Source organism: Cornus florida, unplaced genomic scaffold (assembly GCF_030987335.1).
Source record: "Cornus florida cultivar Cherokee Brave unplaced genomic scaffold, ASM3098733v1 CherokeeBrave_3.0.0_Hap2_Chr08, whole genome shotgun sequence".
NCBI classification, from domain to species: Eukaryota; Viridiplantae; Streptophyta; class Magnoliopsida; order Cornales; family Cornaceae; genus Cornus; species Cornus florida.
Window position 1 is genome coordinate 56880781 of NW_026775578.1, and position 141377 is coordinate 57022157.

At 36.0% G+C, this 141377-nt stretch overlaps 8 protein-coding genes and 3 pseudogenes across 10 annotated transcripts; 3 read left to right on the forward strand and 8 right to left on the reverse strand.

Annotated features, from left to right (window-relative positions):
• Nucleotides 1–12182: 12182 nt before the first annotated feature.
• On the forward strand, nt 12183–14429 carry LOC132268658 (UPF0496 protein At3g49070). Its single transcript, XM_059769473.1, has 3 exons — nt 12183–12284; nt 12424–12503; nt 13258–14429. Exons 2-3 carry the CDS (start codon nt 12455–12457, stop codon nt 14346–14348), a joined length of 1140 nt encoding a protein of 379 aa, XP_059625456.1. The 5' UTR covers nt 12183–12284; nt 12424–12454; the 3' UTR covers nt 14349–14429.
• Nucleotides 14430–38765: 24336 nt separating this feature from the next.
• Nucleotides 38766–39855, reverse strand: LOC132270311 (uncharacterized). Its single transcript, XM_059771494.1, has 3 exons — nt 39451–39855; nt 39257–39355; nt 38766–39161 (listed from the first exon to the last, which is right to left on the reverse strand). The coding sequence occupies exons 1-3, from the start codon at nt 39853–39855 to the stop codon at nt 38766–38768; spliced, it is 900 nt and encodes a 299-aa protein (XP_059627477.1).
• Nucleotides 39856–57596: 17741 nt separating this feature from the next.
• Nucleotides 57597–58376, reverse strand: LOC132270312 (uncharacterized). Its single transcript, XM_059771495.1, has one exon. It carries the CDS (start codon nt 58374–58376, stop codon nt 57597–57599), a length of 780 nt encoding a protein of 259 aa, XP_059627478.1.
• A 5676-nt stretch (nt 58377–64052) lies between these two features.
• Nucleotides 64053–64859, forward strand: LOC132270313 (zinc finger BED domain-containing protein RICESLEEPER 2-like). Its single transcript, XM_059771496.1, has one exon. The coding sequence runs from the start codon at nt 64053–64055 to the stop codon at nt 64857–64859; it is 807 nt and encodes a 268-aa protein (XP_059627479.1).
• A 24876-nt stretch (nt 64860–89735) lies between these two features.
• On the reverse strand, nt 89736–90503 carry LOC132268659 (17.5 kDa class I heat shock protein-like; annotated as a pseudogene).
• A 1803-nt stretch (nt 90504–92306) lies between these two features.
• LOC132268660 (UDP-glucose iridoid glucosyltransferase-like) lies at nt 92307–98239 on the reverse strand (annotated as a pseudogene).
• Nucleotides 98240–99677: 1438 nt separating this feature from the next.
• LOC132270315 (UDP-glucose iridoid glucosyltransferase-like) lies at nt 99678–101384 on the reverse strand. The gene is made up of 2 exons (XM_059771498.1): nt 100907–101384; nt 99678–100558 (listed from the first exon to the last, which is right to left on the reverse strand). Exons 1-2 carry the CDS (start codon nt 101382–101384, stop codon nt 99678–99680), a joined length of 1359 nt encoding a protein of 452 aa, XP_059627481.1.
• Nucleotides 101385–102289: 905 nt separating this feature from the next.
• On the reverse strand, nt 102290–104443 carry LOC132268661 (UDP-glucose iridoid glucosyltransferase-like; annotated as a pseudogene).
• A 4524-nt stretch (nt 104444–108967) lies between these two features.
• LOC132271778 (uncharacterized) lies at nt 108968–110121 on the forward strand. The gene has a single exon (XM_059773253.1). The coding sequence runs from the start codon at nt 109196–109198 to the stop codon at nt 109928–109930; it is 735 nt and encodes a 244-aa protein (XP_059629236.1). The 5' UTR covers nt 108968–109195; the 3' UTR covers nt 109931–110121.
• Nucleotides 110122–110708: 587 nt separating this feature from the next.
• On the reverse strand, nt 110709–122598 carry LOC132271777 (mitogen-activated protein kinase kinase kinase YODA-like). Of its 2 annotated transcripts, none has more exons than XM_059773252.1 (12): nt 122367–122598; nt 119452–120225; nt 118495–119232; nt 118025–118112; nt 117429–117491; nt 116939–117099; nt 116728–116803; nt 116297–116356; nt 116098–116205; nt 115655–115894; nt 112164–112255; nt 110709–111975 (listed from the first exon to the last, which is right to left on the reverse strand). In XM_059773252.1, the coding sequence occupies exons 2-12, from the start codon at nt 120003–120005 to the stop codon at nt 111537–111539; spliced, it is 2619 nt and encodes an 872-aa protein (XP_059629235.1). In that variant the 5' UTR covers nt 120006–120225; nt 122367–122598; the 3' UTR covers nt 110709–111536. The 2 variants fall into 2 exon arrangements, with proteins under 2 accessions (XP_059629235.1, XP_059629234.1); XM_059773251.1 differs by having other exon boundaries at nt 116722–116803.
• Nucleotides 122599–133059: 10461 nt separating this feature from the next.
• Nucleotides 133060–137451, reverse strand: LOC132271780 (silicon efflux transporter LSI2-like). 2 transcript variants are annotated; one of them, XM_059773254.1, is made up of 4 exons: nt 137108–137451; nt 135168–136404; nt 134834–135023; nt 133060–133564 (listed from the first exon to the last, which is right to left on the reverse strand). In XM_059773254.1, the coding sequence occupies exons 2-4, from the start codon at nt 136356–136358 to the stop codon at nt 133302–133304; spliced, it is 1644 nt and encodes a 547-aa protein (XP_059629237.1). In that variant the 5' UTR covers nt 136359–136404; nt 137108–137451; the 3' UTR covers nt 133060–133301. The 2 variants fall into 2 exon arrangements, with proteins under 2 accessions (XP_059629237.1, XP_059629238.1); XM_059773255.1 differs by lacking the exon at nt 137108–137451 and adding an exon at nt 136964–137082.
• Nucleotides 137452–141377: the final 3926 nt, after the last annotated feature.

Consider the following 141377-nt stretch of genomic DNA (forward strand, 5'->3'; position numbering starts at 1 on the left):
TTTACCCTACAAACACAACCATTTCACGTGTCTTCTCTTTGAAGTACAAATGTACTAGAATTACACTCAGTACAGTGACTTCTGCATAAAAGTTTAGGTGTTTTGATGAATTTGAATTTTAAGTGTTGAAATTTTTAAAGTTGATTTTTAAGTATTCAATTTGCAAACATAAAAGCCCGCTTCATAGATGTTATTAGAAGTTTAAGCTTTGAATTTATTAAAATCGTTTAATTAGTATTAATAATTGAAGACTCTAACTATTCATTCTATAATTTGCCCTATAATAAATGACATTTGGGCCTATGACCAATTAAGCTAGGTATTAAATATTAAGGTTTTTTTCTTTTAATTTTGTTGGTTCATGCTGTTGTGGTTCTTTTGTGAAAAAGCTTTGATTTTGGGTGACGAAAAAAAACTGACCAGATCATGAGCATCTCTTGGATCCGGATCTCCAATTTTTATTAGGCTAACCCAATCAACTTGTTCCTTCTATACTTGGGCTTGTGTTTTGGATTGGTGGATTGACTATTGCTGACATTTCAATCCACCAACCCAACTGAGCTCCAACCCTGCTCATGCGCCTTATGGTTAGAAGATGGAAACGTTTTGGCCACTTAACAATTTGGACCACTCCATATGGCATATTCATTATGAGACTGAAAAAACGAAAACTGTAATGAGTGTTAGGATGACAAAAATGTAAACTAGAATAGAGAATAGTTAAAAGTGGATGACAAAAAAAAGTTAAGCTATGTTCCGCAGCATGAAATTGAAGCTTTAAAATTAGAATTGATGGAATAGGAGAGAAAAACTCAGAAAATTAAACTAATTTTATTTCTTGTAATTCCACTAATTTCATATAACTGAACACAACTTAACGCCGTGTTTGGCAGTATAGAATTGGAGCCTTGGAATTATAATTGGAGAAAATTTTAATTCAATTTTCTGAGTTGCTTTTCTTCAATTCCACCAATTCCAATTCCAAAACTCCAAGTCCATCGCCAAACATAGCGTAAGAGTATTTGCTTGACTTTGTTTTTGAGAACACATTTGTGTTAACGATGAACTAAAGAACAAAAAAAATAGTTTGAATTCTTTGAATAGTAGTGTGGATGGTTGAGAGAGACACTCACTAGATAGGGTGGCCAAACGGACCTCCTATGTTAATCCCAAAAGTGATTGGAGAGAGCAGACCATGGGATGGGCCAAGCCCAGCCCAAAGGATGCTTGTACGCAAACGAATGTGAATTGAAATGGGCTTAATTCATGGGAAACAAGAAGAGTCAAACTCGGTCAACGCGTGGGTTAGGGCCTATTGAATGAGTGGATTGACCCAGAACAACGTAGATCATCTTGAGCCTAATAAAAATCAGGCTTATTTTATCGCCCAGATCCTCAGGTGTAAAATTTACTATTGGAGTGATTTTCAGCATTATAATATGTTGAAAAACATATATAACATGTTGAAAATAATTGTATCGCAGAATATATATAATTTGTTAAAAAAATAGATAGACTAAGTTGAAAAGTATATATAAAGTTCTAGATTATTTACAACCAGTACTACCACCTTCCTAACCATTTGTTACATGTTTTACCATTATTTTAGTAGTGTACTGAAATCTAATATATATATATATATATATATTCATTATAGTTCCCATATGCAAATTTTTTTGTAATTTTTTTTTGGAAATAAATAAATTATGAATTACTTTTAATGTGTTCGAGTTTGAATATCATTGCCATTTTCTAGACACATACTTGTGTCTCAAGATTTGTCACACACAAAAGGTATCGAAATAGTCATTAATGAAAGATGAATGGTTAGGGTGTCCGTACCATTTGACGATTTTCATAAAAAAATAAAAATGAAATAAAAATTATGTTGAATCAGATGGACATAGTCACATTATATTTCATCCTTGATAAATTGTCATTTTAATTTGTTCTCCATGCATATAACATGATCATTTCATTCCACACATATTTTATGAACTTAGTGATTTAAAATGCTATGAACTAAATCTCAATATCAAAATGAAATCAAGTACATCTACAAAGATTTGGACTTGAGATATTGGAGTATATTAAAACAACCTTTTGAATCTCTTCGAATAATTATAGGTTCTACATCCATTCTACATATATTTTGGAGGGAATTTTGTTCCACTATGTATGACTATGTTAGTATATATTAAATGCTAAAATTAAATTATAAACTCCGAATATGCTCTAGTTATGGTCATTAATAGATTCTATAATGTATCTTCAGGAGTAATTTTGCTTTTGAGTTCTTATAGGTGGTCTATTTATGATGGTTATTACTGTTAGAGGGTTACGGACTAAAAACAATGTGAATAAAAATTTCAATCTTACCCGTACTTTTTATTTAATTAAAATACAAAATTGCACACATCAGTTCAATTGAATGTTGCAATTGTCTCTTATTTAATCATACAAATACTTTCTTTCACAAAAAAATTATTCTTGTTCTTGATGTGAATTATCATGCCACATGGACACAAACTCGGTCCATTTATTTTTTATATTCCGAACCTATTACAAATCTCTTCAGACGTTACTACTTGTGAAATTACCATTAATTGAATTGTTCCAAAGTTAATCTCCTCTAATTTTCAAAAACAATCAACTTGCCCCTCAATTAAAAAAAATTATACATATCATCCCCTGAATTTTTTAAAAATCTATCATATCACCATTTTCTTGTTAGTTTGCCATGTAAAACTAACGGGAGCAAAACACGTGCATCGCTTGCCAGTTTAACCGGACTAAAATACTTTTGTAATGACGAAATGACCAAACTACCCTTCCCTACACCATAAATGTTGCACATACATCCGTCTTTACAATTCGAAGCTTCAGCAGCAGTAGCACCGAGAAAGTTATTTGACTATTTTGAAGATAATACTGCATGCATTGCACAGAAGAAAGATGGTTATATCAAAAGTGACAGAACCAAACACATCTCACCAAAATTCTTTTATGAATATGAACGTCGGAAGAATAGTGATATTGATATTCAGTAGATACGTTTAAATGAAAATTTAGCAGACACGTTCACTAAAGCAATACCAACTGCGACGTTCAAAAGGTTGGTAAACAATATTGGAATGCATCAACTCAAGGATCCTTAGTGTTGAACTAATGCAGTAATAAAGGGGAGCACTACATTGCAAAGGTATTGGCATACTGTACTCTTTTTCCTTTGTTCATGTTTTGTCCTACTAGATTTTCCTGACAAGGTTTTAATGAGGCAGTTTTAATCTATACAATACCATTTTCTGACACACTAAAATATTATACTCTTTTTCCTACGCTAGAGATTTTTTTCCACTGGGTTTTTCCTAGTAATGTTTTAACGAGGCATATTCTCAGTGTAGTATAATGGTCCCCAAAGGGGAGTGCTATATATCTATCATATGGGGACCATATGAATTGGGATGTGAATGCGTGTGCATTATATAAGTAGTTAATGTGTCTAAGTTATGTAAGTGGTAAATGCACTTGTTAATAGTGTATTAAGGATGTTGCCTAATGCAAAGTTTGGCTATAAATACGGATTGTTCATTGCTATATAGATGTACTTGGATTAAAGAGAAAAGAATAAGATCTCTCTCCCCTCTCTACATTCGTCCCTCTATATTGTAGATATAATTTTATGTTCTATATTTTCTTTTATATTCACAATACATATAAAAATAGTTTGAATTCTTAGAATAGTAGCGTCGATGGTTGAGAGAGGCACTTACTAGATAGGTGGCCAAACATGTTGGGATTGTGTGCCCTAAGAGCCAATTATTTGCTTTTTAATATTCGACCTTTAGTTAATAAATATGATTTATTAAATTAGATATTTATGCATTGGGTTTTTTTTCTTATATTTGCATGAGATGCATTTTAGAACTCAAGTTGTATTATAGGTGACTTAAGTATGTGAATGAGATTTACACACAGGAGATTTGAGCTTAATGGTTTCTTGCACCTTGGCATCGTTTGTAGTTGATGGATAAAAGTTGGGTACTTTTATTTGTAAGATTGTAACACACTTGACCTTTATGAGATACGATGGTTTGTCTCGACCATTGGGGTAGTTGACTCCAAATTAGTCTGTTAATGTGCTTGGAGTACACTGAACTGGATCACCAAAAGATTACACCATACAAAGTACTATCATTATTTTGGTGTGTTTCTTATCTACTAAGTCCATATACTCTAAATCCTGAGGGATTTAGTAAACTTAAGTTTCAGTACTAGTCACTTTAACTTACCAATGTGTGAGATCTTTTAAGGTCAATATCACGGTACCTTGGGTGGCTAATGTTGGAGCTGTGAGAACACAAATGCTTAACATGAAATCCACACTCTTTATAATAGTTAGAATATCCCCTTAATGCAATTTAATAAGTTTAATCACTTGAACCTGGCCAGGGAATTTTAGTAAAATGTTTACTAAATTAATTTTCTATTATTTATTTAAAAAATATTTATTTTGACAAATCCTTTTATAAAAGAATTTAATCCAGTGATCATAAGGATTAAATTGGTTACTCAAGGAATATAAGAAGTAAGTATGCCTTAAGTGGGACAATATTTATTTTTCTTGGGGCTACTTATGGATATCCGGTAGTGGAGGGGCTTATATGTAATTATTTAATAGGGCAGGGCCTTGTCGTAATTTCTGAATCCTAGAATGCAATTACAATACTATTGTGGTACTTATTGTAATTAATTGGATATGATATAGTTATGAGATAATTCTATCTATATCTAATTGGAGCTAAGATAAGGAAACCCTTTTGAATCCTCATCTCTAGCCCCATATTTTTATATCGACATTTTCTCTCTAAGTCTGTTGTGTGTGATACAGAAAAAGAGATCTGTATGGAAAAATATAGAATACAGAGAGTGAGAAAGAATGTTAGGGTTCCCCAAACCTACCATTGGGGTTATTGAGGTGAAGACTTATTGGTATTCAAGGATAAAGAAGAATGTTTTTATTGAAGTTCATAACAAAGAAGAGTGTTCTCGTATTCGACAATTATTCAATCGTCCAAAGGTATGAGATCTCTTTCAATATTTATCAATTTGATGAAATATCTTGTGGTCCCGATTCAAAAAAATTTATAATCGCTTTTGTTTTACCTTCAAAACAGACCTCCTATGTTAATCCCAAAAGTGATTGGAAAGAGCAGACCATGGGATGGGCCAAGCCTAACCCAAAGGATGCTTGTACATAAACGAATGTAAATTGAAATGGGCCAACGGAGTCAAACTCGGTCAACGCATGGGTTAGGGCCCATTGAATGAGTGGATTGACCTATAATAACATAGATCATTGCATTGGGATAAAGAAAATTCAAATTTCAAGAAAAATGATTCTCAAAGTATCCTTTAGGTTTCATTTTATAACTTGCAGTGACCTGACAGGACAACCCGAGCCATTCTACTGACTTGGACCTCTGAGAAGAATATGCTAATGTATTTCGTACCGAATCGTATAGCGAATTATGAACATGTCCTTGTTTTAAGCAATGGAGATTCAGGTAATAAGTACACGACTACTACTCGGCTCCCATCCTACCGTTTCTTCCTGGAGCATTTCTTAGATCCAGATCAGCCCATTGTAACTCGGATCCTGGTTTTTGTCACTCCCTTAGACTATAGTCCGGATTGTGAACACAACACACAAACAATCACAGTCTCAAAATCAAGAATATCCCTGTAACCTATCTCAACCACACATCCACCTATCTATTTCCCTTTACAAAACAAGATTGAAAATAAATATATAAGATGCAAATATTACAACTTTAAAGTTTTAAAGGCAGAAATAACATTTATTACATGCCAGAAATATTCTAAAGAAATATAATACAAAACATAGACTATTTTACAGAATATAACACAACAACACCAGCCCCGACTCTGTCTACAGCTGAGGAGGAACACCCTTCACACCATCTATGCTATGACCTGAAAAGATGTGAATAAAATAGTAATGAGCAACCACAGCTCAACAAGAATTGCTTAAAGCGCACTCCTTAATACCTCCGTGAATCCAAACAAAGAATGGATAAAAAATAAAGGGGTCATACAGGCTCGGGAAAACAACCTATCATATGAGATAATAATTGAAGTGTCATGCAATGCCAATGCCAATGCTAATGTTACTGACACCTCTCACTTCCCAAAATTCCATTTCCATCATAAAAAGTTAATGTAATCCGACCAGGGCTGCTCCCCAGTACCACGAGAAGAGATGGTCATCTATCCCTGATACAAGGCAACTCCTTGTGATCATTTGGGGCTCTAGTGACACAACTACGCGTAGAGCCGCTCCCTACATCTCCTCTAGATTCCCACTCACTGCACAGATAAGGCAACTCCTTGTCCAGTTTTGAAATCATTGATTCAATTCCCTTTTTCAAACTCACGGATATAAGGCACCTCCCTGTTATCCGGTTTTCAAAACCATTTTAATGAGATGCTCTCACTTCCTTTTCCATTCTAACCTTAACCCCATGACCATGCAAGATGAATGCACAATTGTGTCATGTCTCAAAGTTTCCAAAACAACAAATCAGTTTATACACAGCATGTTAATTCCATCTTTGAAAATTCATAACAAATTCAATTCTAAGTCAAATTGAGTGATTCCAAAGCCTAACGAAAGCTTAAACAATGTACTTTGAGAGTGTCAATTTAGTTTAACAAAATCCCTTCCCAATTAGAACAGTTTTGATCCATAATTTTGAAATAAAAATTTGTCAGAAACTGATTTCTAGCCTGTAGCTTCCATCTTAAAAAATTCATAGTAAATTCAATTTTCGTCCAAGTTGAGTGAATCCAAAGGCCACTGAAATTTCAAAGACTATATTTTCAAGATAAAATTTTATTTCATCAAAATACCTTATCATTTAAAGCAATTTTGATAAGAAAGACTCGGACAGAAACTGCCCCGACCCAGAATTTCCAGCAAGAACATTCTAACTTCAAAAATTCATAATATATTCACTTCTCAACCAATTTAAGTGAAACCAATTCTCAATGAAATCTAATTAACTATATTATCATAATATCAAATCATCTCTGAAAGATAAAGTATGAATTTACATGATTTTGAGCATATAATTAAGTTTCAGTAGCACAAAATTTTAGTTTTGTTTGTATACACTTTGCAACTCAAAATTTGAAAGAAAACAACTCACTAAAGGCAAAGGAATTAAGGGTTAGACAATCCTACTTCAATGAAGCTTGAACACCCTTGCAAGAAAATGTAAAAGCCTCCCACGGATTAATTCAAAGCTACCCAAAATGATGAAGATGGAAGAACACTTCTTTCTTTGTCAACCAAAACCCTCTTGTTTTAACACCACTTTCCAAACCCAGCAACAAAAGAAATGGACTCAAGTTTGATATCAAAAGAACCCTCACAACCCAAGAAACATTTTTCCTTCACAAAGCCCCATCAAAATCCCAACATAAAGCTTCCAAAATTGCATGACAAGAAAATGACTATAAAGGAGAAAACAAAGGCACGAAACTGATTTATGCAGATTGTGTTATTTTGTATAAAACATTTTAATGAAAATACAATAGTCACCATACACACACACAACGAAGCCATGTGTCCATCCACATGTCAAGCATAAATCTAGCCAAAGCATGCCCCTATGAAATGACTAAAAGGCCCTTCACACATTTACCTATTACCAAGTATGTCATTTGCATACTAAAAGTCCACACTACCCCCATGAAATGACCAAATGCCAAATATGCCATTTCAAATAATAAAAGTCAACTTTGCCCTTTATAAAATAATCAAATACCATATATGCCATTCATAAAATAAAAAGTCCATAATGCCCTTTATGAAATAAACAGATGACATTTAATTAAATTAAACACATTTGCAACTTAAATCATAATTTTCAACAACAAAATAAAATGCATGAATGTCAAAATGACCAGAAAAATGATAAAAATGCAAGTGCTCACAATCTCCCTAACATACAAGGATTTCGTCCCCGAAATCAAGTCGTACTTGGGGAAGAAAACAAACTCGGATACGCAGAACGAATATCATGTTCCCGTTCCCACGTAGCCTCCTCAACACCGTAATGTTTTTACGAGAGTACCGTTTTACCCCTTAACACTTTGTCTCGAGTGTCAAGAATTTGAACGGGTCCCTCCTTGTAAGAAACATCCTCATCAATGTCAACATCAACCCAACTCAATACATGTGATGGATCCGGCTCATACTTCCATATTATTGAAACATGAAACACATTATAGACCCTATCCATCTGGGGTGGCAATGTCAATCTGTAAGCAACATTGTCCACTCGGTCCAAAATCTTAAATGGTCCAATGAAATGAGGTGAAAACTTGCCACTCTTTCCAAATCATAGCAATCCTTTTCGTGGAGAAATCTTGAGAAACACTTGGTCTCCCACCTCAAAGGATAATGGCTATCTCCGTCTATCTGCATAACTTTTCTGTCTGTTCTGAGTAGTTAACAACCGCTGCCGAATCAACTTAATCTTTTCAGTGGTTTCCAACACAATGTCTGGCTCTAAGGCGGCTGTCTCACCCACCCCAGTCCAACAAACAGGAGAACAACAAGGCTTACCATACAACGCCTCAAAAGGTGCCATCTCAATGCTCGACTGATAGTCTCTAAAAGATAAATTACGAATTTACATGATTTTGAGCAAAACAGTAGCATGTAATTAAGTTTCAGCAGCACAGAATTTCAGTTTTGTTTGTATACATTTTGCAATTCAAAATTTGAAAGAAAATAACTCACTAAAGGCAAAGGAATTAAGAGTTAGACAATCCTACCTCAATGAAGCTTGAAAACCCTTACAAGAAAATGTAAAAGCCTCCCAAGGATTGAATCAAAGCTACCCAAAATGATGAAGATGGAAGAACACTTCTTTCTTTTTCAACCAAAACCCTCTTCTTTTAACACCACTTTCCAAACCCAGCAACAAAAGAAATGGACTTAAGTTTGATATCAAAAGAACCCTCACAACCCAAGAAACATTTTTCCTTAACAAAGCCCCATCAAAATCCTAACATAAAGCTTCCAAAATTGCATGACAAGAAAATGACTATAAAGGAGAAAATAAAGGCACGAAACTGATTTATGCAGATTGTGTTATTTTGTATAAAATATTTTAATCAAAATACAATAGTCACCATACACACACACAATGAAGCCATGTATCCCTCCACATGTCAAGCATAAATCTAGCCAAAGCATGCCCCTATGAAATAACTAAAAGACCCTTCACACATTTACTATTACCAAGTATGCCATTTGCATACTAAAAGTCCACACTACCCCCATGAAATGACCAAATGCCAAATATGCCATTTCAAATAATAAAAGTCAACTTTACCCTTTATAAAATAATCAAATACCATATATGTCATTTGTAAAACAAAAAGTCCATAATGCCCTTTATGAAATAAACATATGACATTTAATTAAATTAAACACATTTGCAACTTAAATCATAATTTCCAACAATAAAATAAAATGCATGAATGTCAAAATGACCATAAAAATGATAAAAATGCAAGTGCTCAAACCATCCTGAAAACCACATCCTACTATCCGATTATTTTTCCGAAACAACTGAGGCTTTTCTCCTATGCGACCTTTTACTAAAGAATATTGGTCATACACGTGTCAAATACAATCTATTAGAAGCATTTTAGAATTCATTGAACTGTTCGACTCTCATCGATAACCCATTGTACAATATATGAGATAATGAGAGTATAGGAAATATATAGAATCTGCTTAATTTCGTATTTCTTGAAAGAAAAAGTAAGGTTAATCTCTTGAAAATCTTATGCTTAGAATTCAAATAAATTTTAATTAACTGTCTAACATGCTGGTGACAGTGAAGTTGTATTTCCAGTACTGTATTACTAGTATTTGGAATAGTGAAGGTGAGGCTATTTTAAAAGCATCATGTATGGTAGTTTCATGTTCTAACCAAGTTTCAAGACCCATATTTCTACTTTATTGCCAATCTTCATCCCCAGGTAGAGGTGTAGTTTGGGTGGGCCAGTCAAATTCTGATTCTAGATTTAAAAGATTTTTTTTTTTTTCACAAGAAACTAGGGCCTGTTCAGTTGTAAAAATGCAAGTTTTGACAAAATTGTACAATATTGTTCTTTAAGAACAACTTTACATTTTATGAGTTCTTGAAAATTGTTTTCAGAATTACAAACCAAGCAGGCCCTATACACCCATTCATCTCTCAGAAGACTTGGTGTTGTTTGATAACTCAATTCATCACTTAATTCAAAATTAAGCGTTAAGATAATTAAGTGCATTTGATAACGTAATATGAATATCACTGAAAATGGTAAGTACCGCTTAAAATTGGATAAAATATTAAGTAATATTGATATCACTTATCACTGAAGGCTGAAAATTTAAAAAGATCAAATAAATATTTATTTTTTAATTACCACTTAAAAACTTTAGCACTCAATATTCGGCTCTTAAAATTTTCAGACTTTTAACACTTAATATTTAATTCTTAAAATTTTCAGTACTTAATTTTCAGTTTTTATCAAACAACAACGTTTTCACACATTTCACATAAGAGGGGAGAAGAAATAATGTTAGGCCACATTCCTTCGTGATTTTTCAAAGAAGGAAAATATTTTTTTTTTACTTTTGATTCCACCAATTCTATACAAATGAATATAACATAATGCAGTGTTTGACAGTATAGAATTGAAGCCTTGAAATTAAAATTGGTGAAATTAGAAAAAATTTTAGTTTAATTTTTTAAGTTATTTTTTTCTAATTTCACCAATTCCAAAATTTTAACTCCATGCCCGCCGCCAAGCGCACGTAAGAGTATTTGGATTTACTTGACTTTGTTTTTGAGAACACATTTTTGTTAACGACGAACTAAAGAACATATAAAATATTTTGAATTCTTTGAATAGTGGTGTGGTTGGTTGAGAGAGACACTCACTGGATGGGGTGGCCAAACAGACCTCCTATGTTAATCCCGAAAGTGATTGGAGAGAGTAGACCATGGGTTGGGCCAAGGCCAGCCCAAAGGACGATTGTACATAAATGAATGTAAATTGAAATGGGCCACTGACCTAAGTCATGGGAAACAAGAAGAGTAAAACTCGGTCAACGCATGGGTTTGGGCCTATTGAATGAATGGATTGACCCAGAACAACGTAGATAATCTTGAGCCTAATAAAAAACCAGGCTTATTTTTAACCCCCCAGATTCAGACATAAAATTTAATATTGGTTAAAAAACAGATATAACGTGTTGAAAATTATTGTATCGCAAAATATATATAATTTGTTAAAAAATAAATATAATGTGTTGAAAAGTATAAATAACATTTTAGAAAGTCTCCAGTGAAAATTATTTTGTAAGAGCCTACAAACGGCCTTCGGAAGAATTGGGTGTGTTGTCATTTCACAAAATGAAAAGATTCTAAAGCATTGGAAAACTGCCACTTGAAGAGAATTTGAATACTTAGCGACAAATTATTACTTGGTCGAAGATTATATGGCCATGATCAATCACCACCTGTCATGTAATTAAATGTATCAGCTTTATTTAAAAATTTTTTTTGCTTGCACGATCACTTGTGATTGACCGAAATGACGCAATCATGCACTCGGAATTTCTCTCACCACGAACAAAAATCACATCCACATATATACTTATCTCACAGTAATTATATAAATATGTATATATGTATGTATATATTATCCTGACAATTGAAGCAAGACATGTTTTTAATAACTAAGAAGTGCCATCAGAGATGGAATAGCACTGTAGCAATGCAAGTATATGGGAAAATATTGGAAACTGAAATAGTAAGTCATCATGTCATCACAAATCTATCATCCTATGACTTGTCTTTAAAGTTGCAACCACCTCCCACCCCCACAATTTTTGCCTTTCATGGACTGAGAATCTTCCATTTTACTTCTAAGTATCAAAAGCATATATATATATATATATATATATATATATATATATATATGTATGTGTGTGTATTTCCCTTGCATTGCAAGCACTCAATGAAAACCACTAATATAAATTTCCTTTTTCTTGCAAGCCAAAGCAAGAAAAAACGTTGTAGTGTTATAAATGTCCTCTTTTATTTCCTCTAGTTCGTCCCCACACTCATCAGAAAAACTTAGCTATTAAACCCTAAAATACCTCTCCGATACTCGGTAATTGAAAGGTATGTTCATCACCCATCTCATTTTCATTCTTCCATTTTCTTTCTTTTTTTTTCTTTCTTTTTCTCATTCTAATCTCCTTCTCTTTGCTTAGTTATTGTTATATAATTTGAATCCTAATTGGTTGGCTGTTCTTTGCAGTATTGTTGGAATTTGCATTTGGCAAAACGGAATGAAGATCAAAATTAATGTCCGAATCAAAAAATTGTTTTCGTGCAATGGTATTGAATTCAATTGATATTTTATTATTATTATTTTTTGGTATGCTTCTATGATTTTGAATAACACGAAAAAAATGGAAAAACTATAATAAACTGCAGCAAACAACTTGTGGTTCGATGAACAATATTTTTTCTTTTGTTAAGGTTGTTTGCACGTGTGATCATAATATGTATCATATTGGTTTAGTTTGTTTGATAAATAATTGTGAACTTTATGGTCCAATAATTCCAATATTAATCCGTATGTTGTACATGATATGATATCATCTGGACTAGCATTTACATATGATTACTATCTTCATGTATTATTATTGCTTAGTGGTTATTGTAATCTAAAAATTTAAAAGTTTGGGTTAAGACTTGTGAACACTCACCATAAGAGGTGTAAAGTTGAATATTATTAGTCCATATTATTGCTTTGTGGTGGTTTTTTTTTTTTACTTGGCAATAGTTAGAGAGTTAGGAGCTAGTGAGATTTAAGAAAAAATAAATTTAAATCTAAGAGCATAGGGTGGAGGCACTTGAACCTGCCTCTTTACCACTTCGGCAACACCGAGTAAAGATTTCCATGAGCTGGGTTGGGCCTGGCATATAACATGCTTTTTAGATATGTGAGTTGGACCGTTGAGGCTGATATAAAAGTGGACATTAATTTGGTCTTGGGAAAAACTATATAAGTGCATCCCACATTTGCATATGGTGCTAAGCTATCTATGAATTACAATCTCATGAAATTGTTGTTTGTGACTTACAGTAACCCGGCTGGACAATCCGAACCATTCGACCGACTTGGATCTCCGAGAAGAATATGCTAATGCATTTCGTACCGAATCATACAACGAATTCTGGACACGTGTCCTTGCATTAAGCAATGGAGATTCTGCCACATGTAATACCATGGGGAACACCACAGCAGCTCGGCTCCCATCCTACCGGCTCTTCGTGGAGCATCTCTTGGATCCAGATCAACCCACTGTAACTCGGATCCTGGCTTTGACCCAAAACCATCTTGAAAACCACACCCTATTATATGATTATTTCTCCGCAACCGCTGAAGCTTCTCTCCTATGCGGCCTTTTGTTAAAGAATATTGATCATACACGTGTCAAATATCGATCTATCAGAAGCATTTTAGAATCCCTTGAAACCGTTCGAGTCTCGTCCATAACTCATTTGCCCAAAGTTCTAACCCGTCTAACCAAATTCTCCAACTCCTTCAACCCAATTGTCCCAACGGCTTCATCTCCGCGTTGCTTTCAAGCCGTACAAGACACTTGCTCCGAATTGATCAAGCGGCTTGAATCAAGCCGTGACAAAGTTCGAGCCAAACTCCGGATAAAGAAAATGGTGAAACATGGCTTGGCTATTTTTCTTGTGGCTTTAACAGCTTCATTAACAGTAGTTGCCCTAGGTCATGGTTTAGCAATGCTTGTTGCTGCTCCAAGTATTATGGTAGCTAGGCTGGTTTCGACAAGGAAGCTAGCTAGGCTGTCAGCTCAGCTTGATACAGCCGCAAAAGGGACTTACATATTGAATAGAGACTTGGACATGATAGGTCGGCTCGTGGCTCGGCTAAATGATGAGCTGGAGCATATGCGAGCCACGGTTAGATTTTGGCTTAAGCGGGGAGAAGACCGGTTCCAAGCCAGCGGAGAAGTGGCGCGCCAGCTGAAAATGGATGACGCAAGCTTTAGAGAACTGGTTGATGAGTTGGAAGAGCATTTGTACTTGTGTTTTATGACCATCAATAGAGCTAGAAACCTTGTAATGCAAGAGATTTTGGATCCAGGTTGGAATCTCTGGGCTCCTAGTCTAATTTCAAAACCATTACTATCACCTTCCTAACCATATGTTACATGTTCTACCATTATTTTAGAAGTGTACTGAAATCCAATATTTTATTTACTTTTTTAATTCTAATTCCAATATGCAAATTTTTTTTGAAAAAAATAAATTATGAATTACTTTTAATGTGTTCGAATTTAAATATGCATTGCCATTTTCTAGATGTGTGTTTGTATTTCGAGATTTGTTACACCCCAAAAGGAATCGAAAAAGTCATTAGAGAAGGGTGAATGGTTAGTATAGTTTTCTAAATTGTACATACCATCTGACCTTTTTCATATTAAAAAATATATATAAATTTGGTTGAATCAGATGGTCATAGTTGCATTATAGTTCATTCTTGATGAATTGTCATATTAATTTGTTATTCATGCCTACAAGTTTACAACATGGTCATTTTTGTGTTATTTTGTGAAAATTCATCCAAAATGGACCATTTCATTCCACACATATTTTATGAACTAATGATTTAAAATGTTATGAAGTAAATCTTAATATCAAAATGAAATCAAGTCCATTTACAAAGAGTTAGATTTGAGACCTCTGTCTACGTGTATTCGCATGAAAATGTTGTACGACTTTGTGACCCATAAAATTAAATTGAGAACTACACAACAATCCACTCATTTAGTCAAAGATGGTCACTAATGGACTAATTTAGCTTCTATGATGTATCTTCCACTAAGAGAACTATTTTATTTTATTTTTTTCATTCCTTGGTAATGATGTCTGGTGTAACATTTTCTTAGAAATGGTAATTAATGAACATCAGAAGATTTTGAAAGGTATACGATTGGAATGTTCTCAACAGGATTCGTAGCTCCGAGTACCATATTATCTAAACATGGTGTATTTTGTTATTCAAGTATTTTTTAACTATTTTACATGCATGGTGTATGTGTGCATTTCGTTACATGTTAGTGGTAGTAAATGTGGTAGTAAATTGTGTTCATGGGAATTAGTGTGAGGTTGAAGGTCACATAAAATCGACAAGCAAGGGAGTTATATATGTCCACTAAATAATATGTTAGTAGGAGTTATATTCACTAAATATTATATTAATGGGAGTTATGCCTATTAAAATTTATGTTAATGGGAGAAATGAGAGTTTTAGGTATTTATATGTAATTGATAAATATATGTTCTTAAGACCTTTTTATATATTCATATACTCTACCAATGGTTTGGTATAGGAGAATAAGTTGGAATTAAGTGAAATAAAAATATTTCTTCCATTTTATTCTCTTACAAATATTGTATTGAGTGATATGGGTGTATCTAAACCACTATTTTTAAGAGTGGTACTAGAGCAAGAGCCAACAATATTTTCTAAAATTAGAACAATATAAAATCTATTTGCCACGGCTATGATGGTTAGGTGGTTACCAAAAGTAAAACAATGTGAATGAGAATGTAAATATTTGAAAATGTCAATCTTACCTGTACTTTTTATAAAATTAAAATACAAAATTACACAGAGTTCAATTGAATTTTGCATTTGTCTCTTATTCAATCAAACAAATACTTTCTTTCAAAAAAATTTATTCATAAATTATCATAGTTGTTTATTTATGCAGACGTAAGTCGCGAGATCATGCACATATATTTCTTAGTTATAACGAAAAAGTACAGCAGATCCAGCCTATTCTTAAAATAAATAATTCGCATACACTTCCTTTCCAAAAAAATCAATACACGAAGCACTACGCTAAGATTTATTGGATTTATTGCTAAAATATTGGTGTTAAACCCGAAACTCCCAGTATGCTCAAGAACACTAAAGGTTAATTTCTGGTCAATAATTTGCAATGCCAGAATGAATGGCACATAAGCATGAACACAAACTCAGTCCATTTATTTACAAACCTCTTAAGATGTTACAAAATCCAAAGGTTATATGGATTTAAATTTTCATATAGATTGTGATTGGGAGAATTGAAACGGTATCTTAGAATTAAAATTTTAAAATAAATTAAAAAATTAATTCAAACTTTAAAATCACCTTTTTCCAATTTCAATTTTAAAGCACCCCTACTCCCAAATACAACCCATTATTCAATTACGTTTCACCTTTGCCACTTGATAAAATATGAGTTAGCATTAGGATGTTATCAAATGAATCCTTCTGTAATGAACCGTCTTACCCTAAATGGTTTGTTGCCCAATCCTTCTAATCTTTTCACAATCATATATTCATGTTGCATGGATACAATCTATCTATATATAATATATTTAAATATATCTTTACATTTTAGTTGGTCAATAATATTGCATTACGAGTTTGAAGAATTACGAGTTCAAATAATAATTAATCTAAATGAAATTAAATTAAATTCAAACACTACTCTGTAGAATACACGATTTTAGTAAAAAATAAATAAAATTAATTTTTCTATTAAAGAAAATGATTAACATGTATTTTTTTTATTCAAATTTTATTTCAAAATTTGTAAGAGTATATATGAAATTTTGAATCTAAATTTTATATCTAATGTAGTAAAACTATATGTAATTTAGTAAGGGTAAAAAGGTAAGATTTAGTACTTTAGAACTTAAATAATAATAAAAATATTTCAAAAGTAAGACTTCTACGACAAGTGTAGCAATGCTAGTGGCTGCACCAAGTATGATCATTTGGATCCTAGTTGGAATATATTGGCTCCTAATCTAAATTCAAAACAATTACCACCACCTTCCTAACCATTTATTAACAAGTGTTACCATTATTTTAGAAGTGCATTGAAATCCAATATATATATATATATATTTATTCTAGTTCAATATGCCAAATTTTCTTATCTATCCCTTCTTTTGTTTCATTTTATTATTTTTTTTCGAATTTGCTCTGGTGAAAAATTTAGTTATTTAATTTTTTTAATTGACTTAATCACTTATTTGACATCCGATGAAACCCGTCACTATGAGACAAGATGATTTTGCACTTGCTTTGATGAGTTGGAAGAGCATTTTTAGTGTGTTTTATGACCATCAATAGAGCTAGAAAGCTTGTAATCGAAGAGATTTTGGATCCAGTTTGGAATATCTGGGCTCCTAGTCTAATTTCAAATCCATTACTACCACTTTTCTAACCATTTGTTACATGTTTTACCATTATTTTAGAAGTTTACTGAAATTCAATATTTTATTTATTTTTTTCGTTCTAGTTCCAATATGCAAATTTTTTTGTCTTTTTTTTAAAAAAAAAAAAAAATTAATTATGAATTACGTTTAATTTGTTTGAATTTGAATATATATTACCATTTTCTGGACACATGCTTTCGTCTCAAAATTTGTCACACCCTAAAAGGTACTGAAAAAGTCATTAGAGAAAGATGAATGGTTAGTGTAGTTTTCTAAATTTTTCGTACCATTTGACCTTTTTCTTATTAAAAAATATATATAAATTAGGTTGAATCAAATGGTCATAGTCGCATTATATTTCATTCTTGGTAAATTGTCATATTAATTTGTTATTCACGCCTACAAATTTACAACATTGTCATTTTTGTATTATTTTGTGAAAATTCATCCAAAATGGATCTTTTGATTCCCCACATATTTCATGAACTAGTGGTTTAATAGTTGGATTTGAGATGTTGGAGGATATTAAAACAACCTTTGAATCTCTTCTACTATAAACTATGATCAGCTTCTCCATCTATTATATATATATATTCACATGGAAATTTGGCAGGAGTTATTGTGCGCCTAAATCCATCCATATTTAGTCAAACATATTGATTAATAGACTTCCTTCTATCATAATAGATTATTAATTTTCCATTTATGTTCTTTGGTAATGATGTTAATTAGTGTAACATTTGCTTAGAAATAGTAATTAATGTTGTTTAGTCAAACATTAGAAGATTCAGAGAGCTATACGGGTGGAATGTCAATCTGTTCTTTGAATTTTGCACTTGTCTCTTATTTAATCAAACAAATACTTTCTTTAAAAAAAAAAAAAAAAAATTATCATAGTTGTTTATTTAGGGAGGCTCAAGCACACTAAAGGTTAATTAATTTCTGGTCAATAATTTGCAATGCCAGAGAATACATGTTAAACTCAGTCCATTTATTTACAAACCTCTTGAGGTAGTATATAATTTTCCAAAGTTTATATGGATTTAAATTTTCGTATAAATTTAGGCTTTCCCAAACCTCTAGTGGAGAGGTTTCACCAGGTAAAATCCTGAGATGTAAGGTTTAAATTATTGCAGGCATACCAAATTTAAACATTTTTCTTGTTATTGGCTACTGCTAAGCAGACCAAAAAAGACTCCAAAAAAAAAAATAAATAAAATAAATAAATAAATAAATGGAAGAAGAAGAAGAAGAATGTTTTTGAAAAATAAATGATATTTAGTGGTGTAAATACATCCATCCAACAAACCAATAAGTGACCGTTACCTAAGTCACAAATAGAATATTTGAGAGGTGAATTGTCATCAAAATTGTCATTGTAATCACACATTCATCGTGACAATATAGTTTCAAATTCAATAAAAAGTTGTTGAATATGTAAGTCATAGAACAATGCATAAATTGTGATTGGGAGAACTGAAATGTACCTCAAAATTAAAATTTTAAAATAAATAAAAAAATTAATTCAAACTTTAAAATGACTTTTTCTAATTTCAATTTTAAAGCACCCATGGTGGAACTCCCAAATACAACCCATTATTTAATTACGTTTCACCTTTGCTACTTAAAATACGAGTTAGGATTAGAATGTCATCTGATGAGTTGAATCATCTTAACCGTAAATGGTTTGTTGCCCAATCTTTCTAATATTTTCACAATCATATATCCATGTTGTATGGATACAATCTATTTATATATATATCTTTATACTTTAGTTACTCAATAATATTGCATTACGAGTTTGAATAAACCAACAAATCCAAACCCAATGTCACAAAGATGGAGAGGTTGAAGAGTTTCAGTGTCGCCGCCACTCACCCCAGTAAAGCCATTGATGGATCCCTGAAATTCGAAGTGAATTTATCAATTCTTCTATGGCGATTCGAAGTGATAACCCTATATATATACAGAGTAGTGTTCGATTACTTTCTGAAAGTAAGAAATTATATACTCACTTCTAATTGTAGCCTTAGACATAATCATACGGTAATTAATTAATTAATTTGTTTTTCTTTATTTTAAGAAACTTACATTTTCTTTCCATATCATTAAATATCCTTAAAGAAAAATGACAGAACTAGACAATTTATTAAAGGAAATAAGAATAAAATAATTTGATTATTTTTTTGCTAGATTCGCAACCAGAATTTAAAATTAAAAGTTATCAGTTTTAGTTTCTTTCCACACTTTATCAATTCTATTGATAAATTATGAAAACATATACTAAATGATTTTAAATAAATAAAGAACATAATTCTCCATTAGAATACTATAAATTTAGGACCTTAAAAAAACTTTGAATTTGCAATGATATTATACATATTTTGGCATGCTTTTATCGGATCAACACTTTAAACATTTAATTTACCCAAAAAAAAAAAAAAACACTGAGAACATGTGGATGGATATATATAGTATATTAAGAGTTGTTTTGCAAGACATTTTTAAAAAAAATTGTGAAGCCAATAGTAGTCTCTTAATTCTAAATTAGTTGCTGAACAAATTCAAAATATTTTATTAAGTTGAGTATATAACATGGATCAATCTTGAAATTTAAGTTTTGATTATAATCAATACTTCTCAATCAATCTTTATTTAACCGCCATTTTATAAATCTTTTTTGATTAATTTTATTCATGTTTACTTTAATAAATTGTCTGGCATATTTAATGATATAAAAAGAAAATGTAAGTTTCTTAAAATAAAGAAAAAAGAAAAAAAAAGTTAATTAACTAATTGTCGTAGGATTATATCAAAGGCTATAATTAAAAGTGAGCATACAATTTTTTGCTCCTAAGGAGTAATTGAACACTACTATATATATATATATATAAATTGATAACTTATCTGATACTCTTTTTCTATTAATGAACTCTTTGATTACTACTATTTTAGTACTTTTGAGGATTAAACTTTGTTTTTCTGGTAGTGTTTTAGAGAGGGAAAGGGTGAAGACTTGCACCGATACAGAGCGAAAGTAACATGTAAAAGAAGAGGGAGAAAAAGAGAAAAAGGAAAATAATTTGCCGGAATATCTCGCCAGTTCACGGTGGTGTAGTTGGCCGGTATGTCCAAGTTCATGGTGGAGTCGTTCACCGGGAAAAAATATTGCCAGAAAGAGAGGGATAGAGCAATAGAGGGGAGAGAATATTTTGTTTGTCCCTTATTATTTTTTAATTTTTGGATATTTCCATTGTTAAATTCGCATAATGTCATTATTTGTACAAATTAAAACAAGAAGAATTTTTTGCGCATTTTGTACGTATTGAGAGAGTTTTTTTGCACTTAACTCCTTGAATAATAATAAAAATATTTCAAAAGTAAGACTTTTAGTGTAGTTGGAATACATTGGCTCCTAATCTAAATTCAAAACAATTACCACCACCTTCCTAACCATCAAAAAGTGTTACCCTTATTTTAGAACTGCATTGAAATCCAATATATTATTATTATTATTTTTTTATTGTAGTTCACTATGCCAATTTTTTTTATCTGCCTTCTTTTGTTTCATTTTATTATTTTTTTCCCAATTTCCTCTTGTCTTCGAGTTTGGACATGCATGGTCATTTTCTGAACTTTGAGATTCGCCATGTCCAAAATGGTCAAAACGTACACAAACAAAAATAATAATAATAAAAATATCATGAGAAAATAAAGGAAATGACCCTCAAGTTTACTGTGAATGGTTAGTAGAGTTTACTAAATTGCATATACTATTTGACGTTTTTCATAAATAAAAACAAAAAAGAGTAAAAATTAGGTTGAATCTCATGCTCACACTCACATTCCATATAATTCTTGAGAAATTGTCATATTAATTGTTTATTCATGCTTAGAACATGAGTTATTTTGTGAAAAATCATTCAAAATGGACAATCTCATACGAATAATTTAAAAAGGTTGTAAACTAAATCCAATACCAAAAATGAAACCAATATCATTCATAAATAACTGAATCAAATAAAGATCATATATAGAGACCTGAATTTTACATATTGAAGATACTAATAAACTAAATCCAATATCATTCATAAATAATTGAATCAAATTAAGATCATATATATATATATATATATATTATAGATGAATTTGACATATTGGAGATACTAAAAACAACATTGCAATAAAGATCATACATCATTTGTGAAAAAATTATGATATTTAACAGTGTAAATAGTAAAAACATCCAACAAACCCATTAGTGCTAGGGCTGGGCAAAAAATCCGTGAATCCGATCCAATCCGTACGGATCGGATCGGATTGCTAAACCCACGGATCGGTGGTGGATTAAAAAAATGTGAATCCGTAGTTCACGGATCGAATTACGGATTACCCTGTCAAAAATTCGATCCGATCCGTGAATTCGATCCGTGGCTAATCCGTATATATATATATATATATATATATATATATATATAATATTAATATTATACAATATAATTATTTATTTATTATTTATTACTTTGGGAGTTGACCAGTGGACCACCGACAGATTTGTAGAGCAAAGAAAAATCAGAAAAATAATTTATTAAGCACACATAGCTATTAGCTTCATCTTTTCAGTGTTAGAACACTGGGGGTAGTTGGATCTGAAATAAGCATCTGGAGACCACAATGTTGATTGGAATTGAACAAGTCTTCTCTCGAGAGGGAGATCACAGCGAACCAAGGTCGCATGGCCAGTGAAGAGTCAGTCGAATCGGTTTGAATTTCTTTTGGATTTAGGGTTCACTTGCGACTGAAGAAATCAGAGACTACCAACAGCTGATTGTTCTTGTTCTCGTTGATGATGAATCGATGAGATCGAGAATGATTTGAAGAAGAAAATCAACATGATGGAAAGGTCTCGGTCTCATTTGTTGATGATGATGATTGTGAGAGAGAGTCGAAGAAGAAAGAATGACCCCTAAGAGGAGATCGGAGAAGAAGAAAGTTAGTGGACTGGACGCATGTGAAAAGTAACCATATGAACCCTAGGAGGAGATTGGAGAAAAAAATGGAGATGGAGATGAAGATGAAGATGAGATCCATGGATTGGATCTAATCCGATCCGTTATTTCACGAATTCGATCCGTGGGCTAACGGATTGGTGGCAGATTCAAAATCTCCTAATCCGTTGCGAGCGGATCGGATTAGGATTTATGCCTAATCCAATCCGATCCGATCCGTGGCCATCCCTAATTAGCGCACTATAACCTAAGTTGCAAATACAACTTTTGCTGGTAGAATAGGAGAATTTTCATTGTTATCACACAACCAGTGCCACGATTTAGTTTCAAATCCAATAAAAGTTATAGATGGTAGAATAATTCATAGATCAATCCTTAAATTATGTTTGAGAGTGTAAATTTTGTTAGTATCCGGCACACACCATTGCCAAATAGAACAAATAAAAGGCATAAGCAAAATTTGCGTGGTTTGGCAAGTCGAAGAACAACTATCTTTATATCAAAATTTATTACACACTCTTTCTCTTCTTACAAACTTGAAGATGCAAGAAATTTCTCGTTTTATTTCAACAGAGTTTCATTACACCTCAATATTTTTTCTCCCCTCTTTCCCTCTATTTTCAGTCTATTTATAGACTGTTACAATGATCCTAGAGGTTTCCTAATTAATTCCTTGCACTGGGCCATGTTCCGAGCTTCCCTTGACATGGACTCGATAATTTTTAGCAAGTCTTTAGCATCACTATTCAATCTTGGGCCTAGCTTGAGAATAGTTGGTTCGGATCAGGATCACCTACTTGACCCATTTTGTGTCATGTGGGCCGTATCCAATCCGCGCCGTACTTGGTGTCCTCAACTGCCCCCATTATCACTCCCTAATTAATTAGGGTGTGATTATTAATGGCAATCAATCATGACTCGGCGGCTCAAGATGATCACGTGGGGGAGTGTGTGGTCGGTTCAAGAATTAATGTTTTGAATTTCGAAAACCCTTCAGTCTCCTGACGTCTCAGCTTTTGGGTCCACTTTGTCTTTATAAACTAAGGAGCCCATACTCATACATCTTTCTATTGTCTCTATCACTTATCACTATCAATCAACTCTACTGGTTGGCCCTTCCAAGCAAATTAAATCCTCGTCGGTGAATTCTCACACAAGATTTTCCCTTTTCAGTTGTCCTGCCGTGCTTTTGTGAACTTCAACTCTGTCGAGGTTAGTTTCGCTTTCCTTTATCTTTTTCTTTCTTTTTTTTTAAAACAAAAATTTTACATACTTCCTTGTGATCTCTACTCGCTTTCGCCATGCCCATCGATTTAGATGTTCTTCGCATGAAACTTCACCTTCCCAGTGACATTCACATTAGGGAGTTCCTTAGTAATGTGGATATTAGGACTGGCACCGCCCTTCTTCCCAGCAAGATCTTGTTTTCCCTTCTTCATCTAAATGTTGTTAGATTCCCTCTGCACCTCTTCTTCAGTTACGTTTTCAATAGGTTGGGGCTTTCCCCTCTTCAGGTGAACCCCAATTTTCTTAGGGTTCTTTCTGTTCTGCTACTTCTGAACCGTGATAGGGGTCTGGATCTGGATATTATAGATCTTTTCCTTTGTTACAAGGTCAATAAGATCAGACTGTACGACATCTATTATCATTTTTACCCTATCAAAAAGAGGTCAATCTGTAAGGACAAGCTTGACTCGGAGAAAGGTTGGAAGGACAACATAGTTGGGGTTAGAGGGGCCTGGTTTGCTCCGGCTGCTAGGGATTACCCTATCCCAACCTCCTTTGGTGAATGTTCTGTCTCCTCGTACCAAAAATACAAAACCCACAAAAGTGATTGTCCTTGTGAAGTTTGCACTCCTCGTTTATGCACTTTTCTATGTTGTTCCCTGGGTATTCCTTTTAACGAATTAAGCTACGATATGTGTAGGGATAGGATCAACTACCTGAAGGAATACGTTCTGAACAACGTTCCTTCCTATTCTGAACTTCTTGTGTCTGAGAACCTTGCTGACATCTCACTCCTCGGCAGCACCATGAGTCAACTTCGGATTCCTTCCTTCAGCAGGAGGAAAGACCCTCCTAGAAATATTGCCGCTCCTGCTCCGACTCTTTCTCCAGCCTCGGCATCTTCTTCTGCCACTACGTCCAACAATACTCCGGATGTGGTGATTGCCACTAATCCAATCTCCAATGCCTCGCCTGTTAATCCGAACATTGCCCCCCGGGTTAATAACCCCTCGGCCATCATTGCATTTGCTCAGGACAAAGAACGAGGAAAAAGACCCCAACCTGACAGTGAACCCAATCTTAATGATGTTCCCTTGGTCTTTTGACCGCGCTCGAACTTTTGGGCTGAGCACGCCCACATCTTCCTAGAACAGGACAATCGTCCCTCCTGGGTCTGGTGGAGCTAATGCCTCTCTTTCAGGATCAATTCCTTGGACCCCCCGATTCATTCACTCAGATGGATCGATTGTCCAGTCGAACGACACGATGTTAAAAGAAGGTCAAACCGCTATGGCTTACTACAAGCATTTATGGTCTCCTAAAGATATTGAGTTGGCCAAGGCTTTGACTCAGAAGGAGGTGTTCAACCATTTTCCTTTGGCTGCAACGAAGGTAATTCTCTTTCTTCACTTAGCTAATTTCAGAATGCTTTCGTGCTTCAACTTATTTGAATATACGTTCGGCTTAATTAGTATTCATGCATCTATCTGCAGACTCTATTCGGCATAATGGCGATGCAAAAACACATTGAGTTGGCTAACGCTCGGGCATGCAGGCTTGCCAGTGGGCTTGAGGCGGCTAACAAAGAAAGCAAGATCATTAGCACCCAGAATACCGAATTGATGGTGCAGCTGCACAATGTTGAGAAAGAGAGAGACGTTTTGAAAAAAGATTCGGACTCTCTTTAGGACGAGAAGAATGCTCTCCAGCTCGAGAAGAGCATCCTGCAGACCGAGTGGGAAACTTTGAAAGCTGAAAAAGAAAATCTCCAGCGCTTGCTGGCTGATGAACAAGCCGAAAGAATGGCTTTTGAGAAGAGGGCTTTAAATGAACACAATGCCCTACTTGGTGTAATTGGCAGGGTTGATGGTGGGATGAGGGCTCTTCATACTCGTTTCTCTAGGACTGGAGCCCTTAGGTATGCTCAGGGGTACAGAGATGGCTATACCGACTGTTCTCCTTCTAAAGGTCAAACCAGCTCTTATGCAGGTCCTGTTGACGTTGACAAGGAGCTGAATATTAGCCCTGTTGGAGTCTATACTTATCCAGAGCCTACTCCTGCCGAACATATCTTTGATGAGTGCCAAGAAATTGTTGCTTCGGGGGTCGTTCATATCCCATCGGCTGCCTAACCTCTGGACGTTCCCCCTTTGACCTCCGTGATTCCCCCTGCACCTGTTGCTGAGGGTGGTACCCAACAGGATGGAACAATCATTCAACTCGACTCTCCTCCCCACGGGGAGAGTACAATCAATGAAACTGAAGGGAACTCTGAGCGCGGTCAAAAGACCAAGGGAACAGGCAGGACTGATTAACATCCTGGAAGTATATCACTCTCTTTTTGCATTGTACTCGTTTTGTCAAAACAGTCTTTGTAAATTAAACTGATTATAAATTCAATGAAATAGATGTTTTTTGACCAGTTTTTGTCTTATAGTGTTTTTAACATCTCATTGTCGCCTCTTAATATCTTTTTTGGCAAGTGTTTTGCGTTAGGCCAGAATGCCACTTGCCACTTGGCTTTTCATTTTTAGCAAATGTTTGGTGTTCGGCTCATTGTGCCAGCTACCATTTACTTTACTTAAGTGCCTGGTGCTCAGCGAAAATGCCACTTGCCACTTGGCTTCTTATTTTTAGCAAGTGTTTGGCTTTCGACTCATTGTGCCAGCTGCCACTTACTTTGCTTAAATGCCTGACGCTCGGCCAGAATGCCATTTGCCACTTGGCTTTTTATTTTTAGCAAGTGTTTGGCGTTCAGCTCATGGTGCCAGCTGCCACTTACTTTGCTTAAGTGCCTGGCACTCGGCCAGAATGCCACTTACCACTTTTCTTCTTATTTTTAGCAAGTGTTTGACATTCGACTCATGGTGCCAGCTGCCACTTACTTTGCTTAAGTGCCTGGCGCTCAGCCAGAATGCCACTTGCCACTTGGCTTCTTATTTTTAGCAAGTGTTTGGCGTTCGGCTCATTGTGCCAGCTGCCACTTAATTTGCTTAAGTGTTTGGCGCTCGGCCAGAATGCCACTTGCCACTTGGCATCTTATTTCTAATGTAAACCTTTGGCGTTCGGCTTATAGTGCCAGCTGCCACTTACTTTGCTTAAGTGCCTAGCGTTCAGTCACCTTTTTGGAAGAAAATAATACTTTTTATAGATCTTTTGAGGATTTATACATTTGCAAGCACACAATTGGAAAAGAAAAACACTACCCAGACTGGAACTCAATACTCAATATTCTATTGGTAATACCTTTTCAAAGACATAGCATTCCATGGCTTGTTTATCATATGCCCCTTTCCCTATGACTTCTGCAACTCTATACGGTCCTTCCCAAGGTGACACCATTTTCTTGACAATTCCAACCTTTCTTTTTAGAACCAAATCACCAGGTGTAAAGTCCCTATGCCTCACCTTTTTGTTGTGACTGTTCATTAGCGTCTGCTGATATGATGCCAGCCTTACTGCCGCTGCATCCCTCTTCTCTTCAAGCAGATTGAGGTTGAATTTCAACATGTGATCATTCTGCTCTTGATTCCATGTTAGGCTTTGAATGGTGGGAATTAGGTGCTCGACCGGTATTACTGCCTCAGTACCATACGTCATGGTGAATGGGCTCTCTCCGATCGGTCGTCTGGAGTTGTTCTGTAGGCCCGCTGGACGTTCGGGAGCTCATCTAACCATTTCCCTTTTTCTTCTTCAAGCTTCTTCTTTATAAAAGCAAAGATCGTTCTGTTCATGATCTCAGCTTGACCATTTGCCTGTGGATGGCTAACCGCTGCTAACTTTTGGTTGGTTCCGTATTCTTCCAATAACTCCCTCACTTGCTTGCTATCAAGATTAATCCCATTATCCATAACAATCGACCTCGGTACACCAAATCGACAGATGATATTACTCCAAATGAAGTGCCTCACTTGTGTTTGACTCACGCTGGGATATGGTTCTGCCTCTACCTATTTGGTAAAGTAGTCTGTTGCAAGCAGAACGAACTTATTCTGTGATCTGGCAGTCGGAAGCGGTCTAACCACATCCATCCCCCATTACGTGAAAGACCATGGTTTGGCCATTACGTACAAGTCTTCTGGTGGTTGGTGGATCAGCGGTCTGAACCTTTAGCACTTATCGCACCTTCTTGAGAACTCCTCTGCATCTTGTGACATGTTCGGCCAAAAATACCCTTGGATCATTGCTTTGTGCGCTGAAGACCTCCCCCCTGAATGATTACCATAAACTCCTTCGTGGATGGTTCACAGTATCTGCCGAGCTTCCGTGGGGGTAACACATTTCAAGTAAGGTCCCAAGAAAGACCTTTTATACAACTGGTTGTGTACTATGGCATACTTTGCAGCATTCAATCTGACATTCCTTGCTTCATCCCTCTGCTCAGGCAAAACTCCATCTCGTATATATGTCATAATTAGATCTATCCAGCTCGGCTCATATGGTATGACATTCACTTGCTAAGGATCCGAGCTTGATGGCTCTTTAAGGATAGATGGCTGGCACAACACACCCACCGGAATCACCCTTGTCAGTGTTTCCCCAGAACTCGGCGCACTGCACGCCAACCGATCGGCATCCTCGTTACGCTCCCTCGGCAATTAGATAAACTTGATCTGATCAAAACTCTCAGCCTCCTGCATAACGGCTGAACGGTATGCCTCCATTGTTTCATCTTTGGTTCCATACTCCCCAGTCACTTGCCGAACGACTAACTGCGAATCACTAAAAACGACTAAGCTTTTGACCTTTAGCTCTTTGGCCAACCTCAATCCAGCCAATAATGCTTCATATTCTGCTTTATTATTGGTCGCCCTGAACTCAAGTCTGATCGCCTAGCTCAATGTGGTGCCTTCTGGTGTCTGTAACTTGACCCCAATTCCTGTCCCCATCTGATTCGAAGAACCATCTACAAAAAGCTTCCATGAATAGTCTTCAGGATTTTCCTCTGGCTCTGTCGCATCACATACCAGTAGGAAATCAGCCACCGCTTGCCCTTTGATGGCCGTTCGGGGTTCATACGTTATGTCAAAGGAGCTTAGCTCTATTGCCCACTTTGTCATTCGTCCAGACAAATCTGGCTTATGTAGGATCACCCTTATGGGAAATGTGGTCAGAACGACTATAGGATAGGATTCGAAGTAATGCCTAAGTTTCCTCTTTGCATTTACCAAAGACAAGATTATTCGTTCGGCTTTTGAGTACCTTCGTTCCGGTTTGGTCTATGTTTTGCTAACATAGAAAACGGGGAACTGCTTACCCTCTTTACATCGTATCAGAACGCCGCTAGTGATAAGCGCCGAATCTTGTATATTCAAGCGCCCTAAATTGCATTAGTTAAGTTCTTTATTTATGTATTTATATAGATTATCTCCACTTGTATGTTTTTGCACATTTTCAGGTCCATTGGCCAAAAAGAAGCAAGAAGGATGCTTTGTGGAGTTTTGAACATCAAAGGTGCCAATTCTGAAATTCTGGCAGCAGTGAAGCCCGAACTTTGTTTGCCATTTTGACCTTGCAAACTTGAGAACTGGACTTCCATTATAAAATGGCATATTTAGAGCTCTGAATTAGCTTTCCAAATCTTCAAGCGGTTCATCATTCAGAGCTTGGAGCAGAGATTTATGGCCTTGTTACCAGAGGTGCGCAGAACTGCCTGGCAGCAATGAAATTCTGCCTTGATCTTCATTTTCAACCAACCATCCTTGAGAATTGGATCTCTACCAAAACATGAAGTTTTTAGAGCTCTGAATTAGCTTTCCAAATCTTTAAACGGTTCATCATTTCGAGTTCAGAGCGCAAAGTTATGGCCATTTTACCAAAGTAGGTCCGGGCGGAGCAAACCAAGCATAGGGCATTCTGGCCAATTTTCGAGTGCTCGAAATTAGGGTAGATTGCTTCACGAGATCAGCAGTGGAGTTAGGAATTTGCTCACCATTTTGACCCAGAAAGCTCGAGAACTGGACTTCTATCATAACATGAAAGATTTAGAGCTCTGAATTAGCTTTCTAAATCTTCAAACGGTTCATCATTCGGAGCTCGGAGCAGAGAGTTATGGCCTTGTTACCAGAGGTGTGCAGAACTGCCTGGAAGCACTGAAGTACTGCCTTTCTCCCCATTTTCGACCAACCATACTTGAGATTTGAGTCTTCATCAAAACATGAAGTTTTTAAAGCTCTGAATCAGCTCTCCAAATCTTTAAACGGTTCATCATTCGGAGTTCGGAGCGCAAAGTTATGGCTGTTTAACCGAAGTAGGTCTGGGCGGAGCAAGGCAAGAATGGAGCATTCTGCTCCAATTTCGAGTGTTCGAGCCCTTATTTCGAGTGCTCGAAATTAGGGCAGAATTGCATCCGTAAATGGCCCATTTTCAGCCACTTGCATCTTGGGTTCCTCAATTCTAATTTCCCTCTTTAATGGTTGGTTGGAGATGTTGGTTGGTGGGGATTTTTTGAGCCTTATCTCTAGAAGATAAGAGAGGGAAGCGACACAATACATTAAGCTACATTTTGCAAGATAGAGGAGAGAGAAGAGAGCAAAAAAGGTGTGTTCTTGGAGCTAGAAGAGGGGAGCTCGAAAATGGAGGTCAAGGCTTTGCTTCCTCCTTCTTCTAGTGCATCAATGGGTAACTAAACCTCCATCTAGGGAGGTGATGAAGCTCTACCTTGTAAGCATGTCTAGTTTTTGATTTATTTTGGGGAATGAAATGTATATTTGGCTAGTTCCATGGTCTAGAGCATGTTACAAATTGTAATGAAGATTTTGAATGTTTGAATGACTATGTTGATTTACATACTCTTGTCTTAGATTATTTAATCTCATAGTTGTATGGCTTATAGTTTCATAGTGACAATGGAACTAAGATTATGGAACGGTTTTAATGGCATGGTTTTGAGTAGTTTGTTAATCCATAGCTTAAGAATTTCTTTTGATGAGTTAATCTTGTGACTTGATATCATGTGCTTCCACCAATTGATTAATTGTTTGACAATCTCTAGCTTAGTGAGCATGTCTAGGGTTGCATCTTAGTTTAGGTAACTCAACCATGTGAAGCTTTGATAGGTTGTTCTTACTCTTTAATTAATTGAATTTCTTGAAGATATTATAGTAGTCATGTATTATTATATATCAAGGTCATTTCTACATTAATTCCCCAAATCAATCATATAATTAGCTTGTGTAGAGGTTTGGAGTGGATTCACTTCCCTAGACTTCCATCTCTAAATCTTCTCTTTTGATCTCCTTCAATTTATTGTTTTATGCATTCTGAATTTGTAGTTTAGTGACAAACAAAACAAACCCTCCATGAACACCCCTTATCACTCTAAAATGACTCTAGACACTTAGGTTGCCATAGATTAGCGCAGTCCCAGTGGTTCGACTTACCCTACCAATAGCCCTATTTTACAATGATTCGTGCTATTGCGAAGGTTGATGTTAGTTGATCAACCGATCAATTTTTGGCGCCGTTGCCGGGGACTTCCAGAAGTCATTTACCAAAGAAAGTGAGGTTAACCAAAAATGTTAGTGCGATCATTCAGCACAGCACTCCTCCGAAGTATAAGGATCCGGGTGCCCCCACAATCTCTTGTGTCATTGGTGACAACAAAATCGAGAGGGCCCTCCTTGACTTAGGAGCTAGTGTGAATTTGATCCCATACTCGGTTTACTTACAACTTGGGTTGGGAGATCTAAAGCCAACTCCGATAGTGTTGCAATTTGCTGATCGATCTATTAAGCAACCACGGGGAATTATTGAAGATGTGATCATAAAAGTGGACAAATTCTACTTCCCGGTAGACTTCGTGGTTCTTGATATGGAACCAGTCCATGATCCAAGAAAACACATTCCCATAATTCTCGGACGTCTACAGCTAATGCTTCCATTAACTGTAGATCCGGATTGATGGATATCTCTTTTGGGAATATGAATGTTAAGCTCAATATCTTCAATGCTGTGCAACTTCCTTCAGATGACAATGAGTGTTTTGCAATCACTATTGCTGATGAACACATTCAAAATCCAATCCCACCTCCTTCAACGGAGGATCCCCTACATGCTTGCTTGGTCCCTTTTGATTTTGAGGATTTTGGTGTGGACAAATCCATTCGGGAAGTTAACTCCTTGCTTGATATTCCATCACCATTTTCCTCTCCTTTATAGGAAGCACCAAATCCATTTCTATCTTGGGATTGTCCATCTCCTTCCATTACTTCACCGGAGTTACCTCAACATTTTGAAGGTGAACCACCGGACAAGGGTAAGGAGAATGTTGGCAAGTTGCTGGAAATTCTTCTAATCATTCCGGCCCAATCTAGAATCATTGTCCATGATACTCAACCTATGAACAAACCATTTGAGTACAATGAGGTATATGACTTGGATATTGTAAATATGAAAGGTCATGATCCTCCCATTGTTAGTCAAGACAGTGACATTCAACGAGCCTCCATAATCTCGAACAAGCAACACCTTTGCTTAAATCTGAAAATAAAAGAAATGAGATTAAAAGCGATGCTCAAATCCTCTAAGGCCAAACTTGTTTCTCTTCGGAAGGATCAATATCCCTCACCATTCATTGATCCAAGTTTGAGACCATATGAAGAAGGCAAGTTGCATACGGAGCGTTAAGGATCCATCTCGCCAATGGATCCCGATCCTGGTTCGTCTAGTTATCGACATTAAATTTAGCAAAGCAAGGGAAGAAATTCTTTCGATGTTCCAAGCTTCCCTCCTTTCAATTGCCTGAGCCTTGAAATTTTCCAGGAAATGGTTTCAAAAAGCCAAAAATTTGATTTTTCTGGAATGCTCTTCAGTTGTGTTCCACAATTTTAGACCGGCTTCTTAGACCTTCTCAACTTTTGTTTTCATTCCCGAAGTTTCCGGCTCTATCAGGCAATTTTCTCGAACTTTCGATATGGCACTCACATGCATAACCTCTCATCTTCAATGCATTTTTGAAATGTCCTTAATCTCATTCATGCATTGAAGAGATGTTCCAAAGCTTGAAAATTTCCTCAAAATCATCCATGCATTGTGTGAGGTTGCAAAAGTTGGGAAATCTTCTTGAAATCATCCATGCACTCATTGAAATTTTTTTTTTGCACAGTTTGAAATATTTTCTAAATTTTCCATGCATTGCAATGAAGTGTAGAGTTTTACAATTTTCCCTCCTTGCATTAGAATGGATTGAAGTTCAAAAGTTTGAAAATTGTCCATGCATTAGAACGAAGTTGAAAAGTTTTCAAAATTTTCCATCCATGCATTACATTGGAATGAATTTGCAAAGTGCTAGAAAAATTTTCAGAAATTTAATTCATGCATTGTGTGATGAAGTGCAAGGTTTAAAAAAAAAATTTCCTACATTCATCCATGCATTTGAAGAGACCAAATCCCATCCATGCATTGAAGAGATGTTCCAAGGCTTGAAAATTTTCTCAAAAACCATCCATGCGTTGGATTGGAATAATGTGTCAAGTTTCAAATTTTCCATGCATGGCTTGAATTTAGGACTGACATGCAAATTTTCAAAAATTCTCTATGCTTAAAATTTTCATTTTTGAGAATTCTATCCATTTTGCATCATGTTACAAAAAGCTTGAAAATTTTCTTAAACTCATACATGCATTGTGTGCAGTGCAAAGTTTGAAATTTTTTTTCCATCCATGCAAAAATTTCAATCCATTTCATCCATGCACTCAAAATCTATCCATGCAAGATCTTCCATGCATTCAAGTTGGCTGAAACATTCAATCTCCAAGTGCCAATTCATTTCCAAGCTACTGAGCCAATTTTGTGCCCTCCAAATCCCATTCAGATTGCTCCAAATTACCACACCAATTTTGCATGCTCACTGCCTAAGTTTGGAGCGCTTTAGCTCCCATTTGGAGTGCTCTAAATGTGAACCAATCTCATCCCAAGCTACTGCCTTCATTTAGAGCACTCTAGCTCCCATTTGGAGTGCTTTAAATGTGAACCATCAATCATGCAAGCTCACGATGCATCCATGCAAGCTCACTACCTTCACATTGCAACCATTCAATTTCCATGGTGTGTAACTTCATTTCCGCACCTACTGATGCCAATTTCGTGCACTCTAAAGTCCAGTTGAGTGCTTGAAAATTCCAACCCAAAAATTTGAACCCTCTGCCTCAATTTCGAGCAATCTCAGCTCCATGTTGAGTGCTCGCAGCTGCCCTCTTCCAAGTGCCGCACCCACTGTCGGATCTTCGAGCACTCGAAGATCCCATTCGAGTGCTCGAAAAGCCTTCAACCCACAAATCTTGAGCCCTCGAACTCACTCTAGGCATCAACCTCACAAACTCCACCCTCCTTCACCAAACCAAACTCTCGGCATTTACCAACTCATCCACCATACAAACCCCCGAGCCCTAGCAACCCTCACCACCATGCAATCTCCACTAACCCGTCCCTCTTAACTTATCCCACACTCCAAGCCACACCTCTCGGCCACCCTTTCATCACCCACAAACCATCACCTACCCTCGGCACACCACCTTGCACACACTAAACTAACCCACCACCAAGCCACCACCCACAACTCCACATACCAACCCACCTCACAAACCATGCTCGAACTCCACCAACCTGCACACCTCTCACTCTCGGCATCCACCCATAAACCATGCCAACCCAATCCTCACAGCAAACAATCCCCTCTCGGTATTTTTGCATACCACCATATTAACCAAACCAACTCCCAAGCCCCATGCATGCATGCCCCACACCATGCACCAACCATATCAACCTTTGGCCCTCTTCCTTTTTGTCTTGCACACCACGTGTTTGACGAATTGCCTAAGCCAACTTCATCTCTCTAAATGCACGGCTTTTGGCATTATTTTGTTTTCCATTTTAAACTTATGACTCATGTGTGCCAATTTGTATTTTGTATGGATTTTTACCTTGCAATAACATTCATCTTAGTGTTTTCATTTCTGTTTTGATTTTTCTTAAGAGACCTATGCTTTTACCTGTGTATATTCCTTGTATTTTGATAGGTCTTCATGTCCAAGTTTGGGGGACGCAGTTGCGCACTCACATAGCTGAACATCTTCGCCTTTGTCACTCCACTTGGTATTATTGTTCCTTTCCCCCCTTTTTGCTCTTATTTTGATTTACTTGTCTTTTCACATTGAGGACAATGTGACATTCAAGTTTGGGGGTGCATTTATGCATTTTTGGTTTCATAATTTTTGCTAAGCAATGATAGTATAACTTGACACTTGTCGAAGATGAAGCATATGTTTAATACCTTGTGTATAGAAGCAATTGACATTTTTGAAAATAAAGAAAAATTTGAGTTGAAATGATCATGTAGATTCAAATTAGTCTGTATAAATGTCTCAATTAAATTCTCGCTGGATTTGACACTCTTTTAAGCTTCACAATGCACAGATGCACATTGGAAACTTAACTGTGAGGCATGCAACTTGATCGACCTTGACCTTGGCCTAGTTAATTTGATTTGATGAACCTGATAGATGAATATCTTTGGCATGATTTAAGTTGGACCTAATGTAAAAAAAAAAAAAAAAAAAAAAAAACTGAGAAAGAAAGAAAAAAAAATGATGACCAGTTGACGTTCGTAGCCTTTCCAACTCGAGCTATTAAGCCCTAGGAGTGTCTATACACTTAGCACCCTAAAGCCGTCTGGTTTGGGAGTTGTTGGCCTAACGCTTGCTACAAGGGTTGGTTAGAAAGCTTAAAGGACTTAAACATTGCACGGTCATTCAAAAAAAATTGTAATAAACATGGTTCGTTGGAGTTCGTAGCCTTTCCAACTTGAGCTATTAAGCCCTATGGAGTGTCTCTACACTTAACACCCTAAAGCCATCTAGTTTGGGAGTTGTTGGCCTAACGCTTGCTACATAGGTTGGTTAGAAAGCTTAAGGGACTTTAGCATTGCACAACCATTCTATGTTTCGCTTATGAGTTGCAATAAATTGTCAACAAGCAACAAAAGTTGTCTTGTAAATAAAATCATGCTTTAGGGACCTCATTTAAAGGGGAATTCAATGATTTGAAAACTTGTGCTTGGGAATTAGAAAAGAAAGTAAAGCTGCATGTTGAGAATCCAATTCACTTTCACTGAAGCTAGAGTTGATTTCCATTCAAGAGATGATAATTGAGTTAATTATATAGACTTTGATGTTGATGCATGTATGTGGAAATGTATTTAGCCAATTTTTGTATCAATGCTTCATATATGCAAGGTAGTTTTCCCAATGACCCCATCTCCAGTTTTTGTCTGTTTCAAGTTGTATTTGAGCTATGTATCTATTTTATTTTACCATGGTAGATATTTTTGTAGTAGCAGTCCCATGTTTGTCATTCCATTGAGTTTTGCATTTTGGTTTTGCTAAGGGACTAGCAAAATGTAAGTTTGGGGGTGTGATAAACGTCGAATCTTGTATATTCAAGCGCCCTAAATTGCATTAGTTAAGTTCTTTATTTGTGTATTTTATATAGATATCTCCAATTGTATGTTTTTGCACATTTTCAGGTCCATTGGCCAAAAAGAAGCAAGAAGGATGCTTTGTGGAGTTTTGAACATCAAAGGTGCCAATTCTGAAATTCTGGCAGCAGTGAAGCCCGAACTTTGTTTGCCATTTTGACCTTGTAAACTTGAGAACTGGACTTCCATTATAAAATGGAATATTTAGAGCTCTGAATTAGCTTTCCAAATCTTTAAGCAATTCATCATTCGGAGCTTGGAGCAGAGAGTTATGGCCTTGTTACCAGAGGTGCACAGAACTGCCTGGCAGCAATGAAATTCTGCCTTGATCTTCATTTTCGACCAACCATCCTTGAGAATTGGATCTCCACCAAAACATGAAGTTTTTAGAGCTCTGAATTAGATTTCCAAATCTTCAAACGGTTCATCATTTGGAGTTCGGAGCGCAAAGTTATGGCTGTTTTACCAAAGTAGGTCCGGGCGGAGCAAACCAAGCATAGGGCATTCTGGCCAATTTTCGAGTGCTCGAAATTAGGGCAGATTGCTTCACGAGATCAGCAGTGGAGTCAGGACTTTGCTCGCCATTTTGACCCAGAAAGCTCGAGAACTGGACTTCTATCATAACATGAAAGATTTAGAGCTCTGAATTAGCTTTCTAAATCTTCAAACGGTTCATCATTCGGAGCTCGGAGCAGAGAGTTATGGCCTTGTTACCAGAGGTGCGCAGAACTGCCTGGCAGCACTGAAGTACTGCCTTTCTCCCCATTTTCGACCAACCAGACTTGAGATTTGGGTCTTCATCAAAACATGAAGTTTTTAAAGCTCTGAATCAGCTCTCCAAATCTTTAAACGGTTCGTCATTCGGAGTTTGGAGCGCAAAGTTATGGCTGTTTAACCGAAGTAGGTCTGGGCGGAGCAAGGCAAGAATGGAGCATTCTGCTCCAATTTCGAGTGCTCGAGCCCTTATTTCGAGTGCTCGAAATTAGGGCAGAATTGCATCCGTAAATGGCCCATTTTTAGCCACTTGCATCTTGGGTTCCTCAATTCTAATTTCCCTCTTTAATGGTTGGTTGGAGATGTTGGTTGGTGGGGATTTTTTGAGCCTTATCTCTAGAAGATAAGAGAGGGAAGCGACACAATACATTAAGCTACATTTTGCAAGATAGAGGAGAGAGAAGAGAGCAAAAAAGGTGTGTTCTTGGAGCTAGAAGAGGGGAGCTCGAAAATGGAGGTCAAGGCTTTGCTTCTTCCTTCCTCTAGTGCATCAATGGGTAACTAAACCTCCATCTAGGGAGGTGATGAAGCTCTACCTTGTAAGCATGTCTAGTTTTTGATTTATTTTGGGGAATGAAATGTATATTTGGCTAGTTCCATGGTCTAGAGCATGTTACAAATTGTAATGAAGATTTTGAATGTTTGAATGACTATGTTGATTTACATACTCTTGTCTTAGATTATTTAATCTCATAGTTGTATGGCTTATAGTTTCATAGTGACAATGGAACTAAGATTATGGAACGGTTTTAATGGCATGGTTTTGAGTAGTTTGTTAATCCATAGCTTAAGAATTTCTTTTGATGAGTTAATCTTGTGACTTGATATCATGTGCTTCCACCAATTGATTAATTGTTTGACAATCTCTAGCTTAGTGAGCATGTCTAGGGTTGCATCTTAGTTTAGGTAACTCAACCATGTGAAGCTTTGATAGGTTGTTCTTACTCTTTAATTAATTGAATTTCTTGAAGACATTATAGTAGTCATGTATTATTATATATCAAGGTCATTTCTACATTAATTCCCCAAATCAATCATATAATTAGCTTGTGTAGAGGTTTGGAGTGTATTCACTTCCCTAGACTTCCTTCTCTAAATTTTCCCTTTTAATCTCCTTCAATTTATTGTTTTATGCATTCTGAATTTGTAGTTTAGTGACAAACAAAACAAACCCTCCATGAACACCCCTTATCACTCTAAAATGACTCTAGACACTTAGGTTGCCATAGATTAGCGCAGTCCTAGTGGTTCGACTTACCCGACCAATAGCCCTATTTTACAATGATTCGTGCTATTGCGAAGGTTGATATTAGTTGATCAACTGATCAGCTAGTTGCAACGTTTGAAACCCCAAGGTATAGGAAAAACTTCTCTCCTGCTTTTGGGGCAGTCAGGACTGGTGGGCTTCGCATATATTCTTTCAACCTGGTCAATGCTTGCCTCTGCTCATCCCCTCAGGATTGCTTTCCGTGACTTCTTATTGTATCAAAGAATGGCTTGCATCGGTCTGACAACTTAGAGATGAATCTACTCAGTGCTGCTATACGTCCAGTGAGAGCTTGTACTTCCTTGATAGTACTTGGTTCTGCATTTTTTAGTAGAACTTCTGCTTGGGTTGGGCTAACTTCAATCACTTTGTTGTTGACTATGTGGCCAATAAATTGCCCAGATCCTACGCCGAACGAGCACTTGGTTGGATTCAACCTCATTCCATATTTTTTCAGCATTCCGAACAAGCTCTTGCAAATGTTGCAAATGATGGTCATTCTGTTTGCTCTTTACTACCATGTCATCGATGTAAGCCTCCACAGTCTTGCCCATCTGATTCTTGAAAATCCTGCTGACCAACCTCTAGTATGTAGCTCTGGCATTCTTCAGACCGAACGGCATGACCTTATAACAATAGATCCCTCGTTCAATGACAAAAGAAGTCTTTTCCTCATCGTTCGGATCCATTGCGATTTGATTGTAGCCTGAATAAGCATCCATAAAGGTCAGTCGTTCGTATCCAGTCATAGCATCCACCATCTGATTAATCTTTGAAAATGGAAAGCTATCATTCGGGCAGGCTTTATTCAGATTGGTGAAGTCAATGCAAATTTTCCACTTTCTATTCTTCTTTTGCATTACAACCACGTTCGACAGCCAGGATGGATATTGAACCTCTATGATGAACCCAGCTTCCAGCAATCTATCAACTTCATCAGCGATGATCTGGTTGCGCTTCGGGGCGAACCTCCTTTGCTTCTATCGTACAGGCTTAACGCTCAGATCTACATTGAGGGAATGACAAAAGACAGAGGGTCAATCCCCGACATGTCCGAATGGCTCCAAGTGAACACATTTGCATTCCGGGAGAGGATATCAACTAACTGGCACTTTTCTTCCTCTGCAAGCCCTGAGCCCACTTTCGTGGTTTGGTCTGGCCTTAAATGATCAATCTGGACATCAATTAAAGGTTCATCGGTCAACACCGAGGGCTTCTCCTCCTCGTTCGTGCTGGGGGGAGACTTATGTAATTGTATGCTGGGCTAACAGAGCGGATGAGAGCTTTTCCCTTCCCTGCGGCTTTCAGAGTCACCAAGTAACATTCCTTGGCAGTAACTTGATCCTCATGGATATCAATCACCTTGCTTTCATCCGGATTCAAACATTGCATTACCTGGTGTAAGGTCGATGTGACTCCCTGGACCCTATGAATACACCCTCTTCCCATTAGCAGATTGTACGATGGATGGATTTTAACTACTACAAAGCTTTCAACAAGTTCCCTTTCGGAAACTCGGACAAATAATTCTACTGTGCCGATCGGTTTTACTCGTTTTCCATCGAATCCCAACAACGAATTTCCAGTGCATTGAAGCGCCTCCGGCTTGATCTCTAGCCGATCGAAAGTGACCTTTGGTATAACATTTACACTGCTCCCTGGATCAATTAGCATTCTTCGCACTAGGCATTCGGTGACTGTCAAGCTAACAACCAAATGATCTTCATAAGGAACTTAAACTTGAAGCAAATCCGTTTTGTTGAACTTTATATGTGTTGATGCACGCTGCTGGTACAGAGTGTTCACGCTACCTATCCTTCTCTTCATCTGTGCTTAACGGAGACGCATTCGGAGCAACTCTTCAGACTTTGATGTCTGTTCAGGTTAGCCATGAATTGCATTTATAATCCGAATGGGCTGAGCGTTATGGTGATTCGGTTTCTGATTTCTTTTGACTTGCTCAGCTGGTCGACTCTGCTCCTGTGCTGGCCCTTGAACATATCCTGCAAAGTCTCCCCTTGCAATCAACATCTCCACTTGCCTCCTTAAGTTCCTGCACTCATTAATCTGATGACCAAAGTCACTATGAAAAGCACAATGTTTAGATTGGTCCCTCTATTCAAGAGGTTGTCTGATTAGTAATGGAGGATAAAACTTATCTTTGTTCTCTTGATATAGTCGTGCTAGAGTGACATTGAGGGGAGTAACCAGCTCTTATTTTTTGGGCCTTTTCTCTACCTTCCAAGAGGTCTGACGTTGTGGTGGAGCTTGTTTTTGCCAAATCTTGGTTTTTAACTTCTCCTCTATTAAGATAATCGACGTTTTTCTTGCATTAGCTACTTCCTCCTCTTCCAAATGCATGAAACCATCAGCCCTTTCATTCAGCTCATCCATAGTCTTCGGTGTATCCACCACCAAGCTTGTGTGGAATGGTGTCCCTCAATTCATGGCCAGTTTGAATGATTGAACCGCCGTGGACGAGTAACATTCCATTACTATGCTCTTAACAAGATTGAACCTGGTGAGGAAAGCTTGAAGCCGTTCATCTTCATGCCGCTTCATAGTGAAAAGGCTTAAAACATTTTTTGCTGGGCGCTTATTCCCGTAGTACTGGCTGATAAACTTATCACTCAAGTCTTGGAAGCTAGCGATTGAGCCTTGAGTCAGATTCTTGAACCAGTTGAGGGCTGGCCCTACCAAGCATGTAGGGAAGCATTTGCACATCAGAGGGTCATTGTTCGTATTCAAAGCCATTTTTAACTGAATGTGGTAAATGTGATCGATCGGGTCGGTCGTTCCATCGAACAGAATGAAAATCGGCATGGAAAACTTCCTCTGATTTGGAGCGTTCAGGATTTCGCTAGTGAACAGTGATGCAATCGTTCTTGCGGAGGAACGGAGTGCTTTATTCTCCCTTGAAAACTATGGTGGAATCCTCAGATCTGCAGATTTTCTTTCTGAACTCCTGTAATCATACGTCGTCATTGAAGGCCGATAGGGTGGATCAAACGATATGACATCTGTGAATCCCCTATGCCACGGCGATGGAGCTCCATGATGGCCAAACTTTATTGCTTCATCATGTCGTAACCTTTCCGGAGTTGGATCAAAAACAGCGGCTTCTTCTCGCATGATCCGTTCGCGATGCGGATCCAAGTGGATAGATCCTTCCCGTTTCTCCATCTGATGGACATTTGGAGGTAAATCGCTTGGCACAATCTCCTTGCAATGAAGATCCATATGATTGTTTCCTTCTGGATCATCGTGATGAGCAGCACTGGATAACACAACTCCCTTTCCTACTGGAGGTGGCCTTAGAAGAGCAGGAGCCTTACGACACTCCATTACAGCTCGCAATTCTGCATTCTCTTTTCTTAATGCTTTGATTACACTCATTAACTCATCAAGTTTCGACTGTTGGCCATTATCCAATGGATTTGAGCTTTCACCTCCGATCATCATTCCTAACCAGAGCAAAGTCATTAACTGCAAATTTCTAATCAGATCTGAGTTTCACTAATGCAATCGCACTAGATCTAGACTCAAATCAACTGAATTCCGATCTTGCTAGGCCAGATCCGAACTTCTTCCACTGTGAACTCGTCAGGTTTATTTCCGTCAAACCAAACACAATCGTGTTGATGTACTGAACAGGCACAGATCAGATCTGCGTAAATCGAACGCGAATCTCTCACAAACAATCAGAATTTCAATTTCGTATAACAGATAACGATTTTACCGATCTTGATTTAGCTTCTTCCTTACGAATCACTCGCGATCGAATCACTCTTGACCGATCATCAGTCAATCTTCAACGTTTCCCACAGACGGCGCCAATTGAAGATGCAAGAAATTTCTCATTTCATTTCAACAGAGTTTCATTAGACCTTAATATTTTTTTCTCCCCTCTTTCCCTCTATTTTCAGTCTATTTATAGACTGTTACAATGGTCCTAGAGGTTTCCTAATTAATTCCTTGCACTGGGCCATGTTCCGGGCTTCCCTTGACATGGACTCGATTATTTTTAGCAGGCCATCAGCATCACTGTTGAATCTTGGGCCTAGCTTGAGAATGGTTGGTTTGGATCAGAATCACCTACTTCACCCATTTTGTGTCATGTGGGCCGTATCCGATCCGCGCCGTACTTGGTATCTTCAAAACTCAATTCACTTTTTCTCCCTACAACTGAGTAGATGATATTTATTAACCGTTGATGTACAATTACAATTGTCTTTAATTACAAAATCAAGAAAGTGCTATATAAGGGAAATAACTTTTTTTTAAAAAATAAATTTAGTCATCCTCTCTCTTTTTTTTTCTGATTTTATAATTACAAATTATGTATACATGAGTGACTGGATCTGTTAGTGGGGATTATCTGTTCACCGGTAAATATGCAAGTATTGTCTTAAAAGAATATGCTAATGCATTTCGTACCAAATCCAACAAGGCCAATGTGCTTGCATTAAGGAATGGAGATCTGCCACATGTGATACATTGGTTTCAGTACAGCAGCTTGGCTCGGCTCCCATCCTATCAACTCCCGGTGCTTCGTGGAGCATTTCTTTGGATCTAGAACAACCCACTGTAACTCGGATCCTGGCTTCGGCCCAAAATCATCTTAAATATCACACCCTCCTATTTGATTATTTCTTCCAAATAGCTTAGGCTCTCCTATAAGGCCTTTTGCTAAAAGGATATTGACCATACGTGTGTCAAATATCGATCTATCAAAAACATTTTAGAATCCTTAAAATCGTTCACTTCTCATATATAAGTCATTTATCCAAAGTTCTAACCGGCCTAACCGAATTCTCCAACTCTTTTAACCCATTTGACTCATCTTCTCCTTCTCTGCATCCCGCATCCTGTTCAAGTCATACAAGACAGGCAGCTGCTTCGTATTAATCAGACGACTTGAATCTAGTCGTGACAAAGTTTGAGCCAAACTCGAACTAAAAAAAAAATGATAAAATGTGGCTTAACTATTTTTCTTGTGGCTTTAACATGCAGCATCATTGACATTAATTGTTGACGGTCATGGTTTAACAATGCTAGTGGCTGCACCAAGTATTATAGTAACTTCAGTTGAGCTAATTTCGACGAGAAAACTAGTTAGGTTGTCAGCTCAACTTGATGCATAGGGCTGCAAATGAACTGAGCCGTTCGGGAACTGCTCGGACTCAGCTCGTTAATTACTTGGCTCGATTCATAAACGAGCCAAGCCTGAACATCAGTAGGTTAGGCTCATTTGTTCATGAACCATTCACGAACTAAGCTTATATTCGCGAACATACTCGATTATAATATATCTATATATATACACACACATATCCAATTATAATATATTAATTTTATGTTATGAAGGCTTAGTCCACAGGCCCATTAAATTTTTAAGTCATGTTTTAGACCCAATTTTATAATTTATTTATTTTAAAACAAAAACCAAGCCCATCTGTACAATCAAACACAAGTCCATCTGTACAATCAAACCCAAGTTCATGTCTTATGTCTAACCCTAATCATTTTTTCTTTTTCTAAAATTATCAGTAGCCTAAGCATTAGCGGCAACACACTCAACAATCTATTTTCTGTCATGGAATCTTACTTCTCTCTCTTTCTCTCCTGATATTTGATTTTTATGTATTAATCGTCTTTCATCTAAATTGATTTTTAGTATAGATTTTGGGGTTTACTATTGATCTGTGCATCTCTCAACTTCTTTCATCAAAATCAATTCTGGTAAGTTTAATTTTCAATCAAATTTATCATTTTTTTTCTCTTTTTCTCTCAAACTTCTCTCTTTTTATTGCTACAAATCTATTTCTCTTATTTTTTTTATTTTTATTTTTTTATCTTTTGTTCTAGATCTGTTAGATGTGAAATACCACAAAAAAAATAATAATAATAAAATAAAAAATAAATAGCTCGAGCTCGGTCTGAGACTCGTCGAACAAAACAGAGCCGAACCGAGCTTGAACCAAATTTTCTTGGCTCGGCTCAAGCTCGAGTCAAGCTTGAGCATTCTATCACTTGAGCTGAGTCGAGCTCGAGAACACTATGGCTTGGCTCCTGATGCAGTTGCAAAATGGGTTAACTAAATGATGAACTTGAGAATATGCAAGCCACACTTAGATTTTGGCTTAAGCGGGGAGAAACCGGCTCCAACCCGGAGAATAAGTGGCGCGGCAGCTGAAAATGAGTGACGCAAGATTTAGAGAACTGGTTGATGAATTGGAAGAGCATTTGTACTTGAGTTTTATGGCCATCAGTAATCTAGAAACCTTGTACTTGTACTGCAAGATATTTTGGATTCAGGTTGGAATCTCTGGGCTCCTAGTCTAATTTCAAAACCATTATTATTACCACCTTCCTAACCATTTGTTACATGTTTTATTACGTATTATTTTAAAAGTGTATTGAAATTCAATATTTTATTTATTTTTTCATTCTAGTTCTAATATGCAATTTTTATTTTTTTATTTTAGAAAAAAAAATTAAATTATGAATTACCTTCAATGTGTTCGAATTTGAATATACTTTACCATTTTCTGAACATGTGTTTGAGTCTCAAGATTTGTCACACCTCAAAAGGTACTAAAAATGTCACTACAGAGAGATGAATGGTTAATATAGTTTTCTAAATTGTACATACCATTTCACAGTAAGTTTTCATATTAAAAAAATATATATAAATTAGGTTGAATCAGATGGTCATATTCTCATTATATATCATTCTTGATAGACTGTCAAATTAATTTGTTATTCATGTCTACGAGTTTACAACATGGTCATTTTTGTGTTATTTTGTGAAAATTTATCCAAAATGGACCATTTTATTCCACACATATTTCATGAACTAGTGATTTAAAATGTTATTAAGTAAATCTCAATATCAAAATGAAATCAACTATATTTACAAAGATTTGGATTTGAGATGTTAGAGGATATTAAAACAACCTTTGAATCTCTTCTAGATCATCTATCTATTCAACACATATTGGAAGATAAATACTGTACGACTTATTGAGCGCTAAAATTAAATTGAAAACTCTTCAACAATTAACTCAGTGAAACATGGTGATTAATAGACTAATTTAGCTTCTATTATAATAGATTAATAATAGATTAATAGATTAATTTTTCTTTTTTAGTTCTTTCGTAAAGATGTCTACTGTAACATTTGCTTGGTAATTAATAGAGTTAATTACACTCATATTTTCTAAAATTAGAACAAATTAAACTATATTTACCATGGTTATGATGGTGGTGTGTTAGTGAACAAAAAAAATGTGAATAAAAATGTAAATATTTGAGAATGACAATCTTACCTGTACTTTTTATAAAATTAAAACACAAAATTGCACCCATTAGTTCAATTGAATTTTGCATTTGTCAATTATTTAATAAAACAAATACATTCTTTCAAAAAAAAATTATTGGTGGATTATCATAGTTATTTATTTATGGAGGCTCAAGCACATTCTGGTCAATAATTTGCAATCCCAGAATAGATGACACATAAGCTTGAAGACAAACTCAGCCCATTTATTTACAAACCTTGAGATGTTGTATAATTGTCCAAAGTTTTTATGAATTTAAATTTTTGTATAAATTTAGGCTTTCCCAAACCTCTCTGGTCGAGAAGTTTCACCCGGTAAACTGAGATGTGACGAAATTTAAACATCTTCTTGTTAAGGCAAAATAGTTAATACAGAAATGTTATTGGCTATTCCTAAACAGAAGAAAAAACTCTAGGAAAAAAAAAAAAAAAATTTTGAAGAATGTTTTTGAAAAATAATTAATATTTAGTGGTGTAAATACATCCATCCAATAGAGTGTTACCCAACTCACAAATAGAATATTTGAGAGGAGAATTCTAAGGAGAATTGACATGAGAATTGTCATTGTAATCACATACCCATCGTGACAATGTAGTTTCAAATCCAATAAAAAGTTGTTGAATATGTAAGTTGTAGAATAATGCATAGATTGTGATTGGGAGATTGAAAGGGTATTTAGAATTAAAATTTAAAAATAAATAAATAAATTAGTTTAAACTTTAAAAAAACTTTTTTTAATTCCAATTTTGACTGATAATGTCAGACCCCAATACATAATCATTCTCCTTAGTATGATTTAATTTTTATTTTTGTCATAAATTTCATATAAACATTTTGTATGAGCACTTGATATATATATATATATATATATATATATATATATATATAAAACAAGCCTAGAGTGGGTTGTGTGGTGAAAAGCTCATGTTTGGCGTCAAAGTTTAGTAGATAAATAGCAACAATTAAGTGAAAGGAATTTTAAAAATTAATTTGTCCAATAAATTAAATTGATTGATAAATTGATCTATAATTTATCATTTTGATGGAGCAAATGTGGAGTTGATTATTGAATTTTATGTTACTGGCAGATCACCTATATGTGGATATGTATATATATTAAATATTGTTTTTTTTTTCTAAAGTTTCTTTGAGGAACTTGTGGACTTTGACTTTGTAAGTATATATATATTAACTAATGTGTTTAAAGGAAAAAGGGACAGGATATGAATCATTAGTGATGGCCACAATCTAGTATGTTGTACATAGAAAAGAAAAGATAAAGATGCACCGGTGAACATGGGTGTGTGAAGATAAGCATTGGTGTGTTGGATATATATATTTATTTATTTGTTTATATATGCTGGAGATTTTCATATACACATGAAAGTATACTTCTTCCAAGTTTTTACTTATAAGCTCGGTGGGTTGGTGTCTGACTATATAGACATATAATAATATGATATAAGAAGATAGATATATGTCTAACTTGCTGCCAGCACAATTGTTCCTCTTCAAGACACGTGGGTATATGGATATATATATCATTTTAGCCAAAAAGCTTCCGGAAGAGACTTTGAGAATCGCCTCACCATAAGCTGGTACTAATTAAATTAAATACAACAGTGAAGTATATTGGGGGAAAACGGCTAGAGAGGGAGGAAGAAAGGAAGAGAAAAGAGAAAGGAAGAATTATTGCTGGACTTTCTATACACTAGCAGTAAAGGTAAGGAAGTTTTTACATCAAATTTTCTCATTATTTAATCTTTGATAATCAATTGAATTAACTAGTTATATATATACTAATAAGGGCTGCCTTGTATGAATTGATATCATGTTATTTCAATTGAAGTTCTAAGTGGGAAACTAATGCAAAGGCTTGTGATCAGATATTTTATTACAATTGTATATTAAGTTGAGAAGTTTAAGCCGAATAGAAGAGAACAGGTTGAAGGAAAAAAAAAAAAGGAAAATGAGAAGAAGAGAAAGAGAAAGGAGGAAAAGAAAATGAGTATGGATGGGCTGTTATTAGGAAAGTAGTAGAGGTGAAGTTTATACTTTTCTTTTTATTATTTTATATTGGATATTTATTGTGTAAACTTTGCAGAAATAACCTGGTCAGTTAGTTAAATTCTTATTTATTTTACTTAAACTTAGTTATTTTACTCAGTTCAAGTATTAAATTCTTTGAATTAATATAAGTGTAGTTACTTAGAATTGTTGGGTCGAATGGTGTAGGGAGATTGAGGTTTATTAATAGAATCATCTTTAGCATTTATTTCTCTTTAGAAATGAAGCTGACATGATTATAATGTTGTACAGGCAAAGATAAGGAGATGAAAGTTACGACTATACGAAAGGACAAATAAATAATTTGAAAAGTAGCCAAGGTGAGTATACTCACTGGAAGTTTATACTTGAATGGGTATGTTGAAGTATCAAAGATATTATTTTGACGTTAATGCTTATATATATATTATATAAGGTCCATACTCTGGCCTGGGAGGAGAGTAATATATTTACATAAGGTCCATATTCTGGCCTAGAAGGAGAGTACTATATTAAATAAGGTCCATACTCTGGCCAAGAAGGAGAGTATTATATTTAAAGAAGGTCCATACTCTGACTTAGAAGGAGAGTATTATACTATATAAGGTCCATATTCTGGCCTAGAAGGATAGTACTATATTTTGATACCTGTAAAGCTGGAAGCTATATGTTAATGAAGTTTAATTGAAGTTATCAGATAATATTTGTTTATATTACTCTGATGTAGTAGTGTTGCATTCACTGGGCTTTAAGTTCACTCCTTCCATATCTATATTTTTTAGGTACAAGGTTGGGTCGCTACTGCCAGGTCTAGAATCTTGAGTGTGAATGGGGAAAGGAACAATGGAATGTCTTTTGTTTAAGATGTAAATATTGTAGTAGAATTTAATAGTGTAACTTGTCGTTAACGATTTAGTTTGTCAAAGTTTGCATAACGGGCCTATAATTTGTTTTAAATTGTAAACTATTAAGCAGGTACTCTGATGTATGATGACGTCATGTTTAAATGAGGTTAATGCAGATGCTTAAATACATTTCAAGTTGTTCAATTTGTTAAATAGTGTAAATTGGGTCGGGGTGTGTCAGATAACTTCTTTTACAGAAGTATTAACGGTAATAGTCTTTTATCATGAAACAAATTTATTTTTCTTGTCCATTACAGATTTAAGAGTCATTTGAGTCTCCATGTCACTTGAAATTCTTATCTAATCGAATATTTCGTATCAGTAACCCCCCATTCCCGAAATCTTGTTTGTCAAGCGTCGGGAATGCCAAGTCATTTCAAGCTAAACATGCTTGATGATTACTTTCTTGCACCTTTTAATAAGGGAGTGGATTTGCTCGAACTTTGTGAGCTCACCCTTTAATAAGGGATTGGAGTAGTTAACCCCTTGTCTCTTGACCGAGGGAAGAAGATAAAGTTGATCATTCGTTCCTTTACGGGGGAAAGAGGTGTAGTTTTAATGAGGGTGACCCTTTTAATACGAGAGGTAGTCATTTCATTTCTCTGGTAAATGAAGGAAACTTTAATTATCTCACCCTTCTGTGTAGAGGGAGTAGTCGGATTCTTGTCCCTTTAATAAGGAAACCTTTAATACGATGTAGTCGGCTTCTCGTCCCTTTAATAAGGTAAGTAGATTAATACGAGCTTCACTCAGCTCACCCTTTAACAAGAGAAGTAGATTACTACAAGATTCATCCAGCTCACCCTTTAACAAGGGAAGTAGAGTACTATGAGCTTCACTTAGCTCACCCTTTAACAAGGAAAGTAGATTACTATAAGCTTTACCCAGCTCACCCTTTAACAAGGGAAGTAGATTAGTATGAACTTCACTCAGCTCATTCATTTAACATGAATATCTTAACATATCAAAATGATAATGAATTATTTGAAACAACTGATCCAAGAAGGGAATACTTTATTAAAAGTAAAGTTGATAACAAAAAAAGTGCTTATTTAATTTGTAATAAAGGACTTGAAATGTCATAGCTAAGTGTGTGAAATACAATCACATCACTCACCTGAAACTCATAGAGAATCTTATTTTACAGAGAAATTATTGTGAACAAAGGTGTATACCATAACAAAAGTGTTGGAAAGGGCTAACTTAATTAGAGAAATAAATGAATAGTCTAACCAACAAGAAAACGAAGTCCACCCACTAGCGGAAAGATAAGTCTTTCTGAAAAGTAATGGTGTTCTATCTGAATTTTTAAAAACTTCATTTTATGAGTGCTAGCCTAAGTACCACTGTGACATGTTTAAGAAATTTTCATACTATTTTCTATTAATCAACTATGCCTGCTTAATGTAGTAATTGAATCAACCTAACTCAAATCTTGATTATCCCACAAAGGGATAATTAGAAGTAATATAAGGCTCGTGCCAAAAATGTCATGCGCTTGACTCCCTAAAATCCGAACCTTTGGTATAAGATTCAAACTATGGAGATTAACATGTTTGCACACTAATAAAAGTGAACTAATTTTTTTATCTGTTTTATATACAGAGTACTTTAGATGCCTGTCTAAATGATTTAGACATCATTTAGATGTTGAAAGATTTACAAGGCCAGAAAATAATTTTACTGGGTTAAGGAATTTAGCTAGCAGTTGATGTATTAATAATGATCAATTTATTTAGACCTTTAATAATACCAACAGAGAAGAAAAATCCAAGACTTACCCATAATTTACAATTAGCAAGTTGTGGCCAATTGAAGATGGAAAAATCCCAAGGACTTTGAATGGCTCGTCAATGATATAGTGTGATGCCCCCATGGAGCAAGCTCCCACGTGTCATTGAAGGATACCTGAATGATCGCTAGTGTAATCGATAGAGATTTGAAAGGGGCTCCACAGAGATTGTTGTTCCTAAACGAAACGAACTCGAATTTGGTCTGGGAAGCGGATTTTCAGAAGAGGATCTTAATCAAGAGGTTGTGGTAGCCGGAGGTGGCGTGTGGTGGCAGTCATCATCCTATTAGATATGACCCTGATAGACAACATTGTTGTTAAGTAGTTTAAAATTTTCGGTGAGTACATGGTTTTGTGTGCAATCAACATTGCTAGCTGTAGAGGTTCTTTTCTACTAGATAATAAAACAACAATATAATAAAGATATCAAAAATACAAATACGAAGAAAATAGAGGAGATGCTCAGTGTAGGAGGAGGAGAAGAAGACCAACTATTAAGATAAAGATAATGGTAGGGCGAGTATACAATATCTCATGACAGCTTTCCTCCTCCGAGGTTTTTTTTTCATTTCTTCATAGGACAGTACCATTTATAGATCTGGATTCCATTGGTTTATTACCTAATGGTTCCTTCCATGCATGGTCCCTCGCATGCATTACCCCCCAATCTGGATTACGTGGGTAATCCTGGAGATTTAAGAGTCTGAAGGGTCTAATCCTTTCCTCGAGCCTTGTCCTATGTTGCCATGTCATTTCTCCCTTAATCAGGGGCATTAAATGTTGCTTGGCCGTCGGTTGGTCTAGCCTGACATAGCATTAATTGTGATTTTAAGGTTTGCTGTCATGACATGTATAATCCCATCATCTTGTTAATTGGGCCTTGCCGAGAGTGAAGGCACCTCTTGATTTCTCATCCACCAATCCAAGATCCTCCTAAGTTTCCCAAACATGGATTCCTATTACACAAAGATCCTACCTTCGTCCCGTGCTAAGGAGCTCCAGCCTTTCAAAGCAGTATTGTCTGGCATAACACCAGTATTCAAGGTATTCGAGAGTTGGTCTCTCGAGGCTTGATGGGCCTGGTGAGGTACCAGGGTTTAAGATGCTCGAGGATCGGCTTTTCAAGGCTTATCGGGCTTGGAGCGATTCCAGGGCTTTGTATGCTCAAAGTTTGATCTCTCGAGGCTTGGTGGGCCTGGAACTGTGCCAGGGCTTAGAGTGCTCGAAGTTTGGTCTTTCGAGGCTTGATGGGCCTAGTGAGGTACCAGGGCTTGGGATGCTCGAGGATCGGCTTCTCGAGGCTTATTGGGCTTGGAGTGATTCTAGGGCTTTGTATGCTCGAAATTTGATCTCTCAAGGCTTGGTGGGCCTAAAGCGGTGCCAGGGCTTAGAGTGCTCGAAGTTTGGTCTTTCGAGGCTTGATGGGCCTAGAGCGATGCTAGGGCCTAGAGTGCTTGAGATTTGATCTTTCGACGCTTGATGTGCCTGGAGCGATGCCAGGGCTTAGAGTGCTCGAGATTTGATCTTTCGAGACTTGATGGGCCTAGAGCGATGTCAGGGCTTAGGGTGCTCAAGATTTGATCTTTCGAGGCTTGATGGGCCTGGAGCGATGTCAGGGCATATAGTGCTCGAGATTTAATCTTTCGAGGCTTGCTGGGCCTGGAGCGATGCCAGGAATTAGAGTGTTCGACATTTGATCTTTCGAGGATTTTGACTTTTCAAATTGCCACAGAGGATTTAGCTAGGGTTGTATTGACTTGTTAACATGCCACATCAGCTTCTAATAAGTGACACCCACATTTTTCCCCCCTGCACGTGCGACGATTCAGAATGAATTATTGCGTGTGCAAGACTAGGTTTCTAGGTCATTTATTGTTTCGAGGAGGTTGAAGGGACGCGAGCGTGAAAGGTTGCCTCCAGTTATTAATGCACCGTCTATTGCCAATTTGATTTTTTGTGGGTTCTCAAGGTAAGAAGGTTATTAAAAGGGAATAGTGATGGTGTGGAGGGTTACTTGTGAAACGATAACTTAGAAGTTACTGTGATTGCTTTCACTTCCATCATCGCCGGCGAAGAGGTCTTGAAAAAATTTAAAGGTCTTTCGTTCATTTTTGTTCTTAGTTGAGGGGACTGCCACCATGGTTAGTAAGAAACAAGAGTTATGCAAGAAGGATTGCCCTCCTCCAAAGGTGCTAGCAGATTCGGAATAGCGACGGGCACCATTCTTTGGAAAGAGTGACTTGTTTTGGCATCGGGTGAGTAAGTCTATGGTCGCCGGCGAACTACTTGAAGTGGTTGAGTTGATGGAGGAGGAGGTTGAAATTAGCCTAGCTCCTCGCATCCCTGATGATACGACTCTACTATTTGGGGTCAAGCAAGGGCAATATCCATGGTCTTATATAAATTTCAACAATCACATAAGTCTTGCCCATAGTTGGGAAAAATGGACGGACGCGATCCTTGCGAACCCGGTGTACGAGGCAATTTTGGATGCGACGAGCTTGACACCGTGTATTAAGCTGTTTCGCTAAATACACATTCCTCGCGACACTGCCGGTTTATGGGAACTGACTTCGCGATGGAGCTCAAGCTCGCACACTTTCGTTACTGCGTGGGGAGAGTTTACTCCCACTATTGAGGATGTGAGCCAGTTGCTAGGGCTACCCTTTCAAGGGGTAGATAATCCTGGCTCTTGGGAATTCGTGCAAGCTAAAGAGACTTTGGGTCATGATCTCGAGACAGCTTTGGAGAAAACCAAAGACTTCAAGTCATTGTGGGGCATACAAGGTGTTCGCCATGTTGATCGAGGCAAGGGTATGCACAAAGCCACTCTTGGGGCTTTGGTGCGGTACTACTTTAGGGATTTTCCAATGACTAAGAAGAATCTCTCAGACAAGGGAAGAAAAAGGATTCCAGGTCCCTAGATTGACCATTCTTCCGGTCTCATGGCCTACTTACTATGTTGGCTATCGAGATACCTTTTCGAGGGGACTCCGAAAGATACTCCGCAGCCGCAACTTGTAAATCTCACGGTGAAGCTAGCGAGTGGTGTGAAAGTGGCCCTCGCACCTCTCTTTTTAGGAACATTATACCATCGTCTTGATATGGTGTGGGAAGACATGGGCGCTATGTCCATTGCTCCTACGCATCTACCATCTTTCTACAAATGTTTCTATACGAAAGGTTCCAATCTTATGCTCCCATTCTAGCAGACTTGGCTGTGGACGAGGAGGTAGTGCGAGGCATGAGATGGCATAGTTGGTCGCTGCGAGGACGGCTGGGATATGCCTTGGACCAAAGCTTCCAATTCATTAGTCGCCCTTATGCTGTGATCCTGCCTGGGGCCTTAACTCTACCCATGTATTTTAATGATAATGACCACATTCCAATAGGTGCTCATCGCTTGAACGTGAGCGAGGTGTTGGTGTTTCTGTTAATGACCACCCCTGGTTATTTGCCCGCGATATGGGAAGATGGCCAAATATTGAAGACATATAATTCTCGCAGAGTCCCTTTGCAATTTAGCTATGATAGAGGGGTACCGTTGTAGTACATCTTTGTTGAGGGCGAGGATTCCTACAAGAGTAGCTTCGCGAGGTTTGCAGCAGCTCATGTTGGGCTACTTAGTGAGGGAATTGGCACTGTCTTCCTACCAGGGAAGGGCAGGATCCTGAGGTGCACAAAGACAGCTCGCTTATTTTGGGCTATAGAGTTGGCGAGTTGGAAAAATTTATGTCAGAGTCCTGCCCAACGCGCAAAGGCGTTGGTAATCTATACGGGGGACCACTCGTTGAGGCCTCCTATAGAATTTGATAGGGGGGTCCTTTCTAGCTTTGCCCCTGATCCTGCGCCAGTCGAAATGCAGCAAGGAGAATCCTTGCAACTTGTCGCGGTGACCACTATCCCTATTGTCGAGGTAGCCCCAGCGCCTGTCCGTAGGCGTAAGACAAGGGCCACTTCACGTGCAAACCTCCCCCCCCCCCCCCCAAGTAAACGAACAGTTGTAAGCGTTGCAGAGCCAGCCATTGCTACCACGAGGGAGGAGAGTGTAAGGCCTCAACGCCAAACACATCTCGACCCATGGGCTCCTTAAGCAAAATCCCACTCGTGGATGAACCAACTGAGAGTGAGGATACTACCACTTCTGAAGATGATGAAGAACAGCCTCTCATTGGAGAGCATGGCTTGATGGCTGCAACCTTTGGGCCGGGGCAAGGTGGGTCACGCAAGCTTCGCCAGCTGCGAGGTGGTAAGATTAACACCACTGTCCATGACATAAGCTTAGGCGAAGTACTAGCTTCTGACAGTGAATTTCCAAATTTACCTATTTTTAACTTTATACAAGCCTTAGGTGAGAGTGCCCTATATTGTTATGGTCAGGAGGACACCTCAGTGAAGGCAAGAGAAGAAGAAATAGAAGAGCTGGCGTTGGATGCCTCGCCTTTCATCACCGGTCGAGACGTACCTGTGCGTACCCATGCCCTGAGGTGGTAGAGATGATGCGAGAGTATGTAAGTGCTACAACACCACCTTGAGTGAGTGTTGACATTACTGAGGCCACAGTACTTCCCCGAGAGGGGGAAGATATGTCTCGAGATGATGCCCAAGTAAGGGCTGAGGATTGGTCAAAATCCCCGACCCCTGAGGTGACAATTCGTTCAGGCGAACCTACAGTTGGGTCACCCAGGGGCGAAAATGTAGCGGTGCCCCTGCGAGATAATACAGACACAGCTTCGAGCTCTCCTATAGAAGTGTGAGATCCCTTGTAACCTGGGGATGAACATATGGCAGAGAAAGTCTCCTCCGAGAGGGATGGGGCCTCCGATCGAGAACACTAAGCCTCGCCCTAAGCAATACAGGGGGTAGAGCAGGTTTCTCTCGTGAACGAGGAGACTTTACAAGAGGAGAGGGTTCAAGCGTTTCCTTTAACGGAGTTGCACCTTTCACCAGTCCTCCCTGCGTCGCAAACTGAGACCGCTGTAGTGAATGCCATAGCTACCTCAGCAAGGCAGTCCATAGTTCCCACGGTTGGGCAAACTACAACAAGTTCCGTGGATGAACAATTTATTGCTCAGACAGAATGGACCCCTCACCCCCTTGGTGAGCCAACTTTGGGGACTGAGCAAATCGCTGTTAGTGGTACGGGGATACAAACTGTTGGTGCAGAGGTGGAGTGGATGGGCATGTCATTCCCTCATGCCTATGTACAACTCCTTGAGATAGTTCTTGCACATCATCCTGAGGTTTCACAATTTCTATCTTCACGCCATGCATATGTGCGACAATCCATGTACCTATGCCTTGGCAAAATTTTAGAGATTTTTGTAGAAATTGAGCAGGGAGCGACTGATGAAGTCCTTGTCAAGGAGGCTACGCTCCTATTAGATGACGTTCAGAGGCTCGAGGTTCCTATTTTGTGGTTGCGAAAACGACTATATGTGGCTAAGAAATGTCTGCAGCAACGACTGCTCGCACCACGCCTTCAGGAAACACGAGCTCGGATTGAAAAATTGGAGGGGAAGCTCGCAAAAGAGCACAAAATGCTTAGCAGTGATGGTGGCATACTCGCAGGAGCTCGATGATGATTACTCGCTGCTGTCTTCATATGTGAATTAGACTCAGGTTGTTTTTTTGTTATTGATGTAGAAATGAATCAAGGACTCCACAATTGTAATCAAACAACATTGAATGAGAAAATTTATGATTGTCTTTCTGTTTTATTTATTCTCCCTCTTTCTCTTGTCATGATTTTTTTTTTTTTTTTTTGCAAGAACTCAAGGCATGCACCAAATTGAATAAGAAAACTAATTTTCATTTAGGATAGCCAAGCTTAACAAAAGTTGGGCTTCAACCAGAGATTATTAATGGGGCTATGATCAGAGCCCGCGAGTATGCAATAACCACTATCGCTAGATTTCTTGACAATATAAGGGCCCTCCCAATTAGGTAAGAACTTGGGGGCTGAGAGACCGCGCATAATGTATGGAGCAGCTTTAAGAACGAGCTGGCCTAGTTTGAACGGTCGAGGTTGGACATACTTGTTGTATGCTTGTGCTATGCTGTGCTGGTAGTGCTGGAGATGCTGCAGGGCTACCTCGCGTCGCTCATTGAGGGCCTCCAACTCATTATCTCGAGATATGGGAATCTCGCTTCGCGAGGCGAGCTGTGCCGCAGGGATTGCAATATCGATGGGCAAGATAGCTTCCGTTCCATAGACAAAGGAGAACGGAGTTTGACCAGTAGAGTGTTTGGTGGAAGTGCGATAAGCCCAAAATGCTAGAGGCAATTGCTCCACCCATGTGGTAGGTTTTTGTTCGAGTGTTCGACTTAAGATTCGGATGAGATTCTTGTTTGAAGCCTCTGCCTGGCCATTACCTTGCGGGTAGTATGGCGAGGAACGCTTATGCTAGACATTGCACTGCATGAGCAATCACTTGACTTTATGATTAATGAAAGGAGTACCATTGTCAGTAAAAAGGCACTGAGGGATTCCAAAGCGACAGATGATATTCTCTTATATAAAAGCCACGACGGCCCCACCGGTGGCGCGCTTGAGGGGGACCGCCTCAATCCATTTAGTGAAGTATTCTGTTACAACGAGGATCCACATATGACCTCGCACCGGTGGATGGATTGGCCCAATAAAATCTAGTCCCCATATGTGAAATGGCTAAGAGACTTCAATAGGGTGGAGGGGCGTAGCCGGCGCATGGATCTGATGCTGGTGATGTTGGCAAGGTTTGCACTTTTGTACATGAGACTTGGCATCGCGCTCCATAGTAGGCCAATAAATTCCCTTTTTTAACAAGTGTGCAAAGAGCTTGTGCGAGCCTTGATGCTCCAATTGGTGAGCCTCCTTGAGAGCTTCCATGGCGTCATTGCGAGACAAACATCGCAGATATGTACCATTGAGGTACGGTGAAAGAGTTCACCCTCCCGAAGCTCGAATCGTGCGGACTTCCTTTTTATCTTTGTAGTAGTTTGTTTATTGTCTGGAAGGGTACCATGCGAGAGGAAATCAATGAACGGGCGACGCCAATCAACTATCTCGAGAATATAAGATTCTTTCTCATCTATTATGGCCTGACATAGCGGGCAGGTGCGCTGCAGGGTATTAGCTTGAACTGCCATATCTGGCCAATAATAACCCTGATGCTGGAGTCGTCGGTATAACGCCAAAGGTGTAGCACAGTGCTACTTGTGAGTCACTATGAGAGCTGCTTCAGCATCACAAGGGCCCAAACACCTAGCTAACGTTCCACATGGCAGGCGAAAGTAGAGCTGACCCTGCAAGAGTTGGAATGATTTCAGTTGCGTGAGAGGTAGTGGTCATGTCCGCTGCTTGAGCTGACTAATGATTGGGGCTCGCCAGTCATTGTCCGGAACAATTTGGGCCGGGAAAAGCTCAGTGATGGTAGCTGGACCAATGCGCTTGGTGATGTGGATCTGAGTCATGTCATCTGTAATTGTTAGTTTAGAGGCTAATGTTGTGAGTGCATCTAGGTACCTATTATTGGAACGAGGTACATGTAAGAACCGAACGGAGGAGAATCTAGAGAGGAGCCTTTGAATAATGGTATGATAAGATGTGAGCGAAGGCTCCTGTATGCCATACTCGCCCGTTACTTGCTTAACAACTAACTTGGAGTCCCCGCATATGCATAATCTCGAGATGCCTTTATCAAAGGCTACGAGGAGGCCAAGAATGAGTGCTTCATATTCGGCCTCATTGTTGGAACAGCGAAAGGCCAGTTTGAAGGCCGCGGTGATATGCTGAGTTGGCGAGGTGAGGATAATACCTGCCCCTCCTCCCTTACTAGTGGAAGACCCATCAAAAACGAGTTGCCACTTACTGCGACTGTCTTCGATGGCGGAAACCTGGAGCTCGTCAAGGGGTAATGTGTCATCGAGGGGCTCGTGCCTCTGCTCGGGGAATTGTGTGAGCAAATCTGCTAAAGCTTGGCTCTTAATACTCTGCGGTGCAAAACATGTAATATCGAACTCTGAGAGAGCTAAAAGCCATTGCGACGCTTTTCCTGAGATAATTGGCTTAGAGAGGAGGTGTCTATATGGGTCGTACTTTGTGATCAAATAAACGCGATGGGCCATGAAGTAATGTCTAAATTTCTGTGCAGTGAAAACAAGTGCGAGGCAATAACGCTCGATGGCTGAGTACCGAGCCTCAGCCTCACGTATAAGGTGACTGAGATAATAGACTGGTCGTTCTTGCCCTTCGACTGTTTACGCGAGAAGAGCCCCAATAGACTTATCAGTTGAGGTCAGATAGAGAAGTAAAGGCTACTCCTTGATAGGTGGGTGCATGGTGGTTGAGGAGGTAAGAATGGCCTTAATCTTCTCAAAGGCTACTTGATGAGCTGCTGTCCAAAAGAATTTGGTATTCCTTTTAATCAATGTGCTGAAAGGGTGAGAGACTTCTGCAAGAGCTGGTATGAACCTACACAAATATAAAACTTTGTCCAAAAAACTTTTGAGCTATTTGAAGGAGCAGGGGCGGGGCATATCTATAATTGCGTGAGCTTTGGTAGGGTCGAGGTCGATTCCTTGGCGGTGCACCAAGAAGCCCAAAAAATTACCGCGACTTACCTCGAACGTGCACTTAAGGGGATTCATGCGTAGATTGTACATACGGCATCGCTTAAAAACTTGACGTAAATCGTGGAGATGGTCTTCTTGCTATTTGGATTTCACCACCAAGTCATCGACATAGTCCTCCACCGTGTGATGCAACATATCGTGAAAGATGGCAGTCATGGCTCTTTGATATGTGGCTCCAGCTTTCTTTAACCTGAAGGGCATAACAGTGTAATGGAAATTGTCAAGTGGTATCCGAAATGCAGTCTTGTGGGCATCCCCTTCAGCCATCCGTATCTGATTGTAGCCGCTGTATCCATCCATGAAGTAAAAAAGTGAATGCCAAGCCGTTGCATCAACCAGTGTGTTTATGATAGGAAGAGGGAAATCATCTTTCGGGCATGCCTTGTTGAGATTGCGAAAATCAACGCAAATCCGGATTTGCCCATTTTTCTTCTTCACAGGCATAATGTTTACCAGCCAAGTTGGATGTAAGGTTGGTTTAATGAAACCTACGAGAAGCAAGTTTTCGACTTCTGTCTTAATTTCAAGCTCAAGCTCAGGACGATAAACTCGAGGTGCTTGTTTAACAGGGCGCGAGCCTAGGATGGTACTAAGATGATGTGTCACGAGTAGGGGGTCTAGACCTGGCATCTCGCTATAGGTCCATGCAAAGATGTCTGAAAATTCTTTCAAGAGACAAATGAGGCTATCTTGCAACGATGGGCCCAATTGCGAGGAGATGAAAGTCGTCCTTGACTCTCGTCGAACAGGGGCGAGATTGACCTCCTCGAGATCCGGCGGTTGTAGTGGCTCCTCCTCTATACATGTAGGCTCGACAACTAGGCTCGCTGAAGCTGAGCCCGCACACCGTCATAAGCGGTAGACATATCGCCCATTCGGCAGCCTGACTCGTTTGCACTCCCGTGGGGTAGCGACTTTTGCGCTGCAACGAGGAACATATGGTTGTGGAAGGTAAAAGATGCCCTACTGTACCTCGTCCCACTTGGGTAGCGGAGTACAAATTATATGCGTCTCTCCTTCTTCATCCTCATCATCTAACTCATCAAAGAAGAAGCCTCAATAAAGTGTGCCTCGTGCTTGGCAAAGGGCGTATCAGAGCATGGAATCGTGACGACTTTGTTGCCCAAATGCCTTTGAAACATTGATGGTAAGTAGAGGCCACTATGTCAAAACGGTGCATCCACGCCCGCCCGTGGAGCACATGGTAGGAGGTATCAGCCTTGATGATATGGAACTTGGTGGGAGCTCAAAATCTACCAACTGCTAGATCAACATTTATGTAGCCGAGAGTCTGGTGGGATTCATTGCTAAAACCATAAACTTCGATGGCCTCCTTGACAAAGTGATCTTGGGGTAAACCAGCTTTTTGAAAAGTGGCCCATGGCATGATGTTAATGGAAGATCCATTATCTAGAAAAGCACGCCGGAACTCCCTACCATTAAGTTGCGCAGTGATATAGAGAGGACGATTCTGAGGAGTAGAGACCCTCTTGTCAAATTTGGAGAAGGAAATGGTCAAAGGAGCCTGGTGGGAGGGGAGTTGACTTGGCGAAGTGGCTACACAACACTCTTCTTCACTGTGTTGTGCTTAAACCTTTGATTGCATGGGGTTGGTTTCTTCCAACTCATCATAATACGTGACCACAGCCACACCGCGATGACGAGGGTATGGATTGCGCCGCACATCCTTTAGCGTGGTTAACTCGAGATCACCACCCTCGAGCTGTTGTTGAAAAATTCGTCTAACCGTCCTGTAGGCACTTGTTGGATGTGTAGTGGCTTGATGAAAGATACAAAAATTTGGGCTTGCACGATCCTGTGCGGTTGGCTCTTTGTGAGGAACAGGTAGCATGGCTACGCCATGCTTGACCCACTGCTCTAGGGTACTGGCAACTTCTTCCATACATACTGGGAATGGGGGAGGATCATTTGCTCGTTCAGCTCGAGATCCCTTGACCCTAGTATCTACTTTACGAAGCTTCTTTGCTCTGTCATTGCGAGGAGCAACCGGTGTGTCTTTGCAAGTCACCTATCCAGCGACCTCTGCCTTGGGAGGTACGAGATCCTTGCAAATGTTCCGTACAGCTGTGGTGAGATCGCTAAAGCTGTTGAGCCCCAAATTGATCAAGTGTATTCTGTAAGTCTTAATCATGCCCTGTATGCAAATATCAACCAGATCCCTTTCACTGCTACCCTCGAAGCATTCCCTCGCACTGGCTTGGAAGCGAGAGATGAACTTGAGGGGTTCCTCGTGAGGTTCATGTGTTGCTTTAATGAGGGAGAGGGTAGTGACCCTCTCGATGGCTTGGCCAAACTTGTCATGGAACTTCTGGGAGAGCTATTGCCAAGTGGTGATCGAGTCTGGCTCGAGGCTACGAAACCATCTGTGCGTGAGCCCTGTGAGAGATTTAGAGAATTCTCGAAGGCGCAGGATCTCGTCATGGCTATGCTGACCTAGAGATTCCATGAATCTTTGCAAGTGCTCATCGGCATCCCCTTTGACACTGTCATACTTAGGAAATTTTGGGATGATGTACCCCTGTGGGTACGGCGTCTGAGCCAGACTTTTCGGGTACGGAGGCTCCGTACGCAATACTAACGCTCGTGCAGCGGAAGGGGCATGCTTCATAAAAAAATCACATAGCATGGATTCAGTGACATATTCCGGGGGAGGGTTTGCTATCGGAACCACTTGAACTGGGGTAGGCTTTGGGGCTGCCTTGGCTTGCGTCGGCAGATACCACAGTGGTGGCTAGGGGTGGCAAGAATTGACGCGACACGCTAACACGACACGAATACGACACGGGTTAAGTGGGTTTGGGTTTGGGTTAATCGTGTTCGTGTCATAATCGTGTCGACACAAAATGACCCGCCAACTAATCGTGTCGTGTTCGTGTTTAAACCTGCTAACCTGATTATAACACGATTAACCCGATTAAATATACGTGTCCTATCGTGTTGACACGGATAAGACCCATTTAGACATGTTGACACATTAACACATTTATACCCATATTGACACAATAACACGTTTATACCCATATTGACACGAATTTATAATGCAATATTATAAAAGATAAATGGGTAGTTTTGTAAATTCATTGAAAGATGCCCTAACCTAATGCTGCCTATTTAAGTGTTGTTAACTATTTTGAGCCTCAGAAGTCAGAAATACAAAACCAAAAGCGCAGCAAAGTCGTCTCTAACTCTGAGTCTCTCATTTGTTATTTGATCTTCTACGATTCCAAGCAAAAAGCACTTGGCTGATCGACGATTGTGATACATCACTACTCTCTGGTCACTAATCAGTGGTCACTCCATAGTCTCCTTGTCTCAAATTGGAAGGCAAGTTAAATCCTAATTCGTAACCCTAATTTTTTTTTTTTTTTTTTTTTTTTTTACTGATTAATCTCAAATCTCAATGAATCCATATTTGATGTTTCTTTTTTTCTTCTATGGACATCAAATTGGACCCTATTTGTTTTAATTTTTTTTAAAAAAAATTTGTTCAGCCTTCAAACTGTGATTTTAATTTCTTAAACTGATTTTTTTTTTTTTTTAATTTGTTCTGCCTTTCGTTGATAGATTTATTTTTTGAATCCATGTTTGATGTTTCTTTTTTCTTCTATAGACATCAAACTAGACCCTATTTGTTTTTTTATTTTTTTTAAAAAAAAAATTTCAACCTTCAAAGACGCAGCTTCCTCCAGCATCTCCATAGTTCTTCCATCCTAAAGAAAATCCCAGGCTAGGGACACTTTTTGTTGAGAATTAGCTTTATAAAACAGACCTTCTATTGTTAAAAATAAAAAATAAAAAATAGACCTTCTATAGATATGGTGAGCACTTACAGCTTCAGAATTCTCTTATGAAAGCTTACCTTGGAAGTAAATCACGCACTTCACCAACCGATGACGACGTAATTTTAATTTTTTAAACTAATTTTTTTTTTCTCTTTTTTTTTTTTTTTTTTTAATCTGTTCTGCCCTTCAATTTATTTTTTTGTTGTACTGATATTTTTCTCTTTCTTTTTTTATTTATTTTATTTTTTCTGCCTTTCATTGATCGATTTATTTTTTGTTGTTCTTTGAGGAGGTTCTAAAATCTGATTTCTTTGAAAAGGTTCTATAATCTTATTACCTTGAGGAGGTTCTATAATCTAATTACTTTGAGGAGGTTCTATAATCTAATTTGTGGCTTGTGAACAAATCATTTGAGCCTTGTGAACAAATCTCTGAGGTGTTATATCTGTGGATTATTACTTCTGCGGCATATTATTATTTTTATTCTGTTATTGTGATTTTTATTTTTCTTACTTTAGTTTTATTTTTTATATTTTTTTATAGATGGATTCAAATGATGTTCCAGAAAACTTAGAAACTCTTGATGGAATCGATGATGAAGATGATGTGGTGGAAGTAGATACCACAGACGTGAAATCAAAGACAGGAAAAGCAAAAGCAAAAAAACGCCAACGGAAACTCACTTCTCCGGTTTGGTTGTTTTTTGATTTCCTTCCTTTAGGTGCAGACAAGATACTAAAGTGCAAGTGCAAAAAGTGTGGAGTAGTTTATGTTGCTGAAAGCAAGTATGGAACTGGTAATATGAAGAGACACATTAATTCATGTGTTAGGAGGGACACACGTGACGTAGGTCAGCTTCTTTTATCTCAATCATCTGGTGTTATTACCATGCAATCAACTAAATTTGATCCTGCAAAATTTCGTGACATCTTAGTTGCTGCTCTAATAAAGCATGATTTGCCTTTTAAATTTGTTGAGTATGAGGGCATAGAGCAGTATTTCGTCATTTAAATGAGAATTATCAACCTATCAGTAGGAATACTGCTAAGGCTGATATCTTGAAAATGTACAAAAATGAAAAGGGTAGAATTCGACATTTGTTAGGATCAGTGCAAGGTAGATTTTGCCTGACATCTGATATGTGGTCGTCTATGACCACAGATGGGTATTTATGTCTCACGGCACATTTTATTGATGAAAATTGGAACTTGCAAAAAAGAATTGTGAATGTTTCGTACATGCCAGCTCCACACAATGGTGTATCCATAATTGAAAAGATTTTTCTTTGTTGAATGAGCGAGGGATTGAAAAAAGACTGTTTTCAATTACGTTGGATAATGCTTCTTCAAATCTTGCATTTATTGACATGTTGAGGTCCCAAGTGAATTTGAGTGGTGCATTGCTAAGCGGTGGTGTGTTTTTTCACATTCGTTGTTGTGCTTATATTTTGAATTTAATTGTGCAAGATGGGTTAAAAGAAATTGATGAATTTGTTCAAAAGATTCGTGAGAGTGTCAAATATGTTAAAGGATCTCTAGCAAGAAAACAAAAGTTTGTAGAATGTATTACTCAGGTTTCTTTAGATGTTAAGAAAGGTTTGAGGCAAGATGTTCCCGCAAGGTGGAATGCTACCATTCTTATGCTTGAGACTGCCATCTATTTTCGTCGTGCTTTTTGTCACTTGGAATTAAGTGATTCAAACTACAAGTGTTGCCCAACTCAAGAAGAGTGGACCAAAGCAGGAAAGATTTGTAGTTTTTTGGAAGAATTTTACAGTGCTACAAAAATATTTTTTGGAACAAAGTATCCCACAGCAAATCTATATTTTCCACTTGTGTTTTTAGTTCAAAGAAAATTGGTAACGGAATTGAATAGCAAGGATGCATTTAAGCGCAAAATGGTAGGTCAAATGTATTTAAAGTTTGAAAAGTATTGGTCGGAATTTAGCACAAGCCTTACTTTTGCTGTCATTTTAGATCCTCGCTACAAGTTTGCATTTGTGGCTTTTTGTTACAAGAAGATTCATGGTAGTGATTCTAATAAGGGAGAGGAAGTCCGTGAGAAGTTGTTTTATCTTTTTAATGAATACATGGTTGATTCTCCTCTATCTGCAAACACATTAACTTCTTCACAACAAGTTGGAAGTAGCTCTCATGAAATGGTTAACGAATAATTTTCAAAAGCAAGTAGGGATGTTATGGAGGTAATTTGGTGATACTTTATTCATATTTTTATGTTGTTCTACTTTGCAGCATTACAAAACATTCTTTAACTAATTACTTGCTTTCATTTATATATATATATTTTAATATTTAGGAATATGATACTTTTCAAAGTGGTGGGTTCCTTAATACTGCCAAAAAAACAGAATTGGAATTCTATTTGGATGAACCAAATATTGATAGGAAGGCAGACCTTGATATACTTTCATATTGGAAAGGAAACCAATTTAGGTATCCAATACTTGCTCACATGGCTCGTGATATCTTGAGTATTCCAGTGTCTACGGTTGCTTCTGAAGCTGCTTTTAGTGTTGGTGGTCGAGTTCTTGACCAATATCGTACTTCTCTTTTGCCCGAGAATGTGGAAGCTTTGGTATACACTAGAGATTGGTTGTTTAATTTGAAAGGTAAATAATTCATACTTACAATGATTGAAATGAATTTGGTTATAAATTATTTTGATTTGTTCTTATTAACATTTTTTTTGGGTCTAAATGAAGAGAGCTCGGAACTTGAATTGGAAAAGTTTATTGTGGATCTTAAAAATGTTAATATCAGCCAAGGGGATCTTCAACTGAATGTTCCAACGCTATTGATATGGTGGAGTAGTGTCCAGTGAGGTATCATTATATTTAGTCTCATGGCATATTAGATTCCTTTAATTAGGCTTTTATATTTTCTTCCGTAAGTTTTGCTGATTTACATTGTGGTTGAATAGGTATTGTTTTCTAGGTGTTTGATTGTTCTTGTTTTTGTTTTGTTTTTTTTTTTATTTTACAAGTTTGTTGCCTTTCTCTATTATGTATAACCGTGTTTTTTTTTTTTTTCCTTTTTTTAAGCTTAATCTTTATTAAAGTGTTTCTGTTACTCGGAATTCGAATCAGTAAGATTCAGTCTCTAGTTCTAGGGATATTTTCACTAAATCCAGACACATGATGGGCCATATATATTCAGAAAATGAAATTAGTTACATGGCATTAAAATGCTAAATGGATTTTGAATCAGTCAATTTTGTTTTATATTAGATCGGGATGATCCTTTGGGCTCTTCTTATCATGTTTAATACTTGCATTCTCTTTTGACATGTTTCTGGAGAGGGCATTTTAGGGCTTCAAAAGGAACCTCATTTCTTTGTATGGTGGTGGTGGTGGTGGTGGTGGTGGTGTGTCTATATAACACTACTTGGTCTTCAAATTCTGTAAAACAACAACAAACTGTTTCAATGTGTCATTGTACTTACAAATACCACCTTTAGTCATGTGGGATCTATTTCAAATTGATGATAATTTTCAATTTTTCATCTTTACATTTTCATGTTCATTGTATATTACTTAATCAAATGTTTCCCCAGCAGAATTGAGGTCATATCTCTATTATTCGTTTGGTTAAGTGGCTAGTAATACGTTGTAATGGAGGATTGAAGATGGAAAACAAGTGTATTAGTATGATTGGCTTAGAACAGCAACATAGTTGATAATAGTCTTTATTGAGTAGATGTTCCCCACTTCTCTATTATGTAGTATCTAAATTTTTTACATCTTGTAATATGATTTAACTTGATGAACTTTCTCGAGGTAATTTAAGTTGTAAATGGTAGCTTGATATTGCAGAATTTGTTTGTGGTTGGAAACAATTTATGAGCTGTGAGTTAACAGGACGAAATCTTGAATTAAATAACCTTATAAAGTAGCAAAAATGCAGTATTGTGGTTGAATGGGTTCATTGCAGACAACAAATACTTTTGGGTAATGTTGCAACTTAAGGAATGCTAGTTTTTGGGTAATGTTGCAGCTTAAGGAATGATAATTTTTGGGTAATGTTACAGCTTGAAAAATGTTATAATTATATTAGGTTCAAATTATAACACACAATTTGATTATTTTGTGTCATTCTTTTTGTGTACATTTCAATTTAATTTACTATCAAATTATTTAATCTTTTATGGTTTTTCTTTTCCAGTTTCTCCAATGGTGAAAGGTTGACATTTGACAATAGTAGATGGTGATACTGATGATGCTAGGATGTTCACAACTATCCCCAGATGTTCTTAACTTTCTTTTGTGACTTTAAGTTATTTTGGTTTATTTTGTTATGGGATTGTATTTGTGAATTTCTTACCGAAGGACTTGTAATTTCTGTTGGTGTGAATTGATGGAAGGACTTGTAATTTCTTACTGAATGACTTGTAATGTTCCTCAGTTCCTCTTTCTAGAATTTATATTTTACATCATATTTATATTACAAAATTAAAATAAAAGCTGGTCATAACTGAGTAATTGTCAAAAATGAGTTGTGTGGGTTGTGCTACCCAAATAAGGAAAATAAAAGCAGGTCATAAATAGGTGACAGGTAAAAAATGAGTTATGTGGGTTGTGCGACTCAAATAAGAAATTTCATGTCATGGCGTGTCGTGTCGAATTGTGACTAAACCTATTAAATAGGTCATGTCGTGTTAATTGAATTTTAACCTATTTAATTTAAACTTGTCGTGTCGTGTTAACACGGTTTATAATAGTGTCATGTTAGAGTTGAACGTTTTAACAGGATTAATAATCGTGTCGTGTTCGTGTCGTAATCGTGTTGACACGAACACGACTCGCCAACACAAATTGCCACCCCTAGTGGTGGCACATGAGTGGATGAACTGCCTAGCTGACCATGCTCAAGCAGGGCCACCCTAGTGGGAGAAACAGTTCTTGCTCGTGCACTTTACATAATCAAAGCTTCCAACCTGTCAAGGCGGTCGTTAAGATCACGGTTGGACTACAACAACTCCTCTTGAACGGAAGGAGCTGCTGAGCTTTCCGGCATTGTGATATGTGGTGCGCGAATATTGGAAGCACGTGACGGTGCCTGGGACTGAAGAGGAGAATCACCACCTCCTCCAACAGAGGGCTCTAAATGGTGAGTTGGCATATCCTGTGATTCCATCTACTTGTACTGATATCCCCAGCAGAGTCACCAAAATATAGGGGTTCTTTTCTACTAGATAATAAAACAGTAATATAATAGAGATATCAAGAATACAAATACGAAGGAAAACAGAGGAGATGCTCAGTGTAGGAGGAGGAGGAAAAGACCAACTATCAAGATAAAGATGGTGGTAGGGCGAGTATACAATATCTCATGACAGCTTTCCTCTTCCGGGGTTTTTTTTTTATTTCTTCATAGGACAGTGCCATTTATAGATCTGGATTCCATTGGTTTATTACCCAATGGTTCCTTCCATGCATGGTCCCTCGCATGCATTATCCCCCAATCTGGATTACGTGGGTAATCCTGGAGATTTAGGAGTCTGAAGGGTCTAATCTTTTCCTTGAGCCTTGTCCTATGTTGCTATGTCACTTCTCCTTTAATCATGGCCATTAAATGTTGCTTGGCCGTCGGTTGGTCCATCCTGACATAGCATTAATTGTGATTTTATGGTTTGCTGTCATGACATGTATAATCCCATCATCTTGTTAATTAGGCCTTGCCGAGAGCGAAGGCACCTCTTGACTTATCATCCACCAATCCAAGATCCTCCTAAGTTTCCCAAGCATAGATTCCTATAACACGAAGATCCTACCTTCGTCCCGTGCTAAGGAGCTCCAGCCTTTCAAAGCAGTATTGTCTAGCATAACACCAGGATTCGAGGTATTTGAGAGTTGGTCTTTCAAGGCTTGATGGGCCTGGTGAGGTACCAGGGTTTGGAATGCTCGAGGATCGGCTTCTCCAGGCTTATTGGGCCTGGAGCGATTCCAGGGCTTTGTATGCTCGAAGTTTGATCTCTCGAGACTTGGTGGGCCTGGAGCGATGCCAGGGCTTAGAGTGCTCGAAGTTTGGTCTTTCGAGGCTTGATGGGCCTGGTGAGGTACCAGGGCTTGGGATGCTCGAGGATCGGCTTCTTGAGGCTTATTGGGCCTGGAGCGATTCCAGGGCTTTGTATGCTCGAATTTTGATCTCTTGAGGCTTGGTGGGCCTGGAACGTTGCCATGCTTAGAGTGCTCGAAGTTTGGTCTTTCGAGGCTTAATGAGCCTGGAGCGATGCCAGGGCTTAGAGTGCTCGAGATTTGATCTTTCGGGGCTTGATGGGCCTGGAGCGATGCCAGGGCTTAGAATGTTCGAGATTTGATCTTTCGTGGCTTGATGGCTCTGGAGCGATGCCAGGACTTAAAGTGCTCGAAATTTGATCTTTCGAGGCTTGATGGGCCTGGAGCGATGCCAGGGCTTAGAGTGCTCGAAATTTGATCTTTCAAGGCTTTTGACTTTTCAAATTGCCACGGAGGATTTGGCTAGAGTTGTATTGACTTGTCAACATGCCATATTAGCTTCTAATAAGTGACACCCACACTAGCAAATTAATTCTCTAAATGTAAATTTGCAGAGCACTGACGGAATCTAGAATTTGGAATTTGTTGGTTATTTTTCGATAATGCTTTGAACGATGTTGTTGCAAGCTTTCTTTTAGTGGCTATTTTTTGTTCTTTGCTGATCCAAGAATCATCATCAATAATGGAACCAATATGTAGAGTTACTTTATGAGCTCCAGCAATGAACCTATGAGAGAGAGAGAACGAAGGAGATGAACACATGGAATAACAAAATGTGGGTTTAAAAGTAGCAATATTAAAGTAAGCGCTGAAGAATTGAACCAACAAAATTTCAGGCAATACCTCTCTTGATCACTTCTTAACTTTTTTTATATATACACACTAACAAAAATTACAACAATGCTTGGGAAGCAAGATCCCTAGCAGTACTTGGGCATTGATTTCACATATATAACACTTCTAGAACCGATCATAGCAATGCGCATATATATATTTATAAATTCGTAAATAACCTTTTTTTGTCATGAACAAGAGAGTTAAACAAAAAAGATTTAATTCCAACAAAATTTCTCCCTTCAAATCTAGACAGGCCATTTGCTGAACTAAAGGGCAAAACACAAAGTTCTAAGAAAAAATAGTGGTTGCAGCAAGTGACTGGTAACCATTTATGTGAATCTTATTCAAATCACTATTGGTGTTGTTCCTTTGAGCTCTTGCTCGGGACCCTTTCTTATTTTTAAATTTTTTCAAACCACTGTTCGGATTTTTGATCATTGCTTATAAGCATATAATTTATGAAGGTGATGCTTTCTAGTTTGTTCACATATACAACAAAAGCATAGAGAAAATACTTTGCATCAAAAGATAAATAAATAAATAAATAACTAGAAGGCCAATCACGGACGTACTTGTAGACTTTCATTAAAGAAAGAAGATAGCTAATTAAATTAGCTATATGTAGGTATATAAAAATAAGTAAATTTAGGCTATAAATCATCATATGGATGGTGAAGGTAAAAAATAAGGTTAAAGGAACATACTCTCTCTCTTTTTATGTATTTATTTAGTCTCATTAACCTTGTTATATATGTATGTACCAAGAAGAATACTTTACCTTCCACTTATTCTTACAAATATGAATTACAGCAAACCCATCACAATATTTATTCACAACCGAGGTAGACCCGATGCTATCTCGGCATAACATAGCGCACATTAAGCCCCCCAAGCAGTCTTACCATGCTTCCATTTGAATCTGGGTCCAAATATATATATATATATATAAACTGCTTGTCGAAACCAAGAAGTGATTCTAACACGAAAGGCTACAGCTAATTGGTATATACATAAAATCAAAAAGTGATTGCAACTATAAGGGGTCACATGTGATTACAACTAGCTACAAGTTATTGGTATATATAAGACCAGGAAGTGATTGTAACTATAAATGGCTACATATGATTTTGACCATTGAGGGCTTAAGGAGAGTTACAATTCACGTGCTTGCAAAAGAACCCAAGTTTAACCAGTTTGTATATGTTAGCCCTAATCAAACCAATTTAGCAAGATGCATTTGTTTTCACGTTCTTAGCCTTGATAATACATGGTTAATTATACTTTAATTACACCAATGAGTCAAGCAAACAAGCTATACAAATATAAATATAATGCACTGAAACGTTAATTTTACTTATCTCATATTTTGCCCCCAACATTGATATCAAATCACATTCAAATCATGATTTATTGAGGAGATTATAATACGTTTCCCACAGACGGTGCCAACTATTGATGCAAATATCTGCACACTTCGGAGCGGGTGGTGATTCCTGCAAGACAAGAGAAAAGTGATGACCGGCGTGGTGCCAACCGGGAGCACTCCGACGGTCAAGTTAGTACTTGATGATTGAATATCCGATAAAAGATTACATATGAAATTTATGGTGTACCGTTTTAGGTTGACTAATGACTTCTTTTATAAAAGCATTGACGGTAGTAGTCTTCTATCATGAAACAAATTTACTTTTCTTATCCATTACGGATTTAAGAGTCATTGAAGATGGTAATAGTTGTTATTTCTATCTCCTTAAGTTTATCCATGCACTTGGAATTCTTATCTAGTTGAATATTCCGTATCACTCAATAAAATTGCATTACAAGTTTGAATAATTATGAGTTCAAATATAGACTTGGACATGATCAATAGAGCTAGAACCCTTGTACTGTAAGAGATTTTGGATCCAGGTTGGAATCTCTGGGCTCCTAGTCTAATTTCAAAGCCAGTACTACCATGCACCTTCCTAACCATTTGTTACATGTTTTACCATTATTTTAGAAGTGTACTGAAATTCAATATTTTATTTATTTTTTTCATCTTGTTTCTAATATGCAAATTTTTGAACCGAAAAAGTCATTAGAAAAAGATGAACGATTAGTGTAGTTTTCTAAATTGTATATACCATTTGACGTTTTTCATATTTAAAAAAAAGGTTAATTACTGTTGGAAACGAGGGCATTAAAAACATAAACTTTGGATGAGATTTGGAATAGATTCCGCTAATAATTTTTTGCGGATCTCTAGACGAACACATTTCTCTCCGTAAGAAGATGAACGTGGTATATTTATTTTCTCAAATCCATTTCCGGGTGAATGAGAAATTAGCTCCAAAGTGTGGTGTTTTGATAAGCTTAAATGGGTATGCAAAATGTGGGAAGTGTTTGTCCCACATGAAAAAAAATGTTGAAACAAATTGAAATTTAAATAAGCTGAGTTTAGGATTTGGGGTTAGGCTTGGGCCTAATTGTAAAGTCCAGATTATTCTTTTTTGGAATTTTGGATTGGGCCTAATTTTAGGCTGTACTTATTTAAATGGGTTTCACAAATGGGTGGGTTTTTTGGGTGGTTGGTTTTTTGAATTAAAAAAACTACTTTTTTAGTTTTTCTAAAATGTTACACCTTTTAAATTAAAAAACCATATTTTAGTTTTTCTAAAGGGTTACACCTTTTAAATTTAAAAAATCACTTTTTTGTTTTTTCAAAGGGTTACACCTTTTTCCAAACCATTATAAGTCATGGTTGCACCCACTCGAAAAGGCACATTGCAACCTATTGGAATGGATGTGCCTATTGGTGAACAGACACCATGTGAACCATTGCAACCTATTGGAATGGATGTGTTTAGTGGTGAACAGATACCATGTGAACCATTGCAACCTATTGGAATGGATGTGTCTATTGGTGAACAGACACCATGTGAACCACTACAACATATTCAATGATTGTGTCCAATGATGAAGAGATGCACCCAATCTAAAAAGGCATTTCTGTTTCTATAAATACCCCCTTTTTGATCATTTGCAAGTGGTTCATTTTTCATTTTCTTCTATCTCCCTCTCTAGACTTGAACCCAACCCAAGTGGGTTCAAACCATAGGTTAAGTGGTCTGAACCACTTAGACTCTAATTCAATTTCATCGAGCCATATTAAGATTGGTCCGAACCATTTGGTTCAGATTACACATAATTCAGCATTTATATAGTATAGATGCAATTTTGAGTCAGAGAGAGTATTACACGGAGGAGGTTCGCCGTATCCACGAGTTTGTAGTGCTGCTACTGGTGGATGTAGATCATTGTATCCTGGGAGATAGACGCCACTGAGTCCGTAAGCACCATAGCGGGGCGAATCTATCTTAAAGATATAGTATCCAATACTAACCTTGGTCCAGGTTCTTTATTTACTATTATTATTTTATTACTTTATTTTGCAAATCTAATTAAAAATATAGAGTTGCATATTTAATTAATGATTTCTTAGCATATTGATAATTATCTCATGACATATTAGTATAAGGTTTGTTATATCTTAAATGTTACATGAAGCATATAAATTTACCAATAATCTTAAGACAGATTCATTCCTTACGTAGATTTTATTATATGTTTCTATTTAAGATATAAACAAGTAGATATTATACTAATAGTTGAGATATGATAAAATAATGTTATATACATTATTATATGATAATATGTTAAATATTAATGCATTCAATATTATGTAAAATTGAAGCATGTTATATAAGTAGATTATTGAATTATTCAATATTGGTTTAATTATTTAATTTTGTAATATGATATTATGAAATATATGACATTACCTTAAACATGTACCAACTAGAGGTGGAAAAAGGTACTTCGTTACTTTTATCAATGGTTGCACAAGATACCGTTATATGTATTTGTCACGAAGCAAAGATGAAACCTTAGAAATGTGACATCATATGAATTATAGAAAGGTTGAAAACCTTTCTATAAATTCTTAAAAGTGTGGGGGTGTCTATTTAAGGTTGCAGATCCTACTCCTATGAAAGGTTAGAGTGGACCTAAAATGTGACAACCTTGTAGGTGAGTGTGTCGTGGACGGGTGCAAGAGGCACTAATAGGCTACCACACTAGGCGAGCTACAAGTGCACAGTCCCCACACATAAAACCTTTGATAGGTTATGCTCATAACAGTATTGCATATCATTTCCTTGTACATAAATCATACAATGAAAATAAAGATGAGCTTAGAGGTGGTAAAAAGGCTAGAACGTCTAAATCTTTTATTCCTGATTTTCTAGCATGTTTATTGGAGACTAAGCCACAAAGCTTTAAGGAAGCAAATTCTTCTCTTGATTATTATTATTTCTTATATTAATTATGTGATATAATTAATCATGTGATATAATATGAAACTATATTGTTATGCAAGTTTAATATTATTTTTATAAATGTTTACTTTCATTTGATACTATAATATTGAACTATGTAATTGAATTACTTAATGTATATTGTAATTCAAATTTACAACATAATTTTTTAATATGTGATATTATTAAATTTTGTATGAATGGACTAGTCCAACTATGTCAACTCTTCTGATAGTCAAAGGAAAACGATCTATACTAGTGTTTAAGACACGTATAGCTGTAAATGGGCTGAATCAGAGAAAATTTTCCAATAACTCGAAAGAATTCATGGAAAATGTTATGGATACACTAAGCAAGTACACCTAGACAAGCTAAATCAAGCTAGTTAACTCTAATATACATTTTAGCTAAAAGCTAAAATGTTATTGAGTTGCAAACTAGTTAGCTTAGGTATAAGTTAAAATGAGTAATGAGGTGCACAGAACCTAAGAGGAAGATGAAAAACTGTCAGTTGGTTCAAGCTCTTAACTTGATAGTAAAAAATATGAGGGTGATGAGTAGCCATTTTAACCATAAGCTATTTGAGCTATACATCATATCTGCTCATGTAGGAGGGAATAATACAACTTGTAAAGTAGTAGTTTTTGAAGAATATTTTTCAAAACAAATTACTCTACTACCAAGATAGACCACTTAGATAAGTGTGTACTAAAGTTATGAGCTACTATAATTGTTAGCTTGTGATACCCCTCGGATCCGAGACGCGGGTTGATCAGGTCCGAGCCTAAACTGGAGGGATATCAAACAATTAAAGTATTTTAAATCGAACACGGAATACAAAGTGAAACAAGAAATAAAATTAAATAGCTGGAAGAAACTAAATTAATAAACCTTGAAATAAAATTATTCAAATCTGATAATCCAAAACTCCATAAGTTTACAACTCGAGAATCCATCCAGTGGACCCCTTATTAATATTCTCAATTCAAAACTGAAATGACTGAAATAAAGTCTAAAGCTAATATAGAGAAGATTCCTATATAGTCGGAGGAATGAATATCTGTATCTGCTCTGCACGTCCAAGCTCTAACCCTGGAACTGACGAACACCTGAAAAATAAAGGAGTGGGTCAAGCCCATATGCAAGTCCTGATCTACTACAATCCAAACAGTAATCCGATACGCAGATACATCCTAGGAAGACTCAACAATATCTAGAGTAGTCCATATATGTACATAGTACACACTATAGGATGCTCGCTAGTCCAGTAAGTCTGTCTCAGCCTGAATAGAAGGCAACATGCAAATACGCACCCTAAGGTGGGCATGAGTACTTAGAGCTACCAGGGAACAACACCTATGTCCAGTTATCCATCCTAGGTGATATACGCACCCTAACCATGGTCCTGAGACTCAGGCTCATACCATGGCACATAAAATAAATACATAAAGTCCGTACTCCCTATACAAAATATCAGTCATCTATGTAGTGGTCTGATATATGTAAGCACTCCATCCTAAAACCGTAGTAAGTCTTTCAATTCACAATTGATATGACACATGTAGGTGATGGACTTAACCTTTATGGTTAATCCATACCTTAATCCAGTTTGGGTAGGACTTAGTATTTTGAACTAATCCATTCCCAATATAAGTAGGTCTTAGTATTTTGAACTAAGCCATCCCTAATATGACACCGTCCCATACCGGTTCATATATATATATATCCATATAAGTAGGACTTAACCTTTTTTATGGTTAATCCAACTCATTCCAAATTAGGTAGGATTAGTGTTTTAATTAATCCATACCTAGTATGTCACCGTCCCATACCGGTACATACAATCCTCCAGTTAACACAATTGACCATACCATTATTAAATGGTCATCAACCACATTCCATAATATGCACAAGATAAATTTAATGCATAAACATAAATAATAGGCATTCAGTACGGGCCTAAAATCCAATTCCAATTATGTAAAGTGCTACAATAAATTTAAGCATTCACATTCTCCATCATAGTCCAAAAATTAATACAGTTAATAGAAATTTAAGTATCCACTACACCCAAGGTTAGCATAGGAAAATTCAGTTAATTCCCTATACTTCAAATACTATAGAATTATGATTTATATATATATTTAAATCATACACAACAACCTGGCCAAGCTCAGGTATATAAACCTAGCAAATCTTCCAATATAGTTCACGAATTGATACCGTTAATAGAAATTTGAGTATCAATTAAACCCAAGGTAAGCATAGGGAATTTTTAGTTAATTCACTTTACTTATAATACTATTGAAATATGATATATTTTTATAATTAAATCATATACACAATCCTTGTTAAGTTTCAGTGCCAATAAAACTTGTCCAACCGTGTGCAACCCCTAAGTCTTATTTACTTATATAGTCCATCCTTTAATCCATTTTTGAGTTATTATTTTTCCATGTTATTATAGGTTTATAACAGCCCATACAACACTTAAAATAAGTTAGACGAAGTCCTAATGCACTGTACAGTCCAATTAACGCATAAAAATCATATTGTTTGAGATTTCTGGGCAAGAGCAGGCTCTAGAAAAATTGAGCCTGCTCTTTTATGGATTGAACTAGCTCTAAGGATCTAAGAGCCTGCTCTAAACAGCCAAGAGCCTGCTCTAAGAATATTAGAGCTGGCTCTTTCCATTTTTGGAGCCTGCTCTTGCTCCCTTGCATGCCGTTGTCCGTTCCGGCTTCATCTTCTTCAACTCCGGTGTTTTCCTACACCCTCTGTGATGTTTGTAATCCTTGTTCTAGGTTCAATCTTAATCCTAGATACATCATAAACCTCTAACATCCAACCATAACATGTATTGAACACAATATTTGAAACCAACGACAATAGAAAATCAGTTTGCAATCTACCGCTTTCCTTAGATTTATTTTGCTCCATTCTTATGCTTAATCATGGATTAATGTTTCCCATAATATATTAAGCCTATTATAGTCCCAAGACATCAATTAAACAATTTATACGAAGTGGTAATCATCTGAACAGTCCATACAGTGCCCAAAGTCCAATTTATGTGCATTTGGGTGAGAGCAGGCTCCATAAAATTTGAGCCTGCTCTTTTAAATGTTGGAGCCGGCTCCCTAACTTAGGGAGCCTGCTCTTTTCAGCATAGAGCCGGCTCCATGCTCCTTGGAGCCGGCTCTTTGTGTGAGGGAGCTGGCTCTCTCATTTTGACAGCCTGCTCTCTCTTTTTCCGGCGCGTTCTGCGTTTTCCCACTTCATCTTCCTCGCATCCGGCGATACCCAAGCCTCTGTAAATAATTTAATACATGTTCTAGGGTTCCATTAAATGTTCTATATTAAACCTAAATCCATGGTATACAACCACGACATGAATTTAACACACCGTTTGAAAACTACGACAACAAAATTTTCAGTTAGAAAATTTAACCAATTTCAAAACAGATTAATTCTGTAAACTCCAACCCTATTTTAATACTGGTTCTAGGATTAAATCTTAGACCAAGACAAAATCCTAAACCATGGTTATACATCCACAACATGAATTTAACAGAATCTTTTAAACATAACGGCAACAGAAATTCGACTAGTAACTTTAAGCAAACTCAAACCCAATTATTACAATGAAATTAAATACTGTATGCTCATGCATAAAAGACATGTTACAACATCTATTTAATCCATTTTAAACCTTATTAAATCCCTGTAGACTACCTAGGCATGCACAGAACACAAATTACAGAGGAAAGAGAAGAACTGAACTTGCCTGCAGTTTCAGATTTTGAAACTGTAAACCAACGTCTCTGGATTTCCAGTCAACGCCCTAGGCTGCCGTTCACCACCTCCGGTGCTCTTGGTTCAACCCAAAAGTACTCCACTCCTTCCTCCTTGAGCCTCTCTGTATATTAGTCAGACTCACTCTCCGTTTCTTTGTCTCTCACAACTCTTTTTTTTACGTGAATAGGGTTAACAAAACCCTTGGCAATCCGTACTTATGTATTTATAGGTTTTAATTGAAATCCTAATTTAAATCCTAAACCAAACCCTAAAGTAAAGTCTAAACCAATTATATGTCGGCTCCAATCCTAGACACGATGTAAAACATGAAACCCTAATTAATAAAACAGTGAATGCACATAAGCACGTAATTAATTAAACTTGATAAATACATTTAAATTAATGAAACAAACCAAAATACAATTTAAGCAATTAATTAAAGAAAACACAATTTAGAACGATTAATGAAAGAAAAACACAATTTATTGAATTAAAAATAAAATAAATCAAATAAGTAAATAATTAATTAATCAAAACAAACAAATAATCAATTAATTTAATAAAAAAAATAATAAATAATTAAATTAAATTCCAGGACTGTCCTTTTATTACATAGCTAAACAAACTTAACTTCAAACTAGCGGTAATAACTGAAAAGTGGGTGTTCATCATAACTTAGTAGTGAGATATGAGAAGAGTATGTAATAATACTTGAGAAGTGAGTGCTCACTCTATGGTGATTATATCCAAAACTTAAATAATAAGATAATTATTTGCTTAAATGATTGAGTTATGTGATGTGTGACACATGAAAGGTTATGACATATTAATATGACTAACTTAACATGAATAACTCAATTCATAAATACAAGAGATGTAGAAGTAAATATTAATTAAAGCCCATATCTCTAGCATTAATTCACAGTAACGTCAGTGACATATTATAAAAACAAGTTAGAGATAAAGTGAATACATATGCACTAGAGACTGTTAGACATGCTTGTTGAAAAACGAATATAGAACCTTGGAAAGGTAAATGAGGTGAAATATTTAATATATGGTATTTCAAGAGTTGGAAAACCAGAAGAAATATATCATATATATAATTTCAGGATTATCCCAAAGTTGTGGGGGGATATTGTCCATAGATAAAATTTGATATGAGTTACCTCATCAAATAAGAAATACTTATAAATGTAGGGTTCTTAATCCTAAGAAATTTTGGATAGAACCAAAAATCATTTATAGTATTATAACAATAGTGCATGTTGTTTCCTATGAGGAAAATATAATGGACAAACTAGAAAAGTTCTTTTTCCAACGGAAGAGCTGAGTTATTTGTTCTAGTTGAAGAGTAAAGTGTGCAAGCTTATAAGTTCTTGAGTGGATTAAAGCTAGGAACAAGACGATGACATAAATGTGACGTATAAGTCATTGTATGCCTTAAAAAAAAATTAATGATATACTAATTAGTATATTTGATATGAAATATTTAACATCTAATAACATAGTATATTCTCAATAGAGTGAGATTGAGATAATACTAGTTATGATAACAAAAGCCTAACTAACTTTTGTAGATGTAAATATCAAATATAAATACTAGCCAAAGTATATCATTGGTTGAGATTGCAAGGCATCTTAATAACTGTGTTTAATTGCACATTTTCAATTCAGGATCGGATCACTGAAAAATAATAAATTGGGTAGTTGAGAAACACCCTAAATCCAATATTGCATAGATCGAGGTATCTAACTAAATTGGAGGTGTAACAGTGATGCAATCTGGATATGGGATATTAAAGACTTCAAATCTAATAGTGGATATGTCTTTTATATTAAAGGTGTAGTTCTATATTCTTAATATAACTCAAAGTTAGAAACTTTGAATAAATCAAATAGGGAATTCAATAGACTTCACCTAGAGGACAATTCAAAGTAAGTCTACACCTATGCCACTAAAGAAAATGATATTGCTAATAATAAGCAATTTTAGGGCACAAAGTATACAGTTGCTCTCACCTGGAAAAATCTCTGTAGAGTGTAATATTTCTAAACACAACCTTGTGGCCACATATAAAATTAAGGGTTGTACTAGAGAGCAATTGTACAGATCATCGAGGGGAATGGGATTAAAAGCCGAAAGCTAACGAGTCACCTTAATGGAAACCCAACCTAGTTGATTGGAGATCCCAAGATCTAGGTTCAAAGGGACAACAAAAATTCTGAGTGACTCACCAGAAGCACTGGGAAGATATAAATCTTCTGCCCATTTCTATGATGAGACAGTGCTACCTACAGCGAGGATTAGGATAAGCTACGCTTTTAATGACTCTTATACCTTGAAAATTCAAGTGGGGTATGGTAGGATACTCTTAATAAGAAGTCACCTATATGAGTGTGAAGTAGGGCTACTTCTATGAGAACTATAAAGGCTAAGTTTTCTGGAGCACTCATTGAATACCAGGAGTTGTTCAGGGCCAAAATGAATACAACAATGAGAACCAACTTTGTGAGGAAAGGTACTGTGTGTTTGTTATTGTCTTGGTTTACACAAACGGCTGAATAGTTCAAAACATCGCGTTCACTGGTTAGCCAGTAAATCCGATAGCAATACACTAGGGAAGGTCAAAAGCCAAAAGCTACCTATCCTGATGCAGTAACTTTCCGATTATACTCTCTTATGAGTGTCTGCATGATCATCTTTTACATTTTACGCAAATTTCCATTCATGTGGGGGATTGTTGAAAACGGGGGCATTAAAAACATAAACTTTGGATGAGATTTAGAATAGATTCCGCTAATAATTTTTTACGGATCTCTAGACGAGCGCATTTCTCTCCGTAAGGAGATGAACGTGATATATTTACTTTCTCAAATCCGTTTCCAGGTGAATGAGAAATTAGCTCCAAAGTGTGGTTTTTTGATAAGCTTAAATGGGTATACAAAATGTGGGAAGTGTTTGTCCCATATGAAAAAAATGTTGAAACAAATTGAAATTTAAATAAGCTGAGTTTAGGATTTGGGTTTGGGCTTGGGCCTAATTGTAAAGTCCAGATTATTCTTTTTTAGAATTTTGGATTGGGCCTAATTTTAGGCTGTGCTTATTTAAATGGGTTTCACAAATGGGTGGTTTTTTGGATAGTTGGTTTTTTGAATTAAAAAAACTACTTTTTTAGTTTTTCTAAAAGGTTACACCTTTTAAATTAAAAAACCATATTTTAGTTTTTCTAAAGGGTTACACCTTTTAAATTAAAAAAACTACTTTTTAGTTTTTTCAAAAGGTTACACCTTTTTCCGAACCATCATAACCCATGGTTGCACCCACTCGAAAAGGCACATTGCAACCTATTGGAATGGATGTGTCTATTGGTGAACAGACACCATGTGAACCATTGCAACCTATTGGAATGGATGTGTCTAGTGGTGAACAGATATCATGTGAACCATTGCAACCTATTGGAATGGATGTGTCTAGTGGTGAACAAATACCATGTGAACCATTGCAACCTATTGGAATGGATGTGTCTATTGGTGAACAGACATCATGTGAACCATTGCAACATATTCAATGGTTGTGTCCAATGATGAAGAAATGCGCCCAATCCGAAAAGACATTTCTGTTTCTATAAATACCCCCCTTTGGATCATTTGCAAGTGGTTCATTTTTCATTTTCTTCTATCTCCCTCTCTAGACTTGAACCCAACCCAAGTGGGTTCAAACCATAGGTTAAGTGGTCTGAACCACTTAGACCCTAATTCAATTTCATCGAGCCATATTAAGATTGGTCCGAACCATTTGGTTCAGATTACACACAATTCAGCATTTATATAGTATAGATGCATTTTTTAGTCAGAGAGAATATTACACGGAGGAGGTTTGCCGTATCCACGAGTTTGTAGTGCTGCTACTGGTGGATGTAGACCGTTGTATCTTGGGAGATAGACGCTACTGAGTCCGTAAGCACCATAGCGGGGCGAATCTATCTTAAGGACATAGTATCCAATACTAGCCTTGGTCCAGGTTCTTTATTTATTATTATTATTTTATTACTTTATTTTGCATATTTAATTAAAAATATAGAGTTGCATATTTAATTATTGATTTCTTAGCATATTGATAATTATCTCATGACATATTAGTATAAGATTTGTTATATCTTAAATGTTACATGAAGCATATAAATTTTCCAACAATTACAACGACGCCCCTTGAGTTTTGCCATATTGACAGCCATATATAACTTAGCCATTTTTTGAACAAAGATACCCCCTGTGAGAATTTCTGATCCAAACAAGCCCTTAAAACATTTGAAAAGACGAAATTGCCCTTCAATGTTTAATTCATTTTTATGGTAAAATATCAGAACTCATGCAAAGTCAAATTTGCCCTTATATATATTCACTATTGCATCAGTACCATCCTATATAAATATATATACATATAACCAATCTCAAATATATACATCATATATATATATATATATATATATATATATATAACCAATCTCAAAGCCTCCTTCTTCCACCTCTACGACCGCCCCATCCCCATCCACCACCACCCCATCTACATCAGCCGTCGTCGTCGCCTTTGCGTCTTGATCCGCCGTCGTCGCGGCCGCCTCTTGATCAGCAACCATTGTTGCCGCCTCTTGATCAACAACAGCCATTGCCACCTTTCTCAACCACAGCCGCCGCCATCGCACCAACGCCAACAACAGCCCCCGCCTCTCCCCAATAATCACAGCCGCCGCCTCTCCCTCCTTATACCGCCACCACTTCTAAACCACAGCTACTACCACCACTTCTCATCCACAGCCGCCACCATCGCACCAACGCCAACAACAGCCGCCGCCGCCGCCTCTCCCTAACAACCACAGTTGCCGTCATCGCACCAACGCTAACCCACCACTAAACAAAAGCTTGCGATCCAACCTCGATTCCAGACGACAGCGACAACTGGTGGAAGCTTCAACGAAGGCGACCATCATGCCAGACAACGTTGACAGCTAGAGAAGTTCCCGACAACGACCTAATGCTGAGCCTCTGCGGCTTCGGCGAGAAGAATATAGTGGTTCGTGTACAACTCCATAAATAAGTATTATATACATAGACGTAAATTATTATTTAGGCATTATCTTTAATTATTATTTTGATAAGCGATTGTATTTAAAATGAGGTTGAAGAGTTATTATTTAGTTTATTTGAAATTTAAAAAGATCAGTTCTTAATGAACACAATCACTACGTATATATCTAGACTTGGTTGTATTTAGTTTTTTGAGTTGTATTTAGTTTTTTGGGAACTACGCTGCTCTTCTGAGAATTTTTACACATTCATTGCTGAGAAGTGAAGAAAAACTCAACTTGTGATTGCAATTGCAGGCAAGTTAATTCTTGCTTTGATCTTGTGTATATAGTATAATCTATTATGTCATCTAATATTAATTATAGGATTAATTGACTCATGCTAGGAATGTGATTATGCATATTTGATCATGTGTACTATTAAAACACCGCGATCACTGGCTTAATAGAAAACTGAGAAAGATATCAATGTAGAGTGCTTTCTTAGGATTAAAGGTGTTATTCTACGCACATATGGAAATTACACCTAGATGGCTCCTTTAATAATACATCTTGGAACATGGAAGAGATATATGAATGATTCTATATATAGGTTATTTTATTAATTCTTGTGATTAAATAAACTGCTAGGTATATTTGAAGGCACCAATTTTTGAATGATAATTGGTGGATTATGGAAGTAAGCATTTAATGAAGAATGCAAGCCTTAGTTGAATGGACTGTGGATTTTGACATGGGTATGTGCATATAGGTTATGATGGAATTTTTTACTATATAATTATATAGGTGGACAATTGCCTATATATGTACCAATGCATGTGTGAGATTAAGTTAGCATATTCAATAGATATTATAACCAGATTGTGGGTGCAAGTGAAGCTATGTAATCATATGAATTACGGATATAGTTACATCAGTAAGTCTAGGACTTTGTGATCCATGACTGAGAAATTGGAGTGAAGGAGTCGGGGAAGTAGTGTTTTGACAGACATTAATTATGAATAGAACTTCATGCAAAATAGTTGGGTTAGAACATATGATATTGAGGTTGAAATTTAGAGTATAAGTTTGCAATTTATGGTAATTTGGACTATGAGTTGGTACTGGTATGTTGGTATTTATTTATTAATTAATTAAATATTAATTATGGTGTTTGACAAACTCGTGATATTATGAGTAGGAACTATTAAATGTATTTAGTGTTTAATTGAAGTGATTAAACTAGTTGAAGCGATAGTCTGAGACTTACCCAATGATGAGTTTGTTGAGCGCAGTCAGGGACTGTCTACGGGAGTGAATTACTCTTTTGTTATGGCCATTGAACTAAAGGTGCCCTTAGTATGTGGATGTGGTCAGGGGCCATCTGGGTGAGTAGACGTATAACCCAGCCACATGTGTGTAATTGGTAGTCAGAGACTATGCAATTCACACCATTTATTTGGAGTGGAGCCAGGGACTCATGTGAGGTAATGGCAATAGAATGCCAACTGGTTGAGGGGAGCCAGGGGCTCATGTGAGTAAATGGAATTTTTAGTAATTTAAATTCTAGATGAGTTACAAGTTCACAATTTGAGTAATGTTATATAATGACGATGATTTGTAGATATTTCGTGGGCACTTATATATATATATATATATATATATATATATATATATATAGGGTTTATAAGTGATGATTGACTTGCTGAACGATGATAGTGTTTAGCAATTTCTTGTTGAGTTAGGGAGGTCACCCCTTTATCACTTTCAGGTGCATATGGATTTAGCTTGCAAATGAGGTTTGATGGGAGATGGAGATTTTCCAGATTTTCCACATTTTGGTTTTATTATTGTTGTTTCTTAGCAAACACTTAGTAATAAAATTCACTTAGTTCGTGAAATTTTAATTAGTCGGGAATGTAATAGTTTTCCTTTGGATTGATGAATTTTTAAATAAAACGTATTCTTACTAATTTTATCATGGATTATGGTGGATGATTGATGTGAGTCACATACCAGATTTTAGTATAAGACAAGGGTTCTTGTGTTGGAAGTTTTGGAGCGTGACAATTCGATTAATCATAATATATATACATAAATATATAGGAAGAAGATAGATTACAAGAATTTGGAAGAAGTGAATTTGGGGAAGAAGATGGATTACGGGTTATAAATACACATATATGTGTGTATATTATACAGAAAGACTAACAGTTAATTTTTGCACTTTCTATTTTTGTATTTTGTGATATTTGATAGCTTTATTTTGAGCACCATGATGGTGGAGGTGGTGGTGACGGCTATGGTAGGGCTGTGAAATGGTGGTGGTAGGTGTGAACTGGTATGAGTATGGTTTTTAGGGTATTTTGGTCAATAAAAAATAATTGTATTGGATAAATAGGTAATTGAATTGTCAAAGGACAATAATGTCAATTCACGACCATTGGGGTGTCTTTGTTAACTTTATCAAATCTAAGGAGGTGTCTTTGTCCAAAAAATGACTAAGTTGTTTATGGATGTTAATATGACAAACCTTAGGGAGTGTCGTTGTAATTAACCATAAATATATATATATATATATACACACACACACGGTCATAGTCGCATTATATTTCATTCTTGATAATTGTAATATTAATTTGCCTACAAGTTTACACATGGTCATTTTTGTGTTCTTTTGTAAAAATTCATCCAAAATGAACCATTTCATTCCACACATATTTTATGAACTAGTGATTTAAAATGTTATGAAGTAAATCTCAATATCAAAATGAGATTAAGTACATTTACAATGAGTTGGCTTTGAGACGTTGGAGGATATTAAACTATGATAAGCTTCTACATCTATTCTACGAATATTCAAATTTTCATGTTGTATGAGTTATTGAACTCCTAAAATTAAATTGAAAGTAGTCAAACTCTTCTAGTAATAGACTAATTTTTCTTTTCAGTCTTTGGTAATGTTGTCTAGTGTAACATTTGATTAGAAATGGTAATTAATGGAGTTAAACTCTAAAATCAAAAAATTTAATAAGCTATACGATTACAATGTTCTCAACAGAATTACTAGCGCCAAGAGTACCATACCACATTATCTCGCTAAACAATGAATAAGAAAAATTATACTCATATCTTTTAAAATTATCAAATTATCCTTTTTAATTTAAATATATACAGCTATTAAAGAAGAAAATGAATAACATGTATTTTTTTATTCAAATTTTATATCAAAATTTGGAAGAGTATATATGAAATTTTGAGTCTAAATTTTATATCTAATGTAGTAAAAGTATATGTAATTTACTAGGAGTAAAAAGGTAAGATTTAGTACTTTAGAACTTAAATAATAATAAAAATATTTCCAAAGTAAGACTTCTTCGGACAAGTTTGGCAATGCTACTGGCTGCATCAAGTAATGATGAAATGTGACTTCACAAAGCCTCTGTGGTCTTTTCTTCAAGCAAAATGTGGGTACCATATCCAACCATCATCATGGCAGAATCTTATTTCATGGGCATCCCAACACTGGAAATGCTGCAATGGTGTAAATGTAGCAATGGTGTACACAGCAGCTCAATTGCAAAGTTAGCACTAGCATCCCTTGCAGCAAAACCTCCAGATGATTCCTAATTTGGGGAGAAACTTCTCCTCCTGCACACTGTAGTGTTGTATCCTGCATTGGATAACTGTCATTCGGTTGCTCTTGGAGCTTGGGTTTCCTTTGGGTTTTGGGCCTTGTAAGTTGGGCTGGGTTTCCTTTACTTAGTCTGGGCTAACTATCAACATTTGTAATTTGGTCCTTATTTATAAAACTTTAACTTTACCTTTAAAAAAAAAAAAAATTATCTTGGCTCCTAATCTAAATTCAAAACAATTACCACCACATTCCTAATCATTTATTAACTAGTGTTACCATTATTTTAGAAGTGCATTGAAATTCAATATATTATTTATATTTTTCATTCTAATTGAATAAGCCAATTTTTCTTCTCCGTTCCTCCTTTTGTTTCATTTTAATATTTTTTTCTGAATGGTCTCTTGCCCAAAACTTACACAAACAAAAAATAATAATAATAATAATAATAATATGAGAAAATAAACAAATTGACCCTCAAGTTTACTATGAATGGTTACTAGAGTTTACTAAATTGCATATACTATTTGACCTTTTTCATAAAAATAAAATAATAAAAAATAAAAAGAGTAAAAATTAGGTTGAATCACATGCTCATACTCACATTTAATATGATTCTTGTCATATTAATTGTTTATTCATGTTCTTGAGTTATTTGGTAAAAATTCATTCAAGATGGACAATCTCATCTCACGCGTATCTCATGAAGGATTAGTTTTAAAAGGTTGTCAACTAAATCCAATACCAAAATCAAACCGAGAAAATTCATAAATAGCTCAATTTGAGATAGAGACAATGAGAGCTGAATTTGAGACATTGGAGGATACTAAAACAACCTTAATCTCTCCAATTATAAAATAGGATAACGTTCAACATATATAGTAAATATTCGTAACTTTCAACCTATATAACTATAAACTAATATAAATTTCAACATACCTACCTAATATGTACTATCATTATATTCGGTAAATATTAAATTTATCCCATAAACATTTGCAATAGAATACGAATACGAGAATTTTCATTATAATCACACAACCGGTATGAATTATATTTGAGATATATTTTAGAGTATTGAATTAATATCTTAAAATTAAATAAAATAAATAAATAATTTTTTTTTAAAATTTGTTAAGACACACACAATTATCAAATAGAACAGATATAAGCAAAACAAGATTTACAATTTTTACTCCAAAATTTGATTATAAATTCTTTTTCTTCTCACATATGCACCTCGCCGTACCTATCATTTTGTTTATTCTTTTTTAAAAGGTCCTGCAATAAACTCCTCCAATTATATCCTAAGTGCAATTAACCCCCGTCAATTACAAATAAACTCCCTCGGTCAAACCACAAACGCAGCTAATAAAATAGAGATAGAGAGAGAAAGAAGGAACCAGAGAGAGAACTCAAGAAAACGGCGTCCATGGCGGAAGAAAAAAACCACAAAGAGGCAACATATATGAGAAACCATCATCATCTTCTATAGAACCTCCTCAAATCCATACTCTCTTGGTACGAATCAGCCTCTACAATCACATTATCTTCTTCTTCTGGGTTGCCGGCGTTTTACGCCTCTGTTCTGCCGGAGGTTAATTCTCTGGGCCTCCCACTGATGCAGAGAATTAAACTTCTGTCTCTCTGCTACTCTGCAATGCTTCGTTTCGAAGAACAATTCTTAGTCCATAGTCCCAAATCAGAAACCCTAACCATCAATTAAAAATGGTTTTTGAAAATACACCGGAGCAATTCGTCCTCATGATCGTATTGAGCAAGAAAAGGTACACCGACGACAGCATCGGAGGAGGAGAGGCATCGGTCTTGTTCGGTTGGGTATGGCGGTTCATTCATCTCTTGCTGGGTGCCCAATCTCACCACAACTCATTCTCCTAATGAGACCTAACGAAGTGGGTCTTCCCCTTATGCCCATCACTCCCACCACAATCCTCTCAAAACCCAACTCTGAAATTGACAAATCAGTTCCTATATTCACCCGAGCCTAACATTTTTGTTCTGTTTTCTTATAACAAAATCGTTTCCGGTGTGTGAGAGAGGGGGAAGAGAGAAAATTATCTGAAACCCACTTTTTGATTCCTTCTAATTTCACATTCCTTTACCATTCAGAAAAGGGGAAAAAAAATCTGTGCTCTGTGAATGTTGTAACCAGAAGATATCACAAAAAAAATTGATTTTAGCATTGAACTATGTTTTACTCTTAGATGCTTGATTTGAACTATGTTTGGCATGAAGTATGTGTGAATGAGATAGAGTGATGGAGATTTTTTTATGTGATTGAGAAGCTAAATTGTAGAGATTTTCTTTTATTTATTTTTTGTTGAATAAGTTGCATATATATAGATAGTGAAAGAGAGGTTATATGTGTATATATACATATATATATATAGACAGTGCAGTGGGTGGGAGAGAGGTTCAACGAGCAGAGACGATATATCTATATATATAGACAGTGAGAAGAGCATTGATGGTAACAAAATGGGTATTGTTGTCCATCCATATTTATAAGGGCACTATGGTCATATACATTCAAAATGTGTGTCAAACCAATAATTCGTAGGGTAAAGGCACTGGAATAGGTAACTTGCAACCAAACAAGAAAGTATAGAGGATTTTCTGCTTACTTTAGAAATTCAGAGGATTTTTTACCTATTAAAAAATAGTTGAGGAAAATTTATTGTACTTTACCTTTTTCTTTTTTTTTTATTTAAAGTCAAGCGTTTTTATGGTAATACAAAATTTATTTGATTACTCAATATTTCTTTTTCTCTTTTTTTTTAACTAAAAATAACACTGCCAAAAACGCATTATTACATCAAACATATATATTTTTGGAAAAATTACATATAAATGGAATCAAAGTTCCATATTTACTTAGAGACTGAGTCAAAATTCCATATTTCTCTAAAATGGATTGCTGAGGTGGCACATGATTTTTTTATTGTTTAGAAAATTGTGGTGCCTAAAATGCCCTTCCCTAACAAAAAAGTAGTACCTTCAGTGCAAAAAAGTAGTACCTTCCGTTCAAAAAAGTAGTACCTTCGGAGAAAAAGTAGTACTTTCGCGGGTGTTTAAAAAACATGGTACCTGGACGTCAAAAAGTAGTACCTTCAGTTCAAAAAAGTAGTACCTTCGAAGAAAAAGTAGTACCTTCGGGGAAGGGTATTTTAGGCACCACAATTTCTAAATAGTAAAAAACCATATGCCACCTCAGCAATCCATTTTAGAAAAATATGGAACTTTGACTCAGCCTCTAAGTAAATATGAAACTTTGACTCCATTTATATGTAATTTTCCCTATATTTTTCTTTCCAAAAGTTAGATCAAACATATTACAAACACCACAAACCCAACGAAGACCTTTTCTATGCATTGTTACATCACATTATTATAGATTAGATTAGAAGTTAAAAAATCCATTCAATTGAATTCAGCCAGAGATCTGAACAGCTTTGACATGAGGCTTCCTCACTTCCTCATTGGGAACAGTAACAGTGAGCACTCCATTTTCCGTGGAGGCCTTGATTTGATCGGTCCTCGCATTCTCCGGCAGCCGGAACCTCCTCATGAACTTGCCATCGCTGCGCTCCACCCGATGCCACTTGTCATTCTTGTCCTCCTCCTCCACATTCCTCTCTCCGCTGATCTGTAAAACCCTACCGTCTTCGATTTCGACCTTCACTTCTTCTTTCTTGATCCCTGGAAGGTCTGCCTCGAACACATGGGCTTCTGGTGTCTCCTTCCAATCAACGCGCGTGTTCACCAATGCAGAGACCTCGCTTGAAGAAGAGGAAGATAATGGAAGTCCTTGAAGGGGTCCCAAACGTCCATAGAGAATGGATCGAACAAGTTCCTTTGACGGCCACCAAAGATGCTTGGAATCAAAGACATTTTCGATTGCAAAGCTGAAGGTAAGGTTAATCGATTGATTGGATGATCGCTTAATTCGTCGAGATGCTTGTTGGTTTTGCAGGAGGGGATGTGTTGGGTATTTAAAGATTCACGAGGGTGTTTCCAGTGCTTTCAGGAGAGTTCATCCGTTGCTCGCATATCATTATTACCTAATTCAATACTTGACGGTCCTTCTCATGCATTGCCCCAAAATTTGGACCATAATAAACTAAAAATAAACTTCAGCCACATATAAATTGTCAAAATAAATGCATCACAATAATGTGGCTCAACAATGAAAACATATGACTAATATATATCTCCTCGTATGCGAACTATGTTTGTTACAGTTAAATATTTTGGAATCAGTTTGAGTAGGTAATAATGGGTAGATTGTTTTTGTTATTTTATTTTCTTCTTATAATTTTTTTATTTTATTTTTAAAGCAAACATAAAAAAAAAAAAAAAAAAAAAGGATCCAATCTGCACGAACAATGTGAGTTATGGATTCAAATTTTTTTTGAATCCATCACTAATCTATGAGTATATCAATCTGATCCGATTTGCACGAATTGAATTGAATTTGCGAACTATTTGTCCACCTCTAATTTAAACATGCCTATAAAAAATATAATAATAATAATTTCACCGGATTATAAAGTAGGATGTACTTTATTGTAAATCTCACATTGAAATCATATGTTGATCTAAAATGGAATGCAAGTTGGAAGCTTAACAACCTTATAATAGAGGGTGATTGTTGCTTTGTAATTTCATCCTCTAACGTGTATATATATATAAAGCAAAATACCCTTTCATGTTCATTTTTTATCTAGGTTAGGAGTCCTTGCCTTCATATTCAGAAATGAATTCCATTATGTCGATATATATTACATATTGATATAGTATAGGTGATTCATTCAATCTTTGTATATACCCTTCTTTCTCTTTATACTAATAAATGAATGTTTCTAAATAAAATAGCACTAAAACAGCTTCAGGAGACTCAATCTATATCAGGGTTCACAGAACTAAAACACATATATGATCTTTTTTTTTTAATTATTGCAAGATTTCACCTTTCAACAAAATGCCACAATAGAACAAGATTGATAATCAAAACATACCTGTTTTTCTTTTCGATTCCACTCATTTCATTGTCATTTCTTCTTCCCAAGAAGTATAACTATGTTTAAAAAAATAAAAAGGGAAAAGTATAACCATTTTATTAGGCCCCAAAAAAAGAAATTGAAGCCTAAAACCCATAGAAAATGAAAATGCCCACAAGGAGCAAGCAAATCACCTCCATCATCAATAAAACAAACCCCAAAATTACACCTCACGGGCTTCTACATTACTTTCAGTCAAAGAAACCAACAAAAACCAATTAATTTTAAAATGCTAAACAAATGAACTATAATAGATAGATATCAATTATAGTCTCCACTACACTTGATTGACTTTCAGGTGAATTCTTCCCTTATTTGTGATTGCATAAATTTCTAGAGTTACTGTGCCCCAATTAACATAGTCCTATGCGCTTTTGTGGCCCAGACTACATCAAACCAAAGGTGTTGCTCCAATTTGTCCAATGGCCCTTCACCCAACTCTCTCTAGACTTATTTATTTTATTTTAAAGTAGAATGATAGGAGTAGGCCAATTTGACCGACAGAGTATCATTACTCTGAATAATTTATTACAAATTTTGAATCAAACTTTCTTCAATCCTAAATTCAAAGTATAGATTCGATACTTTCAAGTATTTAACAAGGGGAGCCTTTGACTCCACCTTTCATTCAACCCTTCAACTCATATATGATGATAACCTACAGACTCATATGTGATCCTGAATTTACATTTTAGAACTTCCCAATTTATTTTCCAGAATATATTGACCGAAAGTTTATCCATATTGCATAGAAGCAATTGGTAGTTAACAACAAATAAGTGGCTGAGCACTCTAATGCCCTGCTGTCTTGGAAATCAAATTGACAAGATATGCTCTACCAAATCATTCAACGAATTGTAAGAACCACCACCTTCCCTTATGGAAAGCTCAACCTTCACCATCAAATCCATTGTCCTCTGTCTCATCTCCTCACTTTCTTTATCTGCCATTAGTCTTCTTATAGCTGTCTCTAACTCGCTTCTCTCCAAGTCATTATCCAATTCCAGGCCTACCCTCCATACATGGCTCACGCACCTTGCTTTCATCCTTTGATCCCCAAAATATGGCCGGCAAATCATTGGCACACCTTCACCAATTCTTTCCAAAATTGAATTCCAACCACAATGGCTCCAGAAACCTCCCACTGCAACATGTACTAACACTTCCTTCTGCGGTGCCCATTCCACGATACAACCTCTTTCTTCAACTACTTTCTCGAAACCTTCTGGCAGTAACTCTTGCCATCCCAAGCCGCGAACTGAACCAGGCCGAATCACCCACAAGAAAGCTTGCTTACTGTTGGCTAGTCCCCAAGCTGTCTGAATCAGTTCTCTTTCATTTATGAAAGCTGCGGATGCAGCAGCGGGTAGGGGCGATTCAAAATCAGAATTCAAGTAGAATAAGAAAGAGATTGAGAGAGGAAGGGAATAAGAATAGAGGGAAAGAGATCAGAAGAGAAGAACAATTTAGTAGAGAAGAAGAACTCAGATGGAAAAGAAATCACAGATAATCTCAAATTCAATATCAATAATAATCATAAAAAGCTGACTTTCCCAATGTCTGAACCAACATATAAATAGACATCAAAGAAAACCCTAATCAACCTATTACCATAAATAAAACCCTAATTTACTGAAATATCCCATAATAATAATAAATAAACAAAAATCCCTAATTCTATCTTTCTTTCCCACGTCTCCAATAATAGGCATGGTACGTATGGACTTCGAGCTCTCGGGCCAGGCCCGGTTCTTCATCATTCCCGCTCGGTTGAGAAGAACTCTCCTCCGGAGAGTAAATGCATAAGTATATCTCCAAAAAGTATGGGTCATACTCCGTCTGGTATTTAAAACTGGAAAACCCTTCCATCGAACAAGGTAATAGTCAATATTTCCAATATGAGGGCCATCACTCTGATAATCAACAATATCCTTTGTCCAAGCCATATAATGCGACTGAAAAAATAGATGAACTAATGTCGGTGCTGAGGAAAATGTCAATCCACCTGTAGGAACACATGCCAATAAAATAGGAGGCTCAAAGGTGCCTCAGTTAGGTAATAGATACTCCACATCAAAAATTGAACTAGTACTCATATCCAAAGACCAGTCAAAGAAATACGCATTCAGTCCTTATTTTTGAATGATGTGGCAAAGTCTATCAATTTTGGCATGTTTCATCTGGAAGGAGTTTTTATGACAAGGTTGAGGTAGTGCACAAATTATAGCATAATCTCCTTCATTAAATTCATGATTACTATGATGAGCATGTGCAATGAGTTCACAATTCTTTTTACTTAAGACAATTTCTTGTTGCATATCGGCATAAAAATCATGAACAAGCTGGATGAAGGAATCAACAAACTTAAGTGAATACATACATGGAGGTGAAGGAACATGATCAATGGACTGGCATGGAAATGAATTATAGACAATTTCGAAAAAATAATTGCCAGTAAATTGGTTTGTTAAACTTGTATAGGCATATTCCATTATGGGCAATAACAAATTCCAAGTGTCTAGGTGCACATTAGTAAGAAAACTAACCTAGACCTTGTTTCACAACCTCAATTTTTCTATCATTCAAAGGACAAGATGCAAAAGGAAACTTCAAATTTGTTTCTAAGAATGTCCAAAGTGTCTTCCAGAAATTACTATTGTACTTGACATACTTGTTTGACACAATAGACTCTTTTTCAGACACATCTTGACCAATAGAAGTGACTAGTTCAGCAAAATCAATGGACAAAAGGACCATGGATGGTAGAGCTTTTGAAAGACAAGACTTAAGAATTGTGGCACAATTGTTCAAAACTTTTTCTCCTAACTTGTAAGATTGAGGTGAAATAGTTTGATTTCCCATCTTAACACTAGTTAGAAGAGCATGAAGTAGCTCTACTGATATATGGTCGCTTTCTTCCAGGACAAGAGTCATAATTTTCTCCATGGATGAAAAGATACTATCGGAGTGATAATAACCTATTTCCCTTAAAAAGTGTTCAAACATCTCAACAATTAATTCATTACAATCCAAATCAAGCATAACCAAACATGACTTGACATTTGCAAATGTGTGGATAATTTTGATCCTTTTACCATTAGATGGACTAGATGTACCAGATAAATTTTCAAAAGATGATACAATCATCTGAAATACTTCACCATTTGATCATCATTGTAGGGAAAATCTGGTGCTGTAATCCTTGTTAACTCACTGAGACATGAGGCTACTACAACTCTAACATCACAATCTGAATGCTGTAAAAATTCTTTAGCAATTAAAGCCTTCATTATTGGAGAGAGTGCAGCTTGCATTGAAGCACATGGGTCCTGGTTTACTTTGCAAAGCAAGTGATTAGTTTTGGTAAGCAACCAAAGGAGCTGACTGATTGAGGATGGAGGTTGAAAAAGCCTATTTCCAATTTTCAGAAATTGTTCCAAATTTATTTTCAGTGTTGTTTTTGTTTCCCTTTCATTTTCACACCAGTTAATTATATTTCCGTGTGATAGGAAGCTTGGTTTGGACTCAACAATCTTAACCTTGCTTGGCTTAGAACAAAGCCATTGGGGACACAAAACGATGTTCTCCTCTGACATCGTTAAGAAGATGCATCAGCTAGGTCTAGACAAAATTTAAATAAGGTTGTTGATGGTTATGGTGGAAAGGTATGACATAAGAGTGGTAGAGGATAATACAAACATAGAACTCAAATTGAATTAAGTAAACTAAATTATAAACTAGAACAATTCACAACTAAGAAAATCAGAATGCAATAAAATCGATTATGCCATAATTCATGCACTGATTGTAAGTGTTTAGGTGCAAAAATAAGGTGGAAAACCTTTGGCAAGAAAAGCACTCAAAGGAAAATAATAGTAAAAGAAATAAATAATTTGGTTCAATAATCAAATGGGTTCAATTAGGACCTTTTGTAATTTATAAACCAATCAAAAAGATAAAAGTACTAAAACAATTTTCAAGTGTAGAACGTGTACCTTTTCCGAAGTACTGTGTAGATCCCAATTGAATGCTACGAGTGTTGAAGATTACCCCGAAATAGCTGCTTGAACTGAAGTAGGAATTTTGTGCTCATTTTTTTTTTTTTTTTGTCAGTCTACTACTGAAAAGGCTGAACTATTCTGTTGTGACTCTGAAATTTGGTCTGATCTTCTGAACTGGGCTAAGCTTAGGCCTGAATACTCAATCTGCTACTTCCTGAAATGGGCTGGATCTGACTATTTTAAATTTGAGTTCGGTCAAATCTGGTTTATAAGGAAACAAAATATATCCAAAGTTGACTTTCCAAAATCAATAGCGCTAAAATTTTGTTGACAGTAAGGATTGCAAAGATTTGCAATAACCCAAAGTTGACCTTCCAAAACAGTCGTGCAGATTGCAATAATCCAAAGTTGACTTTCCAAAATCAGTCACGCTAAAATTTTGGTGAATAAATATTCCAAAGTTGACTTTCCAGAATAATGCTGAAATCTCGGTGAGAGTTGCAATAGAGTGCACAAAATTCTTGGCTGAAGTTAGACTTACGAGCTACGCAAGGCTTGGATGATGTGAGGACGCAAGGCTTGGATGACGTGAGGATGGCAACAGTGACGGCGAGCAAAGACTACTACGACTGATTTCCGTCGACGGCTATTGTTAATGATGACAATCACACAAGGATTTCCGATGGCGAGGGCTAAAATGATCGATTTTTTTTTTTTTTTTTTTTTGGCTTGGTTGGGTTTAGGGTTGATGTTGGGATTGGTGCTAGGGTTTGTAGACGACTTGTGTTTGATGATTGATTTGGTTAAGATTACAGTGAACAGTGGGTAAATACTATGATGGTTGTGGTGGATGATGGCAGCGGCAGTGGTGGCTAGGGTTTGCTTAGGTTTTAGGGTTGAACAGTACGGGTTTGATTGCTGTGAACAGTAGAGTGTGGTTTGGTTGCTGTGAACAGTAGAGAAATCTGTGGATCTTTGCTCTGATACCAATTGATGCAGCAGCGGGTAGGGGCGATTCAAAATCAGAATTCAAGTAGAATAAGAAAGAGATTGAGAGAGAAAGGGGATAAGAATAGAGGGAAAAAGATCAAAAGAGAAGAAGAATTTAGAAGAGAAAAAGAACTCAAAGGGAGAAGATATCACAGATAATCTCAAATTCAATATTAATAATAATCATAAAAAGCTGACTTTCCCAATGTCTGAACTAACATATAAATAGACATCAAAGAAAACCCTAATCAACCTATTACCATAAATAAAACCTTAAATTGCTGAAATATCCCATAATAATAATAAATAAACAAAAATCCCTAATTCTATCTTTCTTTCCCACGTCTCCAATAATAGGCATGGGCCGTATGGACTTTAAGCTCTAGGGCCAAGCCCGGTTCTTCATCAGCTGCACTACCAATGCTTACATATATAACAGAGTTGGGGGCTTGCTTATCAAGCCATGTAAGACAGCTAGTGTCTTCTTTAAGTAAGCTACTAGAGGAAGGTGGGGCAATTTTGTGAAAGGGACCCATTGAGAAAATTGGAACTTGGTACTGGTTCTTCAGCTGTGCAAGAAATGGTTGTTCAAGGCAGTCCGCATTGTTACAAATAATTGCTGAAGACATTCTAATTTTGGATGTGGTGGCTATCAGTTGTAACAAGGCTTCTAAATTTGGGAAATTGAAAGTGGTTAGATCCTTGAACCTAAAGGGATGAAGCCCAGGCACTAGGCCTTGCAACATTGAGTCTGTGACATTAGAAATGTTTCCATATCAGTTAATTTTGTGGGCTGTAAAAATATAGTCATAAACTCCCTCCGTCCCAATTTTAGTGTCATGTTCGGGGAGTAGTAATTTTTAAGGAGACATGTGGGACATGCCTTCTCTCTTTAGAAAGTTACTAAATTGCCCTTTTAAGTTTTGAATGTTTAAGTTTGAAATTTAAAACTTAAAGGACATATATGGAAAGATGTGAAATATATTGTTTAAAAAAGGAAGGTGGACACTTATTTTGAGACAGATAAAAAAAGAAAGCATGACACTTATTTTGGGACGATGGAGTCTATGTATATAGACATAGAAGGTGCTACTCTCCCTACTTATTGAGACGGAAGGCATTATTTTCAAGGCAACTTTTTTTTACCTTACTAGTAAGATTTGTTTATATGATACAGACAATTTTTTAGCTATTATGATTTTTTGCTTACATTTTCAGAGTATCAAAAAAATACATAGAAGCATAAATAGAGGGTTGGGAATAGACAAGAACATTTTGGGTGGGGGGGATGTAGCCCTCTGCTTGAAGTTGCGGATAGGTAACATGAGTGAGCATAGTAGCAGCGCTGTATGTCACTAGGACAATGGTTGGAAGCTTAAGATGTTTAGCGGCCGCTACTGCCTTGTACATGCCAGTATCATATATGACACATGCGATCCTTTCTTTCTTCTCTTCTTGTTTCATCATCTGAGCCAAGCTTTTCTGGAGAGGTAATTAACATTTAGAGCTGTTATGATAGAGATGAAATCTACAGAGGAGATGTCAACATCATGATTAGATATACAATCCTGTATGGGTAGGAAAGTGAAATTAGGATGGTTGGAAGGGTTAGGAGAATTGAATTGGGTGTGAGCAATTGTTATAGAGAAGCCTGTGGAGTGTAGGATTGTGCCTAGCTGAAGCATTGGGTTTAAGTGGCCTTGTAATGGAAATGGGACTAGCACCAATCTGCTACACCTCTGTCCTTGTTTTTCCATCTTTCCCTCTCTCATCATCATCTGTGAGCAGAAGATTCCCGTTAGTACTAGTTTGGAAGTCTTTTTTATCTATAAACATTCATTAGAAATCTTCCATAAGTCGTCATCTGTAATACTATATTACTTACTAGATGACACAGAGATAATTTTGTTTATATAGAGTTGATGGTGAGTCACAATCAATATTATGTAACATATATTACTTCGAGATACCGCCATGCTTTATGGCATTAAATTTTTTTGACAGGATGTGCACATGAATCATCGTAGTTATGATTGACATAAATTTCCAAGAACTTGATTGGAAGCAGGTATTGAACTTGTTTTTTTTTTTTTGTAGGATTTACGGGTGGGTCATGTAGACTTTATTTCTTACAACTGTAGCAGAAAATTTAGTCTCTTATAAGTTTCCTGCCATGCTAGAAATCTATAGAACAGAGTTTTTTGTTTTTTATAAAGGTAAAAATAAAATATAAAAGGCAGGAGTTAACCCTTTTTTATTATTTTATTTATTTTTTTAATACTGAATCATTGCTATCTTACAATTTGATTTGAATGCAATAAAATTTAATAAGAAAAATACGTTTCAATTACTTATGCTTGATCAAATGGTAATTATTATGTTGAGTGCACGTCTATGTGAAGTGAATATTACTAGAGCAAATTGGTTCTTTTGTGAATTCTTTTAATTCCAGATTTTGAAATTTTTTTTTTTCAAATAACATAGAGGGTTCCATCTAATGTTCATTTGTCATATAAAATGTTTATTTCATCACATGGTTATACTAGTTTTGAATAAATGTAGGGTAAAAACAATCTTTTAGTTCGACTCACTAAAATAGAGACTACAGAGAATGAGAATGGCAGTTGATAAATATACACTCATATTTGACTCTGTATTTAGAATATGCTACCTTTAGAACTTCCCAATTTATTTCCCAGAATAAATTAACTGAACTAGTGTTTATCCACATTGCACTCTATTAGTTTTGAACCCTCTCTCTCTCTCTCTCTCTCTCTCTCTCACACACACACACACACACAAACAAACACACACTAATTTTGTTTGTACAATAGTTTTGTAAGGAATTTAGGATCCATTATGCTGTTAACATTGCAAATCCTTAGTGCATGCTCTGCAGCAAAAGAAGAAATGAAGGGCTGAACAGGTATAACAGATTTCTTGGATAAAGTAGAAAAACAATTTAAATCCTTGAGTTGCAGCTTGCTTATGTAAGCTGTAAAATGTGTGCGAGTACTTATTTAACAAAAATAGAGACCATAGAGAATGAGATTGGCAGTTGATAACATACAGCTCATTTGAAATGCTACCTTTAGAACTTCCCAATTTCTTTCCCTGAACCAATGTTTATCCACATTGCATTGAAGCAATTTGGTGGTACAAATAAGTAGCTGAGCACCCTAATGCCCTGCTGTCTTAGCAATCAGAATGACAGATATGCTCTACCAAATCATTCAAGGAATTATAAGAAGAACCACCTTCCCCTATGGAAAGTTCAACCTTCACCTTCATATCCATTGTCCTCTGTCTCATCTCCTCACATTCTTTACCCGCCATTAGTCTTCTTATAGTTCTCTCTATCTCTCTTCTCTCCAACTCTTTATCCAATTCCAGGCCTACCCTCCATACATGGCTCACGTACCTAGCATTCATCCTTTGATCCCCAAAACATGGCTGGCATATCATTGGCGAACCTTCGCAAATACTTTCCAAGGTTGAATTCCAACCACAGTGGCTCCAGAAACCTCCCACTGCAACATGTGCTAACACTTCCTTCTGCGGTGCCCATTCCACGATGCAACCTCTTTCTTCAACTGCTTTCTTGAAACCTTCCGGCAATAGCTCTTGCCATCCCAAGCCGCGAACTGAACCAGGCCGAATCACCCACAAGAAAGGTTGTTTACTGTTGGCCAGTCCCCAAGCTGTCTCAATTAGTTCTCTTTCATCTATGGAAGCTGCACTTCCAATGCTTACGTATATAACAGAGTTGGGAGCTTGCTTATCAAGCCATGTAATACAGCTAGTGTCCTCTTTAAGTAAGCTACTAGAGGAGGGTAGGGCAATTTTGTGAAATGGACCCATTGGGAAAATGGGAACTTGGTACTGTTTCTTTAGCTGTGCAAGAAATGGTTGTTCCAGGCAGTCCACAGTGTTGCAAATAATTGCCGAAGACGTTCTAATTTTGGATGTGGTGGCTATCAGTTGTAATGAGGCTTCTAAATTTGGGAGATTGAAAATGGTTAGATCTTTGAACCTGAAGGGATGAAGCCCAGGTACTAGGTCTTGCAACATCGAGTCTGTGACAGTATTAACATTTTCCATGTCAGTATATTTTTTGGACTTACAATATATCTGTTGCATGAATATAAAGATAGACATATATATATATATATGTATGTATGTATACAGATAAACAGAAAATGGTGTTACTCTCCCTAATTATTGACACGGAAGGGATTCTTTTCAAAGCAACATTTTGTACCTTACTAGTAAGTTAGTTTATAATTCATATATGATACGGACAATTTCTTAGCTATTATTATTTTTTTGATTTCTCCCTCAATTATAGTAATAAATATTTTCATTATTCAGAGTATCAAAAAATACATGTAAACATCAATAGAGGGTTGGGAATAGACAAGAACCTTTTGGGGGAATGTAGCCCTCTGCTTGAAGTTGTGGATAGGTAACATGAGTTAGCCTGGAAGCAATGCTGCATGTCACTAGAACAATGGTTGGAAGCTTTAGATAGTTAGCGGCCGCTTCTGCCTTGTACATGGCAGCATCATATATGACGCATGCGATCCTTTCTTTCTTCTCATCTTGCTTCATCATCCGAGCCAAGCTTTCTTGGAGAGGGAACACCAAATTAATATTTAGAGTCTCTATGAGAGCGATGGAATCCATAGAGGCATCATAATCAGATAGGCCATCCTGTATGGATTGGAATGTGAAATTAGGATGGTTGGAAGGGTCAAGAGAGTTGAATTGTGTGTGAGCAATTGTTATAGAAAAGCCCTTTGAGTGAAGGATTGCGCCTAGCTGAAGCATCGGGTTTATGTGGCCTTGGAATGGACATGGGACTAGCACCAATCTATTACACCTCTGTCCTTGTTTTTCCATCTCCCTCTCTCTCTAATGATCTGCAATCAGTGATGCAGAAGATTGCCTTTTTGTACCAGTATTAATCCTTAGGTTGCAGGAAATGAAATTGCCTTTAGTCAACCCTAGGAAGTCTTTTTTATGTATAAACATGTATTAGAAATCTACCATAAGTCGTCATATGTAATACTAAATTACTTCTAGATGGCAGAGAGAGAATTTTTTATATATATATAGTTGATGGTGAGTCACAATCCTGATTATATAACATATATTACTTCAAGATCACACTATGCTTAACATTGGATTTTCTTGACCTGATGTGCATATGAAGCATCGTAGTGATGATTGACATGGAAATCTTCAAAGAACTTGATTGGAAGCGTGACTTGAACTTTCTTATTTTCTTGATGAATCATAGGAGGGTCGATTAGACTTGATTTCTTACCACTGCAGCAGCAAAGTTAGTCTCTTATAAGCCTATACCCGTCTTCCTAGAAATCTATAAACATAGTTCTTTTTATTATTATTATTATTAATTTTTTTTAATGCTGAAAACCATTGCTGTCTTACAAAAAAATCTTTTGAGTCCAATGAAAAGTTACTAGAAATAATTTCTGCAACAAAAGACAAATTTGACATCAGATAATATTTCTCCTCTCCTTTTGTTGTTCTTTTGTCAAATGTTGTCAAAACTGAACTCTCTCTCTCTCACACACACAAATTTAGTTTGTACAATAGTTTGAAAGGATCCTTGATCTTGTTAACATTGCATATTCTTAGTGCAGCATATGAAGAAGAAATGAAGGTCTAAACAGGTACAACAGATTCCATGGATAAAGCAGAAAACAATATAAATGTTTGAGTTGCAACATGGCATTAGACAATGAATGCTGCTAAACGAGGCCTTTCAATTTTACTAGCCATTAGAATGACAGGATAATTTCTTTCAAGGCATTCAAGGAATTGTAGGAAGAACCACCTTTCCTGATACAAACCTCAGCCTTCCCCTTTAAATCCATCGCTCTCTGCCTCATTTCCTCTCCTTCTTTGTCCACCATAAGTCTTCTTACAGCTCTCTCTATATCCCCTCTCTCCATATGCTCCAACTCTAGCCCTATCCTCCATTCACAACTCAGATAACTTGCATTCACTTTCTGGTCTTTGAAACAAGGCCAGCAAATCATTGGAACCCCTTCTAATGGCTACTTTCCAACGTCGAATTCCAACCACAGTGGCTCCAAAACCCTCCCACCGCACCATGTGCCAACACCTTTCCTTGGGGTGCCCATTTCACAATATAACCTGTGTCTCCAAATTTGGCTTTGAAAGTTTCCGGCAACAGCTCTATCCATTCTGAACCGCGAATTGAACCAGGTCGAACAACCCACGAGAATGGTTGATTGCTGTTGGCTAGCCCCCAAGCCATCTCGGTTAAAGCTGCCTCATCCAAGGAAGCTAAGCTCCCCAAGCTTACATAGATAACCGAGTTAAGAGCCTGCTTGTCAAGCCAAGAAATGCAATTAGTGTCCTCCTCTAGCAAGCTACTAGAGGAGGCTGGAGAAATTTTATACAAAGGGCCAACTGAGAACAATGGAACTTTGTACTGTTGCTGGAGCTGTGTTAGTGAGGGACACTCAAGGTAGTCCATAGTGTTCCAAATGATGCCTGAAGATGTTCTAATATTGCTTATTATTGCAACTTACTGTAGCAAGTTTTCCAAAGGTCCGATATTGGAAAGAGGTAGATCCTTGAACCTGAGGGGATGAAGGTCAGGCACTAGATCCAGCAACACAGAATCCGCAATACATGTTGGTATTGCTATGGTATCACTTATATATCAGTGAATTTTAGCAACTGTCCTTAAGATGTGATATGAAGTTGAAAAACAATGCTCCAAAAGCAACTCTAGGATATATTCCAAGTGCTACTATTGATTAACAATTTATATCTCAATGTTGTTGATTGAAATTGAGGTGAATGAATTTTTTCTTAAAAAATGTGTAAAAAAGTTTAATTTTAGTTTTATAGCTAATTATAGATCGAGCAATGGTACCTAAAAAGAAAATTAAAAATAAAAATAAAAAATGGTTTATTCTCATGCTTCAATGGTTTTCATTTTCACCGTTCGCGCTTTTTCACGCTTCGCTTTCTCTGGCTATTTCTCACTCTGTATGACTTATTTTGCCTCTTTTCCATTTTGCTCTCGCAATCATTACTGTTCCGTGTGATTTAGTTCCGAAACTCGGAATCCAAAGTAACGGGCCTACTTTGTTTCAGGTTTGTGATTTCCTTACTTTTCTTTGGAAATGATTTTTATTTTTTATTTTTTTACAATATATAAACAATATTTATAAAAAATAAGAAGAAAAGTAAATGAAAACATTGTATATTTTTTGAAATCCTTATCTCTCCTCACTTTTTTTACCCTTGAATACAATCTCTGCATCTCCCCCACTCAACATCTCACTCAATCTCCTATGTTCTCTAAATAAACTATTACTTGATATTAATATATTAAACATTAAAAAACAAATTTTAAAATTTTACAGTAAGGTCTTAAATTATATTGATCGGTCTTTGGTTGGCACATACCTTGGATGGGAATGTGACGGCCTTCAGCTTGGAGCCGGAGAACTGAACGGTAAGCGAGGCCGGAGGTAGCACCACTGGTGCGCAGGACGATGCTCGGAAGTTTGAGGTGATTAGCCACAGCTTCCGAAAAGTGCATGAGTGCGTCGTAGATTATGCAGACCACCTTACCATGCTGGTCCTGGTTCTGGTCCATTTGAGCCAACCATTCTTGGAAGGGCACTTCACAGTTGATGTTAAAAGTTTTAACAGAAGCTACGAGATTCCCGGACGACGACGTATTGGTATCGGTTAAGGCATCTTGAATTGGTAGGAAGATGAAATGGGGGTGTTTTGAAGGATTAGGATAGTTGAATTGAGTGTGCGCAACTGTGATTGAGAAGCCCATGGAGTGAAGGGTAGTGCCTAGTTGAATGAAGCATAGGGTTTATGTGTCCTTGAAATGGACATGGGACTAGCACCACTCTGCATCTCCTTTCTTCTTCCATGTGTGTGTGTGTGTGTTTGTGACGAGGTTTTAGGGTTGTAATTCTAAGACATTTTATTAGGTTCAAGTGATGAGAAAATTCCTTAGTTGTAGAAAATTGACTAACAAGTGAAACAGAAAGATGTGGACCAAGTGGAATGTTTGAGGATGATTTGTTCTGCTTTCATAGTTTGTCTCTTTTGTTTTTCTGAAAGGTTATTGAGTCTATACAGTTTTGGGTAGGTTATTATGAAATAAGTTGTTTTTCCTATCTCTATTTTTTTTTTTTTTCTTTACTTTATATTTTTCAACTACTCTGTATATTTATTGGGTATGTTTTAAAAAATTTATCGTATTAAAAAAATACTAAAAATTATAAAAAGTTTTAAGTGAATTACGTAAATTAGAATTCTTATTCATGATAGTTTTAATTATTTAAAAATTTAGTAAAGTGAATGTCTGAAACGAAGATGGTTAGAATTAAACTCGAGTTATTATGTTATATTAGAGTTTGGATTCTATAATCATAAGTTTACTATTTTTTTTTATATTTAAAAAATAATTTTCAAATAAACTAACAAATAACAGTCACTTGATTCAAGATAAAATTACAAATCAAAATTATAGCATTTTCCAATGTAATCTCTTGGAAACCACAGTGATGTTATCTGGACCTGGGTTCAAATTGGCCCAATACAGGTGTAGACTTAAACTTGACCATGCCATACGAGTCGGCTCAGGCCCAGAGAAGCCAACAAATACATAACACTGAAGCCCACCTAACTGTTAATTATTCCAGATTGGGCCATATCAACTAAGTCAAGCCCCTTTTTTTTTTTGCGGACTAATATGAATCAATTCCAATAAAGACCTCCCAAAAAGAAAAGAAAAGACGTTATATGCGCTCTAGATATAACCTGTACAATCCACTTCTTAAATATCTATATATTCAAAAAATAATAATAATTATCATAATTTTTTTTTCTTTAGAGTGAGGCTCTAGAGTAGTTATTAGAAATTCGTAGAGGATTGTAGAGAGGGATGGGAATATTAGAGAGTTTGTATAAAATTGTATCCGTGTACTGAATTCCTCCATAATATTAGAGGTGAATAAAAAAAATATAATATTAGATTGAGAGTTCTAGATGGATTATTCTCAACATTCATTTGGATGCAGTGATGGAGCCAGAATTTCAAGTGAGGGGGAGCACGCTGTCAAAAAAAATAATAATAATACGGAGTGTGTATATATATATATATATATAACAACTATAAAATTCAAAAGACAAAGAAGAAAAAAATTATTAAAATATAAAAGGAAAGAAAAACGAGAGAACTTTAACAGAAAATAGTTGAAAATTAAGGAAGAAAAATTTGACTTTTTTTACTAAGGAAATTTAAGGAATGCGAAGAATAAAAGAGAAAATAAAGAAAAATAAAATTTTAATTTTAGGAACTAAAAATTTGAGGAGGACACTGTATAAATTTTTTCATATATATGGAGTTTTTTAAAAAAATTACCAAACATATTATAAGTTGTTGACCGGGGGCACCTGCCCCCCTAGGCCTTCATTGACTCCATCCCTGTTTGGATGTATCCTAGCAATCCATTGATGAGGGGATGACTATAACTTCTTGAGAATTAAAAAAATTAATTTCATATTATTTTCTAACTAATGAACTCCTCTCTAAAACTAGCAACTAAACAATTGCTAGTTCATTATATTTTATTAAAGATAACTTTGAACAATTAAATCTCAATATAATTATAAAATGATCTCAATATAATTATAAAATGAGTGTAATAAAGTACAGATGTTGTGACGTGTGTAGACAAAATTATCATGTAGATATACATCAAACTCAAAAAGGGTTAACAATTGGCACTCGAAAAATACTCTTCAAGACAAAATATGGCGAATTTTTTTTTCATAATCGTCTTAGTTAGAACACATAAGTGAATTGTGAATTGTGGTTCATTTTATATTAATCTAGATTCTACGAGAACTTCTTGTTGCTTCCAAGTGCAGGCTATTTTAAGTCAAATGACATTTATAGTGTCATAGGAGTAAATCAATGTTTTAGGGTGTGTTTGGTTTACCACTTATAAAATATAATTCTCAATAATTAAAAATAGAATATTGTTTTAACATAATTATAAAAGGGAAAACTACACATAAGTAGAGTTAAAAATCCTAAATAACAAAATAATCTATTTTAAAAGTTTATTTTTCAATTTGATTGAATCAAATAAAATAATTACAAATGCATTAAAATTTATTTTTAAGACCCAAAATATCCTCCAAGCCCTTATTGTAAAATACCAAAATAACCTTCTTATAATCAATAATCATATATTTCCAAAATACTAAAGAAAAAAAAAAAGGAAACTATAACCTTGCTTAATACTAATAGTTGATATTAAGGTGCTAAATTTAGCAAGTGTTAATTACGACCAAAAGTTTAATATATACCAAAGCTGAAAAAAAAGGTGTTAATTACGCTAAATATAATTTAAAGGAGATGGGAGTCCAAGATAAGGCTTTATCAAGAATGCCCTTCACATAATATGATAAATACTAATTGTAAGATAAAAGAAAATTATTTAAGAATGAATTAATACTTGGAAAAAAAATCTGAAAATAGTTATAGCAAATTTGGATAAATTCTCTGATCTATTTAGTCAAATGACATCCATCTACAAAAGTTTGCATCTTTTTTATCAGACAAGAACCATTATGTTCTAAGTTAGAATATAAATTTAAATATATATATATATATATATATATATATATGGATGGTTATAATGAGATTATGAGAGCAACCTTTTAGACGTTCTTTATTAAAAAAACAAATCATTGGATTTTATCTCTTCCATATAAATAAAAGATGAGTTATCATTGTTTTTTGAACAAAAATCTTAACGTGGTAAAGGATTTGCATCGCATTCTTAAGTAGTTTGAATTAAATGATAATCAAACTAATTTTAAATTATCTATTTTAATATTAAAAAATTATATATTTTTAAAAAGGATATTTTGGTATTTTGGAATAAGAGCTTAGAGGGCATTTTAGACCTTAACAATAATTCTTGATACATTTGTAATTATTTTTCTAATTCAATCAAAGTAAAAAATCAACTTTTAAAATTGATCAATTTGTTATTTAGAATCGCTAACCCTATCTACGTGCAGTTTCTCATTATAAAATACAATTTTTTGAATAACCGAAAATAGAATATTGTTTTCACATAATTATAAAATATAAATTTTTGAAAATATATATTTTTATAATTGAATTTTTAAAAAATTAAAACAAACAGAATTTTTATACAGTTTTCTGTTTTTAATTTCTCTGATAACAAAAAAAATTGTTTTTTGAGTAATAATTAACAAACTAAGCAACCGCTTAGTTATTGATCATTTAATCTATTTAATTAAAATAAGGGTAGAATGGCAATACTGTTATATAATGGTGAACGACATAATAATGTACCCGCGCTGAACCCAGGTCAGGTTCAATTTTCAAATCCCACACATGCTCGGCTTTTTTCCACACAGTTGCTCTATCCTCTTACAAATCTATCCAATTATGTATTTTCACTTTCTTCCCATTTTTTTTATCGAGCAAGAAGCACACATCACCCAGGTTATCCTTCGCAGATAGAAATTTTCAGTATTCACTCTGCAAAGTAGAGAGATATCACCGGTCCACAAAGCCGTTAATAGCTCGTTCCTAATTGAACCATATTTCTTCAATAATTTTTTAAAAAATATTTCTCTTCAGCTATAATTTATTTTGGCAATTATTCTCGACCAAAAGTACATAACATAACAGTTTTTTTTTCCCCCAAAATTCAGCCATTTGTCTTCCATTAATTCATTCATCAAACATAAAATATTTTCCACATCAGCCTATTTATCTCCACGTCAGCCATTTCGTAGTAAAATTAATCTACCAAAGTATTAACAAATAACCTTTCAATTGAAAATTAAGTGAAATACTGTGGTGTAAATGCATCCAACAAGTGAATGAGTCATCGTGATATAAGTCAGAAATACAACATTTGACAAGAAAATTGTCATTGCAATCACACAACCACAGTCATATTGTTTCAAGTCCAATAACATCAAGTGTATATCCTAAAATGGTGAAATTACACCTATTTTTTAGGTCTATAAAAATAATTAAATTCATCATTTAAATTTTAAAAATAACAAATATAATAAATTTATACCTTTTAAAAAAAACAATATATATATATATATATAGTAAATTTATGAGGGAGAAATTCATTAGCCAAGAAGATACGAATTTGAAAGACTGACCACAAAGAGAGAATTGATGCCACGTAACCTCCATTTCCAATCTCTCTCTTCTATTTCATAGACTAGATCCATGATTGGGCTGTTTATGCCTCGCACGATCTACTTTGACCTCACCCTCTCTCTCCTCAAGCCACGTATTTGTAAACCTTGCCACTTACCCATCACTGCTTGCCACGTGTACACTCTTTTCACCTTACCCACCCCATCTCTCTCCTCCGCCAAACAAATCCCCTCTTCTCTCACTCCCCTCCCTGAAAACCCTCCTCCCTTTCCCTCTAACCCCATTTTCTCACCCATCCCAACTCTCTCTCTCTCTCCACTTTCTCACCCAGAAAGAAAATTACCCAATTCACAAACTTTCCCAATTTCAAACAAGAAAACAATCCCAACCCAATTCTCTTCTCCCAAGCAGCAACAATCAAACCCTATTCAATTTCACAAACAGAATGTCAGGCGGGGTTGGTCCATGCAGTGACATACGTCTCCCACATGAAGAAGAAGATGCGAAAACAAGTCATGACACTTCCTTCTCAAAGAGCGGCCAAAAGCCTCACGCCCCCAAGAGCTTACTCACTCTCCGGCAGCTCAACGTCCTCGCCGTCATCGTCGTCCTCGCCGCCAGCGGCATGGTGAGCGCCACCGACTTCGCTTTCGTCATCTTCTCTTTCATCTACATGGCCTTCCTTTCCAAGGTTGCATTCCCAGCTCTCTCCCCTTCCACCGAACCCCCAGTTTTTGGCCAAAACAATAGGGTTTTGGGCCTCTACGTGACGTTCGCCGCCGTTATCGGACTTTTCCTTCCGATAGCTTACATTTTCGAGGGCATAGTTGAAGGTGACAAGGAGGGCATCAAAGCAGCAGCTCCGCACGTCTTCCTGCTAGCCAGTCAGGTGTTCATGGAAGGAGTGACTTTCAGGGACTGTTTTTCGCTGCCCATTCGGGTTTTCGTGCCGGTGATCTACAATTCAATCAGGATTTTCTCAATTATGGACTGGCTGAGCAGTGAATTCTCGAAAGTGAAGGATGAGTATGGTGGAAGTGCAAGGAGGTTGTATGTTGGAAGAGGGCTTGCTATTGCTAATATGGCTTTATGGTGCTTCAATCTCTTTGGGTTTCTGTTGCCTGTTTATCTTCCCAAGGCTTTCAAGATATACTATTCTAAGCTTTTGAAAAAAAATTAGGGTTTGTGGTATATGCAGATATGCACATCATGGATCATATATGTGCCTAATTACATAAGTGCAAGTATGCATTTGTAGTGAATTTTAGATTTCTCTGTAATGTTTCTCTTTTGTTTATGGAAATATGTATTTCAAGCTCATGTATTGTGAATTATTGATAGGTGCATAATAAAGGCACTCATCTTTTATCATTCATTGTTTGGTTGGAAAGAATGGTAAAGGGAGGAAAAAAGAAGGGGATATTGGTTCGGTTCTCACGGGTTTGGAACCGGATAAACACGCGGTTTCAGATTTTTAGAATTAAGACCGGAACCGTAAATGTGAGAACAACCGAAATGTGAGAACAACCGAAACCGAAGACCCGGTTCAGTTTGGTGGTTTTTTCGTGCACCCCCTAGCTGAAAGGAATGGAAAGGGTGAAAGAAAGAAGGGACATGATATCTTTCCAGCCTACCATTTTTCATTCCTTAATAAATGAGGGATAGAAGGAATAATTATAGTATAAACATGAAATAAATTTTTTACACTTCAATTATTTATGAAATTAGTTGTTGATATGTCATAAAGGGATAATAAATTGGTAAATAAAATATGTTCAAAGCAATTTTTCCAACCCACCTATCAAATAAAGAAGGGTTACATTCTTACCCTCCCTTCCCTACCAATGTCTCTTCCATCCTTCTACTTTATTTTTACATCCTTCCTATCAAATAAAACCATTAGTGAAAAAATAAAAAATTGAACACTGAAAATACAAATTTCTTAAATTGGCTGAACAGACAAAAATCAGATAGAACAGTACATAATTACAATCATATCTGAGGCAGCATATACCATTGCAAGAAAATGAAAAGCAAAGGTTTGGAAAATTTACAACAGCATCATTAACAAAATCTGAACACTGATACAATTTCCACCATCCTCTGTACAGCAGTTTGACCCCATAAAATAGTGCCCTAATTAAAGCTACTTATTCTCCTGGTTTATCCTTCTCTTCCTTGCAAATATATGTAAAAATGTATATATTATCTTAATGCCACATTTAGTGAAAGATTTGCTATACAGTTGATCATCAGACGCCATCTTCCCACCAGTAAAATCAAGAATGGCTGAAGAGTCAAAGAAGGCTTACACACTCAACTTTGTACAAGCCGATGTAGGGCTGTATGCGAAAATATTTGTGACAAGAAAGTCTTCTATTTCCCAGGTAGCAAGCTTTGCCTAATTACACAGGTGCAAAATTTGTTAACAGGAGATCACTTCCGTTGAACAGCTTAGCTAGCTTACCACCCGAGGAACTGTAATGCTACAAGTGAACGCAAATGAGCTTACTTCCTCACCGCTTCAGCTTCCAAATACCCTTAGCTTACTCCAGGGTTTTCTTTTCTACAACCTGGGTCCTTATTGTACAAATTAGCTTCCTCTAAAGTCTGGAAATATGACAAATAAATTGATCTTTTAGAAGCCGAAAAATAATAAGAGTCTATAAAGCTTGAATGAGTCAAGGGGTCTGCAACAACACATGAAGTTAGTTTTCTTGGCCTTGGCCTGGCAAAGGAGAAGAGGGACTGCAATCCAGGGATGGATTCAACTTCTCATGATTCCTCTAGAATCGCTGAGATGCACAATCAGTCGAGATCGATCGCCCATCAATAAGTTCCCCATTAGCAGGCCTTCTAAATCTCTTTCCAAGAGCATCACATTCAAATGATACCAATTCCTGGAAAGCATGAGATCCTGACTGCATTCCTCGAAAGATGTCACGATTTGGACTGTGATAGGAAGGGCCATTGACATAGCAACTCTGTGGGGGCTGTGACATTCTTTCAAAGTCCTCTTGCAAGTAAGCTGACTGATTAAGATGATGAAAAGGCATGGCACCACTATCACATGTTATAGGTGTGGATGAACCTGAAGCAGTGCATGGACTAGATATAGGTGGAGGAGACATTAATCCATTCAGGTGTTGCGGTGACCTAGGATGTACAAGTGGGCTCCTAATTGGAGAGACTGGGCATGATATATTCCTCTGGATGTGGATATCACTGAAGATAAGAATATTGAAATTAGACAAAAGGCTTGATTTTGTTATTTATTTCTGAATAAAAATATATATATTCTTCATTTATATTGGTTTATCCATGCAATAAACTAAAGCAAATGGTGCAAGCTTTGGACGTGTGTGTGTGTGTGTGTGTGTGTGAGAGAGAGAGAGAGAGAGAGAGAGAGAGACCTGGAAATGAAACCAGCTTTTGAAATTCTAGCTGAATGGATAGGAAGTCTTTCTGAATTCAGGGTAGCAATGTTTCTTGCATATCCAGTTCCCTGAGAAAGCTCAAGAAGCACAGTAGTTAAAACACAAGCCACCTTGAAGAAATGCCACATAGAAGACAACTAAGCAAGAATATCTTAACAATATTCAGAACATTTCCCAAACCAGAAGCTATTAAGCACTAGTGCTTGATACACGAGAAAATGCATGTGCAAGTGTGCACCATGCATCAAACGAGGGAATTATATCATGCAAATGGGTGTACCTTGGTATGGCAACTCTCTTACTTAACCAAACCATATTCCGACTTTTTTTAGGTCAGGTGTGTACATATATTGGTCGGCGTAAACATACTTTATCTGGTGTTTTTTCTTTATTCCAGTCAACTTGCAGAATTGTAGGTGATACTGCCCATGGATTTACCACATGGATCTGTGTTGGTTAGTTCCAATACAAATTTTATTGGTATAGGTGATAGTTTAAAATTACCATCGTGCATCCACATGTCAGCGCACTAGCTCGGGTTTTATAAGCGACGTCCTCCTAAATCCTTTTATCCCCTAGCAATTCAAGATACAAGAGATCAGCCTATTAAGTCTATCTCCTAGTTGTCAATTGCAATGTTTAGCTCATCCATATTTATTCTATATTAGCTACAATGCATGAACTGCTTCTGTGACTTGTATTGATTCCTTTGGATTTTGAAACAACACAGTCAATTTTGTTTAAATAGTCCTACTTCAGTTACAAAAATCTATTTCACATGGAACCAACAATAGAAAGTTTCCCATTTCATATGGGCAATTTCACGTCTCTTCGGTCAATTTTTTATTATCAACTAATTTATCGCCTTCGTTTAGAGATTTGATAATACATTCTGATTTGATATTTATTTTCAATAAAATTATACAAGAATTTCAATGTTTAAATCAAGGGTTCATGTTGTTCATCTTGCATTATCTTAATAGCTATTAGCTATGTTACATGGACTTGGGAACGTGTGTCGGGTAGGTATCCAAGCATTGGACATGTCAAATCAAAAACAGGACACGGGGCCACTGTTAAGTATTCAAATTATTTAATCTTTTTATTCTATTTTTTAGACTAAAATAATGTCTTTATATAACATACTCTCTAAGATAGGCATTTCACTCATTTTAAAACAATAATATAACGAATTGAATTATATGATATACTTTTTAGGTGCATGTCCAACCAAAAGTATCGGACACATATCCCATACCCATGTCCAAGTAAAGTGTGTCAAACACGGTTACTTCACCTACTTTCGAAGAGTCCATGTAACATAGGCTATTAGAAAATTTTCCTAGATAGGTCATGAATTTTTCTTAAAGAGTTTAAATATCTCGTTTGAAAAAAAAAAAAAAGGATCCTATAGCAACGTTAAAAAATAAATAAATAAAGAGTAGCTTGCCAAAGAGGTAATATTTGCAATTGATTTTATCTTAAAGAAAAATAAAAAAGAATAGATCTTGGGGAATTTGGGGAAGAGCAAAGTCCTCAAATAAATGGTAAACTTTAGACTAGTGCTGGTCAAAGGAAATCAAGAAATAATATTTTGTTATGAATCTTTCTAGGATATATATATATATATATATATAGATAAGGAGATTGACAAAATAATATTACCTTACTAGTTATCATTTGGCCTTTTAGAGATCGGTTTTGTTACAATAGCTTGTTCTATGTTAAATAAATTTAAAATGTAACATCAGATTGTTTTGACTCCTATACATTCCATTTCAGAAAACGAAATTCCTAGAAATGGACTGACAACTTTATCCTAAAGTATCCGTGTCATTTCTACCATTGCATCCACATCATCTCGACTCTCGCAATATGTTTACAATACAAAATAATTATAATAATAATAATTAATAAATAAATAAATAATAAATAATATCTTGTAGCAACCAATTTTCTAATGTTAAAGTGTTTGACCTTGTTATTCTAATAAAAATTGCTTTCCCCCGTTTCCCTGCTTAAGTTATATTGCGTAATGACCCTCAGTTCTAGAAAACTATCACAACCATTCTTACGTTCAAACCAATCTAGACGCTTTGACCTCTTCATTCTGATGCTAACTGGAGGTTAACTAGATTTTATATTTTGTTTACTTTCACATTTAGCTAGAGTCTAAAGTTTCTAATTTTGTTGCTTCATTTTTCTCTTATTTTTCTTGAAAGACCAAAACACCAAAACGAAAAAAATAAAATATGTGAAATTCCATTTTGAACCTAGAGGTCGTTGATCTAAGGGTCATAAATTTATTCATCCCAAGCCAAAAATATCCAAATTTGAGTATACTTGTACTACATAACTTTGGCTCAAAAACAGGAATAATAAACATAGGTCGATAGTGAGGGGCTTAGAAGAGGTGACACATTTAAGCATGAATCCAATGGGTTATGTCCAGATTGAGCATAAAGGTAAGATTACGTACATTTAAGCCTCACCAAACCCCGCAATGGCGGGAGCCTCGTGCACTAGCCTAGCCCTTTTTCATTGGTCAGGCACAATGATGATGGAGAAAAGCCCAGAGCCAATCACATTATGGCCTAGTCTACCACCATGCAGGGTGGCATCACTGGACCCAGTAAGTTTGGGCCAAACAAGTCAACAACAATCTGTTGCTAGGTCCATACTAGATGCTGATGCACCATGTGTCATAATTATGATGTATTCAGACAAATCCTGGTATACTTGCTGCGGGGCTACCTCAACATGCCCCAGAATGTATTCATGACCCAACACCTCCAGAACTCTACAAACCATCCTCGTGAATGAGGCATGATTCATTAAAGCACCGGAAGTCCAGGTTCCACATCTGACCGGGCAGGCATCAGAGTCAAGGTGCATTAAGCAGGGTTCAGTTTCATTTTCCTGACTGAACAGCTAGCATGACTATTTCTTTCCCAGAAAAAAAATGGAGCCATTTCTCAACTCTTTATGATGGGCTTGATGTGGCTGTAGACAATGCCACAAAGATCCTCTAGCAATACGACATGCAGGTGATCGCTCAAGCCATTGGCTATATCTTAGCAGGAAGTTTCTAGTGAGCATGAATAATGTGTCTTTTTTTCTTTTTCTTTTTTCTTTTTCTTTTCTTTTTTTTTCTTTTTTTGGGTACAAGTAACGACATGATTTATGTGCCATACCACTAGTACCAGAGTTCACACAGATTAACAAACAAACATAAACCAGGTTAAGATAAACTTCCAATTGTAGAATATGTAAATCTACTCTTCATTAAAGGAACATTTAAATGTTTGGCAACTAAAATAAAGGTAATTAAAATGACATTAATGGCAAAAGATGATGTTAATATTAGGATAAACAGTGAGATTTTACGGATGAAAAAAGTTTGTATCATGAGATGGCATCAATTTGACCTCAGGAGAGAATAAATATCATAAATAGATAGAAAATACCAGAGATTTCACTCCATTTGCAATTCTGGTGGGTGGATCTGACAGCTCTGGCCCTATGCTCGGTTTTTCCAAAGGTGCAGCATTTTTCACAAAAGGATGCTCCAAAAGCTGAGTAGCTGTAGGACGATGCAATGGATTGCGTCTTAAACACTGCCTCACAAAATCCTTTCCATCATCTGAGAGGTGATTGGGGATTGCAGGGAGTTCTTTACTATTTCCAATCTTAAACATTGCAGCAACCTTTAGGACAGAACATGCAAGGTATCACTTAATAAGTAGAAAGAACTAGTCTCCATCAAATTATCAGCAATCTCAGGATCCAAGAATTTTGTCTAAAATTAGTAATTCAGATATAGAAGCAGAAATCCATTCCAGGGACTTTTGATTAAACAAATATATAAAGAAAGATTAAAGTTACTAATCTCTGTATATAAATTACTGACCCCTTCATACTGGCTCCAGGGCGGTTTTGTTGTAGCCATTTCCAAAACAGTGCACCCAAGACTCCATATATCAACAGGTAGGCTGTATCCATTTGAGTTCTTTATAACCTAAATAAAAGTTGGAATATATATATTTGAGAGATAAAACAGGAAAGCATGTCACTGTCACGAACTTATGGCTGCAAAAATATATTCTGACCTCAGGGGCCATCCAGTAAGGGCTTCCTTTGAATGACAATGGACATGACTGCCCAGAGATCTGCAAGTTTGAAGCATTTAATGAGATTTCTTATGAGAGCAGCATCAGAATATGCAAAGTCTTCTATTTTCCTTTCTTTTGGTAGGTATGAACGTGCAACCTCATGCTTAATGTAAAGTATATTTATTATTAACATGACATATTTTATATGTTTTTCTGGGTACACTTGAACAATAAGAATATGATAATAGTCTTTACTAGCAAGATTATGCTGATTAAAAATATGTCAGTGATGGCATCCAATTTGGAAATATCCCTTTCTGGCAACAAAAATAGTTTTTGCTTATATTGCAATGTGCCCATTTGTTATTTAACTCATATCGTATTGGGTTTGATTCCATTTCACTTAAAAAGAGAGTGCTTACACTTACATGTTTTGCCATTCCAAAATCTGCCAACTTGATGCGGCCATTTGGGTCTACAAGGATATTTGCTCCTTTAATGTCCCTGAAAACAAAGTACAATTGAGTAAAAAGGATGGTTTGTGTTCATAGTTGGGCAAATAATACAACAACATCCAGAATAAAGCAGCCAGAAGATAATAATTCAGCTAACAAAATAAAAAATGGCTAATTGGATCACCTATGGACGGTATTTTTTGCATGTAAATATGCAACCCCTGACAAGATTTGTTTAGTATAACTACGAATTGCTAATTCACCAAGCTGTCCATATTCTTGGAGAAGCTTATAGATGGAACCACCAGATACATACTCCAAATATATATAAAGTTTATCACCTACCTGCTCAAGAAACATAAATTCAGAGGTAGAGTTGGATTAAAGAATTACCAGAAGTGTCAAATGAAAATATAATACTCAATGTGATGCAACATTACTGTATATCAGTTCACAGTGCTACTGCTATGCTTATAGACAAATCAAGAAACTAAATAATTTCCATAAATGCCTGAAGTTCTTCAGAATGTACAAGAACTAAAAATCCTTAAGAGTCAGTATCACTTTAAAAAATCAATTGTTAACATCAAGACAACACCAGTCTAGTTTTGAAAAGTTACAAGCAGAAAATAAAACATAAAATTGAACTGCTAGCTAAAAAAAAATACACTTACTGCTTCAGACCCATAATACTGCACAATATTTGGATGCCTTAAGCGACTCAATAGAGAGATCTCCTGTAAAAAAAATTAAAATGTAAGAACTTTCCTGTAGAAGCTACACTAATAATTCATTTAGTAGGAGGGAAGAGGGGGAGAAAGGAAGGAGAGAAAGGAAAGGGGGAGGGATGGATAGGTTTTCCATTATCTGTTAGGAGGTAAAGTAGAAGGGAAGAAAGAGAAGGCTGAAGTTTGAAGTTTATTCCTCCCAGCACACAGTATTGCTTTCCTCCCAAAAAAATGGAAGGTAAGGAGTGAACAAAATCCCTCACTTTTTTGACATTCTTATTCCAATTCCTTTAGAAAGTAGGATAAAATAGTAAAAGAACAAAATAGCTATTCCTTACGTTGTTAATTCCTTCTTGCTCAACCAAATAAAAGGATGGAATTCATCCTACTTTACTGAGCAATAACTTCTCCATCCTTCCTACCTTCCCTTCTAACTTCCAACCCATACCAAAAGGAGCAAAAGGACAAAAAAATAATGTATCCTTGATGGTAACTGATTCATCAAGCCAACTATCCATAAATCTATTCACTAATAAACTTACTTGTACCAACTGCTTTGCACTTTCCTTTGACTTTGCATCATCCGAGAATAATGTTACCTCCTTCATTGCACACATTTCGCCACTATCACTAAAACCAGTGAATATAAGATCAGATACGCCAAAATTCAACAAATGCTAACATTTGAGAAATAATGAAGTCCAAAAATATACACATACATCTGTAATCAAACAAATTAGATGTCCAAAAAAGATGGCCTTGCGCATGATAATTAAGAATATGATCAATCGTAGTCTTCGCAACTCCACTATGTTTCAAGTAAAACTAAAGGCAAAATCATACAGTGATACTCTACATAATAGAAATACATAAGCAGAAAAGAAAAACATTCTTTTTGAAACATAAAAATTCATAAACAAGTCCTGAGGCTATGAAAAAGAAATAGATTAGAAACGAAAGAACAGAAAAAGAAAAATGCAAAGGAATTTGAGCATCAATCATTTGGGCATACTTGTTAAATCCAACATAAACGTGTCCAAATGAGCCTCTACCCAGCAACTTCCCCTTTTTCCAGCAAGAGCTCGGGCTTGTTGGATTCTCTGCTCTCCCTGGACTTCGTGGTATAGAGGGAGATGTTGCTGCTGAATTAGAGTGAGAAAAAAGAGAAGGACCGGAAATTGATATAGGAGGAAGGGGCAACCGATGACTTTGTTGTTTCCCATCATCAGGCCAGTTAGTCTGTGATTCAGTGGCTGTCCCTCCAGCAAGTGGATGAAGTGGTGTGACAGCACCACTATGAATTCTGGAGCTGGGGCCAGGGCTAGTCATTCTGGGACTTGGAATTGGAGAATACTCAGGGCTACCCCTGCTTGGCTGCCAAAATAATTGACCTGACATATCACCTCCCGTTGAATTATGCCCGGAATTGTGACCTGAGCCCGGGCTGGAGCAATGGGCTGATCCAAGTAAAGGAAGATCTGGATAAGGCCTTCCATCCCAGAAAGCAGAAGTTATAACTTTCTCAGTGCCAAATGATCTCATCGGACTTCTCGAAGGACTTGACATCGAGCTGTCTGGAGCACTGCAAAAGGCACCATGGTGAGGAACCTGTTGAGTCAGCACATGACTGCTTAAAGGCCTCCTTATAGGCGACAAAGGAGAGACCTGCTTGTTGAATAAAGCATCCGCTGGTTTTAGTACCTCCCTTGAGTTTATTTGTTTGACAGAGGACTGATCCTTAGCCATCATGCTTCAGCAAGAATAAGTAAGAAGTCAGGGATGAAAAGACTCCGGAAAGGAGGAAAGGAAAAAAAAAACCAATAATGCATTACTGCAAATAATTCATGCAAAACCATACACATTTGGCATAATAGCCACTTTATCTAACCCAAAAAAGGAAAGGAAAAAGAGAAAACATAACAGCCAACTGCAGACACACGGCTTTTAATGATTTCACATGCAGACTCACCTGGAAGGGCTGCCTGCAGTAGTTCTACTTCCATTTTCATAGTCAAACGCCAGGGGACTATGCAGACGTGACTCAGCAGGATCATCACTGTCAATGGAGCATTCACTAGATACAGAAACAGTGACCAAATCTCCATCTAAATCTGTTGGATCTGGCCTATTTCGGATGCATCCAGGCCTTGGAAGAGGTAGAAACAGTGATGGCTTAGAGCTCTTTCCAAATCTTGGGTTTGCTGATATACTGATTTCAGAATCTGTACGGCCTATGCTAGCAGGGTGAAGATATGGAAGTGGAAGTGGTTGGGCATGACTTTCAACAAAACTTTGACATCTTGATACTTGTTTGGAAGGTGGCGTTGACCTTGACTCTGCCTGCAATTTAGAACACTTTATTGGAGCTGTGTCACTGCATTGTCTTCGAGACCCTCCAGATCTACCAGCAGGTTTACATTCAGAAGAGATCTTAAATTTTCGATGTAGTGTGTCGATAAAACTCTCCTTGCTTGTTTTCTTCTCTGCTTCTTTGGATGATGGCTTCCCCCACCATGAAGGCATTTCTTTAATTACTTATTTACAGAGCTATTGCAAGGTTTCTAAAGTACATCCACTCATCAATAGTCCACGCTAATTGAATATCACCTGTAAATGAAGTAACAAACTAGATCCCATATTGTCACAGTGCATGGGGCGTTGGTCAAACAATGCCGTTCACCACGAAGAAGTATCTGAATGACTACAAGTTTGCAACATCTAAAGGACAGCACACAATTATAACCTATTGAAAACAAAAACGGGGAGAAAAAAAAAAAAAAAAACACATTTTTAGTATTTTCTAAAGTTGAGAGACCATGATATTACCATAACCAGGAAAACACTGCAAAGTAATGCACAAATTAGACAGCCCAAAGGATTAAGAGAAAGAAAATTTTGTTACTTCACTATATAAGGATAAGATATAATGAACAATAATTTTATACACAACTACATACAGGCTGACACATATAAACAGAAACTTACACAACTTATAGCAGGTATCCAAGATTCTCTTAGCTCTATATATTCTATAAAAGTTATTCCATGGACAAATCCCAAAGAAAATTTTGCTTAATTATTTTCTTGGATACCTGCTATAAGTTGTGTAAACAAGAGTTGCTCTTTGTTAGGAGTACACGTCAAAACTAAAAAGGGGCATTATGAAAAATCAATGGTACTTCCAGTGGTACATACAAAAATGAAAAGAAGGTAACGAACGAAGCATCTTTTTTCTGGTTCTTTAACTTCATAACTATTACACTGAATAGTTAGGTAAAGCCTTTATTTAGTTAAATTAAATTTCATGAGTATCACAATTCTAACCATTACCTCCATCAAACAAAGCAAAGTAGATAATAAACCCAGAAGAATCACATTTATGCATAAAAGATACAGGTTAAAATATTAGTTAAGCAAATTAAGAAGTGACAAAATATCAATTCTCTGGGGTAACGTTCAACAAACATTAAAAACACATGTTTAAGTTGGTTGAGAAGACTTCATGGTATGCTGCAACCAGAAATCCTTCCCAGGACTGCCGTAAGACGAAATCGGTGCAGTGAGGGGGCAAGAATCGCCGTGTCATAGGCTTATCTCAAATTCAGAGAGATAAAGGTGGCAAAGGAAACAATGATCATGTAAACTCAAGTTTGTTGGAGGGAGACACCATGGTCTCAGAGTTGGTCCTTTAAAAGTACAAATTTCATTTCAGTTTTAGAAAAAGATCTGATGGAAAAATATTATAATATTATAAATGTTGCAACAGTTCGTTTCAATAAAAGGCTAAAAATAGTCTTCTGGCCACATGTAGCGTTGTAGAAACAGCATCAGGTTTTCTAACGATTCTTCGAAAGAATAAAGAAAAAGAATGAAATGCTTTAAAAATTATAAGAAAGAAGGCATTTCAAAGCATTTTCCTTTCCTGTCCTTCTTTCTTCCTTAGAATCAAGCACAACAAGCTTTGGTTTCACAACTTCGTATCTCTTTCATTTTACACTCTTGTACTAATGTATTTCCAATTTTCATCAAATGATTCTACTCCATGCATCGTCATTTGTCACAATAGATCATTCCAAATTAATTCTTAAATACAAAATTATCAGAGTTTTGGTAAGTCTTAAAAAAAAAAAATATATATATATATATATATACACACACACACACACACAATTGTAGATTGAATTTTATCCTTAACACAGCATATTTATGCTCCTTCCATAGCAAAGAACATTTTGCAGGTGCAAGGTAGCAAAGAACCTAGTCTGGGTATCCATAAAGTGTTTTTGCGGCTTTATTTAAAGAATAAAAATATCCATTTCCAATAATGTAGATTGAGAAAAAACTTTAAACGCATCTGATGATTTTCCCAGAAACAACATTTTGCAGCTACTTGAAAAGATGTCATTTTCATAAACTTTTAACAAAAAAAAATTAAATATTCTGCCAAACATATTTTCCGAATCAGTTTGATGTTTTTTTCTCAATTTAAGGTAATCAATATTGATCTATCTTTTGAGAAAACAATAAATAGCCAAAAGTATCGAGCCAACTGAGATCAGCAGAAATATACGGTTAATTTGAATCCAATTTCTTACATTTTTCTCTCAAATCATACCAAATAAAACGTAAGATTCAGCACTAAAGATTCTCTTTTTTTTTCCCTTCTCCCAATTTTTTCTCACCAACCAAACAAAACAATCACACAAATTATCAAATTCATTTTTTACTAATTTCTTACTAAATAGGTCTGTAATCAGCTTCATCTCCACCACTCTAAAACACGGCATTTGAACACAGATCTATTTGTACATTGAAAATAAACAAAAACAAATTATTAAATGTCAACAATTATACTATAAATTAAATTAAATTAACAAAACTCACCTAGATTCTCAGGTTCAAATCGCTCAAGCACTGCATTCAAAATTCGGCGGGTGAATCTACCCGAGAGAGCAAACTAAGACACAGAAATCTTGGAGAGAGAAAGAGAAGGAGAGAGAGAGAGAGATAGAGATTCTCTAATTTTGAAGAATGCTGTTATGAAGAGATCGCGGAGAGAGAGATAGGGACTGAGGGAGTAGTATACTAGTATGTCTGAGCGAAGAGAGGTGGAGCTGTTTTTTGAGTGATGAACTTAATACACTTAAAAAAACTAATTTTATAATTAATAAATATAATAGTAATACACTACTAATACAGTACAGTATTGTTTTTTTCACTCCCATTTAGTAAAAAATATATATATATTTTTAGAAGTTATATCTAATCACAACCTTTCTAGGTTACGATTTGAAAAAGGTAAATAAACTAAAATGATTTGAAATGAGAACCATGTTTTGTGTTTTGAATAGACAGTAATTAAAAATAAGGATAGAGTTTAGTGTTGAGTAAACTAAAAAAATTCTTTCGTTTATATTAAATCTTTTAATCAAATAAAAGCTAGGATTAGACTCTAGATCAGATTTTGATCTGAATATCATAGGAGTCTAGAGCATTCATTTCGATAACAGTAAGCAATATGAAGTGGATAATTCGCTAATAAACAAATTAGATATAAATTATGGTCAATCTGAAAATAATTCGATTTAATATAATATTTTTTATAATTAAAAATGAAATACCAATTTTTTTATTTTTTTTTTAACATTAAAAATTTTTAACCAATTTTTTTATTTTTTTTTAACATTAAAAATTTATAACGAAAATCATTATTTAACAAATCAGATATTAGATCAGATATCCAATTGATAACAAAGCCAATATAGATTCACTTAAGTTATAAATAATCTATTAGATTATTATTCTTTGTCGGATTTGGATCGTAGCAAGCCTAATCTAGTTCAAATCATATGATTTGTAGTCTAGATAGGATCTACTTAAAATTCAAATATCGTAAACAAGTGAGGGTTATATCCTATATGATATGATTTGGATCCTCTAAGTTAAATATTTTTTAACTTAAATTCGCTACCGATTGACACTGTGACATTTAAAATCTATTTACTATTTGTGTTAAATCACGTCAACTAATTTAAAAATTTTTTAAAAATTGCACCATTTTGAGATAAGAAAAATTTACCAAAGTTGCCCAGGGGACTTGACCGAGTTGATAAGGTAACGACCTAGGAACGCTCATATCTCGAGTTCGAACTCGTCCATCGTCATTATAACCCTCGACTGAGATTGTTACTGAGGTGTGGAGCCGACGACAACATCCCCGGTTTGTAGCTTGGGGTGGGTCCTGAAGGGCCCTACCCAGGTGAGTTCCGGTGCCAGCAAAAAAATAAATAAATAAATTTTATCAAAATTTAAAAACTGCATCATTTTAAATTAAGGAAAATTTATCATACTTAACGTTGTTATCTCTCCCTCATCTTTTTCAAAAAAAAATTCTCCCTTTCCCTCCTCTTTATTCTTATCTTAAAGTTCTCTCTCATCTTTTCTACGCTTTTGATCGTATGTTCCTAACTTCATCAATATCCTGCTTATATATATATTTCTAACCATTACTATTGCCAGTAAAAATTGCATGTTTTGCAATCCCAATCGTGAGAACGAGTAACAAGAAAGGGAGGGAGGATATTTTTTTTGCAAAAGACGAGGGAGGGAGGATTTTTTTTTTTTTTTTTTTTTTTTTGCAAAAGATGAGAGAGAGATAACGGCATTAAATGTGGTTAGAGAATGGTGAATTTTTCTTAATTTTTTAAATTAGTTAACCAGTAGTAGATTAATTTTTAAATGTCACGTATTAATTTGTAGTGAATTCAATTTACGATAACTTAAAGAATATTTAACTTAGAGGATACAAAATATATATAAAATTGAGTAATTCAACCAAACATGTCATGGTATCTTATTCTTGAATGGAATTGATTTATATAAACACGACATGTGTGTATTGGTAGTGTACTATAGTGTTAGTAGTTTTTTTTGTTTTTTTTTTATTTTCGCTTAAAGACATATCAAAATATTTTATATGACATAGTATTATTGGAAACTTTTAAAGAAAATTGGAAAAGAGTCAACATTGAAAATATAAAGATCATGCTTCAAAACGAAAGATAATCTACAGCGACATTTTCCATTCTTAAAGTGGTGAAACAAAAGGATAGCCCCTGGACACATCACGAATCGGATTGGTTCGATTTGAAAGTAAAATTGAATTCAATCTTGTCCCCATGAATTGGTAAAATTTTAAATTGAACCGATTTGTGGAGATCTTCAATCCGAACTGAATTGAATCCGAACCAAATCGATCAGTGAAATAAGGATTGGTTCGGTTTTCATGGATTGAACTTTTCAAACAGCCTAATATAATTACACTTTATAACACATTAGAATGTCAAATTAGTAATTAAAAAAGTGTAACTAACTTTTTAACATATATCATCACAAACTTAAATTACTTAACAACAAAATAAAGTTGTAAATCATGCAAAAATGAAAATAATAATACAGTACCAAATATAAATTATCCAAATAGAACAAAACAAAACACTTAAATAGTAGCTCATTAGCATAAAATATATATATATATATATATATATATTAAATAATGAATTAAAAAAATAGAAATAAGTAAGTATATATAGAACTATATATATAATATTAATATATAATTAAGGTAAGAGATCGGATTGGATCGATTTTTTCAGTGTTAAATCCGTTAATCGAACCGCGAATAGCGGATAACTATTTTTCTAAACCATCACCGAATCATGAGATTTGAAAACTAAACCAAACTACACAGATCAAATTGATTCGGACCGAATTGATGAATTATTTGCTCCCCCCTATATAGTGAGGTGTTTTGTTTTGTTTTTATATTTTTCTTCTTTTTTTGGCAAAAGGATAGCTGAGATGATAGAAATAATTAAGTAAAAATGGAGCAATTTGGACAAAATGGAGACGGCATTTTCTGCAATTGATCAGTAGACTATTTTGTATCGTTCAAAGTGTTGAGCCTTTAAAAAAAAAAAAAAAAAAAAAAAAAGAATCGGACGAATTCATCCCGTGAAAATGAGGATGTTAAGGTATATGACGAGGATGTTAAGGTATATGATAAAAGGGGACGAGAAGAGATAAAATTACTATTAGAAATGTTGAGAAAAAAAATATGGAGCAACACCTTTTAGTGGAGGTATTCAAAGAAAATCTATTGATTATCCGATCAGAAGAGGGAAATCAATTTACATATAAAGTAAGAAACAAAAGAGCTATAGAAATTAACATGCCATAAAATCATTAAAAATAAATTTTAAAAAATTAAATATTAGTATAGAAGAGATAATTTGTAACAGGAGTGCACAAGGGTCGGAATCAAATCGTTCCTAGTGATTTTATAAAAATTAAAATCGAACCGTGAAATCAATGAAACTGTGTGAAAACGATTTGATACGGTTCGGTTCCACGGTTTTAGTTATTTTTATAATTCAATCTAATATATATATATATATATATATATATATATATTAAGTTTTAAAATGTATAGTATATATAATATAATTTTTAATTATATATTAAGATATATAGTTGAGTGGTTAAAAGTTTAATCTTATTATTCTATTATTTATATAATAATAAAATATATAAATGATATATATAATTTATAAAACGGTTCTGTTTGTTTTGATTTTGTGGAGCTTCAAATCGTAACCAAACAGTTTATAAACGATTATATATTTTTGGAATCAAATCGAACCGTGGAAAAATCAAACCAAACCTACTAATACAGTTTGGTCTAATTTGATTTAGTTCAATCGATTTTTTGTACCCTCCTAGTTTGTAGTATAAAATAATAAAAAAATAACAATTTATGTGATTACCTCTCATATGAAATTAAGACGAGAATAATGATAAGGATGTATTTATATAATATAAATATATAAATTAATGATATAGTATATGAGAGTTAGTAGTGTTTTTTTTTTCTCTCTCTCTCTCTTAGATGGTTCCTGCAAGTTGTTGTTAGCCGCCTCCGTAACTGGGAATAGCTTTAACCGAGGGACCCATTTTTGGTCTAGGGATTATTTAATTAGAGCTGCCAAACTTATTTCATTGAAAGAAGTTAAAGGCTGCAGTTTATGATTGCTGCTAATACTGAATTTATTTAATTTGTGATAATAATGCTGCATTTTAGTTCTTGATTGGTACGTTTTGGAAATAGTTTTTTTAGTTCTTATAAAATGGAATACAATTTCCTATATTTTGATGCTTCAAGAGGGCATTTGACTCGTTCATTTAACTCCATTTCAATCCCAAAAAAAAAAAAAAATTGTACAATAAAAATAATTATGGATTTTTTTAAACCACTTACAGGTCAAAATTTTGTTAGGCCTAGTTTGGTATGAAATAGAATGTGAATGGAATGAAGTTGGAAATAGAATGAGAATGTAAAAAGAATGGAATAGTTGTTTTTATTCTATTGTTTGGTTGCATATATGAAATGATACTCATCCTAATAAGTGGTGTGGTGGTTGCAAATATGAAATAATAATCATTATTATATGTGGTAATGGTGGTGGTGATGGTGGAAGCAGTGAAAGATAATGGTGACGGCAGAAGGCGGTGGCGATGTAAGACAGTGGCGACGGCGGAGGAAGAATTGGAGGTGGTGGTGATGGAAGGCGGTAGCAGCAGAAGGCGGTGATTGTGGTGAAAGGCAGTAGCTAAGTATTTCATTCTAAGAAAATGGTTAGAATAGAATGACCATTCTATTCTATTTCATTCCATTCCTACCTACCAAAATATAGATATAGAGTTTTGAATATTTATTTTCATGGAAGCATGTATGCCCTACCAACAAGGATATAGATATAGAGTTTTGAATATTTATTTTCATGGAAGCATGTATGCCCTACCAACAAGGGGTCTTTCGACTCTTTCCTGCGAATAATTATGCTTCTTGTGAAGTGTACCAATCAGGGAACCTTGGCTGGCTGCGTTTTTAATTAAGATGAGTCATGATATAACAATATAGGATAATCTTACATATCATATTCACGTGGAATTTGAAGTCGTGTAAAATATAATTTTCCTCAATACAATTGACTAAGGTCTTATATTTAGAAAAGAAAAAGAAAAAACTTCTCAGGAATGAACATTAAAAAGATGACATCAGGTGAACTCTATGTAAATATATTCATTGGTCATTTTCATTATGTTGTTTAATCAGCTTAAATTTTTGACTTGAAGGACATTGCTCTACATTGAAAACCATAATAACTACTATCAAAATTTTGGCTAGAGTGTTGTGTTCTTAACCACCCTAAAGAGAGCCTGAAGGTTAAAACTCCAAATAGGGGTGTGTGTGAGTAAAAAAAAAAACTCAATTGCTTCTCCACTTCTTGTTTCTCTACAATTTTTCACTCTTGTCCATTCAAACTTTTAACTTGCCAATATATAAAGAAAATGATTTAGAATTCAAAAGTTAATGAGAGTTACCGTCCTTGTGATGTCAATAATACTTCTGACATCATGACATTAGTTCCTAATCACACAAAATTAGTCGAATTTATCTGATCGTCGGACTTTTTATCCTTACTCATATATAAAATAGTATTAAAAAGAGTGTCAACTCCATCAAATTAATCAGAGGTCCTCTAACAAGCATAGGGCACCAGTTATATATTAACAAGCAGAAGACAAAATGATCATTCCCTTTGCATGCTAACAATGGGAAAACCAGTCCTACTCTGAAGGTCTATTTCTTTAATAATAATATGTTAGGTAGTAGTCACTGTGTTTGCTGCACATGTAGCTGCCTGAGTTCTCTTATAGACAATGTTTTTCTTAAACTAAAATGTCAACAAAGACAAACATTAAAGTGTGTGTGTGTGTGTGTGTGTGTGTGTGTGTGTGTGTGAAGGGGGGCTGGATATGGACTAGTAGAAAAGAAACTGTAGGGTACCCAACTTAGACCCACCACTACAATTGGCCTCCATATCATTTTCTTGGCAGTTTGGTACTGATACATCTCCCATTTCATGCTTTTTATTTTTACTAATTTTAGGCCTCCAATGTGACATTTCATGTGTGGGACTATAATGTGTTTTACATGCATGTGTCTTTTTGCTCACATATACCGAACGTGAAACTAATGCCTTAAGCCAGGCATATCCTACTAAAAAGTTCACAAACTATTCTCTTATCAGAACCAGAAATGCCATAATCACATAATGCTTTCACATTCACCTCTCAAATTCTCAACAGAACCAAAGTCATCTTGTCTATTCTTGACTTTAAACCAGGCATGCTCATACATGTATATGCTCAAATTCTTTCGATTTAGCATATAAGGGCAAATTACATTGACCTCCCTGAGGGTCGGGCAAATTACACACAGGTAGACCATTTAACGTTTATTACTTTGACAACATCTAAGATGCGGTGTAGATGCTGAACGACACCCCTGTTAACCAAATTTTATAAAAGGACAATTTTGCCCTTCCCTTGTACAAAATGCAACATAATATAGGGCTAAGATCATAAAAACCCCCCTCTTATTTCCAAAAACTATCAACTAACCCCTTGAACTAAAGAAATTATCATATTATCCCTTAATGTTTTAAAAAGTCTATCATATCACCCCCTCCCCGTTAGTTTTCCGTCTAAAACTAACGAAATCATATCACGTGACAATCACATGTAACAGTTGCATTATTTTGCTGACCAAAATAACCTTGTAATTCGTAATGACAAAATTGCCCTTCTCACACTATAATTTTAGTTTAATAAAATGTTAATATACTATCAGGGGCATTATTGTCATTTCGCAACAACTTAATGGTTCCGTCACAAAAAGGGATCAATGTGATAGTTTTTGCTAGTTCAGGAGGTTGTTTAATAATTGAGGGGAGTATACGTCGATTTTGGAAACAAGAGGGGGGTTTTACGATTTTAGCCCTATAATATATTTATTATAATATAAGGGTATTATTGACCTTTCACAATCAAAGTCACTTTTTGGCCACCCGCGAACAAGTTTAGGGGATGTCAAAATAATAAACGTTGAATGATCTACTAGTGTGTAATTTGCCCAAACCTCAACGGAGGTCAATATAATTAAAAAATGAACTTATGCCATGGGAAAGCATTTAGCTAGATTCTGCTGCTAATCATACTTGATGAATGTTTAAATAACTACTCACCTATTGATAAAATCTGTAAGGGAGGACATAAACATATTAGACATAATAAAACATGCATGTAGTGGAAAATTTCAAGCACAAATTTTTTATTTATTTTTTTACCCTGGCAAAAAGAAAACAGCCATACGATATCTACACAACACATCCATAAAGGACAGTACATATGCAACAAAGGCAAGCCATAAAAAGGCAAACAAATCCTGAAGCAAAAATAAGAAAAATGAAGACCAGACTCCAGATTTGTTGAGAAAAACAACGGAAACCAAGTGAGACGAGTAGCAATGGGAGTGACACAAAGATTAGGCCATTATCAAGGCAACAACTCTAAAGCAATATCCACAAGGTGCCTCCGAAAGGTGGAAAAACCACCCAAACCCCGCACAAGTTGGGGACCACAAAAACCGATATAGATCTGAGATCTAGCTGGAGACAACAAAAAACCGACATAGATCTGAGATCTAGCAGGAGAAAGAACAACAGATCCACCAGTCTAGCCGGAAACAAGCCAAATAGAAACAGATTTAGCAAAACAAAAGCAAAAACGGCGTGAAAACCACCCATAGAGCGTACTTATCATTACACGCCGATTTTATTTAGCCTGTGGGAGGCAAGAAACATCACCTCCCCACTCCCATGGAAGGGAGCAGGTAGAAAATCAGATGGGGAAGACAAAGTGGGAGGCGGCTAAAAGGGTGGGTCGGTGCAGGTTTCTAGAGAGAGAAAGGCGTAGAGAGAGAGAGAGAATGTAGAAGATTTCAAACACTTGAAAGTCCCTATCTGTATTGTTATTATGTGATAGTGCCCAGTAACAGATTTGGAGTCAATCTTGACACTTTCCAATTTCAGAAAAGTTGGGCAAAATGCGACCATTTCAAATCGTGTCTTCCTATTTTATTATTCCAACTTCAATTATTTTTGACAATTTGAAGAAATAAGACAAGATCAGGCACTAAAGAATTGTTTGATCATCCCTTGTGGTACTAAATGGATATTTCTTATGTGGGACTAGCTCGATATTTATTGACTATCCCTTGACAAATCCCATGCCAAGAGAAACATAGAAGTCTGCTAAAAATCTTTCATCATGTGAGGTCAAACAAATGAGGCAACGTGTTGATCAATGCAAAGCTTGAGAGTAGTTCAACTTTGTTCATTGAACTAATAAGAGGTCAATGCTACTATTAAAATCTTGGGAGAGGTGGTTGGTTCTCTTAATTTTCTCATTTTCATTCAAGACTAACAGCAACATTGTTCAACCTCATCAAAGGGCCTCTAACCCAATGGTATAACCTTCCTGTCTTCAAAGAGGAAGGGAGGGGTTCGAGCTCCAGTGTGAGCATAGTGTGTGTGAGTACTTACCTGATTTAAAAATAAAAGATAAAAATAAAATTGTTCAATATTTGAAAACCTGAAATTGTGACCTAAACATGCAAATGAAAGAGGTAACAACATCATCATTAGTAATAGGGTAAATTATACTGATCTCCCATGAGGTTTGGGTTTAATTACCTTCAGATATGACAAATTTTTGACATCCTAGAGTTAGAAACCTAACCACCCTAAACGTTTTGCATGTCATTTTACCATTTTACCCACTCTCAGCCTTCTCTACCTTCTCTTTCCCTAATATTTTTCATACTCCACTTCTCTTTTTAAGCTGTTCCCTCCATCTTGCTGCCGCCAACCCCGGAATCAAGCACCACAACAAGAGGAGTTACAATGACCTTCAAACCACCACACAGAGATCAAACCACCATGACCTTCCAACACTCAACCATGGATTCCTCTCTGCAAATCTATTCAAGACAATAACTGATTCATCACCAATAACAACCCACCCCAAATCAAAGGGCAAGACAAAAAGATAATGTTTCTTGCCGCCGCACACCTCTCTAATGGAAGTGACTTGTAGGAGATTCTTGGAACTGGTAGTACCAGTGGCTCTTTTGTCCCAATCTCGGCATTTGCCATGTTCATTCTCAGTACATGGACTAATTTAGGCCTCAATTCATTTTCATTTTGATCTGGATTTTGCTTCTATCTCTTCGAGGAAGTGGAGGAAATGATTAGTAAATGAAAATAAAAATAAAATTTGAATTTTGTTTAATTTTGTTTTAAGTTAGAGGAATTTGAAAATTTGGGCAAATGATGATGAGGAAGAGATTGGTGGTTGTGCAGGGCATAAAGCTGTGTGTTGCAAAGAATACATTTTAGAAGAGAGAAAAAAAAAAAAAGTAAATATAGAAAGAAAAATGAGAGAGAAAAAGAGAGAGACTGAGAAGAAGAAGAGAGTGGTAATGGTGACGGTGGTATGATGAATTGGGTTAACTGAGAAAAAGAGAAGAAAGGAGGAAAAAAGAGAGCAGAAAACAAAGGTAGTGGTGGTGGACATGGCCGCGATGGCAGTATGGTAGGTTATCGCTTAAAGAGGAGGAGAAAAAAGGAGGGGAAAAAAATAAGAGCATGTCTGGGATTTCAGAAATAATTCTTAACCGGACTAACAGTCAATCAACGACAGAGGATGCCAGGATAATGTCATACAAACTTCAAGGGAGGTTACCACAATTTTTTCAAAACTTCAGACTGATGATGATTACCCAAAACCTCATGGGAGATCAGGGAAAATTAACCCATTACACCTATTATTGTTATTGTTGTTGTTTTCAACTGCATATTTAAAACCTGAGCAGACTTCTCAAAAGTCAGCTTCAAGGGAGTAACTTCTGAATAGGGTTTCACATTTGGCAAGAGGATGAGCTATGGCGATGAGTTACATTAGAAATTGGGTATGATTGGACCCTAACAAGGCTTTTACTGTAGTTAATTCTGTTCGAGAGTGCTTTCAAATATTCTTCACATCCCTCCAAGAAATTTTTTGTCCTGCGCAATCTTTTCTGTCCTTTAGGAACTCGTTAAAGAGCTTAGCATGGAGCAGCTTCAGAGTTCAGCCACCACCAATAAGCTAACTCGTTCATAAATCAGTTGACTGTTTCTACAGAGAAGACGGAGCATCCTTCATTGTCTTAGTATTACAGCACATTGGAGCTGCTAGTTCTTATTGAAACTTCTCATCTATCTATCTTTTTTTTTTTTTTTTTTTTTTTGTTGGTTTATTCACTCTCTTATTTGGATCAAAAGAAAGAAAACTTACTTTACTTTCTCTTACAATCAACTACAACCTAATTTTATCCACGGATACCACACCCATTGGCCATACCCATCTGTCTTTCAGTCAACCAAGTAAATCAAATTTACTGGATACTGAAAATTTAATGAAAGATAAAGAATTAATTTGTTAGTGGTTTAAGAATATTTATATAGCATTCGAGCTATAAATTTTATTGTAATTGTTGTAGCCTATCTCTCCAACTGTAGCATGCTTAAGAAACTAACTGAATAATCCACGAAAACCAAGCCAGTTTAAGGAGTAGGAAAAAAACTAGGCAACTGATCTATCATTGCACAACTAATTCTTGTTCTATTCAATTATTTCAAGTAGCATTTAGTGGCAAATACAAATTCTTCTATATAATATGGAAACAAATAAACAAACTACATAATTCATACCTACTTTCTTCAGAACCCAGGAGTGTTGAAACATATTGGTGTCATGAATCTCTTTATGTGCAAAAATTTTTACAGGAAGAATCTTCAGAGAACGGAGGTCTCATCACTTTATGAGCGTCAAGCCGATGGCAGTGACTATCAAAGTAGAGGGAACTCCGAATTTGAGGTGGATCCAGAAAGATAAAGTGTACTCAAGATGTTGAGCACGGCGAGCTTGCTCACACACTATCAAGTTGGCAGCCGATCCCAATAATGAGAGGTTTCCAGCTACAGTGCTAACCCAAGCTAATATGAGCCAGGCTTTCTTCTCGTTGGCTGGAGATATTGCGGCTGCTGATGCAGCCACCCGTCCTCCAAGCAATAAAACTGAGAAAATATAACATGTTACAATATAGGCGACAAAAAATCCTTTCATATACAAGATCTAAAAAATGGTATCTAACAACAAAAAAAAAAATTACAGTAACCACTCTATTATAAATATGCTTTTACAAACATTAAAATCTTTTATAAAGATGTCAAACTAGATGATAGAATATTATAAAGAAGAAAGCTTATCCTAGCTCTTATAAACATAATAACGGCAAACCACAGGTAGTGCATACACCTATATAACCAAATAAATATACAAAGAGTAGGACAAAACATATTACATACACGTTCATATGCAAAATCTTGAAAAAGAGTAGGACATGGCAACAAAGAATACCTCTTCATATACAAAACTATACCATATGCAACTAGATAACTTAATATGAGCAAGTTTATTATTCAATGACTTCCATTAAATTTTTAACTCGTGTTTGTATGTCAATGACCTTTCCAATTGCATTGACAAAGAGAGAGCATGTAGAAAACATACACGTGTATGTTGTATGCGATTGTGTATAAGCAAATACATAATTATGATCACTTATAAATATTCAATTTATTTTTCCTTATAAATTATACTTGGTTCCATACTAAAGAAAGTTACACCCAACGTCTGAGATTCATTTATCATATATGGAGTGTATGCAAAAAGTGTGAGCCATGACAATGAAATTTTATTTTTAATTTATGTAAATGTCCAAAATATGTTGTGCACTTGTCAGTAGTTTTTGAGAAGTTTTAGTTTAGATGTTTTTGACATCGACGTTGGCACTCATTAGAAGTGCCTAGGGCTGCAAATGAAGAATGGCTCGGGCTCTGCTCCGTTTAAATCTTGGCTCGAGCTTGTTCATCAACACATGTCAGCTTGTGGGGTAAAACCTGTCGGCACCGCATAGCACATGACAACTTCTGAGCACTTGACCTATCTTTTCAATTGACTTTTTCAAGATTTATATGTCGTCTGGTGTTGTTTTGGGTGTAGGTGGTAAAACCACCACATCCCAGAGGGAGTTGATAAGTATATAATACTCAAATGTCACCCCATTCAAGCCCTCAAAGAAGAGTTGAAGACTATCACAACTGTAATCAGAAAACAGACTTTATAAAGATTATATACATGTCAATGCTGAAATAGGTCCTAAAGTGTTTGAATTGCTTCCAAGTACTTAATGAAACCAACAAGAGTTACTATCCAATCTCATCAAAAGTTAAAGTTAGATATATTAATACTAGTAGATACCTACAAAAAATGATGTAACATACCAGTAGGAACATTTGAAGCCACATTTGAGAGGACAAGTATGACAGCAGCAAGAACTGCTATCCCGCCAACGTGATCAATATGTGCATAAGGCTCCACGAATTCCCATAGGGTGCTTGGAATTCCTGTTTTATTAAAACCATCGACTGTGATGAACATTCCGCAAAAGAATATCAAAAGTGAATAAGATACCTGGATGAAGAAGAAAAATGAAATTAACAGTCTGAAGTTTGGCCAACAAGCAAACAGAGTTCTTAAAGTTTCTATATCACTTAGCTGAATAACATAAACCTCCGTCAAAACCAAAAATAAGAATTAAGAACTCATTGGTTTTACCTTTTCTAAGCTTGGTCGAGCATCCTTAAAATCAAGAACCACAAGAGCAAGTGCAGCAGTGATTGCAGTCCATGACATATTTAGACCCATAAGCAAAGAAATAAGCATTCCAATAGTAACAAGGTAAACACAACTCTTCCATAGCATCCTTTTCCATCTCGTGGTCAAACCATCCTTTTCTTCCAGAGAATGCACGGAGTTTGCATGTGTCAATCCATTCATAGGTGACATCATTCTTGATGGAAAATTTTCCTCCCTTCTTTGAGTAAGTCCATCATTTGTCAACTCTTTTGATGCAGTCGAATTATTCGCGGACTCAGACCCCCCACTAGGGGACCTGTAGATTTCATTCTCACTTTGAGTTCTCCGATTCCTTATAGTCTCACCATGACCCATGTTCCCATTGACATTGGGAGAGTTGTGGATATTCGTGGTTTCCAATGTAGAGCTCCATTCTTGCGAATTCAAGGATGTAATATGTGACATAGTCGCTGGTGAAAAGCGGTGGGAAACCACATCTTCCTCCGCCACCACTTCAGTAGATGCGTCTTCTTCATCCTTCTGAACAGATAACACCTTCCAATACATGCATAGAAGAATCAAAGCATTCACACAAACTCCCACAAGCATCGCAGGGAGTATTCCAATCAAGAAATTACCGAAAGAAATTTTACTCATAACAGCTATGACCAGGTTCTGGGGGTTCCCAATAGGAGTTGCCGAAGACCCAATATTCGCACTTGAGGCAAGGGCTAGTAGGAAAGGATGAGGTGGAAGATTCTGCTGTCTCACAATTTTTAACACAAACTCCGTCAAAACTACACAAGAGGTATCATTGGTGAAAAGGGAACTGGAAATGGCAGAAATGAGGCAGATTCGACAGAGTAAGTCCTTAGATCCCTTGCTCTTCCACAATAGTAATTGACCCAAGTATTTAAACATGTCTGCTCTTTCTAGATAGACACTAACAACCATTGTCCCGAAGAGAAGACCGAGGATTGGAAGATCAATAGCAGCATATGCTTGATCTGGAGTTATGACTTGGAAAATGACCATGAGCATTGCCCCTAGAAGGGACCCTGCAGTCCTCCCAATTGGCAGGAAAGGGACAGCTGGGAAAACCGCCAACATCCAGAAAATGGCAAAGGCAATTGATCCAAGAACCACTTTCACAGTAGCAGCCATGGCCATCTTTTCAAACCTAGTAAGCCTCAAACTTCTACTTGTATATCTTAACCTTCAAGTTTTCAAAAAATACATCATCAGAACTCCATAGCCAGTCCAGTTCAGTTTTTCACAAAATAAATTAAACATCTTGAGATACAAAACAACCCAATATCAAAATCCATAAAAAGATTCAAGCTTTGAGACTATTACATATTCAAGGCAATATTATGTAATTTAAGTTTTCCATAAGAAATTAAACCGAAGAACAGCTACCAAACATATGGAGTGCAGTACAGAACAAACACTAAAATAAAATAAATAAATAAATAAATAAAACCATAATGCAAAAAACCATGAAACTACTAAATCATGAGTCAGACCAACATTCAGAATCAAGAAAAGATTCTCCATTTTCCTTTTTCTTTCAAAAAAAAAAAAAATTAGTGAGAACAAAATTACAATGGAATACAATTTGAACAATTTTTTTTTTTTTTTTTTTGCAATCAATGCCATACCCATTAATTAACACAACAGAACTAAAATAACAGAATGAATATGATTTAACACACACCCATTAATTAACACACCAGATAACTAAAATAACAGAATGAATGTGATTCAACACAGACCTCTAAACTACTTCATTGGCCTTCTCAATGAACTTCCAAGCCAAATGCCAAACAACCCACAAAGCAAAAGTCCTATTTAATAAATTCTCTCATGTAATCAAAGAAAAACGAAAGCGATAGAACAAAAGAAAGCCGTGATCTTACCTCACCCAGAAGATACTGAGCAGCAAAACACAATCAGTGTGTGAAGATTTGTTAAAATAATGGTCATAATAAATAAATGGGTCGGCTGATAATTCCTCCAAGGTTTGTCAATGGCCATGAATTGGATAGATTTGTGAAATTTTCTAAGTCAAAAATGGGTTAGAAAGCGAAGCAAAAACGACCCATTTGAGGCTTACGTCTGAAACAAAAAATAAAAATAAAAATAAAAATTCTATAGATGGAGTATCACGGGGTGTTTTTCACTGCTTCCAGAACCATATCTGATGGAGTTCAGTATTGAGTTTGGATCATGCGTCCTGGAATCAGTCAAAGTGGAGCTGCCAAAAGTGTATTTTAATATTATAAGATCCTGATTGTAACATATAATAAGATATGGATTTGTCACAGTGGTCAAAAATGTTAAGGTTCTAACACCTCTCTTGTCTCCAGTATGTCTCATTAAAATAATTTTTCCCCTACGTCACAACCAAAAATTAAAAAAGTATGGTCCATATGGACGGTTAAGTCTTTTGAAAATATATTATTATTATTCTTATTTTAAAATAAAAATATTATATAGCAGTAAAATCACATAACCCCTTCAACAATCAAATTGATACAAAAATTCCTACTAAAATTAAATAGGTCCCTCAATTAACAAAACTCATCATTTTACCCCTAAACTCGTAACCGACCCCAACTAACAAAACTTATCATTTTACTTCCAAACTTGTAACCAACCCGTTAATTAGACTGTGAAATAATAAATTTGACCTTCTTATTTAATATTAAATTAAAACTTAAAAATAAACTTTAAAAGAATGATTTTACCCTTTATTATTAACAAGACGATGCCGTTTGTTACCTAGCAGTTTCCTTCTCTCTTTGATTTTACACAGCTTATGAATACGTAGTGGACGTAGAGCTCTCCAATTGTCTGCTTCCCATCCTCTCTTTAGCTGCCAAAAATAGATTAGGGTAAAGAGTTTCAGAAAGAGGGAGGTGGGGGAAGAAGGCTCAGGGTTATTTTTGTAATTTTGAAAAAACATTTATATGTTTTTAATGTAATATTAAATCATAAGGTTAACTTTGTCATTTTACAACCTAATTAATGTATATGGGGTAATGTGATAAGAATTTTTTGGTTCAAGACACTTTAATTTTAATGGGGATTTTTTAACACCAATTTGATAGTACAGGGGGATTTTGTTATTTTACCCCACATTTATATTGAACAAAACTCTAGTTCTACAACTTTTGTAAGAAAACTCGACTAAAAATAAAATATATATATTTTTTCATATAATTGATTTTATTCGGAGTATTTTTTGGCTAACAAATTTTCAATTCTCAGAAACTTCATTTTAGAAAACTAAATCAAAAAGTATTATCCTTAATTTGCATATGGCATTTATAACTGTCATGAAATATAATTAAGCTGTGTTTATACAAAAATGAAAAAGTATTGCCCAATGGGTCTTTTGTTTGTATGGAGTTACTGGAAACAAATATAACTTTGACTTAGGCTCCGTTTATTTGGACGTAAAATATTTTTTATAAAATATTTTTTTTATTTTCTAATATTTGGTTGTCGTAAAATATTTACAAAGAAAAAAAAATATTAAAATTTAACAAAAATAATTTATACATAAATTTTCGGCAAATTATTTTACATACTCCGTCCGATAAACTCGACCTCAACCTCGACGTAGACTTTTGCCTAACACCGACTAAGTAAAAATAAAAAAATATTTTACCTGAAAAAGAAAAATATTTTTTAAAAAAAATATTTTACGTCGAAACAAATAAAAAATATTTTACGTCGAAACAAATGGAGAATGAAAAAATATTAATAACTTAATGTATGTTAATAGAAAAATGAAAAGGCATTGCCCAGTGTGTCTTGTTTATATGGAATTAGGGGAAACAAACATAACTTCGAACAATATTTTTGTGCAAATAGACTTATTGCAATAATCAAATCAAAAGTTTCTTTGATATATTTGGGAGAACCAGCATTTTGAATTTGACCTCAAAAGAATTTTAGTTCAAGCTTCACAGTAGCCTTTCACAACTTTGCAACACTAAAAGTCATATCTAAAAATTCAAGATTTTGACAGTGAATTAGCGAAGTTTATAAATGTTTATCCAAAACAATGTACACAGAACCCTCAACACCATCACTTGGATTGAACCATCAAGACAATTATCTAGATCGAACTCCAAGAGCCTCAAGACACTTGTCTGGATCGAACTCTTTAAAAACTTTTGTCTAAATCGAGCTCTTGAGACCCTCATTTAAATCGAACCCTTAAGAGACCCCTCATTTGGATTGATCCTACAAGCCGTCAAATGCCCTCATCTGGATCGAACCTTCAAGACCTCAAAACCCTCGTTTGAATAGAATCCTCAAAACGTTCAAACTCTTATTTGAATAGAACTCTTGAAAGCAAATAATGAATAGTGTGAGGAAGGAATACCCGTCAAGTCGTTTTGTAGGCAAAAGAAAGATTATCAAAGTTTTATATGGTTGCATTAAATGTGATAGCCTGATGCAACTCCATTTGCCTTCTAAATATCACAAAATCTAGAAAAGTATAGAAAAAAAAATATAGCTCCAATCATATTATTTGATGTCCTTGTCTAATACAATTTCAACTGCCTAAACCGATCCAATCTTAATTATAGTAGTAAATATGAGTGGTCGAATTCAGTGTTGTCCTATTCTCAATTCAATTTTCAACTATATCATTTTCATAGGCCAGGGACCATACTCCATTGTTGCACTCAATATACCTTCTACTTGACGGGTTTATCAGGGGAGCAAGGATCCTCTCCAATATAACACGCGCATGTGCGTGGTATTATATTGGATCTTATTTTTTGTACGTTTTATTTTTTACGAAGGATTGAAATATCGAGAATATGATACTTTTAATCTAAATCACGTAAAGTAGGAGCGAGAGCGTCAAATCTTAAAAAAAATTAAGAGTAGGGGCTCCCAGTGATGGACCCACGAGTTTTTTTTAGGGGGCATCATCGAAGAATAAAAATTAAAAAAATTTGTAGACAAATTTGTAAAAAAAAATTGTGAAGGGAGTCATTTTAAAAAATTGAGTGGGGGTATTTTTGAAATTTTAATTAAAATATTAGGTAATAATGTAAAATAGAAAAAATCCAGTGGGGCTAAACTAGGTCCATGTCTGGGAGCGCCTTAAGAGCTTGTACTTATTCAGCTTAATGCATTATTAATTTAATTTTTTGAATACTGTTTTTATCAACTTTTTAAACATAAAATATTTAAAAAGTAATGAGATATCTAAAAATTATAATTTTTATTAATAAAAATTACAAAACTGTAGTTATAATTCTTATTTTCTGCACTAATTATTCATTTTTAGTCATAATTTGAGCCAAATGGCACTCGCAGAAAGGCAATTCGCAAATTAACCGAAGTAGAGAAATTGAGTTTGTAAATTTTGTGTGAATTCACTCCCAACTCGTCAATTCGCGTACGAAGCATAAAAGTGAGACGCTATGAACAAATCAGTGACTTAGTTCACAACTAATGCAGAATTATTATTTGAAATAAAAAATTTTCATTGTCCAAGATACTACAGAGTGGGTACCCACATATTGAAATTTTTTCCATTTCCTTAGCCAACAAGTGAAACAAATGACTAGTAATAAATCCACGCCTGTCAATTTTCCAACAATAATTTTTTAAATCTGTAAGTATGATGAGAAATGAAAACAGACTTTTTATGTTTTATTTTAATTTGTATAGAGTGACTGCTCAAATATAAATATGTATCCTTGGAGTTTTCTATCCCAACTTTCCACTGTTGTACAAGGAGAATCAAAGTTCTCTGATTACTTGGGTAGCTTATTTTAGCTCATGAGACAAAAATAGTACGTGGACCACATGAATTTTGGACATAAAAAAAATGACAGACTGGCTCCAATTGTATTTTGATTGAAACCGTAATGAGAGAGAGAGCAATATATATATATATATATATATATATATATATATATATATATATTTTGATTGAAACCGTAATGAGAGAGAGAGCAATATATATATATATATTGGAGAGAGAGAGAGAGAGCGAGAGCAATAGTGGCCCTATTCAATAATGACCATTTATTAAAATTAGTTTGATTGCTAGTTTGCCCATTTTGGTTCCCTACTGTTCTGTTGTTCATCTCCAAAGACACAAACTTGGCACAGTTCTCTTACAGAAACCATTCATGTACTGGATTGGAG

What these genes read in the sequence shown, in the direction of transcription:
- LOC132268658 (XM_059769473.1), top strand. Translation starts at nt 12,455, where the DNA reads ATGAAGATCAAAATTAATGTCCGAATCAAAAAATTGTTTTCGTGCAAT. An exon ending in AAAATTGTTTTCGTGCAATG is followed by an intron (nt 12,504 to 13,257) that starts GTATTGAATTCA and finishes TGTGACTTACAG; the next exon opens with TAACCCGGCTGGACAATCCG.
- LOC132270311 (XM_059771494.1), bottom strand. Translation starts at nt 39,855, where the DNA reads ATGCTAATTGATCCAGGGAGCAGTGTAAATGTTATACCAAAGGTCACT. An exon ending in GAAAAGCTCTCATCCGCTCT is followed by an intron (nt 39,356 to 39,450) that starts GTTAGCCCAGCA and finishes ATTGATGTCCAG; the next exon opens with ATTGATCATTTAAGGCCAGA. An exon ending in TCCTCTCCCGGAATGCAAAT is followed by an intron (nt 39,162 to 39,256) that starts GTGTTCACTTGG and finishes CCTGTACGATAG; the next exon opens with AAGCAAAGGAGGTTCGCCCC.
- LOC132270312 (XM_059771495.1), bottom strand. Translation starts at nt 58,376, where the DNA reads ATGGCCCATCGCGTTTATTTGATCACAAAGTACGACCCATATAGACAC.
- LOC132270313 (XM_059771496.1), top strand. Translation starts at nt 64,053, where the DNA reads ATGTTGAGGTCCCAAGTGAATTTGAGTGGTGCATTGCTAAGCGGTGGT.
- LOC132270315 (XM_059771498.1), bottom strand. Translation starts at nt 101,384, where the DNA reads ATGGAAAAACAAGGACAGAGGTGTAATAGATTGGTGCTAGTCCCATGT. An exon ending in GGGCTACATTCCCCCAAAAG is followed by an intron (nt 100,559 to 100,906) that starts GTTCTTGTCTAT and finishes ATACTGTCACAG; the next exon opens with ACTCGATGTTGCAAGACCTA.
- LOC132271778 (XM_059773253.1), top strand. Translation starts at nt 109,196, where the DNA reads ATGTCAGGCGGGGTTGGTCCATGCAGTGACATACGTCTCCCACATGAA.
- LOC132271777 (XM_059773251.1), bottom strand. Translation starts at nt 120,005, where the DNA reads ATGCCTTCATGGTGGGGGAAGCCATCATCCAAAGAAGCAGAGAAGAAA. An exon ending in GCAAAAAATACCGTCCATAG is followed by an intron (nt 116,804 to 116,938) that starts GTGATCCAATTA and finishes CTTTGTTTTCAG; the next exon opens with GGACATTAAAGGAGCAAATA. An exon ending in AAAGCTGGTTTCATTTCCAG is followed by an intron (nt 111,976 to 112,163) that starts GTCTCTCTCTCT and finishes TCTTATCTTCAG; the next exon opens with TGATATCCACATCCAGAGGA.
- LOC132271780 (XM_059773254.1), bottom strand. Translation starts at nt 136,358, where the DNA reads ATGGCCATGGCTGCTACTGTGAAAGTGGTTCTTGGATCAATTGCCTTT. An exon ending in CTCGACCAAGCTTAGAAAAG is followed by an intron (nt 135,024 to 135,167) that starts GTAAAACCAATG and finishes TTCTTCATCCAG; the next exon opens with GTATCTTATTCACTTTTGAT. An exon ending in GGCTTCAAATGTTCCTACTG is followed by an intron (nt 133,565 to 134,833) that starts GTATGTTACATC and finishes ATATTTTCTCAG; the next exon opens with TTTTATTGCTTGGAGGACGG.